A 122,028-nucleotide genomic window follows, 5' to 3' on the forward strand; every position below is an offset into this window, starting at 1 on the left:
CGTATCTTTATTGCCATCTACTTCCAGGGGCTTATCATCCCACCTATCAAATGTGCAGTCATCTCGTACCGAAGTAAAGAAATTACAGCAGCAATATCTCTCTGAGTACCTTACAAGAAAAATGACAATTTGCCAACAAAAGAATTTAGACAAGCTCCTCCTTAATCTAATCATAAAAGATTTCCAGCAATTCTCCATGGTTGAAGATCTAGGCTTTAAAGAGTTTATTTCTGCTCTAAGCCCGAAATATAGGTTGCCTTCAAGAAAAACTTTGAGTAATGTTCTTCTTCCCGCGGTATTTGAGGAAGTGAATCTTAAAGTTGCAGATGTTCTAAATGAAGTATCATCAATTACTATTACCACTGACTGCTGGACATCTCGAAACACAGATAGTGTTATGGCAGTAACGGGACACTTTATTGATGAAAACTATACTGCAAAATCTGTCCTTTTGGAGTGCTTCAAATATGGGGGAGGTCACAGTAGCCGAAACTTAGCAGAACATCTTTTATCTGTACTTAATAAGTGGAACATCCCTGCAAAAAAAATTTTACTTGCCATTTCTGATAATGCTGCAAATATTAAAAAAGCACTTACAGATTTGTAATGGAAGTAGTTTGGTTACTTTGCACATACCATCAATCTTATAGTTACCGATGCCCTCAAACTAATCCAAGAAAGGACATTAAACAAAGTTAGTAAAATAGTTACACATTTTAAACAAAGTGCTAAGGCAAAAAACCAATTCGATACCGTCCAGAAGCAACAGGGCATCAATGAGCCGAAAAAACTGAAAAAAGATGTGCCTACTAGGTCGAACTCCTCATATTTGATATTGGAAAGATTTGTAGAATTGGAAGAAGCCATAAAAACAACGCTGGCTTTATTAGATTTGGTTTCTCTACCAGTAATCCCAGCGGAAGAGTGGTCATTTATAAAAGAGTTAATTATAATCCTAAAACCATTTTATGATGTAACTAATTTAATGTCAGCAGAAAAAAATGTGACATTATCATTAATATGCATAATCTCAAATGGGTTACAAAATGTGTGCAAGGAGATGTTAAGTACTCAATTATTCACTACAGAAATTAGCATCCAAGTAATACAAAAACTACTCGAAAGCATACAATTACGAATTGGAGGGGTAGAATCCAGTCAGACACTAATCGTATCTACATTTTTGGACCCCCGATTCAAAAATATATGTTTTAGTAGACCGGCAGTGTCCGACAAGGCCAAGGAGCTTTTGGTTAATTTAGTGGCTCATAAGATAAGGGACAAATCCACCTCAACCACCGAAGAACCCAGAGTAGAAGAAGAAACTGCTGCCTCCACAGAAAAACCAGTCTTTGATTTATGGAAACAAGTGAAACAATCCATTTCATCTCAGCCTAGGCTTTATCAAAATCCACATGCACGTGCTTTAGTGGAAGTAAATCGATATCTGGAGGAGGAAATTCTACCAAGGAACGAGAATCCCTTAAAATGGTGGGCTAACAATGCATCACTTTTTCCAAACTTGAGCCAGGTTGTTCGAAACAAGTTTGGGATAGTTTCGACGTCAGTTCCCTGTGAACGCGTTTTTTCCAAAACAGGAATTATACTTTCCGAAAGAAGAAATCGCATTAGCTTGGATAAAGTTAAAAAAATTATGTTTTTAAATGCGAACCAACAATTAATTTAGTTTTTTTAATTTGATTTTTTTTTATATTCTTTAATTTGTTGTGAATTTTTGTGATCATTATCTAGTTTCTATTTTTTTATTTAACGGTACAAAAGTTACTATAATGATACTCACATTATACTATTATACAAAAATAATGTTTGTTAGTTTTTAATTTTGTATTAGTAGGTATATGTAGGTATAATATATTAACAATTATTTGTTTTGTAAATTATGTATCTATGTCTGTAACAATAAAATATTTGGATTTATTTATTATTCACCCAATCTCTGTGTCTATTATAATACGTTTCAATTCAAACCACACTCCACGCGTCACAACGGCTAACAAGAAGCTCAGGAGCCACAATGCACTTTTGCTCTTTTGCTTGCGCATACGTAGTACCTACACGAACCTAACCTCAGTTTGTCTTTTGTGTATTGCGGTTGTTTAATGTTAATTGTTTACGTTTCGTTTATGTATATTAATTATTCGTTTTTGCAAGTGATGTAAAAAGTATTAGTTTTTAGACTTTTAGATTTTGAGCTACAGGGTGGTAAAGTTTTAACAAAAAAATGATTTTTTTTCGATAACTTAAATACCCCTGTAGATATTTGTCCAAATATTGGTATGCAGGGTCTGTGTATCCAGAGCCATTTACCAACATACTTTTAACATTTTTATGTTCTCCAGTGGCGTGTGTGCGGGTTTTTTGTTGAATACTTTCATAAAGAAAAATAGTACGCCACTGGTTTTTCTTGTATTAAAAAATATTTTTAAATTCCCCGTTTTATTTGCAACATTTTTGATTCCTTGGACTTTGTCCGTTAGATACACGGTTTTCGCACAAAAAATTAAAAAACATTTTTCTACTTTGACTGGTCGCTATAATTTAATGTAAATTTATTTATTTTTTTGTTTGCTTAGGACCTATGTTTATAGGAACTTTTTTCTTATTTTTGTCCAAAGAACACGTTCCTGAATTTTGTCGCAATATCTAAAAAACACCCTGTATACCAGACTAGTGATCTAAATAATCAAATAACTACAAAGTAATCATTGCTAGTGAAGAATTTAAAAAATGAGTCCCGATTTATGAAATGTAATGTTAATTTGTGTTACTTCTTTACAACAGTAATAACTCAGAATGTATAGGTAAAAATAAAATAAACTTTAGTAAATTTGAACGATGAACCGCCTCGCCTGAAACTGACTTCCAAGTAACATTAAATAGAAATAAAATTAACGAAACATTTCTACTTACCAGGATGAATTTTTTTTACATGAGCTCGCAAATTAGAACTTTTGGAATAATGTTTATTGCAAACATTGCAAAATGTTTCAGTCTCCATTCTAAACACGTTATTCGACTTTAAAACTTTAATTTTTGTATCACTTGCAAAAACGAATAATTAATATACATAAACGAAACGTAAACAATTAACATTAAACAACCGCAATACACAAAAGACAAACTGAGGTTAGGTTCGTGTACGTACTACGTATGCGCAAGCAAAAGAGCAAAAGTGCATTGTGGCTCCTGAGCTTCTTGTGTGACACTGGTTTCGTGGCGTCAAAATTGAAGCCGAGATTTAGTGGCGCACGCCGTACAGTGGAACGACTAAGTGGAGATACCGCGGGACCTAATATTTTACATTTTACAAGATCATATACTTTTTTTATTATTACGTATTTTTAGGTATATGATAAATGTTTTAAATATTTTTTATTATTTATTTTATTGGAAAAATATACATAAACGGTGTTTCAAATTCGTCTACCCTCAAAATACGAAAATTGATAATTTACCCCAAAGTGCACATTATTTACTTGTAAAAGAATATGCCATATGAAAAAATATATATATTATATTTTATGTGGTTTTGAAGATTATCGAAAAAAAAAACAAATTTTCAAAAACTTATTCTTGACACTTTTGTGGGTTATCTTGGTTGCTATGGGAAAGTTTTTGCATTGCTGTATTACTTTTTCGTAAAAATGTTAATGCCGAAAACAAAATTAGGTAGGTACCTATGCCAAATTTTTGTTGCTTATTTAAAAAATCGAAAATTTGAATGATTCCGAAGATAATCAAAAAAAAACAAAAAAAAAAATTTAAATCCATTTTAATTTTTTCTGAGCTTAAACAGGAATGCAGCAAGAGGTAGACATTATTCTAAATAAAATTAAGATTGTAAAATGTAAGTTAAAAATTAAATTGTTAATTTACCCACCTAATTTAAATACCGAATTTTTATTCTTTTTAAAACTCAAAGCGAGTATCAAAATAGTTTTGTAGTTTAAAATTTTAAATGCGGAATCTTACTATAAACTACAATAATAACTGCAGTAAAATATTATTTCGAATCAACGCAAAATATGTGCCCCAGCGCGGAATTTTTGCCATCGCGATGCGGTCGTCGCCTCGCATGATTTCGGCTTCTGTTGTGAGGTATCGATGGAAGCGGGGATAAGTGTTCAGGCTAGAACCGTTGATTGAATATTTGGGTATTCAATCTCTATATTTGGTTATATCAATATTTAGGTATTCAAATCAATTCTCAAATATCCAATGAACGCTAGAACTATCGATCGGCTACGTATCAATGCATCGCATTATATAGAGCACAGATATGCGCGGTACTTAGCAAACGCGGTAACAGTAGTGGTGGTACGGACATGAACGGTACTGAGGTATTAACGCGGTGATAAATTAATAATTAACGCGGTCACGCGTTTATTAACAAAATAGAAACTTTCCTAACTTTACTGGGCAAATCTTAGTTGTCAATATGAATCTTGAAAATTATTAATTGAAGTTAGAAAAAGAACCGAGTAATTCTATAGATAAATAAGAGAATTACAGAAAATTTAGTAACTTCGTTACAATGCGACAATAAATACGACATAGGCGCACGGACTACTTAGTGCGGCATCTGCGACACATTAAAGATTCTAATAGATCTCTGAACTGGACTTTATCATTATATTTTCTTGCATTGGTCCCTTATTAAAAAAATAAAACACAGCAAACATTTATTTAAAAAATATAATTATATATTAAATAAACCTTAACTCAAAAAAAAAAATTTTACAATAAATAAACTAAATAATAAAAACATTTAAACTAAAAAATAAATATTATATAACACTCATACCCAGTAATTTATTTAAATGTTTATATCTTAAATTTAACATACCTAATTAAAATGCTACACACGTACATACATACCTACTCACATACAGCTTACATTCTCCAAACACGTACATACGTTTAAATTAACAATATATATATTATCTAAAAAGAAAACAGTAAGTTAAGAACCTAAAACCTAACAATTCTAAAACCAAAAATTTAACATGCACGTTTTTTAAATTATTGCACTTTTGTTAAGTCTTAATTAGAATCTTTATAAAAGATGTGTAGACGTTTTTTCATTATTTTTATCTACTTATAGTAATATTATTTTAAGATACCATTAAGGACATTCATTAAATAAATATGTTATTATAACACTATTTAATTCAAACTTATGATATGTCATAGTACCGGGTCAGCGAACTTAGGACTCGAAAATCAATGTATTAAGGTGCAATAATAAGTCACACGTTAGAAATAGAACGATAGTGCTCATTTCTGCTGCTGCCCCTTTACTATCTATAATCTACTGTTTGAAACTGCAAGTGGAGAGTGCGGAAATTAATGAACTATTGCTTTTCTCTCTTAAATTTAATGTTATGAATTTCTGTCGCCATTTAATATATGGATATTTTATCACCCAAGACGTATAAAGGGTCATGATTTCTGTTTGTGAGCATTATGTAGGGTAAGGTAAGGTATGTTGGTGGTATAGGTAAATTGGTGATAGTTTTCTAACAATTGTTCATTAACTTACCTATTCACGGGGAGGTCTCGAATCGTGTCGAATAGCTGTGTGAAACATCCCCTTCATACCGCACGGTCTGTACCGCGCTTCGTTTCATTTGTTTACGTCTAGCAAAACTTTCCGTTCTTGCCGGTAAATAAACTCGTTAAATTTGATAATTTTTGTAATATAAATTGATTTTTTTTGCGTTAGCTGTAATTTTAAAGAGTAAGTGTTAATTTAAGTATTATCCTATACTCTTTAATGTAGTGTAATCATATTGACTTAAAATATCATTTGCTCCTGTTACGGCTTAAGTAAGTTAGCCATTTTCTTAGACATTTTGCATGCAAAACTGTGAGGTTGCAATAGAGACGTTTAAATAAAATTATTTTTCGACTTCTTAGCGGACTTTTAAAGGATTTTAGGGTTTTATACGTTAGTAAATTTAGTGCATTTTTGCGAAATGTAATTAGTTGTTTGTTTCAGGGTATCACAAACATACCTACCTATCTATCATGATACGTATATCGTGATATCTATCACGATAAAATGCCCAAAGGAAAGTATAGAAATGATGAGAAGCAAGATATGTTTCGAGCAGCACAAATGGTCCGTGAAGAAGGTGTGTCCATATACAAAGCATCGAAAGACATGAAGATTGCTTGGACATATTTAACGAAAACTGAAAATGCAGAAGGTCAAAGTTGGGAAGGCCCTTTGCTCTACCGGCAGACTTAGAAGTCCGAATATTTAATTATATTATCGCCATGCAAGAGTTAGGATTTGGTCTGACTGTCCACAATATTAAAAAACTAGCGTTTTCAATTGCAAAATCGGTTGGTCGTGAAAATGTTTTAAATGCGGATAATGAATTAGCTAGCAAGTGGTGGTGGACAAACTTAAAAAAAAGATATGGGCTAACATTACGTGTGCCAGAAAACTTAGCTGCATATCGAGCTTCCATGGCAAATCCCACTATGCTTGCTGATTTCTATACAAAATTAGAAACTCTTATTACAAAATTGGACATTAAAAATACGCCAGGGAGAATTTGGAATTGTGACGAAACGGGGTTGTCGTTTGTAGTAAAACCCAACAAAGTTGTGACGGCTCTAGGCAAGCGTTATGTTTACAAAAGGAGTTACGCAGACAGGGGAGAAACAACTACAGTTCTCGGCTGCATTTGTGACAATGGCACCTTTATAATACCACCCCTAGTAATTTTCAAAGGTGTGTATTGGAACCCTGATTTAGCCCGTGGAGCCATACCTAACTTATTATTAAAACTGTGACCGAAAGGCTGGAGAAACTCTGATGTTTTTTTGGAATGGTTCCAGTTTTTTTTATTAATTCCATACCAAAAGAAAGAACTAATTTTTTTGATGGACTCTCATGCTTCACATTTGTCATTGGCTGTTTTAGAATTAGCAAAGCAAAATAATATTCAGCTCTTCACCTTTCCAACACACACAAGCCATCTGCTCCAGCCACTTGATGTGGGCGTTTATCATCCCTCAAAATCCGCTTGGACTAACTGCTTAAACGATTACACAAAAAAAAGAAAACGGTGAAAACCTTAGCCATTATAACTTCAACGAAATATTTTCTGTAGCAATGATTAAAAGTTTTACCCCCACTAATATTGAACACGCCTTTTGAAAAAGTGGAATTTGTCCTTTGAATAAAGATGCTATCTCTAGCCCCATCAAAACTAACTGAGACTCTTCGAGAAAATCAATCAGTCGCTAGACTTAATGATATACTTCCTTCTGATCCTCCTTTGGAAAAATCCAGCACTGACAATTTATTTTTACTACCTTCTGCAAGTGCAGCGAGCAAAGTAAAATCTGTTAACTGATCCGCACATACCAAAACAGCCACAATCAGGACCTTCAGGAGTACTAAGCTCCAGAGGTTCTAACACGAAAAAGCGTGCATCAAATGAAAACTCCAAACCAAAAAGCAAGAAAAAAGACGATGATGATGACTGGTATTGTGGTGTCTGTGGAATTAGCTATCGAGAGGATGAGAAAGCCAACAATGGTGCGTTATGGGTACAGTGTTCTTTTTGCTGCGTTCCATATCACACAAACTGTCAATCGAGATCTGACGATGAAGACATCTTTATGTGCGACGGTTGTGATGAGCATCGTTCAACTGACTCAGAATAATGTTTGTTATATATACTAATAACTCAATGTTTTCTTATGAATTATACTTACAAGATTTCAATAATTTTATTTTTTACTGGTCCTAATCCTATATCACCAAAATACCTCTCCACTATCACCAAATAAACTATGTTTTTCTGTCAAAATTGACATTATTTTAGCATTTTTTGTAAATGAACAATTGTGTAAAACATTGAACTTTTGGATAGAAAGGTCAAGCAAATTATATTATTTTTAGAAATACATATTGCTCACGTTTAAATAAAAATATCACCGACTTACCTTACCTTACCCTACTAAGACTGCTAAGGATTTGGATGTTCTCTTTTACAATAAACTGACTTTTGTCTGAAGGCAATGAGAATGAAACTGAATTTCTTTAATAAATACAGGCGTCTCTAAGGTGTTTTATTCGTCCATGGCTAGAATGATTTTTGCTTATGCATCAGTCATCTGGTAACTCTACCATTAGGTTTATAAAAAATATAAAGTTTAGGATATATTTTTGAGATTTGCTGTATTCCAACATTGCAACAATTAAGCCATATACTGAGTCTCAACACTTGAGAGCAACGAAGAGTAATGTCAGATCTATAATTTGTATTTGACGCAGTTAATATAATGCAATTGCCCTGACAACTTAAAGAAAATTCAAGTTGAATATTCCTACGAGGCGGTTAAGACATATAATACTTTTTTGTCCAGTTTCACCCAACTAATTATGGCTTGCACTTTCCCATTAACAGAACTTTGTGGGTTTGCACGATATTTTTGGATATAATTTGTATGACTTCAATTTTGATACTTTAAACACTAAAAATCAATCAATAAAATATTTTGATGTGTAATATTTAAGTTGCAGGTATCTTTTTATGAAATACTGACTTACTCTGAGTAAAGCGATGGAAAGGCTTGATTTTCATTTCTTGATCGAGTTCGTTGAAAATAAACTTTATTCTAAACAGTTTGGACTTGTAAAGAAAAGAAGTGCAAATAATATGATTTTCGAATTATAATTTTCACTTTATAATAGAATAGAAAACATCGATATCTCTGTAGTTATTTTTTGCGACTTCACTATAGCCTCTGATTGGGTAATTGTTAAACATTAACGCCCTTTAGCTTGTCTCTTGATAAATATATTTTTCAAGGCAGTCTTTCGAGTGGTTTGCTTCTTACTTCTCTAATCTTTAACCAAGGGTGTCTGTAGAACATAAACGTTCTAACAAATTTTGTGAGTTGTTAATGATGTAATTCTTTTACATATCTCTGGATTCTTTTAATTAATGTTTGTTTTTTGATGATTATTCCATTGGAGTCTCTACACTTTGAAATATAATACTGTTTGCAGATTTTACTGACTATTAGACTTCACTAACTGGTATCAAAGAATTTTAATGCCTATGATTTATCTAGCCACTTCTCGCGACCCTCAATGAATTGTTTTATTAGGAAATTAGCTGGTTATTTTAAACATAACTTGCAGACAATAAGTGGAAATAGCACAAAAATAGGCTTCCATGTAAAACAACTAAAAATGTTCTTTACAGTTAACAAGTGAAAACCTCGGCATAAGTGTAGATTTTTAGATAGTAAGCAGTAACAGACAATTAATGACCCTTCATATTTTAATCGCACCAACATTTTTAAAATATACTTAAAAAAAAACTATTTACACAAGCCTATAAACTGTAATCATCACATTATATCCGCACTTCCAGTTCATGGATACAAATTCTGCAACACGTCCCCGTAGAGCGAATTATACGAATCTCTTAAAATGAAAATGTCCTCAGGTCTGCCATTGAAATTAAATGTACCTGGCAACCTGTGAATGGTCGAATCGGGTTTCATTGGTTTCTTCACAGGTTTCGGTTTTGGTTTGGGCGTGGTTGGTGCTGGTGTAGGTGCCGCGGTGGGTATTTCGATGCCTCCTGACCATTGGTAGATGCCGTTTGGTTTGCCATTGGAGACGAAGTTTACAGGAACGTTCAGGAATTGAGACATCGGATTTGGTGGGGGTTGAGACATGTAGCCTAGACCTGAAAAAGAGGTTTCTATTGAGTAATTTAAAAGAATTTGTAGCGTTTTATTTTTTTAGACTAGTTTTTCTAAATTTACTTTCACTTTTAAATCCTTTACGGCCGTACTATTATGTCAATATGGAAACTCTCTAGCCTAACCCGTACTAGTAACGCAGTTTTGCGATTGTTCCGCTTGATGAAAATCGATACAAAGGTTCGACGTCATTTCAAGTTTTAGCGTTGTGATATACTTGTTACTGATTGTCGTCACGATCACTGACTGTAGCCACTATCCCTCATAGGCACAGATTGGCACGTCACAGTTGACAACATGTCTTGTCATTTGTCATTCGATTTAATGAAAGGCACACACGAACTTAATAGGTTTGTTCTAGCGTATATTTTTGGATGGTTTAACACCAGTTTATTGTACAGCTTTAGTGCACATGTTCAATCCGCAAACGATTTTTTGCTAGAACGCTTTTTCGTCGGGAAAATCAACGGCAAATTTCATGTTAATTATCAAATAAACTTTTCTGCCTTGTTTATTTTTATAATTTTGAGGTTAAAAAAATACTCTGTTAAAATGATTGAGCAATAACATGACTTTATTCTCGAGTAAGTCTAAAATACTTATTAAATTCTGTATGATTTTAAAGGGGGACATATATTTTGACACATCAACATAACCTTAATTTTTGGACCGCTTTGCATAATGGAAAAAACTCATAATCATCATCTACCAAGTCGGAATCAAAAAGAATGTTGTTCGTATCCGAATCAGAACTTGATGAGTTTCATATCATAGATTAGATATTAGATAACTAAAAAAACAGAAATTTGATTTTAAATTAAAGATTACTCTAATAATCATTAATGATAAAAACTTCTCTATTCAACCTTTTATTAACTGCATTTGAACGAACATAACGTACCTATATTATATATTTACTGATTTTCTAGCCTTTTTTAAGCTTTTTCCTTTTATAGTAAACTCACAGCCCAAATTTATATAACCTCAAACAAGAAAAAAAACATAAACAAATCTACTGCACAAGTCACAAACTGAAAATTCTAGCAAAATCCGCAAACTCTTTTGACAATTTCCAGCCAGTTTCCAAATCAAAATTTACATTCGATAGAACGCCCGACTAGTAGTTTCAAACGAGCGATTTATGTGCTTAAACGCCATCAGCAAAATGCGCATGCTTCTGATAGTTTCCAACCGTTTGAAATTGATACTAGAACAAACCTAATAAATATACCTGGACTGCTAATGCATATGACCACGATACCCAAAAATGACCACTGCCTGGTGGCCGCCATTTTTATAGTGGTTGTGTCCTTTTGATGTTGGTCACTTTGAAAATTTTTAGTGTTCGTTTTATCTACGTACGTGATCGGTACGGACTACAGACGGATGTGTATGAGTTGTTACCACTGAGCCGCACGGATAGCACTTATGCTGAACTGATACGGAACTGATGTATGTAAATAGTCCTAAATTGTTAAAAATTTTGTTACACCTTCAAACTTGGTGTATTAGTAAAAGATAATAAAATACACCATATATCTCAGAGACACACGTTTAAAATACCTTTTTTTACGGGATAAAGGGGTGTAAGCCACCCCCAAATAACTTAAAACCTTACACCCCTTCATCCCCTGAATATATGGTGTATTTTATTATAATTCATTTATATTCCAAGTTTGAAGGTGTAACAAAATTTTTAACAATTACTGTGATTTTTTTAAAGTTATTTATTATTCTATAAACATTTATCTTTTATGCCAAAAAATAATCAAATCTACACCCTTTTTGTCTATATGTAATTATAGTTTTTCTCTTAACTTTATTTTAGATGTTTAAAATCAGATTTAGTCCTTAAATATGCAAAAAAATAGATTGCGTGCAGAACTTATCTGGGCGACTGTAAAAATTTGATTTTCGTTTCTGATACTGTTGCTAACTTCCATGATGTTTCAAGTGTCAGTCAACTTGTTATTATTATTATTATTATTACTATTATAGATTTCATGCCAAACCGCAAGTGCACTCCTTTTTGAGAAAGGGAGGATCATTCACTTATCCCAGATATCAGAAGGATGAAGCTTTAAGTCCCTTCCATGTTATTATTATTATTATTAATTTTATTATTATATATTACCTGGTACAAACATATAAGGCTGTGGCGGCAGTCTGATGTAATAAATGGGCGAATTAGCAAACTGAGGCCTCAACCTTTTTCTGCCTGGTAAAGTCCTACTTAAGTCGTTCTCCTCTATCCCCAAAGAATCGTAATCATCATTGGCAGGTCCGAACTGATCGAAATCTAGTTCCGGCTGCAGATAGTCGAAGAAGCCTAAGTCCTTTTCTTGTCTGGAGGTGATCTTAGACGATAAGCCAGACGAATGAAATACGGGAGCGCAAAGCGTAGATGTGATGAATAGCATTGACGCGAAAAATCTTGAAGTTGATTGCATCTATAGAAAAAATAAAACTATATGTAATTATTGCTAATAAAGTTACATTAAAATTAAAACTAAATCATAATAAGGCAAGGCAGTACTACTTTTAATTCCATTTTTCATTTTCAAAGCATATTGTTTTATAATAACAATAATTTTCACAGAAATACCAACGGATTCATTGTTGTATAAATGGAAATATCTAATAACAAACAGTTGCACTTAAAATATTGTTTGTGTCTGCAACTGTTTTATGGGAATTTACTTCATTATTATTGTTTAATGGAATACGGAAACCGCTTCTGTATTTAATGAGGGAGACCATTTTTATTAAATGTCATATGTTTCAATAAAGTAAAATGTGAACTTTTATATAAGCGGTCTTGACTGAAGATGCAATAATCAAAAGCAAAGCACTCAAAAATTGTAGAGTGATTTCTTTTTCTCATTGCATATTGTCCTTCTTCATACTATACAACAATCATGTGTAGGTGTTAGCTTAAGTTTACGGTGGTGGAAGATTGATTACAGGACTTTGATTACAGGATTAATTATAGCAATGTTCATTAAAGTAAACTTCATTTTGCGAACTCTGTACCCTCAGTACAGAGTTCGCAAAATAAACTTATGAAAACCCTTTCACAGGGCTAGGAGCATATTCTGATTCACTATAGTGCTGCTTCTATTTCAGTCAAAACATAAGTGAAGTTGATATAACATGCAAAACAGTTGCACAGAATGTGCTATCCATGTTCTCCTTTCTGTGATGCTAAGCTCGACATAATAAGTTGCCGTTAAATTTTAATATAAATTAATTTATATGTTTAACTGATCTTTCTGATCAGTAATATTTCATCGCTTACTGTCATTTTTCCAGGAATCTTATGAACACCTTGAACTACAACCACTGATGTTTCCTCTCTTTTGTATTACAAATAGCATTTAAATAAGATAATACTCGTAACACCTTTTAGTGCCAAATAAATTAGAGTTAGGACTCTAACTTGGACTCTACTTGGAAATTGATTAATAAGAGATTTGCATTGAACCATTTCTTTGAAGTCCTCTTGATAGGGTTATGGAGAGAGCCTGATTGTCTAGAAAATATCGAAGAATCATCGAATTTCCTGCAAATCTCAAAATAACTAAGCAAAGTCATTAACACTTTAGAAATTAATTGAGGGGTAACGTAACCCCATGAAACTATTTCGTACTTAAAACAGGTAGATCCAGCACAATTCGCAAGCGTCTTTCCAGATCAGCGAAAAACTCAGCACAAGGATAAACTCACTTTGTATATGATCGAACATGAATACAAAAAATGGAGTAGTTAAATGACTGCGTTATAAGATATAAAGGTAAGCACTAGTGTTCATTCTTCTCCAAACCATAATACCTGCTATAACTAAAGCATGTACGTATCTGAATGTAATGATGTTCTCTGAATTTGTTTGTAATCTGTATTTACTAACTACTCTCGAAGTTGAAAACATTCAATTAATAACAGAATTTTGTTGGCTAACGATTTGTGCTATCCACGTCTCAACATATTGAAACATCCTTTTGGCCCTGATGGTATCCCATCTGTTTTTCTTAAAAGCTGTGTGTGTGCGCACTCTGAGTAAGGCTCTGCATCTTTCTAACACCAATTCATAAAAATGGCGATAGAACTGATATTTGTAACTATAAAGGTGTATATATTCAGTCTGTAGTTCCTAAGCTGTTTGACAGGTTGTTTTCTGTGTGATTTTCATGGCACTGTAGGCGATTGCTTACTGATCATCAGCATGGTCTTTCTCAGGGTACGAGGTCTGGCTATTAAATAACGAGACTGGTTACGAAAAAAGGGTTTTATTATAAAAATTATTATACATTCGAATGCTCCCCTTCAATATACTCCCCTCCCCTCGCCACAAATCTTTCCATACGTTTTTTCCATTGATCGAAGCAGTGCTGGAGGTCTTCTTTGGTGAGGGCCTTTGGGAGCTTTGCCGTTTTTTGCTTTACCGCTTCCATCGACTCAAATCGGGTCCCTTTCAAAGCAGATTTTATCTTCGGAAACAAAAAATAGTCGCACGGGGCCAATAAAATCCACGAGTTGTTTTTCCACAACTCGGGCCGTTTCTTACGAACTCGTTCTCACAGTGTTGCTACAACTGACAAATAGTAAGTCTGGTTGACAGTCTGACCCTCTGGAACCCATTCAGTCATCACGACACTGTTAATGTAAAAAAAAACAATCAACATTGCCTTAAATTTTGATTTGGACATCATTGCTTTTTTTATTCTGGGCGATTCAGGCGTCTTCCAATGCATCGATTGCCGCTTGGTTTTAACATCGTATTGAAAAATCCACGTTTCGCCGCAAGTAATAATGTTTTTCATCTGTCCGGGATCTTTTTCTAAGCTTTCAAGGAAATCTGAAGCAGACCTGTTGACGCAAGAGCTTTTGGTCAGGAGTCAGGTTTTTTGGCACCAACTTCGCACAGACTTTTGTCATGTGTACTTGCCCGTGTAAAATTTTTCTAACCGTTTCTTTATCGGCGTTTACAGCCTCGGCAATCATCCGGGTGCTCACTCAACGATTTGCACGCACAATTTGGTTGATTTTGGTCACTGTTTCCGGAGTTAAAACAGTGACAGGGCGACTTGAGCGCTGGTCATCTTCAGTGCTCTCTCGGCCTTCACTAAAGCGCTTACACCACTCAAAAACACGCGCACGAGAGAGAGAATTTTCCCCATAGGCCTCTTGCAACAATTTATAGCACTCAGTCGGAGTTTTTTTCAATTTAAATTTAAGATTGATGCGTTGCTCTTGTTTTTCGTCACACATGGTTTTCGGCACGAGAAAAAACACGTTCGTTTCAAACCGCTACTGCACGAATACTATAATAGTGACAAAAACGTCTTTTGGTATGTGCATAGACAAGATATCTAGATACTCAACGCACTACTCGTTTTTTTTCCCAACCAGTCTAGGGCGCCCTCTCGGCACGCAGTCTCGTTATTTAATAGTTAGATCTACGGTGACTAACCTATTGACTTACTAATATGATTTCATTGATGCTTTTGAGAGGTCTGTACAGGTAGATAGTGTGTATAGACTTCTCGAAGGCCTTTGATAGGGTCGATAGGGTCGTTCGTAGACTTTGGTCGAATTTTGTCAGTTTTTTGACTGGTTGCACACAGTTGGTCAGGATAAATAATTATATTTCTAATGGCATTGAAGTATCTTCAGGCGTGCCTCAAGGTTCGCATATTGGACCGTTTTTTTTTAACTTGTTTATAAATATTATTTGAGTGATGTAATTGTTCATTCAAAGAATGTTGTTTTTACCAATGAACTGTATAAAGCCATTCAGTCATATCTTGATGGATGGATTATAGAACTCTTTAAAAAACCCTTACATTTGAGATGCTTTATTTATAATGAGGTATAAATGTTACAAGTTTTTAATCAAAGAAAACTCCTCCTAAAAGTCAGTAACCTCATATCCAAATTCATATCTTAGTTTATCTAATATTATTCCAGAAGACACTCCTTTTCAAAGTCGGTGTATATAAAATCTATTTTTTGTCGAAGATTCAAAGCCTCAGAGATCACTTGAGTAGCATTCGTTAAATTAGTTAAAGTGGATTTAGATTTCAGAAAGCCATGCTGCAAAAAGGAAATGCTTATTTTCACTTAATATATTATATTTGATAAAATTAGCTGAAACACTTCAATTGGATTTAAATAGTGTTGCTGAGTGATGTAATAGCAATAGTAATAATTTATTATTAGTATTTATTTTTAGTATATATTTCGTTTTGTCGTTCTTTTTAACACCTGTCAAAGAAGGATCAACTCTCGTATGTATCGTTTATCCTTTCATTCGGCTAACTATGGGTTTTTTTCTCCACTGACTAGGACTTTGCTTATTTTTGATGAAAATAGTTTGGATCCATTTTCCAGCGGCTTACGGCCATTCAAATAAAAAATAAATAATCTTAGACTTTAACCTACGTTCCTTTGATAGTGTTAAGTTTTTAGTGTTGTTGATGATTGTTTTTTCAGAGGTTTTATCTTGGTATATTTTTTTTTGTAATCCTTTATATTTATATTTGTATTGCTATATTATCTAGTATTTTGTATTTTCTATTATTGTGTTTGTAAACTGGCTCTGACGTATATTGAAATAAAATAAATAAATAAATAAATAAAAAATGTTCACCGATTCGTTAATTTATTTACACACACTACTGAACACGATTACTTACTACTACTCGAAATATTTAATTTTTACTGTATTTATTTACCACTGTTTATGTCTGATTTAAGTCTTGCGTCAATATTGCGAAATTTACTGCACTAAATTAAAATCAAACTCCTAGTGGCGACGCAGCTCCTTATATACTTAGCTGACCATTCCATAAGATTCGCTGACCTTCAAGAGGTCGTGCGTTATGCCCTTTATGTCATTCCGGAATGACAGAGAATCAGCTGATTTTTCGGTGTTTAAGTAAAGATTAGTATTAGACCAGAATTCCCGGGTATTTTGATACAATGCTGACTGAGTGTCTCTAATATAGTCCTCATAAAAAATCCTAGTTGAAGTTTCACTATATGTGTGTAAATGGAAAAAAATGTGGTACTCATAGGGTAGTCTAATTTTTTTATATTTATTGTAAGTGGCCTTTTTATAAATAATTTGTGATTTATGATCCCCATCTGGGGAACTTCCTCCTAGCAATCTTTTTAAATGGTACAAACATATCCAAAATATTATAGAGAACGCCATACAAAAGATTTAACATTTCCTCAATGGTTTTGTTGGGTAAAAGGTTGTACCATAGTACAGATCCAAGACATTTATTTATGATGATGAATTCTGCTGCTTTAAAATCATAATAGTAGCCAGTTCTTTGTGGAATATTGTTGTTGCGCAATGAAATTTCAGAAGGTAGTACAGGATAGTTATTATCTATGGGAACCACGTACTCGTCTACATCTGGTTTAAAGGCATGACTTTTCGATTGATGAAGGACAAGGTCAATGATAATATTATTTATATTTGGAATAATATTGAGCTGAAACCAGTTGTACAACGAACAAATTTCAGACATGGGCATGATCTTATTAATTTCAGCAAGTGGTACATAGTTGTTGACTGTTTTATAAGTAGTAAGCCAAAGATCATCAATGGTCCATGTGCGTTTAGATGGGTAAGCACTAGTATTCATTCTTTCCCAAATCATAATACCTGCTATAACAAAAGCATGTAACTGACTAATGTTTGCATAGTTGATAATTTTTTCTAGGGTTCTGCTCTTTTTGATCTTAAATGATGTTCTTTGATTTTATTTCTGATCTGATAACTACTCTCAAGGTTAAAAAAATTAAACCAGTGATAGAATTGTGTTGCTTAACGATCTGTGCTATCTAGGTCTCAATATATTGAAGCGTTTTTTACCCGTTCGTTAGACGTGAATTAAATCAATCGAAAATAGTCAACTGACTTACTTACACACAGTTACTACTACTCAAAAATTAAATATTACTACTCGTAGTATTGAATTTTCACCGTATTTATTTAGAACTATTTATGTCTGATTTAAATCTTGCGCCAATATTTGGAACTTTACTGTACTGAATTGACAACGGACTCCCAGCGGCGACGCAGCTCCTTATATATTCGGCTGACCATTCCGGAAGATTCGCTGACCTTCAAGACGTCGTGCGCTGTGCCCTTTGTGTCATTCCGGAATGACGGAGAATCAGCTGATTTCTCGGTGTTTACAACATTGTCTCTCTAGTGACTCAATCAATATATTACCTCTTTAGATCGTATACTTTGAGTAAGCCATCACACTTTAAAAATTTGTTTGACATGAGGCAAACTTTTTCATTGACGAAAACAAAGAAAAATACAAAGTCACGGTCTCACAACATGTAATAAACGGGTTACATGTGTTTCGCTCTAGTTAGAGCATCATCAGGCCTAAAATAAAAATATGACTTAAACAAAACTAAAAACTTACATAAAACAATAAAAAACCTTTAGAAGCCGTCCACACACTTCACAGTACATAAATAAACAATAATTTAAGGGTTATAATTGTAAAAAGCAAAAAATAAAAAATAAAAAAGTGGAACGCAATCGAACCCGGTACCACAAGGTTAGAAGTATAAGTGTAAAACCTATCGGCTATACGGACCTAATGCTAAAACAACTTAACACGTTAGCCAATGTAAAATAAAGAAAGTGACTACAAGGAAAATGTTAAACGATACTTAGCTAAATTAAATTGTTAAAAATTAAATTAGGTTCAAAAGTAAACACGTCATTCATACACACGAGAACGGGACTCTTTTTAGCTTTTGTAATTTCCATTTGAGGCCAGAGTTGAGGCCAGCAAATGGTTAGCAAACGCTGATTTAGTATCACTGACATTGGTATTTTTTAATTTTTCAAAAAGCGCTACTTGTTCTTTAATGCGTGTAGAGATTTTCCTTCCAGATTGGCCAATATATACCGCGTTGCAATCGTCACATTTTAAAGAGTAAACTCCCGATTTAGAAAGGATGTCCACTGTACTGACCAATTGGTTCTTTAAATTATTGACTGTTTCAAACGCGATTTTTACATTTAGAGATTTAAAGAATCTTGCTAAATTTACGGAGATTGAACCAAAAAAAGACAAGGATCTAAAAGAACTTTTTGAGTCGTTGGATTGAAAATGGATAGAACTGATATGTGTAACTCAATATAATCAAGGTGCGTGTATTCAGTCTATAATTTCTAAGTTGTTTGACAGGTTGTTGTCTGTACAAATTTCACTAGAAGCGATTGTTTAGTGACCATCATGGTTTTTCTCAGGGCAGATCTACGGTTACTAACTTGTTGACTTACCAATATGATTTGATCGATGCTTTTTAGAGGTCTGTACAGATTGATGGTGTGTATACAGACTTCTCAAAGTCCTTTGATAGTGTTAGTTATCATCATCTGATTATGAAGTTTGGGGCTATGGACCTTGATGAGTCTGGTTGCACACAGTTAGTTAGCATAAATAATTATCTTTTTAATGGTATTAAAGTGTCTTTAGGTGTGCCTCAGGGTTAGCATAATGGCCCTGTCTTTTTTAACTTGTTCATAAGAGATTTGAGTGCTGTAGTTGTTCATTTAAAGCATCTTGCTTTTGCTGATGATTTCAAATTGTATAATATAAACCCATTGAGTCATAACTTGATGCTGAGCTACTTGCAATTGAAGTAAATATAAAAAAATGTGTACATATTTGGTTTCGTTATAGTAATAAGATTATTAATGCACAATCAAACAATGAAGGATTTAATTAATTTTTAAGCACATTTTTTATATTATTATGAAAAGGAGTATGCGTAGTGTTGGATTATCAGTAGTAATAATAATGGTGTAGATCTTCACCTTACTGTTTCAAATTATTGTATTTCTCTCTCTTTCTCTTTGGTTCGTTCCTACTTGAGTGTCTCTAATTTGGTTCACTTATTATGATTGTCATACTGGATGCATTGAGGTTGTACAGCGAAAATTCTTAAGAGCCCTTACTTATAGAGCTTAAGGTAATATACTTCGTAATTATTACACCGTCTATAAAGCTATCTAAGAAGCAAAGTAAGCAACTACATTTGAATAGATTTAAGCAAGTAACGAAAAACCTGATTTTGGAGATCTGTCGATACTCATTGGACGAATTCCACAATAGTCTTTAACCTAGTCTATCAAAATTTATCGAATATTATACTTTCATACCTTTATAACAAATGTTTCATATATACTTAGTGAGCATTTCTGATGCGAACCAAAATTGTATTTTGTTTTATGTTTTTTTTTTCTCTTTCTGTCTAAAATTTTAGATGCCTTTTGACTGTGAACAAAATGTAAGTTTTTCGTTTGCTATGTTATCTGATATATTAATGTCTCCCTTTATGCACTGTATTATTGGCGTTTGACAGTTACTTTTTGACGATGCTATGCTGTTGGATGTATATAAGCAAATAAAGAAGTATTATTATCAGAATCTTGAAATCATGATCAATTATGAATGGTTTATATCATGTCCTACTATCTTGGAAGCAATTCCTTTAACAACTGTCAAAAAAGAGTTAGCTCTCCTATGTTTGATTTACCTTTAAATTCAACCAACTATGGTTTTTTTTCCCACTCACTAGGGCTTTCCGTTTCTTTATCGGTCAATCTTAGACTTTAACCTACGTTCCTTGTGTAGTGTTATTTTTATGTGAAGTTTAAAGCTTTGTTAATGATTATCTGTTCTGATTAAGGCTTCTCAGGTTTTATCTTAATATTTTTTTTTCGTAATTTTAGCAATATTTTTTATGAATTGGCTCTGCCGTACATTGAAATAAGACAAAAATAAATAGATCAGATTAAAATTATCTCTTAGTCCAATGAATTTAACAACAAGGGTTTACTTCGAGTACCATTTATTCAAAACCTAAAAAAAAAGAAATGAAAATCATTATTTAATCATGAAACTATTAAGCCCTAATAACATTTTAATGTTGCAAATATAATTAAAAGTGAAAACAATGTAGTTGTTATTTTCGCCAAAAAAACACAAGCATATGTAATACCTGGTATCCGGTAATTGGTAATTTGAACCAAACCTCATATACATAAAGTCGCACTAAATGTCACGTTATTAAATTAAATTAGCTGTAACCAGAATATGGTTGATATCATAACATAAGTCGTTATAGCTTTTAACAGTAAAAAAAGACCGTTTTAGACATTTATACATGAGTAGTTGGGATAATTTGTATTTAATGGTAACACGCGGCTTATGAATCTTATTAATTTTCTAGCGGAACCGCATCACCGCTCGCTTTTTTCTAACTCAATAATAATTGTATATAATGAGGCAACTGTGGGAGAAAGATCTGCAAATACATTTTGTATTATGAAATCTTTTAACACTTACTGTTTTTTTGTTTAATATGAAACGGTATTGACCATCATCTAAATTAATCATTACATTATCTTTGCTTGGGTGGCTTAGTATTATCCAAAGTAGTCATCCATTTTTTCTTAAAGAGACTTACATATTACATGAAGATTAGGATTAAGAGCACAAATTATAATGTTTTTGAACAATTGAATTTCATTCGAGAAATAAAAAGTCTAATTACAATCCAATCGATCTAAAATATTTATTTATTACTAAAATAAGCTCAAGTAATAAAAGTAAAAATTAAACAATAAAAAAAGGATACAAAGATTCATTGACAATCAACTTAGTTTATAAATGAAGGTTAAAAAACTCAAGCCTATGTAGCTCATTGCTTAGTTTTAATGTTCGAGGTATGAATTAATTTTTGGCATAGTTTCTCCTGTGAAAACGTACATGGAAAATTTGAATGGAACGTGTATTGTCAAATGATACATGTAAAGTGATTTGTGAAGTGACATATGTACAATCTATGGTTGAATGGACTAGCCTATAGAAAATTTTTAGGTCTTTCTGCTTTCGTCTAGCTGATAAGTCTTCAAGATCAAGTATTGGACAGAAAGTCTTGTAATGAAATTCCTGATCATTGTAAAACTTGTAGTGAATTTAGTTGCTAAATTTACGCTGGACTTTTTCCACTTTTTGCTTCAGAGAGAGGAGACAGACTCTCAGTGCGTTCTGACAAAGTCAAAGCACGGTGTATTAGAGGTACTCTGATCAAAATGTCTGGTACTACCTACGTTTAATATTTCATGAAATATAATATACGTTACATAATATATCATCAGCTTTCTGATGTTTTTCACGAGGCTTCTTGGTGTAATTCCTTGTGTTGAAACGATTATAGAGTCTTGACGCTTCTCAATCTCCACTGCCTCTTAATTTTCACTTCAAGGTCTCTACTTGATGATTTTCTTTTGGTATTTTGCTTGGATGTTATTGTTGTGACATCAATCAATATGGTTTTGAATCTACTTTGGTCTACAACGATGACATTTGGTCTATAAATTAATACCAAGTCAGGAACCCATGGAAGACGATTTTGATAGGAGAACGGATTTTTGTGAAGAAATGATGGCAAAGTTAGATAATAATGAGATGCAATCAAAGCATGTCTTGTTTTCTGATGAGTGCACTTTTACACTTTTCGCTATTGGTCTACCAAAACATGTTACCTGATTAATTAAAAAGATATTTTGAGACTGAGACTTAGAGTTTTCATTTTTTCTCTAGTTACGTAGGTCTCTTTAAGATAATGGACGAGTTCTTTCAATTTGAAAATGCTAGTCAAGCCAAACTTGTCCGACTGTACAGATCCCACCTAATTGCAAGAAAGAACCTTTTACTGAAAATTTGGTTCCTACAAAGTTGCCTAAAATCAGGTTTAACGCCGAAGTTCGTTAACATCAGATGCAGCTCACACACTCCATCTTCACAGAGAGCTTTAAACATGGGAAGACGGATATGGATTAAGGAGGAAATAAAACAACATTACAAAACACTTAACAGAGTCAACTCTAAACTCAAGTACTTATATTTTACATTAACGTTAACGTTGTCCTTTGCGGAGTTTCTATCCTTGGATTCTAAATTGAGAGAAGATGTAGAAGATTTTGGTACCAATACATACCGTAGGCTTAGTAAGAAATTGTACAACTTAAGAATTTCACAAAGACCAAAGAGTCCTGACCATATAGAGCAGAAGCGGGAGCTGGGTAAGAGCAATAGTAACTTGTTTCATAAACGTTTTCTTAATTTATCTAAGGTTTCTTTTACCCCCGAGGAGGAAAATATCTTAAATTTAAATTTAAAATTTAATTTTTCGCAACAAATAAATCGAAACACTGGAGAGGTCCTGGCAGTGGAGGCTGAGAACATCATTCAGTCTGTTAATATTCCTAACAAAAACATTTTACGATCGAAAATAATTAATTTTCTTAACTCTGAGAGACATAACTCTGTTCCTAATAATTACAACAAACAACACCTTAATTCTGTTAAAAACAAAATTGAAACGCATGATCTTCTAATTTCCAGAGCAGACAAAGGCTCTTGTTTGGTAGTGATGAATAGACTCGACTATGTGGCTAAAGTGACGAAATTTCTATCGACTGACGACTTCGTGGCTATTACTAGGGATCCAACGATTAGTTTTTTCTCAAAACTTAAGAATTCTCTAGGTCGATGTCTTATAACTCTGGAATACTTTAACACCACTAAATCTAACCTATACCCTATGAACCCACGTACTCCTGTGGTCTATGGCTTACCTAAGATTCATAAGGAGGGAAACCCGATAAGACCAGTAGTTTCCTTCGTAAACTCTCCTTGCTACAAATTATCCTCTTGGCTTAACAATACTTTAAGAGAAGTAACTGGTTTTCGGAACGAATTCTCCATTAAAAACTCAATTTAATTTGCCAATTATCTAAAGCAAATAGATGTTCCAAACAATGCCATTTTGCTTTCCTTAGATGTAAAGAACTTGTTCCCTAGCATACCCTCGTCAGATTGTTTAACATTGGTTGAGATCCTGCTAAACAATAATAGCTTTGCCAAAACTGGTGGTAGATAATCTTATCCACCTTTTATCAGTAGTTTTGGAACAGAATTTCTTCAAATTTAATGATCAATTCTTTAGGCAAAAATCTGGTCTTGCCGGTCTTCATGAGTCACTTGAAGGAGAAAATCATAAAAAGTCGTTTTGCGGGCTTTTTGAGAGCTTATAAAAGGTGCGTGGACGATGTGTGCACGTTGTGGGTTGGTAACGAGAATGATTTATTGGATTTCTTGTCATTCATTAACTCCCTTCATAATCAGATCTCTTTTACGCTGGAAAGAGAGACAAACGGAAAATTACCCTTTTTAGATATTCTTTTATACCGAAATAATAACAGTATTTGTTTTGAAGTATATCGCAAATCTTCTGCAACAGATAATATAATCAATTTAACTCCAATTCCTCTTATCAACACAAATATGCAGCCTTTAATTCAATGTTCTACCGTTTATTTAAATTACCTCTGTTCAAAGACGCTTTTCATAAAGAACATAATATTATAAAAATAATTGCTGTAAACAATAATTTCTCACTTACAGCTTGAACAAATTATATTACAAATTTTATAATAAATATAAACTGTCCTATCACATCGTCCGCCCACCGAACAACATCACCAACAATAATAATTTTAGATGCCTTAGTTATTTCGGCGGCATTTCTCAACAACTTGCAAAATTTTTTAAGCCTTTCAGCCTTTCCATAGCTTTCAAAACGACTAACTCGCTAAGAAAGAACCTAGTAAAGACGTTGGATAAAAGTGATCCTCTATCTAAATCGGGTGTATATTGTCTTAATTGTAAGGATTGCTCTGCTGTTTAAGTGGGACAATTAGGAAGGAGAGTATCCACAAGGGTACAGGAACACCTAAGCCTCGTTAATAAGTTTAGGGACACCAACACCACAGAAACTAAGTCAGCATTTGCTAACCATTTATTATCAACGGGTCATAGTTTTTCCGCACACAAAAAAATCTGTCGTTTTGTCAAAGACTTGTGCTTTGATTGAATGACTTCTTACATTCAGTATTCCTCAATTACAGTAGAGTTTTATCCAACTACAAGTCTAAATTTGGTAACTAATTATATCATATCTGGGATTCAATAACAAGATGTTATCGGATTTTAATGAAAGATTTAATTACAAGGTTTTGTTGAATTAAACGGAGACTTTATTATTGATTTGAAAATACTTTTTTTTGCCTTAACTTTATGGTTCTTTTGTTAGGATCGCATGTTGAATTGTTTTGATGCCTCATGTTGTTTCATAGACTACCAGTGTAGTGCATTATAAAATAATGAATATTAGTATGTATTTGAATTTTGTCAGATTCGTAATTGCCCCAATCTTAACTACAATTGGAAGAATTTAATACATTAATTGTCAGAATAATTAGTAATTTTGCAAAAATTGCTCATTAAAATTGAGGATATTAAAACTTATAATTGACATTATAGGTATCTGGATTCAAATCAATTACAATTGAGTTTTTATCCGAAATATTTTATTAATTGGTGTGATCCTATACTAAATACAGGGTGATTTTTAATTTATACGCATAAACTTGGGAAATTATTGCTGATGACAAATAACTAAAAATTAAAAAATATGTTAGTTAAATATTTTTAGATTTTGAAATAATTTGTTTTTTGTTCACAAAAAATTATCAACTTTATCAGGTGGAATTTTGTTTATAAAGGGCGATTTTTTATTCAGTGATGGATTTATCGATGGAAACCGTTAACATTTAAACCAATTTGATTATGTCAAAGTTGTAATCAATTGATTCCATCGCTGAAAAAAAAATATCCTTTATAAATAAAATTCCGCCTCATAAAGTTCATACAAATTTTCGTAAAAACACAAATTATTTTAGAATCTAAAAATATTTTACCGTCATTTTTTCTTCATTATTAGTCATTATTTTTGTTATCAGCAATAACTTTTCAAGTTTATACATATAGGTCTAATAATCACTCTGTAGGTATTTGAGTTAGTAAGAAAGAAATAAGTTCCAGAAAGTTTCCGCGTCCCTGAAAATGTTTCCATTGTTCACGAGTGCCCTAAGAGTAGAAAGTTGGATCTGCTGGAGAAAATGGAAATCACCAAAGCCAAAAAGAGTCCAATTTTGACATGCGTTAATGATGTTTTCACCTTTGAGCCAGGACTTATCTTTAATAATCTTATCTAACCTCTTGTTTCTGCTTACGATACGCATATATGCCTTTGACTCTAATATTCATAAGCAGGGCTGGCCGAGTGGTTAACCGTCTAGTGTTTCATCGAGATGCTTATAGCGTGGTTCAAATACTACACCTGTCACGTTTTTTTCCCTTTTTATATTTTTTGTTGAATTTTTGTGCTGTGTTATTGTTTTTATTACAAAATATTTGGGTATTTTCAGATTTAAATTTTACTTGTCAGTACTTAGCACTAATTTTTAATATTTGATTTTGTTTTAGTGTAAGGTTTTATTGTAGTTACGTGTGTTTTTCTGTTTATTGTAGGTCTGATGATGCTTTATTAGCGAAATATGTTACCTGATTAATTAAAAAGATATTTTCAGACTGAGACTTAGAGTTTTCATTTTTTTCTCTACCAAATACATGCCAAACATCCTAAAAAAGTCAATGTTTGGGCAGGAATTATTGAAGATCATAGGTCTCTTGTTTATCGATGGCAATTTGAATGGTGATAAGTATTTAACACTGTTCCAGCTAATGTCAGATGATTTCAGCAAGATGGGGACCACCTCATTGCCAAATCAATGTTCGGCAGTACGGCAACAAAATATTTCCAAAATGGTGGATAGACAGAAGAGGACCGATGAAATGGCCAGCACGGTCCCTTGATCTGACATCACTAGATTTTTTTTATGGGAATACGTCAAAAATATTTTCTACAAAACTAAACGTTTGTGGATCTCCTACATTGACATGAATATTTTTTTGTTGTTTAATTAATTAAAAGATAAACAGTAATACTTATTAGTTTTTGAGTGTGTTGCAACAAATGTATGTAACCCAATAATAATAATTTTCTTTGTTTTTAATATTAATTTTTACAGTAAATCAGAAAACACTTAATATTTCCGAAACAGTTGAAAATTGTTATAGCATGAAATATGTCGAAAATAATCTGAATATTCCAAAAATCGAGTAATATACGGGGTGTGATATTTAAAATAAGAAAGTTGATATTGAACATTGTTACATAATATATTTATTAAAAAAAAAAGAAGTAAAAACACCAAATGACGTGCCTGAGCATTTTATGAAAATGTCCCTATGTATTTATTATGGAATTTATCCCATTTGGATGATGCACACTCACATTATTTAAATAATATGAAATAAATTAAAATACAAAATGTTACAGTTGCAGGGAGAAGCTTAAATGAGTCAGTTTAGTATACAGGGTGGTCCAGTTTAAACGTTATTAATTTTAATAGGTGATAGAGAATTTAAAAAGAAATAGACTTTCATTGTAAAATTTGTCTTAAAGTAAAAAAAATGTTTAATAACAAAGATACAGAGTGTTAAAGTTAAGAATAATTATTTATTTATTTATCATAACTTTTAAACTACCAGCTCAATTTTAATTAAATTTCGTATGCAGGTTATTGTAGTAAATTGTCAACTACTGATGAAGCCAATTTTTAAAAAAATTGCCAGTGGCGTAACATACGGAGGGACTGAATCCTTTTTTGCCTCAAACAGGTTTAATTTAAGATTCAAGACTAATTTTCTTTTTTTTTTTCAAAGTTTATGCAGCATTTTAACTGGCGTTTCTGAACAATTAAATTAAGATATTTTAAAAACAGTGCCTTAAATCATAGGTAACGGATTTGAGGTAACAAAGCACGAAGTCCCTCCGTATGTTACGCAACTAGCAATTTTTTAAAAATTCATCAGTAATTGACAATTTATAACAACCTGAATGCGAAATTTAATTAAAATTGAGCTAGAAGTTTAAAAATTATGATAAATAAAAAATAATTATTCTTAATTTTAACACCCTGTATTTTTGTTATTAAACATTTCTGAGAAAAATTTTACAATGAAAATCTATTTCTTTTTAACTTCTCTATCACGTATTAAAATTAATGACGGTTAAACTGGACCACCCTATATATGATTAAAAATCTTCTATGCGCCTTGGCATTAATTTACTACAACGTGGTAAAAAATCTAAAAAATTTTACCATATTATTATGTGTTATAATTTCTTCAAAGCAACAAATTATCTGGCTGTACATAAAACAATATAAGGTGAAGCTTAAGTAAAAGGCCCAATAAAAAATATATAAAATGATTAGTACGAATATCACAATTACAAGAAAAACCTTTCTAACCAAAAACTCTTTCCTTTTCTGTATTTTTGTAGTATCCGCACTAATCCTTTTGTCGGAGTGAACCGCAAAATTAAAGCAGAAAATTATTTTGCCCAATCAATTTTCCTCGTCTTCCTGATGTAAAAAAAATGCGCCGCATGGGTTCTTAAAAGATGATACAACTGATGCACTATAAAACAATTTAGTACTTTAGATTAAAACGAAGAGAACTGTATAAATTAAGTATTTTAAAATTTTTGTAATGAATAATTAATTTTGCTAATGTAATTTCAAAAAAAAGGATTTGTGAAGTAATGAGAGTTTGGTAATCGGCCTTGAATTGTAATTGGAAATAAATTAGGAGGTTAATTTGACGAATGAATAAATAATGACCGATTAATGTATTGTGCAAATAGTCATGTTCCTGTTTATAAGGTTATCTTTAAAACAAACATACCATCTATTGATCTTGCACTGCCAATAGAAATAAGTAGTGCAATACTAAACTATTATCTGGCTTTAAATTCATCATATCTTCTTTAATTGTCTCTAGATTTATTGTTTTCTGTAAAGCTGCTCATCTTTTATCCTCTCCCGGTTCTTCTAGTTTTCAGTCTCGTTCTTTTGTTCCCTAAATTTTTTAATTGTTTATAGAAATTATCCTGAAAGGACTTATTCGCAATACTTCACAAGGTCTTTACAAATCTAGAAAACTCACCAACGATATCATCAGAGATAAGACCCCAGTCAGCTGTTTGGCATAGATTCTTGAACTTTTTTACCAAAAATACGACCTAATTTACGAAAATTATTTTTGCTTAAAATGTCAATAGTAAATCTGGCCAATACAGCTTCATGGTCAGAAAAACCTGAATTGAGAACAGTACAATCAACGAAGTTCAGAGTAAAAGTTGACACGATATAGTCAATGGTGCTGGAACTATTTTTTAGTTATTCTGGTTATTAAATCACTTAATAAATAACTTAAGGCACTTCCTGTTATCTTGATGTCTTAAGAAACCAAATTAAACAAAGAGCAATAACTCCATTTAATTACTATATTTTGTGCAACTGTATTTACATTTTTAACTACAATAATTTTTCTAAAAACAAACAGTAACTCCGTTTAACGCTACGATAGTAATACACACCTCCGTGCAAACTTAAAGCAATAAATGTGCGAGTTAAAAGACATAAAACAAACATAATCTGCCGACTAATAATGGGAATTCCCAGGCTAGAGTCCGATACTAATTAATACCGAAGTTTGCCAAATACGGTACTACGGTATTGTAAATAATAATCAACTTGTTCTTAGTAGTGAGTATACTACAAATAATGTTGGAGCCATCACTGAACGGTTTTGAATAATACGGTACATTATGCTAAAGGTTCTTATTACGTAACATAAGAAAAAAAAAGTTTAAAGAGTAAACATATCAAATTTCAGGAATAGGAGCGCGTAGAACATTAAGGTAAATTTAGATTTTAATGAGATGATTACCATAAACGGTATTATTTGACCGAAAGAGTAACATTAAATATCTGTTTAATGTCATAATCATTGGTGTTGAAGCAGAAAGGTTATCCAAAGAAGCTCAGCTAGACTACCGTTCAAAGGGCTAAGCTTAGAAGAAATGAAAACCGCCTAGGTATTTCAGACAACTCTGTAGCATTTGCCCTGCAACCTGCAACGAAGATCAGGAGTAGTGCAGGAAAATCACACCTCAAAACTGCCTTCAAATGAAGAAACACAGTCAGAAGGATAGAAGATATCGAAGACCAAACCTAACAAACAGCAAAGACTGCATCCAGCAAATCCCCTATAAGCGTGGAGAGTCCTATACAGGAAAAAATAAAGTTAGGACGAATGAGCATCAGAAATTAACTAGAATGGGAGAAGTCTCTAAATCAGGAATAGCAGTCCAAGGATTTAGAGGTCCCAAGGCTACTATATCCATCAGACTGAACCGAAATCTTAGGTACAAAGGAGCAACAATAGAGAAAGAGCAATTATTTAACCTAGTCATAACCGTACTAGCTGTACTCATAACCTAGAAGTCTGGAAACCTTCAAAACTCAATCTATTTAGAACCGTGCCAAGTATATATTTAGTAAAATAAGAAAATACTTAAAATGTTAATAATACTAAAGCTAAAGATAATTTATACGAACTTTTTTATGTTAAGGACTATCACTATTAAATTATTTATAGATTTATTATATCCGTGACATCTGAAGGCGTTTCACAAAGTTTCTCCTTTTATCACTATTCTTTGTATGTCTGTGCCATCCTTCCTAAATAGCGAACACAACTCATTTATCCTTATGTTAGTTTAGCTTGCTGATCAATGTTCTGACCACCTCATTTGTTTCTCTGACTGCACAATTTGAGTTGTATATCGAAGGTCTTTAAAAACTTCGATTTGTAATTTTTTGTCTGTCAATCTAAGATTTCGTTGAACAGAAGAACTTTAAGCATTCCTGACCAAAGAAATATAAAATTTATTTGCTTCAATTTGCTTTCAAATGAGATATGTTATTTATAAATAGCAAAAATAGAATTGGTCTTAGAACATTCCCTTGATCGATTCCCATGTGTCAACCTAATTTATCACTCTAACCACTTCTGAATGCAAAAAATATCTCATTTATCAGCATTATGACCTCATATTAGGCAACTTATATGTTAGCAAAAGAGAGAAGAAGATACCTGCCCTAAAGTGGAAAAAGGGATGCAGTAAGAAAGTTTCTTTATGAGAAATATAACAAATTCAAACATGACCAAACAGAAATTTCGATCTGAATGTTCCAAAGAAGTCCAGGATCTAGATCCTAGGTACAGTCTCAAGTCAATCATATTTAAGCCTTTAACCATTTCCCTCTTGATATCCCAGGCGGGCAGGTGCAGTGGTAAAATCAATAAGTGTATGGATAAAAATAATATAGAACATAAGATAAGGAGAGTCACTTAGCAATTAATAGTAGATCATTGAGTTACTCCAACTTTTACTACTTTTTCAGCAGAAGTCTTTTCAATACTTTATTAAGAGCAAATTGTAAGCACAATTAATTGTAAACACCTTGCTTGGGTCACAGAGATTGATGTTTAACGTGCAATAGACGTACTTTGTTATCTGTTTACTACATCGGATGCACGCTTCATTTCCATAATATTCAAAACGTTAATAATCCGAAACGTATATAATACTTTCTTAAGAAATAATCTAATATGTTAAGTTTGATTAATCTGTAGTGTAAAAAACCTGTTATATGCATATTGAGCACTTGTTAACAAACCTTTGATGCGGCTAATAACATTACGCAATGATTAATTGCTTTTTTGTATGCCCGACATGCTTCTTTGCTTTTTAGCACCCAAACGTGTAATTTTCTAATCAATCATATCAGAGGAGCTTATATTACGAACGTCATTTATTCTTCATTTTGACGATGATCTCGTTTTTATGGGATTATAGTTATTATGAAGAACAGTTTTTGTTCTTGGTTTTTTTGAAAAAGGAAGCAACACATTCTTTATGTGAAAATATTTTTGGATCTCTATTGCACAATTAAGAAGAAAATCTATCTTAGCGGTATCTTAATAAGGCTAATAATGAAACTAAAACTGAACATATGTTTACATATTATATAGAATCAGGGTGTTTCATAATTAGTGGGACAAACTAGGAGAGGTTGTATGGCCCCAAAACAAGTAAGTTTGCGCAATAAACCTCCATCCGAAAATCTTAGATTTCGAGATATAGGGTGCTATTATTTTAAGAAAAAATCTTATTTTTCATTCTTCTTTATTTCTAAGCTTTCGAAAAAATTAATATTTTTATTTTTAGAATTTAATATTTATAACATCAAAGAATTTTATTGTAATTTTTTTCTAATAATGATTACCTAGCGTAAATATTATCAAATGGATGAAACTAAAAATTTGAGCAAGAAATAAATTTCGAACAATGGTTTTTATTATTTTATGGAAAAACGGTACGTCGGAGAAAAAAACTTTTTTTAAGAGTTATGGGCACTAGAAAAATAAAAAATTAAATTGTATATTAGAAAAAAGTACTAGATGCGTAGAAACTACGTACTAATTTTCAGAAAAATAACTACAGGAATGTCAAATTTATCCTGAAAAATGAGATTTTTTCTTAACATTTTATCACCCTTTATTTCAAAATCTAATAATTTTCAAATAGAGGTTTATGGCACAAATTTATTTTGGGGCCCTCTTCAACCCCTCCAAATTTGTCCCACTAATTATGAAACATCCCATTAGCATTGTCATTTGCGCGTTTTTTGCAATAAAAATTTTCTATACAGGGTACCTCAAGAAGAAAGCCGTGAACATAATTTTTTTTAAATGGAACACACTGTATGTCATGATATTTTACAATTCTACGATATATTCTATATGTTTACTTTTTGTATAGCATACCATATTTAAAATAATCATTCATTAGCATACCATATACCTAAAAATTGTCAAACTTAACGTAATAGACTAATAAAACATACATCATTAAAAAAATAAAAATTAATGTTGTTCATTTATTTCAATGCATTTTTGATGACGGAAATATTAATAAATTTCTTTTAAAATCATTAACATTATTTGGTCTATTCGCATAAACTTTGGACTCCAAATAGCCACATAAGAAAAAATCTAATGGGGTTATATCTGGTGACGTTGGTGGCCACTCCATCAGTCCTCTACGTCCATTTCCTCTGTTAGGAAAAGTTGCATCAAGAAATTGTCGAACGGCAATGGCAAAACCATATCTCGTTACTCGGTATGTCAGTATCAGGGAATAAAACAACTAAAGCAGGGATAAGTTTAAACTGTAGAAAAACCAAGTAGCGCTCTTGTTGTGTACGCATTGTGCTTTTGGAGACCGGAAGCATCAAGAATATTTCAATTCATTCTTGCTCAGATAAATGCATTTTATGAAAAAATAATGCATGAAATGATAATTAATATGATAAATATACTGTCATAACAAGTCAAATAGGTTTTGGAACTGGAAACTGTTAAAAAATTAATATCGCCATCATAGTTTCTACTTGAGACATCCTGTAACTAAAATTTTTATTGCAAAAGACGCATTGGATAAAGTAGACAATAAATTAAACATTAGTTGCAATAAATTTTGACTAAATTTTTATGTTTTAATTTCATATGTTTCGTTAGTCCGTTACGTCATATTTGTTAAACCATTGACTTTAGACATGTGGTTTGCTATAAGGAAAGTATTCAGAATATATCATAAAATTATAAAACGTTATAATAAACTGAATGTTGACGGCATAGTTTGTACTTGAGGCACCCTGTAAAAAAGCTTTTTATTTCAAAAAACGGGCGTGAGAATATTAATCGATGTGTCCAAAAAAATAAAAGAAGAAAAAATATTTTAATTTTAAATGAAATCGTTCTTTTCATCATGACTGCACTGTACAAGGCTTACATCACACAGTTAATAACTTTCTTAAAAAAAAAAAAAAGTTTGGTACCCAACAGCAATAAGGATGTAAAAAGATGTGTTTAAAATAAACAGTTAATTTATTAAGTTCAAAAAATGTATGTTGTTCAAGAACGTACTGGTAAGTGTTCACTGAGTCATAGTCTTGAACTGCCAAAGCATAATGCAGGAGAGCTCCATGTGCCTACTCGGAAGATGTGTATCATAACACAATTTTCATCTACTTAATTTGCTAAAGATTCGACAATGGAAAAGTATATGGTTTTCTTTGAAAAGCTTAAATAAATTTGCCTTGTTAAATTATCTTCAAAAAAAGTCGTCCCGATTATTTCATTACCAGGAATTACTGCCCACGCGTTAATTTTTTCGAGATAATGAGTACGTCCTTCTCAAAAAAGCTGCTGTTATGTCAGTGTACCTGGATATGGCATGCTTCACCTACAACCTTTATCGCAGTACATTTTTATTACAAAGAGATCCGGTTTCTCCAAACCTCTGTATCAATCTATCTTTATATATTTATAGCCCACGTTTTTGTCTTTACGTTTTTCTTAAATAACATTACGGAGTGGATAGAGAAGAAGAATTTTTAAATTGGCGCCGCACAAAACCGAGGCAGTGCTTTTTGTTGCAGGTAGAAAAACCAAGACCATTTCTGTGATTGTAAATAATACAATCAGTGAAAGTCAGGTATCTAGATATCCATCTAGATAGGAGACTCACTTTTGCAGGCCATATCAAAAATGTTGCTAAAAAAGCTAACAAAGCCTTAAACGACCTATTTACCGCCTATTGCCAAAAACGTACGGACTACGCGAAGGATGCAGTGCAAAGTACTGGAGAGACCCACAGAAAAGCCCATTTAGTGTGCAAAGAAGAACTGTATTTCGAATAATTTGCGTGAGACATCCTCAAACCACAACTAATGGTTTATATTATATTATAAAATGCTTAGCTTAGGACTATTTTTATATTTAAGAAATCGCTTATAATATATCGTTAACATTAATATTGTGTAAAAGCCTCGGCTAATTCCGTTGCTCTTCATATTTTTGTTCACCTAGTTTTAAGGGCCTTTTGTATCAATATATGTTTTTTAAAAGACCGTTCGTCGATATCTGAATTTAACTGGCGTTGCGAACAGGATAGTGCAATTTTACCCTTTATCGGTGTACCGTTGTGTAAAAGTAATTGTCAAATCTTAGTGCACTATCCATCAAGTATCTGAAGACATCGATCAACCCCAAGTACCGCAACCCTTGGTACTGCGACCCTTTTGGAGAAGACCAAGCCGAGAAGCTGCTAAGCCGCCTACCGTGTTGTCAGGGACCTAGCTGATCCAAGTGATGCCTTCCCAAACATCTCATCTGGACCAGAACGATTCAAGCCACGCCTTTATAGGGACTCCTTTGGTTGTCAACCTCTACGGTGCAAGCTCTATGGGTCATCCCTTGATTGTACTCCACCTGATCCCGACCCTGATCCTGGCCCTACTCATTCAAACGAGCCCTTGCCAAGCACTTCAGGCGCACAAACTCCACAATAATGGATATTATATAGAAGAAGTTGCTCCCTCTTTAGTAATAAGTCAATATCATACTATTTATATACTCTTTAATATAAGTAGCCTTAAGTATTCGTTATCCTAATTATTTACCAATTTATTAATTATGCAATCCCCTGTAAATAATCAAAATAGTATTTTAATTAAATCACAATTTTATTTGACTTCTAAAGCATTAAATGATACATATGACACTTTTGCAAAGTTAAAATGTATTTGACGAAAATAACTTAAATATTATGCAAAATCGAAAAAAACGAGGTTTAATAAACTACCTAGGAAGTGGTATCAAGTTCATTACAGGAAACTTAGATAACGACCTAGAGGTTATTACCCAGAATTTGCAAATATTGAAATTTAATCAGATTGAGTCTATGCAAAAAATCAACGACCTTAATTCAGTCGCAGGAAATATAATGCAAGAGTTTAAAAATAATATTCACACGATTAACGAGAACTCGAAAAACATACGTAATGAAATTTCTAAATCAAATACCCAGTCTAATTTAATGTTCAATCTGCAAAGTCAATATATTCAGATTACCAACTTAAATCAATTTTTAGAAAAAATATTACGTATTTTATCTTTTGGACACCTAGAAACTTTAGATCTCGAAATTTTAACATTAAAACAAATCAATGAAATATGGCAATACTTAAAAGTTCACTATCCTAAAAATGCACTATGGCCAATCAAGCATTTATCGGAATTAACCTTAATCTGTAAAACCGGCCTTTTAATTTTAAATGAAATGGCAATTCTAGCAATTAAGATACCCATATTTGAACAAAATGTATGTAATTTAGAATTAGTTTATCCTGTGCCAAATAATGAATCAAAATTAATTATAAGTCCTAGTAAAACTATTGCAACGAACTATTGTATAGCCAATGCGAAGAAGTCAACTCACAATAGATCTGCTCTGGACCAATTACCAATGGATGTATTTTACCCAAAAATTGTCAGTATGCCACTGTTATGGTATGTACCTTAACTTATAGGAATGCACTCCTATTTTATACAAAAAGCCCTGAAACAATTTATATGAAGCTTGCTTCCAGTTTCAGAAGATTATACTCCAAGACTGCAACCTTATTCAAAGTCAATGTGACGTAATAATTAATCAACACAAATACCCATTAGCCATTAACAATATTTCAGTCATAATTCCAAAAATTATAAAAGTCACAAACATCAATATTTCAATTAATCTAGAAATTAGACATCTTCAAGATCCTAAGAAAATCCCAGAAGATATCATCAAACCGATACATTTCCATGACCTAGCACAAGGACAATATCAATCATCCTTTTATGCTGCTTAGCATTGATCATCTACCATTGGCAAAAACAAGGAAGAAAGAAGGCCATCCCTTTGAGAATCCTGCAGAGACTTGTCAACGAGGACGTTGACAGAACTGAGGGTGGAGAAGACATATCTTCAAACCACAATTAATTGTTTATATTACATTATAAAATGCTTAGCTTAGGACTATTTTTATATTTAAGAAATCGCTTAATATTAATATTGTGTAAAAGCCTCGGCTAATACCGTTGTTGTTCATACTTTTGTTCACCTAGTTTTAAGGTCCTTTTGTATCAATAAATGTTTTTAAAAAACCGTTCGTCGATTTCTGAATTTAACTCGCGTACAGGACAACATTAACGAAGGTAGTAGCAAGAACTTCTCTAATACACTTGCTAGCAAGACAGGGAGCTCGAATAGAGACAGAAGGAAAAAAGGTCAAAAACGTAACCAATGAAGAACCATTGTCCCAGTGACAATAAAAGTACAATCACGACGCTGAGAATGGCACAGCAGGTTGGATGAGAAAGCTAATACCCAATATAATACCTTGGATAGAAAAAAAACACGGTGAAATTCTGTTGACTGTTTTGCATTTAGTTGTTGGTTGTTTTTTTTGCGTTGTGTGTTGTGCTGTGTCAGCTGATGTCTATACTCTAAAAATGAATGTGGTGTATAATTTGATTAATATAAAACAATTCTCTCAATTTACGTACGAAGAAAAAATAAAACTAAAAGAGGAAAAGCGGCCGTTGCCCGATATTTTAATAGAAAAGTGTGGTTCATGCCGTGGAAAATCATATAAAAGAATTTTTACTCCAGATATTTATGCTAGAAATAACTGGATATGCGGATAATAAAAAAATGCTCTTTTTTTTCCGTGACTTTTATTTGGTGGGGACAAATCTTGGACTGTAGTTGGTGTAGCTGACCTGGTGCATCTAAGTGAAAAAATTAAACGCCACGAAACATCTAGACATCACTTAAACAATGTAATTAATCTGGGTTTGATGGGTAGTGTTAATATTCGTGAAAAGTTGGACAGTGCCTATTGGACAAATATTCGATTATATAACGAGAACGTAACAAAAAACAGGTATGTGTTATCTAAAATTATTGACTGCATAAAATTTTGTGGATTATTTGAGCTTGCGCTTAGGGGCCACGATGAAACTTTGATATAGGAAAACCCAGGTATTTTTCGTGATCTGATAAATTTTACAGCTGAACTTGATAAAACAGTGGCGGAACATTTAAAAGACTTGAGTGTATTTAAAGGTATATCAAAAGATATTCAAAATGACATTTTGGATTGTTTATTGGAAGTTTGCCACGAAAAAATTTTAGACGAGTTTCGCACAGCTCCATATATTTCCGTTATAGCAGATGAAACAACGGATTTGTCAGCCAAATCTCAAATGGTTGTACATAAAATTTAAATGCAGAAAGTTTGACTGTTGATATTCGCAGTGTCTTAGACCCGATTTTAGAAAATTCTAAGGATAAGTTGATAGCTCAAAGCTACGATGGAGCAGCAGTAATAAGTGGCAGAAATACTGGTGTTCAGGCGCGAATTAAAGATCAGTACAAATTTGCTCATTTTGTACACTGCTATGCGCACCAGTTGAATTTAATAATGTCTAAGGCAGCATCTGAGAGCTCCCAAGTTTGAGTTTTTTTTGGCAATCTTCAGGAAATTCCTTTATTTTTAAAAAATTCTCCGCAGCGCGTAGCTGTGCTTAATAGAATTGTTGGAAAAAGAATTCCCCACGGAGCACCAACACGTTGGAATTTTAATATTAGAACAGTTAACATCGTGTTTGAACATCGGGAATCTATGCTTGAATGCATAGAAGAAATAGAAAATTCATGTATTAACTCAATGGCTTGTACCGCAGCTTCCTCAATAAGAGGAATGTTACAAGATTCAAAGTTTATTTTCTGGCTAACATTTTTTCACCGTATTATGCCACACACCGATATCTTGTACAACGAATTACAAAAACGAAAAATTGATCCTGTAGAAATCAACCACAAAATACAAGTTTTTGAGCAGAGCATTACGACAGTAAGAAATTCAGTTGACGAAATTATTAATGAAGCCAAAAAGATATTGCATCCTTGCTTGAATGTGAAGCAGGACCTCCTAAAAGAAAAAGAAAATATGACAGTCAATTCGATCACCGTATTGTTGCGTTAGAAGTTTGTAACATAATTATTAATTGCGCTAAGGATAGATTTCATTTTAAAAATCATTTATTAGCTGCTTCATTGCTATATTCTGACCAGTTCGCTAACTATTTTAATTATTTTCCTGATGAAAAATTGAAAGTAACTTGCGATTCATACCCCAATTTTGATAAGGAGCGTTTAAAAACAGAGCTTTCAGTAATTTACTCCAGACCAGACTGCAGGGAGATACCAGGAGTAATACCTTTTTTAAAATTACTCATAGAAAATAATTTGACAGGTTCATTTCCAGAAACTAAAAAGCTCTTGGAAATACTCATAACTATTCCGATGTCGACAGCTGAAGCCGAACGTTCTTTCTCCACTTTAAAGCGCATCAACATTTTTACGTAATTTTATGGTGGAAGAACGTCTGGTAGCACTATCGATGCTTTCAATGGAAAAGCAAATCGTCACGCAAACCGTAAACTTCAACGAGATGGTTATAGGTAAATTTGCAGCCAAAAAAAAATCGATCAAAAAATAATTATTATTTGTTACAATGTAATTAAGTGTTACAATTGTTACAATGTAATTTTTATAATGTATAAGTTTAAAATACTATACTTGTATGCAGTTTATTTCACATTTAGGTACCGAAATCTAGGTGAACAAGAGAGTACGCTCCAGTTTTGTTTGAATTCTAAACAGTCGGGAAAATACAAGGCAAAATTTTGGTAAGTTCGCAAGTTGCATGTTCTTTTTATGTTTATTTGATATATTTTTAGAAGATAAAATGTCAAAAAGGGGCTGTTTTCAAACACATATCTGGACTTAATACTAGTTTTTTTTTTAAATAAGAATACCTATATAAACACTATTTAATGAAAGCTATAAGAAAAAGTTTAATTTTGTCTAGTTTAAAAAAACATCTTTGATTTCTCCGCGTTTCTCCCCTTTTTTGCAATCTTTTATATTTTATCGATGAATGTGCAGAACGCATCTCTCACATAACCACGAGCCGCCACTGCCTGGTACACTAGACCTTGACATCATAGTGGCAAAAATGTTCACTTTTCCGCCGACCTGGAAGGAATATTTATAAGAGATGTGTTCTATATTTCACTAGCAGTAAGCCTATAAGTAAAATAAAAGTTATTTATTATCATTATTATTGCCACATGTCATTAATTATTAAAGACAGTTTATGACTAATTAAATCGATCAAATTTTATGCGCCAATATGCACACATTCGTTCAGGTTTATTTAAAACCGGAATTAGGCAAACTTATGCCAACAAGAGTGACCACTAACCTAATCGGCAACGGCCACTCGCTTATTATAAATAATATAAAATATCGTAGCGTGTCGTGCTCTCCGCCTTTTCCAAGTTAACTTTAAAACGATGTTTCCATTTTATTTTATTTTGATGGTTCCGTTATCAACTAGGGCAGAACGCAATAGTATAGAGAAAACATGTAAAAATGTCTTTTAATGCCACTGCAATTGGTTTGGGTTCGTTCGCAACCGATAACTTATGAAATTCTCATGCTAATTTTCACGTTATTGATAAATGTTATAGATCAGTTTTAGAATATGTATAAGATTAATTTTATTAGAGAACAGGTTGACATCGATGGTTATTTATTTGTTTTATGCATCACCAGTATGCCATGCTAATTATAGATACATCAATAAAAGTTTATTTATATACGAGGATTGTTATTTATAATGCAAGGATAATAATAGCTCCATGACGATCAATACATCTTTGGGTACATCGAAAATGTGTGCATCAATGTCTTCTCTTTTTGTCTTTATAAGTGGGAATATAAAAAAAGTATTTGGTGTTAAATCAGGGCTGCAAGGATTATGATCCATCAATTCAACGTTTTGGCCAGTCAAAGTCAGTTGTTACAAATGATGAATGAAAATGATTTCAATAAACTATAGCGTTTACACTTTTGTGGGTTATTTATTAAAATAATAAGTGATTGTTTCTAATATTTTGCCACCATAGATTGTCCGGATTCTTTAACGTCTTGTCAAACCAAGATGACTGTTGATATATTTCAGTTTAGCTTAGCTTTGAACAATGAAGTGGTAGAACGTCGAGTTAAACCTCCAGGGATGCTGTGGGCGTTGTTTTTGTAGCCAGATATTTGTACTTTATCTAGCTTGTATTTTGTTGTAATTTGCAGTGTCTTTGGCCACCACTTCAGAGCTACATATATATAATGATTGGTAGCATTACTTTTAGTGATGCGAAGAGTCCAGATTAATCGTCCGTTCAATCCAAATATCAAATTCCGTAAAAACGAAATGTTTAATGAGTTGCACAATGCATACCTTATATTCGAAAAACAGCTATAAAAAACGTTTATCGGACGGTCGAGCATCGAGCCCATAGGCCGAAACATGGCATAATTTGCCGAACGGGCGAGACATCGGGCGGATGAATTAATCTGAATAAAAAAACTGAATTTTCAATTTATTCGAATCAATACTGTCCGGATATTGAATTAATCCGGATTTTTACAACACTAATTACTTTGATCTATATTCAGTGTATCATCTTGAATTGTAAGCCCCCTATTTGCCCAGGCATTCGTCTACCTATCATTGGTAGAATAGTTCTGAATATGAATAGTTCTATAGTCTCTGAATGTTTAATTGTTTCATTCAACCTTCGTTAAAAGTCCAAAATAACCCCTAATTACTTAATTATCTTACAAATATGTCGAAAGGCTGCCAGCATCTCTTGCCTCAAGCATGTACTGTTTCTGTTCGTTTTCTTGTAGTATAAGTACATTATTCTTGAAGATGATCAATTAACGCCACATTCTGCCTGATCCTAATTCTACATCTTATTGATCTTCTAAATTATAAAATCCTTATATAGTTTCTCAAGAATGTCCACACAAATTCATAAGCGGACTCTTTTATATCTTCACTTTTCCTGTGTTGTAGATTATATGTACGATTATTAAAATTAGAACCTTGAGGATAAGTACTTCGAATCTTTTGCTACAGTTATTAAGGCATTTACTGAGCCGATCATAAACGATTTAGCCGTAGGCCCGGCCCATAATCGCGTGGCGACAGCACTAATCGCAAGTCAGTAATAACTATTCAGGGTTCATCAGGAACTTAACACAACTATTATATTCCTTGCCTTAAGGAACAATAAACCAAGTGAGTGACTGACATTCCGTTATCGTAAGCCAACCGTAAATCAAAGTAAAAGGGCTAATAAAAGTTTAATTGATTTATTTATGTGACCACAAATAACGTACATTCTTGTCGCCATTATTTAATTAAATAATTTAAATATAATTCTTAAATGGTACTGTTTTTCAAGAAGGTATAGTAGTCAGAAATTCCCGCCAAAACATTGACATATTAATATGAATGAAGATAAAATTAAACTAGTCCTTTTTCATACCAGTTTAAAATAAAACGACAAGTTATTAGCATATAACTATAGGCCAGTAAGTAATCCATTGTGTGCGAAAAGTGTTCTTTAGTCAAAAAGTCTCTTTACTGACAACAATATAACACCAAATGTTACGGATTTCTTACTTCTACAATGGTCTGAAGCTGCCAAAAGTTAGTACATTTTCCTTAAAGATTCCTTATGTGGATACTTTTGAGAAATATACAGGGTGTTCAGTTAAAGGTATATACTATCTATATCTCAAGAACCCTTGACTCAGCCAAATAGGAGAAAAATTCATAACAAAAATGGCAACAAGGAATTATCCAAACATAATAAATAACTTCTAACTTTAAGTGTCAAAATAAAATAAAAATTAAATATTTGACCAAAATTACTAAATTAAAATATAAGTTTGATAAAGCCATTGAAAAGCTAAGTAAATTTTCTATTAATTCGGTTTAAGCGAAATTTTCATTGGCTGAATAATAAGGGTGGGACAAACAAATAAATGTTGTCATATTTAAATCTCTATATCTTGTACACTTCTTAACCAACTTTAATAAACAAGCTGTCATATGAAACTTAAATTACAACAGGTAACAAGTAACAAAAACAAGAACAAAATTCCCAGAAAAATTAGGCATTTATTTGATGTGTTCGAAATGTTTTTCCATCATTCTGAATACAGCGGTCTAGCCTTCATTATGTTGATGAGACAGCAGTTTTATTAGATAGACTTATGACGAGTAGATTTGTCCCTCTTTAAAAATTCTAAGAACTCGTCACTTTCTATGTAAATATTTGATAAACAGTCTATCATATCGTCCAAAAATGGCATAAAGTTTGGCGCTCGTTCTCCATTCTACTCAAGACGTGATTTACTTATTTAAAATGACTTCTTCCAAATAAAAATTAAAAAAAAAAGGTTCTATCCACCCAGACACACTGCCTATAATCCATGTATAATATATGAGTTTAAGCAGACACTGTAGTACTAGAAAACTAATAACTAGTAATTTACTAATAACCATAGATTCATAATTGAATACATTAGAGCAGATCCCACAACCAAGAAAAACATGCTGATGGAGGATTGTTGCCGCTGTAACGCTTGATTACTTGCGATAATTAGTTAATGAAGCTTGTCGAAAGTTGCCGTACATAAAATTAGTTGGGCGTATAACGATGAACGATGGTTTCGTAAAACATGCATTGGGTATTAATAGAATTCTAGGGACATAAAAAATCGAGTAAATTTTCAAATTCGAGGGTGACCATTGAATCTTTTTTTTACGTTTTTTTCTAGCGTGATTTTAAACCGTAGAAGAAGATAAATGACACTTTCATGGTCACTTTTTTGCTCAGCAAGCGTTTTTATGAAAAAAATGGGCAACCAAAAATATTAATCGACGTGTGCGAACGTTTCTTGGAACACGCCCTCATTTATTTTTGATTGAATTTTTCAAGATTATAAAAGAATAAATTGATGCGAAAAAGATCTTTATCGCCTTATATAAAAAAAATAAATCAATAACAGGAAGTCAAAGAACAAAATACACGTTAAAACTAATAAATTACGACATAAATTGTGATAATTATTATCGCATCTAACGTTTGAGCCTTATTCGGCCTGCTTCCCGTCGGCTGATTCGGAAAATAATAGCAATTAATTTCTGTTATATTAATATTGTTGACTGATTATGGGCATTATTAGGATCGCGATAAAATCAGAACCGGTATGTTGTGTTATTTTAACATGCAATATTTATTCACTTAATTCGTGATAATTTTAATATTAATATGCTACATTTAGAAAATTTTACTTAGGAAATATTCAAAAAAATTCCAGCTGAACAATAATTGACTTGATTGACTGAATGTGTAGTAATTTATAGGATGGTGGAGTCGAGGACATAAACGTTTTAAATCATATATTAATTTATGGAAATTACGATTTTAAGCAAAACATCACTAATCAAAATATTTTTAAATATCGCTCAATAAATCGAAATTCATTTGCAAAGAGAATAATCAATAAGATCTTAAAAGGAAAAACAGGGATTTAATTTAACAGCCGACAAAATTCACTCTCAGAACATTTCTTCTGGATATTCTGAATATTTTTGATATCCATGCACTCTTAAAGATAAAAATAACAAATCAAAAATATTATCCTTGGTTAATTAAAAATGTCAGGTTGGATATTAGTTTTTGTAATTAATGACCTTAACATAACCTTGGTGTCCCTCTATGATCCTTTTATAGCAGCAGTACATATCCTAGCATCTGCTGCAACTATCGCACTGAGTATCACAAGAAAATTGTTACATGTGCATGATACAATAATACATTTATAAATGAAGCTGGTAATCCGTCTACAGCTACGTGAAAAGTCATTAAAGCTTTGAATCATAATGTGGAAAAGTGGTGTTTAAGTTAAATAAATGCTTGTCATTTTAATGATTCAACCTTAAAACGAATGTTTTCTTCGCCTGTTTCACCTTATTTGACTGGTAATTGTCGTTCTGGCTTTGCTTCTTTTGTGGATAATCTTAGGAACAAGAGTAAACTGCTTAAGATCACTAGCAAAGATAATCAATCTCGTATCATCAACAAACAAGAGCAGATCTACAAATGGAGAAGAAGATGGTCTTGATGTAATTTATATACAATAGGAACAAGATCGAACCCAGGACGGATCCTTGTGGTATAAATAATGGACGCTTTATTGAAGTAGTTTTTAAAAGTTTTTTCTTGAATGGCATGTACTGTTCTCTGGCAGTGCTAATACTTACACTGCTGTCAGAAAAGCCATCTGACATCAGCTTTCGAACTAGTGTTGATGTAGTGACAGTCGAATGCCTGTGTAAATATATAATCATTAATTGCAGTTGAGGTTCTATATTTCTTTAGCTATATCAAAAAATTAATTAAATTATTCGGCATCAGTAATATTAGCTATAGCAGTTAAAGTTGTGGAATCGGATTGGTTGCTGACATCACTTAATATAAATCTAGATATAGATGCACGAGAAGAAACCAGATATTAAAACAACAATTATTGAATGATTTGATGACATTAAAACACAAGACAATTCAAACCAACTAATTTGTTTGCGCTCAATTTATTACATAAATCAATGACATCACCTTGATTCTAGGTCATCTTTCAGATTTCGCATTCGGATAACGTAGTCTAGACACTAAGTACGATTCGAAAAAAAAATTCCCATGCATGTCAAATAGCCATAAAGTCGACGCCATACGGTATAAACAGACCAGAATAATGCTGGACATCTACTTGTAAATGACCGACAATGTACTATTTTAACGGTGCTCACTCGCGAAATGTGTTAAGTTAGGGTCACTGTTCTTCATACCTAATTCTGACAGTTAACGGAATTTTTTTCGGCCAAATAAAGTTAATTTAATAAAATATGTTTTTTTTATGATTATTTGATGAAGATACATAATTCCTGGACGAATAAGGTATAATCAAGAAACATCACTATTAACCACATGCATTATGTAGGATGCCTGCATATTCGGATCTTGACTTAGCGTTTGTTAGGCTTAAACAACTTTAAAATAATTTAGTTTTTGATACAAGTGGTTTGTCCAACATTTTTCTGAATTAAACACTTGGCATATAATAGAAAAAACGTCACAAGGCTGTTATGGAATAGGAGAAAGATATAAAGGAGGAAACCTACTGCTCCAGTTTTTCTCCATCACTAAATAGCGGCTATGAATACTTTTTTCAAAAAGGCAGAATCATTAAAACATCAATAGTGGACATGGATCAGTCCTAATAGCAGAACAAAAAATAAAATATACTAAATTATCATAGACAAAAAACAAATAGTTACGAATGTAACCGTACTCAATAAACTATCAATGGGGAGTAATCATGTATGAATCAGTAATGGTGAAAATAAAAATATTACTATATCTGAAGACGCAATGAAATAAGCTTTTAAATAGTAACAACAGTAAGGAGTGGTCAAATGTAGACAATGTTAAAAAATACCAAAAAACGTTTTACGAAATATCGAGGATTTAAATGAAAACATTGTGGAGTCAATTCTCCTTAAAGGCTTAAAACAACCAGGGAACTTAGACACTTGAATAAAGATATAACAAAAGCCGTAAGGATTGACATCAGAAACTACAACAATACATGGATGGCTAGAATTATCGAAGAGAATAAAAGCATGAGGGTACTACACAATAAACTAAGTAAGGGAAAAGCTGAAATAAATAAACTGAAAAGTGAAAGAGGACTAATAGCAAGCAAAAGAGAAGAAATATTACAGATTGGAAGAAACGTTTACACCAAACTATATAGAAACCAGAGTCAAGCCGAAGCATTATAAAATATACTCCATATATTATGTTTCGGGCCTGTTTATAATATATATTTAATTACTTAAATCAAGGTTATTTCGACCTTAATTATTTATCAAGTTATCAAGGCCAGACTGTAAAGAAATACGGAAGCTGCTCCAGTCACACTGAAATAAGGTGATCCCTCTGTTTTCGACGCACACCCTTAGTGACTATGTAATGAGCGAAATAAAATAGAAACAAAATAAGAAGAGACATAATTTAACGTAAAAGAAAAAAAGGACTCGACTTACCCAAGTAATAAATGAAGTAAAGAATGTTGATATAAGGAACACCCCCAATCAGCTTTCATTAAATCGACAAAGACGTGATGCACTTCGGTATTATCTCGCATGAGATTTAGGTACCGATTCAATAATTGCCGTAGTACTACTGCTTTCCGGTATCGCACACCTGTTCCGTATTTTAAGTTTTTGGCGTATGACATCGGTCAAATAGCTTACTCCTCTCGCCCCGAGGGGTCCATAAGGTAAAGTAGGATAAAAGAGCAAGGCTTTATGGAAGGAACATTGGAGTAAGAGAGTAAGGAAATGTAAGATAGGTCGAGTTTAAATATTAACAATTTACCAAGAAACGCGTGTATTATACCAGGTGAACTTTTATAAGCAAAATCAATGTAAATAAACTAAAATAAACAAAGTATTACCGAACTAATTATTAAATATCTTAAACTTTAAAGAAAACTTATGTTAACTAAAAATAAGTAAAATTAGCAAAAAGTAACAAAAGGAGAAAGAACGAAACATATTATTAAACCAAGAATCGGAAGAGATGCCAACGATAACTGAAGAAGAGGTCTTAAAATCGTTGTCATAAATGAAGAAAAACAAAGCTCCTGGTCAAGACGATGTTATTGTAAAAGCCATTTAACTAAGAGGAAATGATTTGCTCTAACTAATTAACCAAACTCTTCAATAATTGCCTGGATGAACCACCCGACAAATACTACTAATGCTAAACATGCAGGTTTACGACCCGGATATGAAACGAATTACCCTCTTCAGATGATAAAATCGCTAATAAAAAAAGGTTGTTCTTTTGCGAACTATCTGCCTGCTGATATTTGTGACACCTTCATGACACATATATTAGCAAGAAACAGATCGGTTTAAGATCAAAATATCATCCGGCAAGGTGACACAATTTTCCCTAAACTTTTCACAAAATAAAACTTTTTTTGATTAAATCTATGTTTAAAAATATTGAATTAGACAATAATGGCATAAAGGTGAATGGAGAAAAGCTGAACCATCCACTTTTGCCAACGATATCGTGCTGATTTCAGACCAACTTGAGGAGGAAAATTAAATTGTCTCGACACTATTTGCTGCTTTCTAACTTATGACAAACTTAATTCCCAGCTGTAACTTTATGGTAAAAAGAAAAGAGAAATTCACGTAACTGCTTACAAATATCTGGGACACGAGATCCGAATGGAAAGGAACTAACTAAAAAGATAAGACTGACTTGGGCTGCCTTTGGCAGGCTGAGACATGTATTCAGATCATAAATGTCTCTTAAACAATCAATGATACACATATGATAGTGTCTTAAACAAAAGGTGTTTGATTAGTCCTCCTGATATTGACATATGGCTCAGAAATACTTACATTAACACAAAAGTTATTTGCAATTTGGAAGTGTATTTTTTAGGCAGATTTATGGATTGGGACTGGCTAATTGTATGTTCCCTGTATGTTCAGATAAACGAGGGTGGTCCGATAAGTACATACTTAGCCTAGAAAAGAAAAACGAAAATTTAGAGAGAAGAGAAAATTTATTTCTTTACATAGTCTCTCCTTTTAACTCAATACGCTTCATTCAGCGATGCTCTAACTGTTTTAACCCGTCTAAAAAGTACGTTTTCTGGAAGTCTGCAAAAAAGGCCTGCGTAACGACGATAAGCTTCTGGCCGGCGAGTAGTTTTTTCAAATTTGGAAACAAGAAAAAGTTGCACAGGGCAAAATCTGGCGAATACGGTGGATGCAGCAGAAGCTCCTAGCCCAATTCAACCAATGCAGCCAGTTTAGCCGTGGCGATGACGAAGGTGTGAACTAGCATTTTGTCATAGTGAAAAAGTATTTTTGTTCTTCGGCGTCGAATTGGCCCAATAATTCGGTATAGTAGAGCCCTGTGATTGTTTTGCCCTTTTCCAGGTAGTCGATGTAGATCACACGTTGTGAATCCCAGAGCATGTTTGCCGGGTGAAGTCCACTGTTTAAACGGTTCCTTGGTCTCTGGTATCTACCAGTGATCCATGTTTCGTCGACTGTCGTGAAACGGCGCAGAAACTCCTTCGAATGGCGCTCATACATCGTTAAACATTGCTCTGAAGTGGTCGAGCGATGCGACCACGTTAAAACTCGTTAAACCACTTTTTAATGATTGCTATCGAAGGAGAAGAGTCACCATACACAGCATCCAGGCGATCTTTGATTTCGCTGTGTGATTTCCCTTTCAAAAACAAGAATTGGATCACCGACCGATAGTGCTCTTATTTTATTTTTCTAAAATCTGCGGACACCACCGTTTTCACACGCGAACAAATCTACAAATCTCATTTGGCTGAATTTTTGACAGTAGCCGTCTATAAAAATGTACTACACAATAGTACATTTCTCTTACGATAGTGACGCCAATAGGCGGTGAGGCTAGATGTTTATTGAACCGCTCTCGTAGTAATGTCACAAATAAATGGACAAATAATGGTTTTTAAATTCAGCAGTCGATCCATCTTAAAAAAAATGCCATTTCCGTTTCTAAATTATTTGCTTTCCACCACATTGCGAATTGACGAAACAGTGGGCTGCCAAGGCAGTTGTGCATATAGGTCTCCTGAGGGACCCGTCATGCCCCACCGGGGGTTACCAGAGCCCAACGGCCTTAGAGAAACCGATAAGGCTCTCTGGTCTGAAGGACTTAAAGTCGCTCGGTACACTGAAAGTGTTATCCAAGTATTCGCAGTAGACACTCCCCGACTACATGGTCAACGGTTTCATCCTCCTCACAGCACCATCGGCATTCCGGGTTGTCCGCAATACCGATAGTATGGAGATGGCTTCTTAAGTGCCAGTGACCGGTTAAAAGACCTGTCACTAGCCGAATTTCGCGTCTTTTTAGGCGTAGTAGATATTTGGTGAGACAGGCAGAGGGCCCACCTATGTGCGCTTTGACCTGTCTCATACCAGGGGACTCAGTTTATCTTTGGTGGGTCCACTTGTTCAGCAGACCCTTCATTGACCCGACCGCAACGCATGGGTTCCGGCCCCATCGGCACATTCGCGGATCCCAGTCTGGCAAGAGAGTTCGCTTCCTCATTACCTGCATGGCCTCCATCACATCGCGTTTTTTTATTATATGATAAAGTCCATTTATGATTGGCAATGGCTGATGGCAATCTGGTGTGTGGAAACCCTGGTGTGATGAAAATGTTAACGTTGACATTTGATTTTTTTTTAATACTTTTTGATTTGACCAAAACAAACAAAATAATTTACTTTTAATTGCATTCATTCAATTTAAGATTTTTTTACAAAGTGCAAGATGCAAGGGCATAGGGGTTATATTTTTTCGCACCCTGGCACGTTACGTGAAATCCTATTAAAACATAACAACAAAAAGGAAATCTAAGGAGGAAAAATAAATTTGGAAATGAACTAAAAAGTCAAATCAAAACAGTAAAACAAAACACACAACAATACAAAAAAGCGTTTGTTTTTCATCGGTTGATGTTCCATCACAAATCAGCTGTTTTACGTCATCAGTCAAGCAGCTGTCAATCTGTCAACCATTTGATGGAATCCATCAAAAAATCCTGCTGAATTTAAAAACGCGCCCAATGAATTGATGAGTTGACATTTGACAGGCCTTTTTTCCGCAGGTACGTCGATGACATAATTACAGCTATTCCAGAGTCCTAATCTGACGAAATATTATTAATTAATTATTTAGGTTATATTATTGTAAATCCCTGAATTTTTAATTTTCTAGAATTTGTATACTTGCTTGCTTTGACTGTCGGTATTCTCCTAAAATTATTGGTCTCTTTCAGCAAAAACAATGAAGAGAATTCTAAATATTTTGAAATTATTCTATCGGGCTTTAAGAAGGTCGCGCTTCGTGACATTTCTTTCAGTTTTAATTGTTTAGTCAGTTTTTACCTTGGAAACAATTAAACGACAGTCAAGGCGAGTTAGGTTAGGGTTTTGACGTTGCCAATAAAAGTGTGTTCCTTAATTTCGTTACAATATTATTAGCAATCTACAAGACAGATATACAGGGTGTTTCAGAACTATGGGATCGAACTTCTAGGGGTTGTTCAGTGCAACAGTAGAATCCATTTGAGCATAGGAACCCATGTCCGGAAATGTGTCACTACGCCACTACGGCCCTAAGACGCGTTTAAATTTAGAAAAAATATTAATTACCTAAAATGGATCTGATGCATTTATTTTTAACTTTTGTATATGATACCATAACAACAATTGTTCAAAATGTCTTCTTTCAACTTCAATACACCGATTTAAACGCCGCACATGATTTCGGCGGACTACACTAAAAATTTGATCCTTGTTTTGAATGATTTCAAATGCTGCTGTTATTATATATATATTATAAGACTTTAGATGTCCCCACAAGAAAAAATCGAGCGACGTTAAATCGGGTGACCTAGGAGGCCAAAAAACTGCTCCACCTCTGGCAATCCAACGGTGCCCAAACCGCTGAGCCAAATACTCGCGTGCTTGTACGGCAAAGTGAGCCGGCGCTCTATCATGCTGAAACTACATTTGCTGTTTAACGTTTAGTGGAACATTTTTAAGGAATTCTGGAAAAACTTCCTCTAAGAAACGCAGATAAATAGGTCCTGTTAACCAATTCGGTAGAAGGTATGGCCCAATTAAATAATCATCAACAATGCCTGCCCATACGTTGACAGACCAACGATTCTGATATTTTCGTCCCAAACATGGCTATTCCTACTTTAAAAAATACCGTCTCTTGTGAAAGAGGCTTCATCGGTCCACAAAACATATCGTAAAAAATTTGGTTGTGCAATGATGTGATCCAGTAGCCATCGACAAAATTGAACTCTAGGATGATAATCGGCTGCAGTCATACCTTGAACTTTCTGGAAGTGGTAAGGATGGTGTTGTTGCTCGTGTAATACCCGCCAGACAAAAGCGTTACTCGTATTCATATTCTTAGCGACGTCACGTGTGCTATTTGATGGTTCATCGGCAACTCGCTGAAGCAACTCTTCTTCAAATTCGACCGTTCTTACGGTTCGAGCAACACCAGTATCATGCATCTTGGTCTTAAACATGCCTGTCTCAGCGAGCCGCCGATGAACCGCAATAAACTTTTTGTATCCAGGATGCTGTCGTTCGGGATAACGTTCATGATACAACAGATCCAGCAGCAGATCCTATTTAGGTAATTAATGTTTTTTATAAATTTTAACGCGTCTTAGGGCCGTAGTGGCTTAGTGACGCATTTCCGAACATGGGTTCCTATACTCAAATAGATTCTTCTGCGTTGCACTGAACTACCCCCAGAAGTTTGATCCCATAGTTCTGAAACACCCCTGTACAGATTGGCGAATGGATCACCACAAATATGTATATCTTTAACTGGATCCAAGATGCCCAAGATTGAGCAAAATAATTTAGGTTAAGAGAGGCTTATGTTCAGCAGTGGAATAGATAATCTGCTATTATGATGATGATATTATTTTGATAAAATTTAAACTCAGAAGCATATACAGATATATTTTCTGTATTTAAGAATCAATTTATTAGCCTTACTAGTATCACTAGTATGGTGTTATGCTATTGTTGTATTTGATATGCATGGGAATTTTTTTGTAATCGTATATATTATTTAGTCGACATCATCTGAATGCGAAATTTATAAAATGGCCCAGATTCAAGGTGATGTCATTGATTTACGTAATAAATTGGGTACGCGAGGCATAATAATTAAATGTCTGACTAACAGGAGTTTAATTAAATGTGAAATAACCACTTAATAATAATAAGTATTAGGATGTTAATTTTATTAGCTGGGGCTGTATCTAAGTATGTATGTAACGGAATTTTTGAACTTAATTTTCACTGGTTTCTAAAAGTCTGATCAACTTAAAACTTTGCACACATCAAGGACCGATGACAATGCAATATTTTAAGAACAGTTTCCCATTTTATTTTTCAGTTAACATTATTGTTATCAATTTTAATAGTAAGAGTATGAAAAATTTGAACATGCCGCGGCCTCTGAAAGTATCCAGCTAAGCTTTTTACTTTGATTTCAATTATTTTGTTAATAAATTAAATTTTATTACGATTTTTATTTAAGGTAATTAATTATAATTGATTCTTCGATCATCGATTCTACTACTATAATAAAAGCTCTTTGTAATTAAAATTATTTTTTACTTAGTTCGATTAGCAATAAAAGCGTGTTCTTTTAGTTTTTTTAAACTAATATTTATTTTTAAGCAATAAACTTAAAAAATTATAAAACTAAACGTCCTTAAATGAATTTACGCCTACAAATTCTATTTCAAGACACTTGGTAGACCTGGAATCATAAACATGTTTTTTATAAAAGCTGCATCCTTCAAGAGAGATACTCCTAACCCATAGTTTTATCATCTACAAAATGTAAAGGAGAAAAACTTTAAATTTCAGTTCGCAACATCAGAAGAAAGCCGTTAGTCAAGGATTTGCTAAGTCGGCCTTTCCACCCCTAACAGCAGATGGTGGTTCTATCGTGGTAACAGCAAGGGAAAAAGCCAACTTACTGGGTAAACTCTTCGCGTCCAATTCTACTCTGCACTCGCAAGGCAAAACACCACCATATTTGCCATGGGTGAATTCATCGATGGGAGAAATTTCGTTTCCCCAACGAATTATAAATAAAATTCTTAAAAGCGTAGACACCAACAAAGCTTCTGGACCCGATGGAATTCCAGCCCTAATACTAAAACGTTGTGCAGACGAATTGACTCCTTCCTTATGTAGACTGTTCACGGCATCGTATAAGCAAGGCTCATTTCCAACAAGCTGGAAAACTGGTCGAGTGCAAGCTGTACCCAAAAAGGGTAAGAAGACGATGCCCTCCAATTACCGCCCGATTGCACTAGTTCCAGTAATATCGAAAATTATGGAGAAAGCAGTCAACCAACAACTGTTAAGATATCTGGAATCATCTGGACTAATCAGCGATCATCAATACGGCTTCTAAAAGCTTAGATCCACCGACGATCTTCTGGCTTACGTTACACACTTGTGGACGGAGGCCATGGAGAAGCACGGCGAGTCCCGCTCAGTCGCTCTTGACATTTCCAAGGCATTTGATAGAGTGTGGCATGAGAGACTACTAACCAAGCTCTCCTCAATCGGCATACAAAACTCATTATTGAATTGGATCAAAAGTTTTCTTGAACAACGAACAATCCAACTAGCCGTCGATGGACACCTCTCCGACAAATTTAACATTAACGCTGGAGTCCCTCAAGGATGCATTCTATCCCCCACCCTTTTCTTGATATATATCAACGATTTGCTAGGAACCACTGTCAATCCAATCTACAGCTTTGCGGACGATAGCACACTTATTTCCACATTAAGGTCCGCCAAACCAACGACAGCCGCAAGTTCTCAGAATCTTAGGTAGCAACAAGTAGCTTCAACCAACAACGATATTAGAGCAATCTTGGAGTAGGGCGGTAACAATCTGGTCAATTTTAACGCTAAAAAAATGCAGGCTGCGGTATTTACGATGAAGACTAACCTTGGTGGCCCGGAGCTGGTTATGGCAGGGAAAACATTGCTAATGAAATCATCTTTACTTCTTCTAGGAGTCGAAGTCACCAACAGTGTGTTCTGGCATGACCACGTTGCCGAGATCGCCAGGGCAGCTTCCAAAAAACTCGGAGTGCTTTTCAAAACGAAATCACCAGAACAGCTGCTGACTCTTTATAAGGCTCAAATTTGCTCGCATGTCTAAAGCTCTGCACCCAAGCATAGTTTAAAGCTGCTAGATTCTTTACAGAAGAGAGCTATTCGTCTTATCGACAAACCAGAACTGACAAAGAGTCTGGATAATCTGGAGCACAGGAGAAAGGTGGCTGATCTCTGTTTATTCTACCTTTATTATCACGGTAAGTGCTCCTCTGAGCTGGCAGGCCTGATTCCACCCAGGGCTGTTCCGGCAAGAAGGATGCGTCTAGCAATTGCGGCTCATCAACATCGAGTCCACCTGCCTACCCCAAGGACATCGCTGTATCGGGACTCATTCATCTGGAGAACATCTTCTTTGTGGAACGAGCTTCTACCTCACATATTTCCCGACGCATACAACCTGCAGCGATTCAAGATAAATGCCCACAAATATCTTCGCGCAAGCACTACTCCAAGAGTGACATAGGACTTTCCTCTTGTGCTTGTGTTTACCATAAAAAAAAAGTGAAATCATCTTTCTTTCTGATCAAATCAGAAGTTATTGGTATGGATGGTATTGGAGTGTTCATGCTGCTTACCTACTCTCGCCCTTTTTTCGCGCATCTCATTAACTGTTGTAATGAAGCATCAACTTTTTTAAATTCATAGTAGTCTTCATACATTATTTCAATTTCTAAAATAATTGTTTCCTCGAATGAACTGTCTGAACTTCTGAGGCCAATCAGCAATTTGTCCGCTATTTCAAAGGTATTAGAGGCAGTTTTGGACAGTCATATCAGGACATAGGTTTGCTATTTTGCCTGTCGTTCAATCTGACTGTGACAGATAACTTACAGGATCGTAACTAGTTGACATTCTTGGCCCTCTTGGATTATTCCAAGACTTTCGATAAATTAAGTCACCGTCTATTACTGGCAATAATTACATTTCTATATTTTAAAGAGAGCGCTTGGCCTCTAATTAAAGTATACTTGACAGGTCGCACTCAGTTGTTGAAGCTTAATGGGATGGAATCCTGTGCCTTAAATCTCTTTTGCGATGTGCCACAAGGATCTATTCTTGGTCTACTTTTCTTTACCCTGTTTACGTCTGAGTTATGTAAAAGTCTTAAAGACTCATCCGTATAACTACAGGGTGGTCCGGTTTCGATGGCGGAAAATTAAATGGCCGACGGAGAACGAAAAAATAATAAGTTTGCTATTATAAATAATATTCGAAAAATGATTCGTTAAAAAATTACAGGGTGTCAAAATTCTAATTAAAAAAATTAATTTTCTTTATTTTTTTAATCCACTGTAGATATTTTAATGAAATTTGGCATCTTTAGACAGTTAATAAAGACGCATCTTTTTGTGCAAAAATTATTAATTTTATTTACCAGTGGCGTATGTGTGGGCCGATCTTCATACAATTTTAATAAATTTTAATTAAAACAATGATGCGCCACTGTTTTTTTTAATTTCTTTTTTTATGAAATCCTTGTTTAATGAAAAATAAAAAATATCTATTTACTTTTTGTCGTACGACACACCGTTTGCGAGTAAAAATGCTGATTTATAAAAACACATAAGATAACACATTTAATTCGTTTAAAAACAATAACAAAATAAAAACAATTAATAATTAAAGAAGTTGTTCAAAATGCAGCCCACCGACCTCAATACATTTTCTACACCGAGTTATTAAGGAGTTTATTGCAGTCAGTACCACAAAATTTTGATTTTGCATGTCATTACATGCTTCCTGAATTCTTAAGTTTAATTCCTCTCTGTTAAATACGGGATTAGCGTAAACTTTATCCTTAATGTTTCCCCAAACGTAAAAATCTAGTGGATTAAGATCCGATGACCTGGGTGGCTATAGTATTGGTCTAATACCATTTTGATCATTAATATCATTCCTCCCTAGCCGGCCAATCCACCTTTGAGGGTAATTATTATTAAGCCAGTTTCTTACACCTATTCCAAAATGTGGGAGGGTTCCATTCAGTTGTATCCAACTTTCATGTCTCAAATTAATGGGTAAATCCTTAATATAGTCCGGCAGACTATTATTTAAAAACTCTAGAAATAGTTGTGAGCTTAGCCTTGGAGGTAGGAAATGCGGCCCACAAACATTATCACGAATAACGCCCAACCAAACATTAACTGAAAATTCATTTTCAAGAAAAGCCATTGACAAAATCTTACTCTCTTTTCAGCATCACCAGGGTGTAAACACCCTCAACGGGCTGTAGGTGATATGCATACCTGTGGTCAGCGTGTAAGGTTCGCAATATTTGAGATTTAGGAATTTGTAGTTGTTGAGCTGCCTTGCGAGAGCTCAGCCTTGGATTATTATCAAAAGTGCGCAGTACACGATTTTCATTATTATTTCTCTGGTTTCGGTATTGCTCATTATTACTACGTAGACCAAAGTTCCTAAAATTTTGATGTATTCTAATGAACACGCGAGTATCTGGAATCTTCTATTTAGATACCGTCTTCGATATTCACGAACTGCCGCTTCCACATTTCCATCACAAAATCCATAACAAAAATGAATATCAGCGTATTCATTACTTGAAAAACGCATTTTCCACAATACTTTTAACAACACTGTTAACAATAGCAAAATTAATAAGTTAACCAATGCAATAATTTGACTTACTTAAATAATTAACTGTCATAATAAAATACAAACAAACCGTCTTTTGTTTTATGCATGCATTGCCTTCTTGCCGGCATTATTATATTCATTATTTATTTGAATTTCGGAATCCAAATACTTGTGTCTTTTTTAGAACCCAACAGAATAATTTAGTCTTTAATTAAATTTAGTATTTTCATATTTTTTGTTTAATAAAAAAAAATCAGCATTTATAAAAATTTATTTTTTTACTCGTAAACAGTGTGTCGTACGACAAAAAGTAAAAAGATGTTTTTTATTTTAAATTAAACAAGGATTTCATAAAAAAAAAGAAATTAAAAAAAAAACAGTGGCGCATCATTTTTTTAATTAAAATTGTATGAAGATCGGCCCGCACACACGCCACTGGTGAATGAAATTAATAATTTTTGCACAAAAAGATGCGTCTTGATTAACTGTCTAAACGTGTCAAATTTCATTAAAATATCTAAAGTGGTTTACGAAAAATAAAAAAAAACTATTTTTTTAATTAGAATTTTGACACCCTGTAATTTTTTAACGAATCATTTTTCGAATATTATTTATAATAGTAAACTTATTATTTTTTCGTTCTCCGTCGGCCATTTAATTTTCCGCCATCGAAACCGGACCACCCTGTATATGCCGATGATTACACAAATTTCAGTTTAGATATTTTAAAACCTTAAATCAGTCGCAAAGGCTTTAAGTGCCTCCTAAGTTTGAATCCAAGTAAATCTAGGGACACTTTCGAAAAATGTATTCAGATTAGTGTGTATGGTCAACTGATTAAATGTAGTAATGGGGCTAAAAATCTTGGAATACTTTTAGATGTTAAATTAAGGTTTAATGAGCATTTTAATCAATGTGTAAGGGATTTTATCAACTTGAAGCTACAGTCAAAAGCAGATCCTTATTATATATTTTTTGTCATTCCTAAACTTGACAAAGTAGTTTACGATAAACTCACTTGGCCAAACCAAACATCTTAAAATTCCGGAACAGCATAGCTTTACCCAGATACAAATCTCATGGTTTATGAAGATTTTCTTTTGAGCATCTTGGACAGGTCGATAGTAACTACATTGATTTCTCCAAGGCGTTCGACAAGGTTTATCATTGGCTCAAGTTAGCAGCAATGGATTTTGGCAGTATTGTAACTTTATCGGCTCAGAGTTTTCTTAGTAATCGACACCAAATAGTTAGAATTAATAATATTTTATCAAATTTAATAAGAATCATCTCAGGAATCCCATGGATTGTCCTTTTTTTTGGATTGTTTACCAATGACTTGGCAAAATTTATTATTCATGACCATGTCTTTCCTGTTGGTATTATCGTATAATTAAAAGTTTAAAAGATCGTGAACTAATCTTGAGTGATCTTGATAGGTTGACTTATTGTTGTCTCTAATGATTTAATGCTAAACGTTAGTTAAGCCTGACATGTTTTTCACATCATACTACACTTCTAGAATTTTTATAACTTTCATCGAGATAAATTAAATTTTCGAATTTTTTGTACTAAATTGTTAATTTGACATACCGAATTCGCCTAAACACCACATTTGACTGGCAATACAAATCGTGAGAGAAAAAAACAGTTCTTGCGTTGGCGGTATTTTGCTGGTGATTAAATTTTATATCACGACTCGGGTTTTTACGGCGTAGAATTGGTCGATTTTAATTTTTTTTTATCGCGAACTGTATTTTATCGTTTTAGTAGGTTACTACTAATCGCGTTAATTTAATTATTTGAGAGAGATGGCCTATATATTACAAACTTCTGTGGTTAACAATTTTCTCGGTGGATTTATTTGAGAATATTTGTAACTCGTCACTTTTTTTATAATAAAAACTAAGTCACAATTAGGTTTCACTTAAATTCAAGTGAATTAGATCACTAATTAGTCACGAAAGAGTAAACATGAAAAATTTAAGATTAAATATTTATTCGATTTATAAATTTCTATACTTCATAACGAATTTTGATATTCCTGGAAGGCCACAAAACTGGGCTGGGATTCTAAAATTTCGATTCGACACGATTACTCGATATGGCTGATTCTAAATAAAATTTTCAATCGTTTTTCAAGTGTCTTGCGGATTTCCTAGTTTTTAACGATTTGTCGGCGACACGCTTGGGTATATATCGTATGTACCAGACGATATAGCTTCTTCCTTATTTAATACGTGCATAATGTGTCAGCATCCTTTTTTAAACGTATTTGTTTCATTAATTGTTTACCATAATATACATGATCATACCAAGCTTTCATTAGTATATCAAGAAGCTTACTTAAACACAACTAATAGATCTAATTCGACGCTATTTCCCACAACCTTCTGTTAATAATAGAGGCAGAGGAAGTAGAGATATAATTGAATTGGCAGTTTTAGTATGTTTTTTTTTACAAATTTCTTTATTTTCAAACATATTACAATCATATCTTTACAAAACCAAAATCCTTAAAGCAGTGCCAATGCACTGGTACCAAGGATATGTAACGTTCAGAGTGTACAAGAACCTTAAACATATATACAGATATATTAAATATACTATAAACCTTTCAAAAAAAAAAGAAAACGAAACAAATCAAAATCCCTGACGATGTCAATTACATCACTACCCTTATAAATCCAATTAAATCCAATTAAATACCTCCAATAAGTGTAATTTTAGATATTTTTCTTTAAGTATATTTATAGCAACCAAGCAAAACGAAAAAAAAAAAGAAAAACTATTCTAATATATGACGTAAAAGTTTCGCTGTGAATTTTTCAACCGAGTCCATGTTCTTAGTGACTACTGGAAGACTATTATACACTATTATAGCCTGATAAACTGGATTACGTAAACCTACATTAGTCCTGATATTATTGTCCCAATAGATGTCACGTTGAGCCCTGGTATAATGATCGTGAATATTTTCAGTAGAGACCATTCTCACATTAGTCTTTTGGATGTTATTAGTTACTTTAAACATATATTTGCCCTGTTCAAATATAAGTAACTCTCTCAGCATTAAGACACCCAACCCTCTATGTAGGTCCACAGTGCTTGTACGCCAATCAATTTTAAATAATCCCTTTAATATTTTATTTTGCAATACCTGCATTTTATTAAAATCCACCTGACCACAAGAGCCCCACAAAGGGATAAGGTATCTGAAATGCGACAAGAAAAAGGAATTGTAAATATACATCTTGCTTTTAAACGTTAAATAGTCTCTAACCCTGTATATAGCTCCTAGCATTGGTATAATTTTATTAGTTACATGCATTAAGTGCTCTTTCCAGTTCAAGTTATCATCTATGATTAGCCCTAAATATTTAATGTGTGACACTTTTTCAATTAAAATATTGTTTATTTTTACTACCGGATTTCTAGAAACTTTGTTTTTTTGTTTAAAAAATAGATAATTAGTTTTAAGAATATTAATTTTTAATTTATTGCACAGTAACCATTTGGAATATTTTTCATGATCTGTGTTAACAACACGCTCCAGGCTCTCAAGATCACTATCAGTGTACAACATAGCTGTGTCATCCGCAAACGTAAAATGTCGACCAGTCAAGCCAGCACTCCTAAGACTGAGCACGTAAAGAGCGTAGAGTAGTGGCCCAAGAACAGAGCCCTGTGGAACCCCACACTCACTTAGTTCAATTTCGCTAACTATTTGATTAATATTCACAGCTTGTTGTCGATTATATAGATAGGATTTTAAAATGTTATAAACGGGCCCTCTAAATCCCATATAATAATAATATCACTTTTATTAATCACCAGAAAAATAAAAATTACAATTCTGTTATAAACCAAATGCATATCACATATTGAATAGTTCGTTCTTTACAAAGAGCACATTTAATGTGTATTGAAACAATTAAAAAATATCTATAGAACTTAAATTTTATACAAATACAAATAAAATTCCAGAAGGTGACTAATAGGCCATGTTTTCAGACTTCCAGGGAACAACCCCTGCGAGATTCCCTGAATTCTATTGAGGCCTTATATATATTTAATAATTATAAATTATAAATGACACTTATAAATAATAAACAAAAGCATTTTCCCAGTTAAAGAAAAAGAGAAGAAAGTTAATACAACACGAATAAAAAGCATACTGATGGGATAAGGAGAGAATAGGAAAAGGAACTGGAATTGGACAAGGAAAAGGTTGACACATATAAATAATTCGATTTTATAATTTAAAAATAAAAATAAAAAACAAAAATTTTTTATTATAAATACTTAAGTGAGTTATTTGTTATTGATTTATTAGAATTAGTTTAGTTTTCATTTTAAAAGTTTTTTCTGACATGGTAAAATCATTTATACAATATTTGTTAGTATAGTGTGCTATTAAGTAAGAAAACGATCTCTTAAAAAATTCTTTATTGTGTGAAGGAATAGTTAATAATTGTTTTCTTCTAATATTCAAGTTGTGCACGTCAGTCCGATATCTAACTTTTCGATGTAAATATGAAGGAATCCTTGCCTTAAGAATTTTGAAAAAGAAGCAAATAAGATGCAACACTCTACGATTGTACATATTTAACCACCCCGCAACCTTTAGCTTATGTGAAATATGTTCTCTCCTTCTTATGCCATATACAAAACTAAGACAGGAATTCTGAAGTTTTTGTATTCTATATGAGTCAGAAGAATCAAGGCAAGGGCCATAGATGGTGTCACAAAAATTTAATTGGGATAGTACCAATGTTTCACAAAGCATTTTTCTTATAGGCAAATTTAGGTAATCCCTTTGCGAAAAAATCATTTTTAGCGCGGAGTACCCACTTTTCATTTTAAGAGTAACATGATCCTCAAATCTTAGTTTGTAATCCATTAAAAGTCCAAGATTCTTAGCAGAATTTTTAAAAGTTATGTTGTCATTATTAATGTAAAGTTGCAAGTTATTTAAAATATTTGTTCGTTTATTATCACTACAAAAAAGTATGGCTGTGGACTTAGTGGGATTAACTTTTAGAAGTAACTTTTGCGTTTCTATAAATAAATTGTTAAGGTCTTCATTAATTTTTATATTAGCCTGCCAAACATCAGTATCTTTAAAAGAGAAATAGATCTGGGTGTCGTCCGCGTAGTTATGATGTTTACAATATGTTATCTTCTTTGTTATCTGAGATGTGTAAAGTGTGTAGAGTAATGGTCCCAAAATGCTACCCTGCGGAACACCGCTGACTACGTCTAGAAACCCCGATTCATTATCATTCAAAATCACCCGCTGTTTACGATCTGACAAAAAAGAAGATATTAAAGTTACAGCCGACTCACAAAATCCCACATAATGCAAAATTGATAAAAGTATCTGATGATTAACCATATCGAAAGCTTTAGTAAAATCTAGTAAAATTAATACGGTTGCTTGACTATTATCAAGGGCTCTAAATATATCATCAGACACTTGAGCCAACGCGGTGGCACAGCTATACCCTTTACGGAAGCCAGATTGATACTCAGGAATCAAATTATTATTCTTTAAATAGTCCAATATCTGTTGCTCCATAATTTTCTCAATTACTTTAGAAAAAACAGAAAGAACGGAGACTGATCGAAGATTGCCAAATTCAGTTGGATTTTTTATTTTTGGTATAGGAATAATATTGGCTTGCTTCCATTTTTTTGGAAAGTAGTTTTCCTCTAAACAAATATTTATTAAATGACATAATAGATTAATAATAGCAGGGCGACAAAGTAAGACAAGAGTTATGTTTAAGTTATCGACCCCAAATGCTTTGCTTTTTATAGTTTTTAAAATGTTTACGATTAAGTCTTGAGTTATTAGGTTAAACTTAAATTCATTTGCGACAACTCTATGTTCTTTAAAATATTTAACATAATTAGCATCAACAATATTGTTATTATTATTGCCATTCGTAAAAAAAGTATTAAGTTCTTCAACATTCTGTAGAAAAATTGGAAGTTGTTTTTTATTTTTCTGTGAAACACCAATTTTTTTCAATTCTTGCCAAACTTCTTTATTTTTACAAGTACTAAACTTATATTCAAAGTAAGCTTTTCTCTCTGCTCTTATTGCGCTTGTTGTGATATTTCTATACTGCTTATAGATGTTCCAGTCCTCTCGCTCTTTAGTGATTCTAAATTTATTTAATGCCCTATTGCGAAGTCTTTGCATTAATCTAATATTAGCCGTAATCCATGGACTGTAAGGTTTATTTTTATTTTTAACTTTAATTAAGGGAGCATGCATATCCATAATATTATGTAATGACTCCGTGAAAAAGTCAACTTTGGAGTCTATATCTTTCATATCATACATAGTATGCCAGGGAATCAATTCGACTAAATCGGCCTGTATTATGTAATTTAGCTAAAAGCACATCCCAGCTAACGACGTCAAAAGCCTTTTTCAGGTCGTTAAAGACAGCCACTACCATTTTTTTACTTTCTAGTTGAGTAATTATTTCATTTAAGAAATCCATCGTAGCACTTAGCGTGTTAGAATTTTTTAAAAAGCCATACTGAAACTTGTCCATGTGCAAATATTTATTTATAAAGTCCAACATTCGGCCTTTTAAAACCCGTTCTATTATTTTCGAAAAAGTACTTATTAAACTAATTGGTCTGTAATTACCCATAGAATTTTGAGATTCCGACTTAAAGATCGGTGTAATTTTAGCGAATTTAAGTTCGTCAGGAAAAAGACCAGAAGCAAAAATATCGTTAACCAGTTTTGTAAGAATTTTGATTAGACTGGGACCCAATACGCAAAGATTATTAACTGTAACTTGATCATCTCCAGGAGCAGAGTTACGTTTCAAACTATTAACTGTGTCTAATATTTCTTTATCAGTGACTTCTTCTAAATAAAAACTATTTGCATAAATGATTTCATTGAAACCAAAGGTGTCACGAATATTAAAGGGAATGCCTAGTATTTCAGTTTGAACCTCTTCAGTAATTTGTTTACCTATTCTAGCAAAGTGGCGATTCAAGCAGTTTGCAATTTCGTAAGTGTCCGAGACTATACTATTATTTACATTTATCTCCTTAATTTTATTTAAATTAAGGTTTTTTCTGCTTAATAAATTATTTATCACTGACCACTGTTTTTTGGTATCGGAACCTGCTTCTGCCCATTTTTTTCTAAAATGAGTATTTTTAAGTGTTTTAATTTTATTAGTAATTTTATTTTTTATGTTACGAAATTGGTTTTTTATTTCTCTGTTATTATCGTTATTACGCATGTCTTCAAATAGTCGATCTCGCTCTCTTATTAAGTTTACAAGCTCCTCTGTTATCCAGATATTATTATTTTTCGCTCGTATTCAGCTGCGGCCTTGCTAGATTGTATTATATTAATAAGATACTGGAATGAAGTAATTTCTGTCTCTTTTATTTGTTGTTCAAATAATTTTTTAAACTAGTCAGATTTTTTGTCACAGGTTGTTACCAAAGAAGCATCAGACAAGATTTTCATTTTGGAATTAGCGAAACTGGAAGTCGTTGGATCCGTAAAATTACTGAAACTATTGACAATCACCTTGATTCACTCATTTTGCAGATACAGAGTTTTTATTAATAGAAAAGACAATTGACGTTTCCATCTGTCAAATATTAGAGAAAATAGGAAATATATACCAACAAACCTAAATCAAATCGAATAAAACGAGTTTAGCCGACGATTGAAATTTAGACTCACCCTTCTCGTCACGACTGAGTCGCGATCGAATTCGAAGTCGTGATCGTATCGAGATCGAGTCGTGATTTTAGAATCCCAGTGCTGGTTTCGCAGTAATTAAAATTGATAAGTCAATCACTTTGTTTTAAGGCGATTTCCCAAAAACATGTATTTCTGAAATGTGACTTGTGCTGCAGTAAAATACTTGAAATTGTTGGGATTATTGAATACAGTCTGATTATTTGTAAGGATTACTTAGAGCACCTAACAGCCTACAAAGATTAACTTGCGTACTAACTACGATTGCTGTTGTGGTACTAATTCAACATAAATAGCCTGTCCAAGCGAGGGGTGGTTAAGACCAAAAGTAAATACCGCTTTATACAAGCGATATTTGGTATTTACCGACGGCATCGGTTTAACCGCCAGTAACCCTGCTTAGAAGGAAAGTTATATACGAAAACGGATTGTATAAACAAAAAAAAAACTATTATAATATAATATAAATTTCTCAAAATATACTTAAAACTTAATTAAATATATGAATTTTTTAAGAACTGTAAAACCACAAGTGGGTTTTGTTCAAACTCCATCCAAAAGAATAATAAAGTTTTAAGAACAACGTCCATGTGCACAATACAGCGTCACAGAAATATACAGGGTGACCCAATAAGACTGTTCCTCGGCCATATCTCGGGAACTGTTCGTAAAAAAAATTAAAAAAAAAAAAAATTATTAGGTAAATCGGTCATGAAAAATCGTTGGAAAATATTTTCAATTTCAAAAATTTACCACCAGAGGGCGTAATTGCCATCTTAAATTTTAAAATTGCATTTTTCTTTAAATTTCGCATAACAACCAAATTTTTTTTTTTACATTTTTTAAGAGAACATACATTTTTTAAGAGCCTATTTTTAATCATGGCAGGTTTATGGATGCTACCTGTTGTTAACAGGCGCTGGGCCAAACGCACAAACACGCGGCGATGGTATCGTGGTCGATTCGGATAGCGCAAATAGAAGGCGCGGGCAGCGATGGTCGCATTTTGCAAACACTCAAAATATATCGCCAGCATATTAAATGCTTCTTGGTTAGAAATCGGCATTGCAGAAAAGATTCAAAATTCAAATAACTACACTTTCTGAATGTAACACAGCAGAATAATGATAATAACAATGACAACAACACAGCAAATGACAGCTGTTATTATTTCATAATGCATCATGTTTCATTTGTTTCATTTTCCAAGGCCTACCTATAATATTAAAGTGACTTATTACGTTCGGGATGCGTTTTTTTTCCTTATTTTCCCAATATTTGCGGTTAGGAAAGACATTTTGACAAACGGTTTTCACTGGCCTCTTTGGATGTTATTTGGCTACTTTTTCATAAAGAAAAAGTCATATCATTCCATTTGATTTTTTTGATTTTTTTAGGATTTTGGGTGATGGTGTCAAAGCTAGCCCCCAGGCGGAAAAGGATTCAACTAAATCAACTATATTTTGGTTGATTCTTATTGCCCAAGGAATGCTCTTTTCAACGATACCAAATTTGTTAAAATCGGTCAAACCGTTAAGAAGTTAAAGCAAGTTATTGCAAAAACAACTGAACGCGCTCTACCATCTTTGTTTTTGAAATGGCTGATTTTCTTATTTTACGAAAATCATAGATAACCTGGTTCTCTTTAAAAATATAAAAAAAAAAATTGGTTGTTATGCGAAATTTAAAGAAAAATGCAATTTTAAAATTTAAGATGGCAATTACGCCCTCTGGTGGTAATTTTTAGAACTTGAAAATATTTTCCAACGATTTTTCATGACCGATTTACCTAATAATTTTTTTTTTTTTAATTTTTTTTACGAACAGTTCCCGAGATATGGCCGAGGAACAGTCTTATTGGGTCACCCTGTACATGTAAAAACCGAACGACCGAAATATTAAAACATCCCATCTAAGCGATAGCCTTAACCGAGACGTCATTTGACAGTAACCGTTGGTTCTCACCAGACTAATGCTTGGACAGGCTAAAAATAAATTTAACCTAAGCTAAGCGTAAACCCGAGCGCACACCTGTGAACGCCTTTACTTCCACCTAGTCAGCTGACCCTATCAAGTCAGCAGCGCAACGAAAGGACCTCAATAATCCACCAATCAAGTTTCATCTTCCTCCTTCCGTCAATTTAAAATTAATTTGTATGGGGGAGTAGCACGCAGTTGACCTAATCAGCTCAAAGGGTGTACATATGTACTGCGATAGAACGTTTTCTTATTGTAACGGTCAAAATGTTGACATTCCAGTAATTATGAATATATATGAAAGTAGTCAAATCAAGAACAACCAAGGCAAGATTGTCTAGACTTACTAATTCGCAAGTTGAAATCTCCTAAAATGAACGTGTTGAAACCATAGTTGGTTCGGTGGATCATAAGTGGAACGTAAAAAATGTTTGTCTTGTACTTCGAGATGGTGCATCAATATTAATCCTTCCCATCAACTCAGGTTTAAAACTTAATGAGTGCAATACATTATTTAAGACATGTCTAGACCCCGATGTGTATGACCGATCTGAAGAGGTGTTAACTAATAAGGGATTCCTCCATCTGATGATAATTAACATAATCTACCGCCAAATGTTCTCTCTACTTGTGATAGTGAGGTACGTATGACAACTGAGCATAAAGAATAACTCCAAAGTCTCTAATATGGGACACACTAATCAAAGGATACTCATTTATGTTGTAGACGTTCAATAGAATGTCTACTATTACTAAAAACCATCAAATGACATTTCTTGATGTTTAGTTCCATAACATTTTGATTACCGATTGAACCAAGCGATGCAAATCCGACTGTAACTTAACTCAATCATCCATTCGGTAAACTTTCAAATACAACATCAGATTAACTATATACATAGGAAAATTTGTATGAAGAAAACAAGATGAGATATCACAATTAAGTTGATAAGTGTTCAAGAGTAATGGGCCACAATGTGGTACTCCAGAAGGTTTCTTAATATAATTAAAGTACGAATTTCGGTTGAACTAACACCGGAACATCCTTTATCCAGCATCTTCTGTCAGAAGTCACAAGGATAAGCATAAACTTCCCCAGCATTCTTAGCTTGCTCCTTAAAGACACACTTTAGACTACATATTTTCAGGTTAGAATTTTATTTTAGACAAATATTTCGTAAACACCAAAAGAGGGCTAATAAACTAATGTTATCGAGCTATGTACCTCCCAAGGTTTAAAATTGCTAGTGGTCAATATACATTGAAAACAACGAAAAATTAACAGAAAAAAATTTAAACAAACTAGCTAATTAGTTAGGTTTTGAATAAGTACCAGAAATTAAATTATTTACATTGATGCCTCAGGCATAGGTGCTGAATTTAAAGGTAGAGCTAAGAATCCGTCTAATGTCTCTAGACTCTAATACATACAGGGTGTTTCAGAAGGAATGGTGGATATTTTGGTATATCTTAGTATCCATGATTCTGAATAAAAAAGTTCATATAAATATGAATCATAATCTCAATAGTTACTGAGATACAGCCACATAGGAATTTAATGCTAGTGTTAGAGCATAATAACTTTCAATACAAATAAATGAACATTCGCTATTAATAGCTCAGCGGGATGGTTCGAAACTCCCACCGCCAACTTCAATACACTTCTCAGCTTTAGGAATAACTTCGAGTGTAGTTCTTTAGAGAGCATCATGAGATTCTAAATGCGGGCAGCACAATGCATAATCTTAGGATAATCTCATCTCGCGTATTTACTTTTTCTTGATAAACTTCATTTTTCAGCTATTGTGACAATCCAAGATCTAGAGGAGTAAGATCAGGCGATCTTGGTGGCCAATTAATGGAACCACCAAGGCCGATCCAACGTCCTGGGAAAGTTTAATTCAAATATTGTGTCAGTTAGCGACTGTAATGTACGGGAACTCCTTCGTGCGAAAAAATTATATTCTTTCTTGAATTCAAAGAAATATCCTCTATTGCCATATTGTATTGTAAAAAATTGAAATACTCGACTTCTGTAAAACGCTGTTGTAATAGAACGGGTCCAAGCAACGTTCTGGCAATAATTCCGAACCACACATTTACGGATAATCTATTTATTTATTTATTTATTCAACGGTATCACCCCTACTTTTTACAAAAGGTATTAACAAAATATATAAAAAGGCAGATACTATGTAATTATATTACATTTCGAAAATAACATTCTATGGAATCATGATCATTAATTTTAAATGATATTAACAAAAATTTTCAAAAACGTTCACAGTTGATCATGAGAACTGAACTTAACCTAAATTAAACTAATCTATGACACTGAGACTTGAATTGAGAGAGAGGAATGCCAGTGAAGTCACAATGAACACCATTTGCCAATCTAAAAAAATGGCTCAAAGAACTATTATACATATAGTTTGTTTGATGCTAAGGGATATGGAAAAGAACATTAATTCTAGTGGTTTGGGTTGGAATTCTTGATGCTGCTCAAATGATCAGGACAGTGTAAGTCATCTGAAATCAGTTTAAATAATGTGCAAAAAATCACAAAACTTTCGATCACCTTCCAAACTCCTTACATTCCTGGTTGTCCTCATATCCCTAAAGAAAATATAAAGAATTCGTACCAAAATCACCCCTAGGTCGGCAATATTATTAACTCTGTTCAGGTCTGTAGAATCTATATAATAATTAGATATTATTGGCTACTTCTTTCGTGAAATTGTTATGAAATGGCATTTCTCAGTGTTTAGAAACATTCAATTTTAAACAGACCATGTAACCAAAGTATTAATGTCGGCCTGAAGACAGTCCTCGATACGCTCAATTTTCAAATAAATTTTCAAGTCATCGGCAAAAAAATAGTGCTTTACTAAATGTTTAGAATAAATATAATTTCTTATTTTGTGTTATAAGCAAATGGACCTATTTTATATAACCGGCAACATTGATAATTTTAGGTTTGCAACTGTCACGTCGCGTCCCCTCTCTCATCCATTCGACATGGCGAACGATACGTTTTGGTTTTCTTCGTTTTATTTGATTGTAAATGTATTACGGTAAAATAAAGATTTAAAAAAAGGAATATGGTCAATCGTCAATGATTAGCCCGAGGTTTACACATTAACTAAATAAGTACCCAGCCACTTGACGAGCCAGCAACGAAGCCCCAAGGCTTTAAGTTTTGACCGTAACATAGAATGGTTAACTCAATCAAAAGCCTTGGAGTAGTCTGTATAAATTGGGTCAATTTGAGAATGTTCCACAAATGTTTGAAAGTTGTCTTGTTGATATAAAAGTAGATTGCTAACTATTGATTTTTAATGAACAAATCCATGCTGTCTACTATCAAAAAGTTTAGGAATTGATGATAAAACACTTCTTGGTTGATATTTTCCAATATTATTTCGATTCCCACTCTTAAATATAAGGACTATGTAGTTGGAAAGCCACATTTCGGAGAACTTTTCCATGATGGACTTGTTAAACAGTATATGAAGAGGATTACATAGTACACACAGCATTTAAAAAACAAAGGACTGACATTATCTGGACCAGAACTAAGTTTGTTTGGAAGAGACAAGATGCCCTCAAGCACTTCAGCAAGGCTAAATATAACTGGATTAAATGTAGATATCTTAGGCATTAAGGGATCTGTTGCTATAGCAAGTAGAGAAGTGTCTAGTAAAGAGATTTGAAAAATAATTACCCTCTGAGGCAGTAGAGATGCCCAGATGGATGGTATTTGGCAAGTTGTTATTGGATCTAGATCAATTACCAAATTTCCAAAACTGAGCAGGATCAGAGTTTAATCGATTCTCCAAACCAATAATATAGTTTCGACGACACTCACTGGCCAGCTCTTTACATCTTGAACGAAAATTACAATATAGCAAATATAGGACTGTTTTGCCTTGATAAGTTGTTTTAGATCTTTTGAGAACCAAGAGGGTTAAATTGGGATGGTTCTATACTTTTAAATGCACATAGACAACACATGCTTGTTCAATTACTTGATAAAAAGTTTCAGTTGTACCATCAGTATTGTCATTTAAAAGTTCATCCCATGCAACAGAAGAAGAAAAAACATGCAATGTTGGCATGCAACAAGTCCTTAAAGTAATCCTGAAATTATAAGTATGAATGATGGAAATTTTGAATCGATCGATGATGGAAATTCGATTTAACAGCGGCATGCGAATTTTCATCAGACCACCGGTACCAGTTATAGGTGTTTTTTAATACAGTCCCAAGTGAAGGTTGATTTTTCAGTAAATAGTATTGATAATATTAATTTACGGTGAGCATTTACTCTATGACAAAATTTTAGTCTACTAGCGAGATCATTGGGTTTCCGGTGTGTGTACCCGTTTTACACAAAACGGATATAAACCTTACTCATGTAATGTCCCCCATATCTTTAAGTGAGAAACACCGATGCGTACAGCAATTGACAGCAAAAGACACGAATAAATACTCTTGGATTCGGTAATCGTGTATTCGGAAATCGTCGACTATATTGGCACTTCCGTTACAGGCACCATAAACGAACATATCGGCATATTCTGCGTGCGTAAAGACCTGCGGCCTTCGTTACATTTTGAAAATTTGCGATGACAATACTGTAAATTAATTATTGCAATCAAGCAACAACTGTCACCCATGACGACATTCACCGCCTACCTAATCATGTATAATTAATTTCTTTCCCAAATCAGACGGCCGCCGAGAAGGCGGTGTTGCCATTATTTTAGACAATGCGTAATTTTCAATTCCCCAACCCGTATACTGATGTATTGTAATGTCTGCGCATATTACGACTTATATGACAATCAACTAAACTTCTTAAGAGTACGGACTTTACGAAGAAGATTTAAATAGGTGTAAGCGACAATAGGCTAGCGAGTCGTAAGTGCCCACTTAAATTAAACTAACCTAAGGCTAACTTTAATTAGAGATTCTACAACTTTAGGTTGCTATTGGTGACGTCAAATTACTGCTTGAATGCTAAAAACCACTTGCTAGAATAAACAGAATTAAATATAAAATAAATTAATGGCAATGCACCGGAACTTCCAAATTTTATTTTTCTTGTACCATTTAATTTAAATTGCTATATATTCTATATATCATTTATACACAGAACATATTAAAATGTTCCAAGCTTCTGACTAATTGTTTAAATCCGTATTTTTTTTGCAAGCTATTTATCAAATTGGCAGCCACCAAAAAGATTAATAGCAACTTTTGCGTTGCTAATTAAAAAGTGGTTTATAATTTAAATAAAACCCGAGGCGACAACCACTTAACACCTTTACTAATCAGAAAATGATTTATACGAGATTAACTTAATTTTTAATTGGATTGTATTCGTATGTGTACGAATGAAACGCCACATCGGTAAATATTATAATGTGCTGTCTTGTATTTTTATTTATAGATCGGTAGTTTTTTTTATTATACGGTAGAATAAACATAATTTAAATGTTCTTATGTGCGTGTGTAATTTGATTTAAATAATTTTGTTTATTTACATGCATAATTTAAATGGATAGTAGGTATATTTACTTAATATTTGCGTTTTTAATAAATATGTTTGCTTTATCATTAATATTTATTTTTAGGTATTATTAGAAAAATCAGGAAATTACAATATTAACCTTCTATTTAAATTTTATACTACAAAAATAACTATTATGGTGTCATACTCCTTCCTTGTATTTGTGTTGCTTTAGAGAGTGACTTTTTTTACTTATTTAAAGTGAAGAGTACAAGCGTTCTTTCAACCCCTATTCAGACCAAATCTTAAGTCCTGGAAAGTGATGCTGGTGGAGTATAATTAAATGGTATTCTATAGAACAATTTATGCACGCGATACCGAACTTCTCATCGAAAACATACAAAACATAATAGCATCATTTTTAGCACTTGTTGAAGATTTTGTCTCAAACATCAAATAATGAGAAGACCAAATTCATAGTTGTCAAAGCTAAAGTACCCAATGAATTGTAAATAGAAGGCGAAAGACTGAAAAGAGTTGGGAGGAATGGAATTACTTGGACAAATAAGCTACTAGATATTTATTTACTAGTCCGGATTTAAACTTGGACTTAAGAATTTGGATACTAAAATGTATTCCTAGTCACTCAATGTACATTATTAGCGAAAACCAGAAGTATTTGAGATTTGGACTCACCATAAAATATTCCGAACCTGGAGATTCTAAGAAGAATGGAGAAGAATCTATATGGAAAGAATAATCCTCAATCAGTCAATTGCATCATAAAAGGTCCAAAGTATGAAGTTTTACCAAGATATGATAAACTATTAATAAATAGATAAAAAAAGAAGCAAACAAGATTATCTAAACTAAGCGAATTCTTTAAGTTTTGGCTAGGCTACAGTTAAATATATCGCATTGATTCTGTATAGAGTTGTATGTTTTGCAAGCTCTACTTATAGGCGAAAATTTTGTAATATTGATTCGAGCTATTGAAAGGTAAAAAGTTTGAGAACTGCCAGCTGACAGCCGAGGAGTGTGTAAATTTAGAAGTTGCAAGATCTCTTGCGAGTCAATTACGCCATTAATTATTTTATGTAAGAACTATAAATCTGCCGAATCTCTTATTTCCTGTAAGGTTTTTACCTGAAATCTTTCAAGCAAAACTGTGAGAAGGCGATTTCCGGGTACACTTTTTCGCATTTAAACCAAAGGAAATTAAGAAATTTTCGCTGTATATTTTCAAGCTCTTGAACATGGTTCTGATTGCATGGCGACCAGACTTGGGAAGAATATTCCAAAATTGAATGAACATAGGTAAAGTACAGGAGTTTAATGCTAGAGATATTCTACGGAGAGTTCCTGACAAGAAAACTTTGCATTTTATAACTTTTTTTTATGATATCTTCGATATGAAAACTAAAAAGAAGTGAGTCTAAATTGACCCTAACTATCAAAATTGACCTGACCCTGAGAATTCTAATAAAAAAACAAACATAAATATGGATTTTTCTGATTTTTAAAGCTAAAATTTATTAAAGATTAGGTTGTGATATTCGTAAAACAAATGCAAAAATTTGACGTTAAAATATACAGACTGTTTATTTGACATTTAATTTATAGTTTGTCAACAAATGTTTTGACGTTTTTTTACCGTAAAGTTGTTTTGGCCTGGTTGCACAAGCAGTGGTTCAACTAAGTTCTACTGAACTGCAGTTCTTCGTTAAACGTAGTTTAGAGGTTCGTGTGTTGTTCCAGTAGAAGTTTAGTTAAACTAGGTTCTATTTAAAGTCTGCAATGGCCACATAAAAATTAAGTTATTTACTTATTTGTTTTTTGTCTGTGGCCGATTATAAGTATTTTTTGAACACAAAAAATACCGTAAATTCCGAAGTGTTGTTTGTTTAAAAGTGTTTTGTACCACCTTGCTGCTTGCCAAACCGTTTGAGTCTGCTTATCTGACATGGAGAAAAATTAGGGCAAGCAATTTCTCTGTGAGAGAAGAAAATGTTCTTATTAATTTAGTAAAAAAATACAAGGAAAGTATAGAATCTAAGAAAACGGATAAACGGATCTGCTTTAATTTCACAACATAAATGAAATTAAAGCAGAGGCCTTGAAGAAAATTTGTCAGTGAAATTTAATTAGGAATTTAACAGTGTTCTCGGAGAGCCCCTTAGAACTGTTACATTTCTAAAAAATAAGTATGAGAATATAAAAAAAGGGCCAAGCAAAAATTTATAATAATAACTGCAAGCGAGAGTGATATCCATGAAATATTGACATTGATGCTACTGTAGGTTTTTTTAACTTCTTTTAAATCATTTTCAATCTTAAATATTGTAAAATTTTTAGAATCAATTGTTATTCAGATTGAAAGCAAAAATGCTGATGATATTCTATCTAAAACTATTTTTAAAATCTATAAATAGTGTAATTGAACTAATACAAATCATCATACTTGTCCGTAACAGATGAAATTTGTTCAGAAATTCTATCTACTATGAATCTTACAGCTTGCTTTTCCAACCTAAATCTAGCCTTAAATTCTTTATCATCCCAAATGTTCAAATGATCCAGTCTATCCCTGTACACCCCCTGTGATGATCTAGGGTGTACAATTTTATTTACTAATTCCAGAAAATTTGCATCCATCCGTAATATCTTTCCAAATAGGATCTATTTTTATATTTAGGGTTTGTAAACGAAACCTAGGGTACCTAGTAACTAATAAATTAGGACCTCACCAAACATAATAATTATTGAAAGGCGACTGTATTTACATGAATATAAAATATCAAAATGATATATTAAATATTAACTTAATCTCAAAAATCTGCTTAAATTCCCTTTGAACGTTCCAAATTGAACAGTCAAGATGAACTGCAAGTTATCGTTTGAACCAACATTGTACAACGGATTAATTCCGCTGAACCGGAGATCTTTATGAACTGTTGTTGAAGGCCCATTGTACAACCGTGCCTAAGTGCATAAGGTAATTTGATATTTTTGACTTTTTTGATGTTTTCTTCGGTAGTAGAAAAAATTTCATATGTGTGTAAAATCCCCTTTTTCATTCATAAGAAGTTTCCCATTCCTCAAAAAAGAACCATTTTACACACTTGTTACATAAATAACTATTATAAGCAATTTTAATTTTTTTTTATCTTATACAGAGTCTTAGTACAGAGTCAAGTTTTACAAAAAAGTGATACAGAGTCGGAAAAACCTTAAAACTATATCTTAAAAAATGACAAAGATACCCTGCAATCTTATCCAAAATGGGACACAGTGTAATTTAATAATATAATATGATCTTATTTTAATATATCAAAAGCAAGTTAAAAACAAAATAATAACTTACCTTTAAAACTGATTTAAAAAGAAGATACTGGTACAAATGTTCAGCTCTTTCTAACGCACACGTTGAGTGCAAAATTAATTCATAAAAACCGAGTTAATATATTCTATTCTACTCAAAAACAAAAAATTAGCCGAAATGTAAATTTTATATTAACAATTAATGAAAAAACGTACGATAGATAATTGAATGAAAGCACCCACTAAAACGACCGGCGATCGAAGATTAACCCGTTACCAGCTGGTAAAGAATAATTATTATTATTGAAGAACGAACGATGAAGAGCAGCGAACGTCCTTGCGCGGCCTTGCGACTGTTTTAACGCCACCTACGGTAGCCGCAATGTTCTCTTCGCTTCTTCCGTTTGCCCCGTTTGTTTCGTTCGGATTGGCACTGCGATCTGAAGAAGCAGGAGCCGCCGTTGGATCTTCTTCCGTGAAATGCACGTTTTCTTTTCGACGGTCTGTCGATGATGGGGAGGAAGAAAGCACGAGAGTGGGTGGTGAATGAATTATTTATGTAATTTGGCATTTGTGAATCTCTGCAGTAGTATCCAAAAAATTTTTCGGATCAGTTCCGAACTGATCCAGTCCAAGCAAATACCTGTTCCACGGATCAGTTTCAAGTTCGAGTCCGAACTCCAAACGGAATCCAAGTACATTGCGGCCTATGGAACTAAAATGACGCCGATTAATGTTTATAAAAAAAAGCCAAAACTTAAAAACGAATCGAAAATCGAAAAAAAAACGTATTAAGACAAATGAATTAACTCTTTGCGATATTATTTAAATAAAAAAAGCATAATAACCAAATAACTAACTGTTAACAAAAATAATATACAAAGATGTACCATGTTCTGTTAGAATTATGCCATTCGTTTAAATAATGCCATTCGTTTAAAATATCTGAATTGTTTTTAAAACATCGATTATTTGTCGGTATTGACATTATATTACCTTACTATTCTTGGAAGCACAGCAACTTGTCCTCCGTCCGTCCGTCGGTCAAAATTATAGAAAATTAGTTTTGTTTTGTACTTTTTGCAGTTCCTAAAATGTACTTTTTGTTTCCTATGTAGGTATTATATTTTTTATAAGAACGTTTTATTTTTGTTTGCATTTTTTCGCAGTTTACTACTAGATTATGTTTTTTGTTATATTTGTTTGGTAAAAGAATTAAATATCATTTTTGTTTTGTATTTTTCTGCTGTTTACTACTAGAGTATGTTTTTTGTTATATTTTTTTGGTATAAGAAATAAAGTACCATTTTTGTTTTATGTTTTTTTATTACAAGGAATACATTTTATTTTTAAAAGTCTTATCTGTGTTTAATACTTAAAAATAAATACTAAGTACCTACCGTGGTTATTATAACATAGAGTAAATCCCCATCAGTTGTAATTTAAAACCCAAACTACAATAATAATAATAATAAGGTAAGAGTATTTCGACTATTTCGGAATATCAACAAAACAGTGCCAGTCCGTCCGCATCACACCAAACAAAATTAGTTCAGACTCGAACCATCAATACGACATAAACAAACACCGATCCGAGGGCGGTGGCGCTTTGCGCTACCAAAGTTTACTGAATAAAATACTATTTTATTTAATTTAATAGTATTTTATTCAGTAAACTTTGGCGCTACTTGTACTTGGCATTATCGTTTAAACGTAAACCAGTCCGGACTCGAACTTGGACTCGTAAAATTTCTAGTGGATCAGTTAGTCCACTGTTCCAACTGTAAGGATTAGTTCCGCGGGATCAGTTCCAGTATTAGGCAGCCATCCCTACTCTGCAGCACTTCACAATATCTATCGCATTAAGGGTCGGATTTATAAATATTTTTCAAAAGTTAACTTTACCTTTGTAAGACCCTGTTTATTTCCTAAAGAATTGAAATATTTTTCTTAGTCATTAAGATGAAATTTATCGGTCTGACCGAAAAGAGGTCCAGGATATTTACAAAACTAAAGCTAGCTCAGCGGTACCGTAAGTAACCAAATACGGTTTACACTTAGCGTTTCCCCTCGGGAATTATTTTTATGGGTATCGATAAAAGAGTGAGATAAATAATTGGTTTATAAAATTCATTTGAATTTTGGTCACTAAAGAATGAAGTTATTTAATAAAAACAATAAAGGGTGTTGCGACGTGAAATAAACTGTGTTGGTTTGGTGTAGTGTTTTACTACAAGAAAGGGGTGAGTGTTATCACAGAGTATGCTTATTTCTATCTTATTGATTACACCGATATTTTACCTTTTTAATTAAAAATGTGAATAATGAAATATTTTAATGACCGATTGTTGTTTGTCTTGCTTGTGTTGTTGTGACGATTGTTTATTGTTTCTTGTTAAGATACTGAGCTGGTCTGGGACCATTGCACTGCTCGTTGTATTTAACAAGGCTTTGTATTTGGAGAGGACCCTCGCGTTTTGGTGTCCATTGTACCCCTCAGTACAAAGTGTGTTATCGTCAAGTGGTCTAGATCGGAGATTGCTGTCTCAATCTCATGTTTTATGATAATGTTTTTGGTAGCATTTTGGCTACGGTTTGTGAGTAATGTAGTGCTCACGTTTTGGCATATTGAACGATTGTATATCATTCAATATCAGTACGTTGTCGTTACTGGGACATTTAACAATCGGATAAAAATAATAAGTTGGTGAATAATGAATTTTGGGATATTTAAGTTAAGTGGTTAAATGTTGGTGAACATGAATTAAATGGTTATCTTAAAAGTAAAATCACTGAGCAAGTTTAAAACATATTAATTCATATTATTCATATTAATGAGAATTAATTTTACGGGAATAAGTGTGCTCAGGTTACTTTTATTATTTCAGGTCTACACGTCACCATCTCTACTTTGGAGTCGCCCAAGCGCCCAGTTGTTTTACAAGGTGTTTATTCTATTTTTATGATTTATTTTGATTATTTTGGACTATTTTGAATTCATTTAACGTATTAAAAATTACAAAATTATTTAAATGATGCTCACAGGTTTTAATTATTATACCTTTAACCATCAAGTTACCCTTAGCAATAAAATGTCATATTCAAAAAAGTAGTCCATTTTTCTCAAAGAGACCTCTTGATAATAAAAATTTAGAGAATAGAGGGACACAAAGTCAATGGTCTCAAAAGATGTTTATTTTAAAAAATGATTACACGTGTTTCGCCCTAAGGCATCGTCAGATCTAAAAGAAAACTTTGAAAGATTTGACTGACCGGTAAAGCTAAAAATATATAAATACATACAAAATAAAAATAATGTTGACGTTCACATTAATTTCGGTGTCAAAACTAATTAAATAAAAGTAAACAAAACAAACAGAGTGAGGTTAAGTTGAACAGGAGAACGGAAAAAAAGCAAAAAATAAAATAAAAAGTGAAATATGACTTGGTCGAGAAATGAACCAGACTTGATTGTCACGAAGGCAGATAAAGGTAATTGCTTGGTACTCATGAAGCGATGTCATTATATCGAAAAAGTTCTGCATTTTTTGAATTCAAATGAGTTTGTGCTTATTCCTAGAGACCCAACAAACTCATTTTTTAATAAACTCAAAAATACTTTAGATAACACCGCACTCACTCTCGACTTCTTCCACACTAATAAGTATAAGTTATACCCCATGAACCCGAAAACACCTTTACTTTACGGTTTACCCAAGGTCCATAAGACTGGCTATCCCATTCATCCTGTAGTTTGTTTTTTAGATTCACCTTGCTATTTACTATCCTCGTGGCTTAATAAAGTCTTAAGAGATATTACAGCATTTAATAACATTTACTCCACCAAAAATTCTATAGATTTTGCTCACCAATATCTGAAAAAACGATATTAATATCTTTAGATGTTAAAAACCTCTTTCCAAGTATACCTCCCAAGGATTGCGTTGTTCTTGTCTTGAATTTGTTAAATAAAACCTTCTTACCTAAACTAATTATAGACAACTTAATCACTTTGTTATCGATTGTTCTCGACCAAAACTTTTTAAAATTTAACAATTGTTTCTTCACAGATTTTTACAGATTTCTAAACAGACCAATGGGTTGGCGATGGGCTCTTGTCTGTCCCCGTTTTTAAGTGAGATTTTTATGCATAACTTGGAGAGTAGGATAATGTGCAGTACCTTTGCCAAGGACATTGTTTTTTACAAACGGTATGTGGATGATGTCTGTTTGGCCTGGAGTGGGGATGAACTCGGACTGGATAATTTTTTGTAAAGAAAAAGAGGGTAAGCTTCCTTTTTTAGACCTTTTGCTGACTAGAGATAACAACAAAATCACCTTTGATATTTATAGAAAACCTTTCTCGACGGACAACATTATCCAATTTGATTCTAATTCCCCGTATTCTCATAAATTTGCTGCATTCAACTCCTTTTTCTACCGGTTATTCAAAATACCATTATCAGCAAGCGCCTTTCAAAAAGAGTTAGCTACAATTAAACAGATTGCAGTAAATAATGGGTTTCCATTAAGTATAATTAATAGAATCTATTTCAAATTTTATAATAAATACAAGCTCTCCTATAATTTAATCCATAACACCAGCATTAAAAATTCTAGATTTCATTGCCTCACTTACTTTGGTAGTATCTCCTCCCGATTTGCTAAATTTTTTAAAAACTATAATTTACAGATATCATTCAAAACTTCCAACACATTATTTAAAAAGCTCGTAAACATTAAAGATAAAAGAGAACCCTTAACCCAATCGGGAGTTTATTCACTTAACTGCGGGGAATATAATGCCGTTTACATTGGTCAGCCTGGAAGGAAAATAAAAACGAGAGTGCAGGAACACTTAAGAGAATATAATAAACACAAAGATACCGAAATCACCGAGACTAAATCAGCTTTTGCAAGTCATTTATTGTCCTCAAAACACTTTCCTTCCATCCCGGAAAATGTAAAAATCCTTCATGAGTGCCCCAAGGGAAAGAAGCTTGACCTATTAGAGAAGATGGAAATCACAAGGGCAAAAAGGAGTCCTGTACTGTCTTGTGTGAATGATGTTTTTACCTTCGAACCGCATTTAATTTTCAGCAATATTTATCACGACCTGGATAGCACGTAAGTTAAGCGCTTGCCTACGAACCCGATGGTCGCTGGTTCATTTCTCGACCAAGTCATATTTCACTTTTTATTTTTTATTTTATTTTTTGCTTTTTTTCCGTTCTCCCGTTCAACTTAACCTCACTCTGCTTGTTTTGTTTACTTTTATTTAATTAGTTTTGACACCGAAATTAATGTGAACGTCAACATTATTTTTATTTTGTATGTATTTATTTTTGTTTTAACTTGAATGTTTGTGGTGTTAATCCTATAGCTTTACCGGTAAGTCAAATCTTTATATTGTAATTTGTGTCTATGCATTGTTGTTTTTGTACTAGGGTTGCTTTCTGTTTTCTTTTAGATCTGACGATGCCTTAGGGCGAAACACGTGTAATCATTTTTTAAAATAAACATCTTTTGAGACCATTGACTTTGTGTCCCTCTATTCTCTGAATTTTTAATAAAATGTCAGTTTTATAAACGTCCCATTTCTTATTCTTCGTCTTTGAGACATTATTAGAGCCATGTACTACTGTCTGAAAAGATTTTTCGTGTTTTTGTTTTGGCTTGGCTTGGCCGTAGATATAGCGGGTTATCCAATTCGAGGTTGGCTAAGAAAGAAACGTCATGTGAAGCGTTTTTTTTTAGTTGAAGGTTTACCATTTCTAAATATAGTTTAACAGTCGAACAACGTACTAAAATTATTAAATTGTTCTATAAAAATGGTGATTCTCCTGTGCCAACGTTTAGAGCTTTACGAGTTGATTACGGTCGACAATAATCGTCCTACAGAGCAAACAATTTCGAACACAGTAAGAAAATTTGAAGAGACTGGATCGGTTACTGATATTGTAAGGTGCATCACCGTAACGTTCGTTCAGCTGAAAATATCGCTGCTGTGGCTCAAAGTGTGGAGGAAGACCCAAATTTGTCAATTCCTCGGCGTGCTCAAAATTTGGGTTTGTCTTACGGCTCACTGTGGCGAGTTTTGCATTTGGATTTACAGCTCCATCCGTACAAAGTCCAACTCACTCAATGACTTAAGCCTACAGACCATCGACAACGCAGAACATTTGCAAATTGGGTGCTTGAACAACAAGCTGCTGATGCTCATTTTTCGAGCAGAATTTTCTTCACTGATGAGGCTTATTTTACGCTGTGTGGCTACGTAAATAAACAGAATTGCCGCATATGGGGTTCTGAAAATCCTCAGGTGATCGTAGAAAGGCCTTTGCATCCCGAAAAAGTGACTGTATGGTGTGCATTATGGTCTGGTGGTGTCATTGGTACGTATCTTTTTGAAAACAATCGTGGGAGAGCCTTAACAGTAAACTCTGAGCGGTATGGAAGCATGTTGACCAATTATTTTTGGAGAGAAATCGAAGAAGAAGATCTGGAAGACATGTGGTTCCAACAGGACGGGGCCACAAGTCACACAACACAGGCCAACCGAGCTCTTTTGCAAGAGAAGTTTCCAGGATGTTTAAGTGATATCTATTGGCCCCCAAGATCCTGTGATCTCACACCTTTGGATTTTTTTTTGTGGGGCTATGCAAAAGATCGTGTCTACGCCAATAACCCTCAAACTCTTCAACAACTTAAAGCCAACATTCGTGAAGTTCTAGCCGAGATATCACCTGAAATTTGCCGAAGTGATTGAAAATTTAAATTTAAAGGTTAACTTAAAAGGATTGAAGTTTGTCAGAGGTCTTGCGGTGGATATTTAAATGATATTGTGTTTCACATAATTATAATGGAATGATTCAATCTTTAAAACAAAATAAAAATTTCGTCTCCATCTGAATATCTTGTGTGTTTTATTTAACTTTACTTTCCCAAGCATAAAATGGATAACCCTATAATTCTTGAAAGAAAGCCTCTACAAGCTTAACTTTCAGTTATCTGTTAAAATACCTAATCGTGGTTAATTGGCACAAGAAAATCGACCAATAAAGCACCTAACTCATCAAAAAACTATGACCACACTATCGTATCGTGAACATCGGCAGATCATTGGCCCGTATGAATAAAAAAAAGTAAATGGTCATGAGTATGAGCAAGTGCTCAAAGCAAGAGCTTAGAGTACCAGGTCGGAGTTTAAGCATTTACTCGAGTTGATATGAATAATGATTTGCTTATACTTAAGAATATTTGCTTCAATAAAATGAGCATTTATTATCTTTGATCTACCGCTTTTTTGATGATAAATCTACTGCTTGCGGTGATTTTAACCTGGCAACACTGAGCACTCGTAAACATTTCCATTGAGTTACATGTTGCCTGCACATTTACCAGTCGGCAATCCTTTTCTGTTGATGTATTTATTACCGTGTTGAATCGAATTCAAAATCTGAACGTGCGTGCTTGCTGAACGTGAAGCTGCGTTCAATCACTGAAATCACTCTAATAGCACTTGGAAAGTGAAATTTTTTTGCCAAGCTTACTGTGCTTCGTTTATTTTGGAATGAGTTGACGGAAATTGGATCCATAAATGGAACTGTTCAGCTATTTTGTTTATTATAAAATTGTTTTTGAAACAGTCGACTGAGTGATTTTCAATTCTTCTGCTACACCCATCTGAAAATGATTTTAAAAGGATCGCTGAGGAATTTTGGAATAGATGGAACATTCCAAATTGTGTAGGCGCGATTGATGGCAAGCACGTTCGTGTTAAAGCCCCCAAGAACAGTGGCTCCCTATATTTCAATTATAAAGAATATTTCTCGATAGTCTTCTTAGCAACTGTAGATGCAAATTGCAAATTTATTGCAGTAGATGTCGGCGCATATGGCAAAGAGGGAGACAGCAATATCTTTAAGAAATCTGCAATAGGAAGAAAAATAGCCACGAATAGTTATAATATTCCTAAAGAAAAATGTTTGCCCGGAAACTAATCTGGAAGTACCACATTTTTTAATCCGTGACGAAGAATTTGCAATCGATTCCTATATGATGAAGCTCTATTCTCGAAAAGTTGCAAAATCTGACAAGAAAAAAGAGATATTTAATTATCGTATTTGCCGTGCTCGCAGGGTTACAGAGAATGCATTTGGACTGTTATATGAAATTTTTAGAGTTTTTCACACTTCAATAGCCATACTACCCGAAACATGCGATGTTCTGATAATGGCTGCTTGCTGCTTACACAATCTTTTGCGAGATGGATACTTAGAAACCCAACAATCTGCTTTACTTCAATGTAATAATAATAACGATAATCAAGAAACCCCCACATTGAATATGGTACCTTTAGCCCATGGTGGTGGATTTGCTAACAGTGGCGGTTTAAGAATCAGGGAGATACTGAAAGAGTATTTTTCAAGTGAAGAAGTTCCTTGGCAAGAGCGTATTATAGATCGACGATGCTAATAAAACAATATATTTTGTGTCAGAAAAGAAATTGAAAATTATTTCATGACTTAGTTTCTATAGTTTAATTGTATGTGCAGGGTGTGCCCCAGGGTTTTTATAAAAGGTAAGTGATTACTCGATATCACGCCTAATATGAATTTTGACATACACAATAATCAAAACAGACATTTTCGATATATCCTGATATCGCCAACGTCAAATTTAATTGCCCTGAAAGAAGTTATTTAAATAGACGAAGTCAATTTATCATTATCGTTTTTGGTTCCCCCGTAAACACCCCGAGTTTGGGACACCCTGCACATTCCATTTCACAGAACACTATGTACTACATGATACCTACCGCTTTTATTTAAGGCCTTTCCATATATTTTCGCGTAGCACACCGTCTTTGTAACTTTCTAATGCAGAATCATAAATTGGTGGGTTCTCATGAACTAATTCTATCAATTTTTCGTCGTTTTCTACAGAGAAATTGGAGGAAGACACCATTTTTTACTAAAATTGCTGGTACTTCACTCGCGAGACACTGCGACACTACTGCTCCAAAGGAGGTAATGTCTCTAGTCGCACGCAACAATGAGCAAACACCGATATGCCGCGCGACGCTGTCGCTTCTTCCCTTGAACTGAGTCCTATTCAGTTCTATTGATTTGGTGTCTTGAAAAGTTGTCTCGGTCGCTTATCGCTGTCTCTTGTCGCGGTCGCAAACATTGAACGTCTACCTTAATGGTGAGACATAATGACTTAACACGAATCAAAGTTTTGCGAAGAGATGGTCAGGTCCGACTGGACCCTCTGGCTGTCTCATCCGACAATTACTGCATCTAAAAAGTTGCGAAATCCGGCTATACTAAATTTCACATAGACAAAACTTGGTTATTTATAATTGGCTGCTTTTTTAAGCAGTTCCTTGCAGTCAGCCTATTCATATGAAAGAGCCACATTTACTGAACAGAAACCAAATTGTCAAAAATATAAATTGAAAGGCACCTAACATTTATCAATATTAAAATAAAATACTGTCACTCTAATCAATACAAGTACTGAAAAGTACTAGCGAAATACCGAACGAAATCAGATCGATGATGAGGATCTACATAAAACGCATTAAAAGCTAAAAAAAATTATTTCAAAGTGCCTGTTTATTTTGCACCGCATCTTGATTTAATAGCAATAATAAAACCTAAGTAGGTATAACTACTTACAGTCTAAAAACAATTTTCTTTTAGTAGATCTTTACAGCAATAATAGAGGTACCTAATGTTTATTGCAAAATTGTATTAAAGTTGGTGCCTTAGGTCACTATTTTATGTTGCTCGTAGCGTGGTTAATTTAACATTACATCGCTGATTACACATGAAGCTAATAGTGGCCTTTATTATTCGTTTTTTTGCAATTTATATACTAAGGTATTTTTTAGGCGAATATAAAATATGTTAATAAAGTTGTACAAGGTGTCCAGAAGAAAAGGTAATTTTTGATAAAAAAGTTCATATATCATAAGAGTTTTTGGCGTTTTCTAAGAAAAAAAATTAATTAGAAAGATGATTTTAAGCAAAGTATACTTCCCGGCCAAAGTTAGATAGAATTTAAAAAATATATATTTTTTTAATAATTTAGTTTTTGTTCTAATTTTTCTTGTTGCCTGCAATTTTTTTTTGTCTGTTGTATCTAAATTCTAAATGAGTTATTTATTTTATTGGGTATTACGTCACTTATAGCAAAAATCAATTCAGAAATTTTTATCAAAACTTACATATCGCTCATTCGAAAGAATAACGACTCAAGTCAAAATAACAAATTATTCAGGAGAGGCATTTAAAAAAATGTTATACAATTTTTTAATATTTTAACTAAATAAATTGTATTCTATAAGTAAACATTTATAAAAATTATACATTTAGCAACTTTCCAAAACATTATACAAAAGAGTGTTTTTTTTACTTTGTTTCGACTTATGACAGTGTTTCTTATAAACACGTATCCCTTTTTTAAAATAAAATGTATGAAAAACATTAAAATAAAAGACGATTTCGTTCCTAAAATTTTAATTTTTTATCTTAAAAGAACTGCTGTATTGCACGAAACATAAACACAAAACACAAGTACCTACATAATAAAAATAAACACATAAAAGTTTATAAACTTAAGATTAATTACAAAAAACATGAAACTTAAAATTAATAAAGATAAAAAAAACCACTCAAGATTATAACAGCAGGATATTAATAAGTGGTTTACCTAAAGGTTATTATAGCAACTTTTATAAATTTTAGGAATAGCAGAACCTTTATTGGTGTTTTCATCAAATAATGAAAGTAGGCTTTTCTTTTTATTATCGCTTATTCCAATTTTATTTTGATAAGCTAATAATAATCCATTGATTAGCCCTGTTATTCTTCCTCTTATGGTCCTAGGCTTTTCTATATCTACGTCATCAAAGTTTTCTTGTTCAAAACACATTTTGTAGAAAGTCTTATCTGGATTATTCTTTTGCACTTTTAAAACTTGTAAATCGGAAATTTTAAATGGTAAGTTAGTTCCTATGCCTACAGAGTTAGCCAAAGCTTTACAGTCATAGAAATCTAAATACATTTTAGTAAAATTAGTAAAATTATAATAAAATTATATATTAAAATTATATAGTATAGTAAAATTCAATACATTTAACTTGGACACGTAATAGGAAGAGGATGCAATACCTTTCGGGCAAGGTAATACTACCTGGAGATCATAGGCAGCTACAAAAGCTAATGACTCTCTGTCAGCCTCTTTTTCGATCCGCGAAGGTTCTTTTTGATTTAAATGTTCTTCATATTTGTCCTTTAGTCTTTCTTTATCGCTATCACATCCATTTTCAAAAGCGACGCATAACTGGCATTGGTCCTTTTTAGGTATAGAAAAGGAAATGTTGTATTCTTCACTAAATATTTTGTAATACATAACATAATTTGATGCTGTTTTTCCCACTTCCTCGCGTTTTTTTTTTTAATAATCATGATGTAAATTAGTGACTGTTAAGCCACCCTCGATAAATTCTTTATTAGTATTGGATCGGCAATAATGGCTAGGTATTCTAGGAACTGATTTAATATGTTGATGTATGCTCTGCTTTATTTCCTCATCTAATTTAATGTGGTTGGCATGTTTTCCGCGTAAGTCACTTTTAATAAATTGTGGATGCTCGGGATCCCTTTTACTGATAACAGTTCTGATTGGACGATCATTGATTGATAAAGTGTTCTTAACAAATATTTTGCAAACTCGAATTCTTTTATCCTCGACCTCAAAGTGAAAAGCGTTATTTGGTTTACGATTACTACCTTCTCTAACGTATCTGTATCGGGGAAGAATAACTGTCATACTTGCGCTATGAGAAAATCACGCTGTCTTTGAAGACTATTTAATTTCCAAAAATATTTAGACACTGCTTCTCAGTAAATTTAGTAAAACACTTAAGTTTGCACTTTTCATCACATGGTAGTTGTATATGCCTTTTTAAAAAGATCTTTTTTGTCTTGGCATTTCTATACTCTTTACCTGTATTTCTAAGACGCTTAGCTGCATTTTTTAGCCACTTTTCTGGACCAATCTTTCTTTTCTTGCTAATATCATCTGGTTTCACATTTTCCTCTTCAGAGGAAGAGTCAGAAACTGAGGATGCGCTGCAAGTACTACAACTAGAAGATGATGAAGATGACTGGTTAACATAATCTGTATCTTTAATTGAGTCGTCAGAATCTTCAATATTTTCAAGTAACTCTTGTTGTCGACTTGTACCTTCATACTGGCTTGCATTTTTGCAGTCATTTATATTGTCCCGGTTTGAAATTTGTTGAGAATGGTTCAGTTCCTGTTGGTTTTCCTGGATATCTAAAAACAAATTTGTTTGTAGCATTACGTTAAAATAACATGGAATCTTTAGCTTTATTAATGATGTTACTTGTTACTTACCATTCTCGTTCGTCTTCCATTCTAAAATGTCAGTACCTGGCGTATTAGTAACATCTTTTAATGCAGGATCAATAGCAGGGGTATTAACAGAAGTAGGAACATCGGTACTGCACTCGCCTGTAATTTTAAATGTGTTTAGAAAAGCGCCAATTTAGTTTTTAATAAATTTAAATACATTTTTTGGATGTGTTATTGGTTTGTAAGTAATTTTTCAGAAGTCGAATTTAAATTACTATTTTATTTAATATAATAAAAGTAATATAAATTTTTTTAAATTATTACCTCGGAGATTATTAACTTAATCCCGGACCAATGGTAACTCTCCGTAACCAAAGTTTACTGAATAAAATACATATTTTATTCAGTAAACTTTGCCGTAACGGAGAAGACATACTCCGTGAGTAATCATGCTCACTATCCGTAATGTCCGATTGGAGAACATGTTTTATTTTTGCACAGCCAATCACAGCCGAAAAATCTAAATAAGAAAAGCAACATTAAAATTTTTAACGTGGTGTAAAATGGGTACAAAAAAATAATAATAAAATCAGTAAAAGTAAAAATAAGTCGCATTTAAATATCAACTCTGAATTCAGTTTAAAGAAACAGTGTCACATCACTAAATATGACGGTTAATACTAATTACTACATGCAGACTTTAAATAAGACAATGACCTAACATGAAATGTGACTCTTTTTATGAAAATTACAAAAAAAAATCTCCTGAAAATTAAAAGAAATAGCGACATAACTCTAAATGTGCCAATACTGTCCTAATTTCATAATAAATTTTAACTTACCGTTAAAGCACCTTTTGAAATATGACACTGTTACCGATAACTGGCGTGACCTCTTCACTCAAATGCCGTAATAATACTAAAAATCTAGTTGAGAGTGTTGAGACAGTGTCGTACAAACTGTGAAATGAATTGCGCGTGATTGAAATAGTGACACTAGTGCCATCTCGCGGTCATTTTTTAAATAGAAATGTGTCGTTATTCTACGTAAATATTTAGGACTTTTAGAGTTTTTTTCATAAATAATCTAAATTATAATAAATTTTGAGTTGTGTCACTATTCTTTCGAATGAGCGATATATACTTACGAGATATATACTTACTAAGATGAGTAGGTGGATTTTTCAAAAAACAATTTTTTTTTCGATTCAATTTTTGAGCTTATGAGATAAAAATTTCATAATTGATTTTTGCTATAAGTGACGTAATACCCAATAAAATAAATAACTCATTTAGAATTTGTCACAACAATACAGAATTTACGTAAATTTTAAACATATCTTCTATGTATATTTTTTGTTCTGTTGTTAATTTTACTTATCACTCATCTAAATGGTACTTGTGAGTTTACATTTACTCATACTTGTAACATACATATTTGTGGAACCTTGACTTAAATTTTTTATCTATTGAAACAACTATATTTTGAGAAAATTATAATCCAACAACAATAATAGTTCACTATACCCCAGAAGGTGAAAATAAGTCGAACCGACCCATTATAATAGTTTTATTCGAATTATTTCCTGTTACAAAAATTAGCAACGATGCAGAACAATATACATATGCTGTCTTCGACTTTATGAGGAATCACAATTTAGCTGGAGATGAAAATTCAACGTCGCCTTACATAAAAAAATCTAAATTGACGTTTTTTTTTTAAAAGGGGTTGGGGTTTAAATTGGTGGGTTTATTATAGTCTTCTTTGTCAGTAATTGTCAAGAATATAATTTAAAAAAATATGTAATTCAGACTTGGGGCACATTGCCCACACCCTGAAGAACTCTGTATAATAAATATTAAAAGAAGTTAAATAATTTTAAAGACTTTTACATTAATCCGTTATGTCAACAAGTATATTCATACGAATACAAATGAGTAATTAAAAAGGCTGACTTGGGTCTAAGCATATTATGTCATGTCCGTTTTTTTTCAAACGGTTCTTTTAAAGTACTAACAGGACCAACCATGTGGTCATGTATGTAATTACATCAGTCACATAAGCCAAAACTAAAAATCACACATTCATTTCAATGGTTTTAACAATGCGTAGTACCGAAGCATTTTGCTTAACAATGTAGAGGCTCTCCGCATTTTGATTTAACAGCAGCGGCGAGCTTTAACGGTAATTTTTTAAAAACAGTAAAAAAAATTAATTATTTTTTTCATTTATACTTATTACCCGGTAGTACTGCAGGCTTTTACGTTGGAAATAAGATTATAAATGATAGTGTTGTTCTAAACAATATAAATGGCTAATTATGTTCGGAAAAAGCATATAGAATGTTAGATGGGATGGTTAAATTGTTTGGATAAGTGTTAGTCGGAATTAATTGAACAATTTCACCTGAGAAATTATTTGAAAGGTATATATATATATATATATACAGGGAGGTCCGCTGATGATGTACTGAAAAGCATAAATGCTAGGAATCTTTTTTTCGAAAAAAATATATAGATATACGTCAAATTTATATGTTAGGAGTATAACTTTTGACCCAAAAATTATTCCCATCTTTATCCCATTAAACACTTATTGTCCTAATAACGTACGATATTGATCCCAAATGTCAGTTAAAAGTTAAAATGTCCTGCGTGGGATAGTCCAAATAAAAATACCGTAGGACATCTCGTGTACATCCTGGGTGGGATTGTCAGATTTAGAATATTCATAGAATGTCTCTGGGATATTTATATTTATATCCCTACATATTAAATATATATCATTATACCGGATGACACAGAAAAAAGGGAACACTTAATAACTTTTTTACTTTTCAAGATAGAATAGTCATAAGAGCATCTTTTACCATTTACTATTGTTTTCCACTACTTCCGGTTTAACAAGAAGTGACACTAACTTTCTTATTTTAAATGGGACACTTGGTATATTATTACGTATTTCGATAGAAAATAATATTCTACCGCAATTCATTTTTTTTACATTTTAAAATAGGGTGCCATGAATGCGTTGAAAATTTTAATTTTTAATCAATTCGTTACATTTTATGACTTAAATCTTTCACACGCCTATTTAAAATGTCTAAAGCATTAATTTTGGCATTTACATAATTTTTTTAAATAGCACATTATTGGGAACAACCACTTTTGAACCGCAGTTTTTTTCCCCATAATTTGATATGTTTATTTTTTAAATCGGTTGATAAATAAGCCCATAAGAAGAAAAAAACTAATTTACTAAAATGCACGAACAGGAAGCATTGTAATGACACGCCTACTTATTTTTTTCAACTGACATAACACATCATATTTTTTCAAACGTCATATTCCTATTTGAGAATAAAAGAACACATTCTTCAATGCAATATTTTTTCAGTATCTTAATACGATATATTTTATTTAACATTTACCTAACATAGCATAGGTACAAACAAACGGTAAGCAAACAGAAAAAATATGAGGTTTACAAATTATTTTAACATAACATGTACGAAACGACCACCTTCTTGTCTAATGAAAGTACGTAGGCCCGGAAATATAGCGTTCGGCATATCAACTTTTTCTTCATTGGTAAATATTTGAAATATTAGCAAATTTATTTAAATAATAAATAATAAGATGTCATGTATTATGTCAATTGAAAAATAATTAAAGAACACGTCAAAACGCAGCCTTTTCAAGTAAGCAAAGCTTTCCATCCTATTTTTATTGGTTAAATGCGTTTATTTATGTGACTTAAGCACACGCTACTATAAAATCAAATTCAAATTTGGCGCTTTATAAAGCTGTTTCCGTTCAGTTTTACTCCATGACAAGGAGAGGTCGCTGTTGTCGTCGATTCTCTCTGTTATTGCAATACACATTAAGAGATAAAGTATGGTCTATCTACTGCGTTGCGTCCCGTTTATATTTGCGCTTGCAGAATCCGCATATTATGGTGGTCTATTTAGAATACGTACTGCGCAATGCAATATAATTTTGTTTACATTTTTATTTATTAGTTTTTTTTGGACTTTGTTACGAGACGTGCTATGGACAAGAGAAAAAGAATATTATCTTTGCTGCTAGAAGAAGAGGAAGAGGATGATGATTTGTTACTGTTTTCAATATTAGATATAAGGCGTGAAGTTAGTAACTTATTTAAAAGGAGAAGAACTGAAGGAACTTTTAAAGTTCTAATTAAAAACTAGAAGAAAACGAACTAAAGTTTAAAGAATATTTTAGATTAAGTAAGTTATCAGTTATTAGTTATTTAGTTATAAGTTATTAGTTATTTGTTAGGATCCTATTTAGAAATTAAAGATAGGGGTGAAGTTATTCAGAAAATTTACGACAATTTAACATTACGCTGCAGGCTCTGTTCTCAACAAAATGGCTGCCATTTTGAGCACCTTTTAAATTAATTATTAATTATTATTATTTATTATTTAGTATTTTTTAACGTTATCCAAAAAAATATTTTTTCCTTAGTTTTTATTTAAGTTATTTATTTTTAAATTCTGATAAAATGGTGCCTTTTAGGAAAAAAATGCAGGATACCTTTTTTTCTGTTAAATAAACCAAGGATTCTTAAAATTTTTGATTATCAGTGGCGTACTATTTTTTTTTATAAAAAAATTACTCTAATGCCTATCTGATCTACGCCACTGCTTGAAACTAAAACATTTACTTTTTACATTTAAAGCATCTTTATTAGGTAGCTTTATTAAGAAAATTTGACACCGATATCTTCAGAACAGTCAAAAAACTAAAAATTAATTTCTTTATTTTTTTAAAAGCTTTAACCCCCTGTATTTTGCTTCTGATGCATTTCTCTGGGAACTCTGGGAACACCAAGGATGAAATGGAAAGATAATATTGCAGCGAACCTACAGAATCTAAATATCGAACGAGCAGAGGACCTAATGAAAGACCGTAAGAAGGAGGTAGATCGTACAATCGCCAATGACCCCGCTCGCTAGAGGGAGAGAGAGAGCAATAGTAAGTTGCTCTCTCTCTCTCTCTCTCCTGGTGGCTCCAATATTGATGATTACCTGTCAAAAGGTAAGCAACCACATTACTAGTTTTTCTTGACAAGTGCTTTTTGTTATGGAACATACTAGCATAAAAGGGCAAATCCTATGCGGAGTTTCGTTTTCGAGTACGAGCACTATCACTAAAGAAATTCAAGTAACATTCTAAGTACATCCGGAATAATGAAACGTACTTATTGAACAGTTGGTAAGACTTATGATCAGTATTGCATGTTTTACAAGTTGCTGAGGCTCAATATGAAGGTGGATGAAAATAGTAATGCTCTGTATTTTTGGAAAGAAAAGATAATAGAAAATATAGAATATCAATGAAATAAATAATTTTTTTTTTAGTGCTGATATGCTCTAACTTGAAAATAAGGTCGTTGCGGATTCATGAATATTTCAACTTCAAATGGACCAAGGTTTCGTAAATTCTTGCGTAATTGGCTTTAGGTGGAATGATAGGCCAAGTCGGAAGAGCATGTATACAATATTTGAACTATATTATAAAAATAATTAACCTTACAGAGGCTACCTATATATCAAGAGCAAAATGACAAAAAAATCCCTGTAACATTTATTTGGACATTTATACATTATTATGGATCTGTGCTTTTTAATAGACTTCCTGCTTCAATTAAGAACACTTTGCATGAAAGAAGAAAACTCAAAAATATTACAAAAGAATTTCGGTTAGAAAACCCTGAGTACTTTAGAGACTTGTTAAACTAAAATTTAAAGAAATAAAATCCCTTACATTTTTGTGTTATTTCAATCAGGGCCGTATCTAGGGGGGGGTTTTGGGGGTTCAAACCCCCCCCGAAAATCTTATAACGTAAAATAAAATTGAAAGGACTGGTAACTATAACCCTTTTTTTTAAATTTACTTTTTAAAGTTTTAAAGGTGTCCAGGCTATAATTAGAGAAAAATATCCAGCAGCAATATATGTGCATTGTAGTGCTCATTCTTTAAATTTAGCTCTTGCCCATTCCTGTAAGGTTCAGAGTATCAGAAATTATATTGGAACAATAAAATCTATTGCAAATTTTATAAAAATATCAGCTATGCGCACTGAGATTATTAATATTAAAAAATAAAATTAAAGAACATGTTCCAAATAGTAAATGGAGTAAGTTAACATCCATGTGTGAAACTCGGTGGGTGGAAAATCATGATGGACTAATTAGGTTTACTGAAATTTTTAAACCCATTATTGAAACATTAGAAGAACTAAAACAAGTAAGAGACATCGAAACTTCTTCAAAAGCTTTGCAGTTCCTTCGAGCTATTATGACCAGTGAGTTTATTATCAGTATGTTAACAGCGTCCACTTTATTTGCTTTTACTCTACCGTTATGCAGAATTCTCCAGACTGTGGATTTTGATCTATTTAGCGCTGTTGAGCATGTGAATACAGGTCAGGAATATGAGACTGAATATAGATCAAGAATTCAAAAATATTTGTAAAAAATCTGAAGCTATTATAAAGTCTATAGATGATGAAGAATGCATAAAAATACCTAGAATAGTTTCACGACAGCAGAATCGTTCTAATGCCATGGTAAATACTGCAGAGGAATATTTTCGAATCACAGTTGCAATTCCTTTTTTTGATCAATTTATAGAAGAACCGATGAAAATCTGCAAGATTTGCAAATCACGAAAAATCACTTTCATTGTTATATTGTCTAGTACCAAATATGTGCGAAGCACACATAGTAAAAATGGAAGACTTGTTACCATATGAGGAATTTTTGGACCTAGATACGTTATCTGCAGAACTACAGTTGTGGAAACAAAAATGGATTAAGCTGCCTCAAGCAGAAAGGCCAAAAAATGCTCTTGATGCATTATCAGCATGTAATCCATCTTTGTTTCCCAATATTCATACTCTGTTGCAAATTCTGGCTACGTTACCTGTATCTACAGCCTCATCAAAACGATCATTTTCATCGCTAAGGCGTTTAAAAGACTATTTGCGCAATTCAACTGGTCAGGAGCGGCTAACAGGACTTGCCCTTTTAAGCGTGCATAGAAATATTATAATTGATACCGCAGAGGTCTTAAATCGTTTTGCGAGGGAAAAGCAAAGAAATATTCAGTTGTTATTATAATTACTATTTTTAAAATTTTAACGTTGTTAAATGTGTTTTTTAGTTTAAACTGGTATCTTCTTTTAGTAAAACCTATTTATAAATTAAAGTTTTTTTTTATCCCTAATATCTCAAATGTCACTGGCCTAACCCCCCCCCCCCAAAATTTTGGTCCAGATACGGCCCTGATTTCAATTATTCTTTTGTTTCTCATAATTATGCAACGCTTCTCTCCTCGCCGCCTTTGTCTTTTCGTCGCCATCACCTCCTCACCTCCGTCATAACTTAACTATAAATATCGTAATATTAATAAGATACTTAATAATAAGATATATAATAAGTTATTTTAATGTTGTGTTAATAGTTAATTAGCTTAAAATTAAAAATATGCAAGCTGCAATTTTCAGGCAGATTTTAACTTAGCGGCCTAACCCTCCTAAATATTATTTATATATGTAAAAACTATTTTAAATAAAGTTTGATTTGTTTCGTTTTTGGAAAACAAGACCACTCTGTACATATAAAGTGGCGTTGTTTTGTAATTATGTAATTTAAACATTATATATGTCAAAATCAATTTTATCTACTCTGTGGGAACTATTTGAGATATGTTCCTACATTTCTTCATTCCCCGCTCTTCTGTTTTTTAAGTATCTAGATTAAGTTAGTTAGTCGATTTATGCGATTTGCCAAGCATCCCGACAGCAGAAAGCTAAATAAAAAGTCGACTTCACGCTGAAGAAAACTGGTTAAAAAGAGAAACGAATAAATGAATGTATTATTCAGCCCTAGCCAATTACTAACGGATATATAGTTAGTTTTATTTTTTATTTTATAGTAACTAAAAAAGACGGAAATGAAAAGTAATTTTCAGGTAAGGTAACATATCTTCAGTCTTTTTCTATGAAAAAGAAGTGAATCTCATATTTAATTTTTTTTCATTAAATCTCGCCGTTCATTACGCTCATTTATGTTGATAAATGATTAAAGTTAATTAAGTACCAGCAGGAAGTAAAACAAATATCACCTGACATACCGACAGAGTTTTTGTATTGTACATGTAGTACATTTAGTTTTTCTGTCCGTTTAAAATGGCGGCAAATCGCAACATTAGTAACGGAAATATGAAGATCAACTGTGGTGCTTTTTTGACCCTTCTTCAGTTCTTCTTTGAAATCAGATTAGTTTTGGCTTTTGGCGATCGAAGTAAGCGGAAAATCAAACCGAAGAATGCGTCGTTGTACCTATTCTGTGCTTTTTAGTCCCAATTAGGTACTCTTTTGTTTTTTCTTTGGAGATTGTTAGCAGAAATATGGTTTGATCTGTTTTTTTTTATTATTATTATGTATCCAATTGATAAAGTCTAACTAGAACTATCAATCATTTATTTAATATAATATTAAGTTGATGATCAGTTTCCTTTATGTTTAGGTCAGTGGGTCATATGAATATAATAAAATGTAGAAGATATTATTAATGTGTGTTCAGGTATATCGTTTTCCATCAATATAAATCTTTCATCCGGTCAACATGTATACAAATAGGAAAAGTTATATTAATTATATGTATATTTAAATATAACAAAAACAGACAAACCAAGCAAACCGTACTACATCATAAATTTTTTGCTGAAAACCTTGATTGATTGATAAATATGTTCTTGCAGGGCAAGGTTTTAATAAGTCCCTGACTGCAGTCGAATGCTTATTGTATCCCCGGTTACAGTTTTTCTAATTGAAAAGGTCACTTATCTTTGCTAGGCGTACATAGCCCCTTTATTAGTTTTCTCTGCCAGTTCCTCTTAAGGAAAGTTGTCCTCCAGTAGATTTATTTTACCCGCTACCATTTTTCCAATTGTGCTGAAATAAGAATTGAAAGCATCTGCAATATTATCATCTCTTTACAATTTTACTACAGCTTAATATTCTTTGACCACCTTCCAGGCCTGTTTCAGGGTATGTTTATTTTCCGCCAGTTATTTTTTTAATGTTAATTAATTATCACAATTATCACGATGGTCTGAAAGTTTTATTAGCTTGATTAGTCTTAGCACTTTTTTTTTAAATTTTTTTTCTTTCTAATAGATTTAATTATGCCAAGAGTAATCCAGGGTTTTAATTTACGATATTTACATTTGATATATGAGTTGCTGCTGGCGTTTTTGATTTAATTGATGTTACGAACTTAGTAGCACATCTATCAGACTCATTGGAATTTAATATTTGTTCCCATGTTTCATTTTCCAAAGCCCTTTCTACTTTGTCATAGTAGGTTTTTTCACAACTGTATTTTTGCGACGTATGTGAAACTGGTATCTTTATACTAAATAGAATTGGGTTATGATCGATGGGTTGGTTCCCCGATACTACTATCAGGTTACTACTATAAGTAATCCTTTCTTTCTTTCAAGTACTTTATTGTCGAAAATTTGGTACATGTACACGAATTTTATTGACAAAGCTTCAGAAAATAAATACATTCAAATCAGACTTTACAAAACAAATATAAAAAATTTATACAACATATAAAATGCCTAAAAAAAAAAGAAAAATGCAAGAGAAAAATGTTACAAACAAAATCCTTATAAAACAAAATATATGCATGTAGACAAAGGTAGCAGAGATAAAGGGACATATAAAGGTATGTTCAAAATTAAAATTAACAGATTAAAAGCTTAGCATCTACTACACAACATCCTCAGCCTTAAAAAAGTCTTCAATCGAATAAAAGGCTTTTAGAAGCAAATATGACTTCAGTTTACAACGAAACTGGCGCAAAGACTGAACACTTCTTAATTCCATGCTAATGTGATTATAAATCATTAAACCGCGATATATAAATGAATCTTTGATAGATGTAAAATGAGGAATAGGAAGGGGAATATTATTAATCTGTCTGGTAGGATAACTATGATGTCGGATTGGAAAACTGTTCTTATTTTTGAATATTAAACATGCAGTTTCCAAAATAAATAATGATGGTAGGGTCAAAATACGGCTCTCTTTGAAAAGATTACCACAATGCATTCTAGAATGGGCCTTAAATAAACTTCTGACAGCCCTCTTTTGCAGCACAAAAACAGACTGAAACAGATAACAAATTATCTGTTGCACCCCAAAATGGAAGAGCATACCTTAAATGCGACTCGAACAAAGCAAAGTACACATCACGAGCAACATCTCTCCCCAGTTCATGAACGGTTGCCCTAACAGAGAAGCAGCCAGAAGCAAGTTTTTTATTTAACTTTATTATATGGTCAGAAAACTTTAAATCTTTATCAATGACTAAACCAAGAAATGCAGAATTGTCTACCATGTCCAATGCGTTCTCACCAAAATCAAAACTCTCAGCTTGAAAATTGAAACCAATAATATGGGACTTTGACATATTTAAGCAAAGTTGATTGGAATCACACCATTGCTTTAATTTCAGGAGATCGGCTGCAACATCTCTGACAAGCTGTTTGGGATCTTTATTCGACCATAAAACCGTTGTGTCGTCAGCAAACAATGTAAAATGTCCACATATGCTAAGAGTAATAAGATCATTAATGTATACAAGAAATAGAAGGGGACCAAGAACTGACCCCTGTGGAACACCACAATCCACAGACTCCCTACCAGAAAAGTCACCATTAAGGTACACAGACTGCTTGCGACCAGACAAATAGCACTCAAACCACTTCAGTGCAACACCCCTAACTCCATAAGCAGAAAGCTTCTGAAGCAGTATCCTATGACTCACATAATCAAAAGCCTTGGACAAGTCACAGAACACCGCCGCAGTCGCCTCTCTTTCATTAACACCCTGGAGAAGTTTGGACAAGAAATCAAACATAGCGTCAGAGGTGCTTTTCCCTGATAGAAAACCAAATTGTTCATCTCGAAGAACCCCTTCCCCCAGAAGAAACCTTAAAAGACGATCCTTTATAAGTCTTTCAATCAACTTAGATAAAGTAGACAAAATTGAAATCGGCCTATAGTTGGATGGACTAGAACGATCACCACCCTTATAAAGAGGCAAAATTTTTGCTAATTTTAGGCAAAGAGGAAATGTGCCCGACTGAAATGAAATATTAATAGCATCAGAAAGAGCCTGAATAGCACTCAAAGGAAGTTTTTCCAATAAATTCACTGAAGTACCATCGTCACTAGATGCCCTTTTCTTTTTCATCGATCCTATAGTGCAAAAAATCTCCCTGGGAGTAGTGGGGCTGAGGTAAAATGAGTTTTCACTAGTGGTAGGTAAAATATTGAAAGGGTTATAAGTGGAAGAGAGACCCTTTGTGAGGATATCAGCAACCGAACAAAAGTACTTATTCAATATGTCAGAATCAATCTGCACTTCTTGAGAGCCATTACTTCTGGACACAACCTCATTAACAATTGACCACGCTTCGCGTTGCTCATTGGAGGAATATTTCAAACGTTTGGAGTAATAGAGTCTTTTCGCCTCACACACAACTTTCCGGTAAACTTTTCGATATCTCGAGAATAGCGACAATACAAAATTATTTACGGGTAGAACTTTTAAAATACCAAAAAATCTAAGATTACGACCGGAAATGCGAATACCAGGATTTAACCATCTTTTCCGGTCCCTAAATCGATTTTTAATGGGTGAACGGGAAAGTATCTATCAACTAACTTTGAAAGAGATGCGTGAAATGACGCAAGAGCATCCTGCTCACAAAATATTGAGTCCCAATTAAAAGACCGACATCCTGCATCAAAAGACCGGAAGTTCCTTGTGCTGTAAATTCTACCCAAACCTCTGGATTTGTATCTTTTTCTGAATGGCACCTGAGCCAGGATGGCATTATGATCAGACAAAGCTGGATCAAATACATTACAAATTACATTCTCCTGTATATTGGAGGCAACATAGTCAATGGTTGTTGATGTGGTAACTGTTACACGCGTAGGGCTGTTTACATGCATAGAAATATTAAAAGAGGAAAGCAAATTAATTAAATCCAATGTAGCCCTATTCTCCCCATCTTCAAAATCTATATTAAGATCGCCAGCAAGAATTATAGTATTTTTAGGAGAAAATTTTAAAAGGAATTGTTTAAGCCTATCTAAAAAAGTACTTATACTACTATTTGGGGAATGATACATACACACAATATAATAATTGGCTTTACCAGAATAAACAATTGAGAATTCAAACTCGACACTAAGATCATCAAAATCGCCAAAACCAACAAAGCCGTCGCAAAAACATTGATGCACAAGAGCCACAGTGCCACCATATCCAAGGCCAGCCCTACAGAATTTGGAAGCTACAGAGTAGCCAGGAAGGGAAATTGGTTCCTCATTTCTCAACCAGTGCTCAGTAAGTAAGACAATGTTTGGAAAATTTAAACTGTCTAAAAGTATATACAAATCATCAGATTTACCGCGCAGTGATTGAATATTCAAAAGCATAATAGAAATGCATGCGAAAGTTGCCTACCCTAAAAAAGAAGAATTAACCAAAGCATCAGCTGAAGTAGAGTTAAGAGTAAGAGGAGAACTATCAGAGTTAGAGCCACTGGAATGCTTATCAAAATTAACATTAGATAATGGAACGGGGGAGAGTACAAAATTTCTTTTTAACGCATAACTAACAGTAACAAACAAAACCAGACGAACACAAAGAGCACTCTTACTAATTCTAAATTTATTATTTTGAGAGTTATTGCTGAAAATTCTTACTGAAGCCCTTTGGGACTTAAGAAATCTCTTACAAATAGATACCACATGAAAATAATTAAACTTATTTGTATCATCGTAAGTTAAGCTCAAAGTTAAATTAGTGAATTTACCCAATGAAAGTAAACGATAAAAGGAGTGACAGTCAAAATAAGTTGATCCTAAATCTAAGCAAACAATAATATTATCCGTACTAACATAGTCAGTGGTTAATTCAAATATACGGTTTGCCATCTGGGATAAAGTATAGTTGGAGTGAACTTCACCGTGAATAGAATAGATCTTAGAGTCCAAAGAATGTGTCTTCCCAGAGGCTACACCTCTTGCAGTCTGGTCACCAAACACCAGGACCTGCTTTCTGCATACATTGACAGGATTACTTGTCACAAAAAACTCTTTAACATCAGGTACTGTTAAATTCTTGGTACTAGAAGGATTGTCAAGTTCTGTACTAAGTGTACAATGAGTGTCAGATTCGATATCCAAAGAATCCTGGATTCTTTGGATCCAGGATTATATACAAGGATATTAATTATATCCTTGTATATAATTAAAATTTCATCATGCGTCAAGTTGGAATACCAACCTCAAATAATAATAAATTAGTTATACTAGTACTTTTAATATGTTTATAAGATCTTGGGTTCGAGAAGAATAAACCTTTGGAAATAAGAATGTGTAAAACAAAACAAAGTTTGTTCAAAAATATTATAATTATTTTCAGAGGAATTTTAATGATATTAATAATCACGAAACTTCGCAAAAAATTAAATTGAAAATTATATTGAGGTGGAGCAGCAAAAATATGGATTTGCCAAATAAAAAAAAACAATTGTAAGACAAAGTTTTCGAAATATAGTCGACATGATGTTCTTATCTAACAGGACACGTGGTATACAGGGTGTGCCAACAAGGTGTACGGCTAAGATAGCGCCTTAACTATACGAGGTAGAGCAAAAAGTTCTACAGCAAAGTTGTAGGGTTGACAAAAACCTACGAACTAAAAATATTTTTATGTATACTGGGTGTGTCACAAAAAAGTTACTATAAAATATGATTTTTTTTTAAATGGTACGCCCTGTATATTATGGTACTAAAATGTGAGGCAAAAAGAGTACATTACTCTGGTATAACGTTTTTAAAATTTCCATGCAGCATTGCAACGTAATTAATTTTTTTATGTAATTTTTTGCCTTTTAGAGGGTTCGTTTAAAAAATCATAATTAACTTAAAATTTATTTTGCGCCTATGAAACTTGTACCACAGTTAGTCTAGGGTACCTCCTCTAAGCTGACTATGATAATTTGTAATTTTTTAATACAGGGTGTTTTTAAGGAACTTTCAAACTTGCTGAAATTAAATACACAATATCTCAAACTTTTCAAATGGAACACCCTGTATATTTTTATCCAATTAAGTTTGTCCCTCAAATACCTTTATTTTTTATTTAATATATCCTATAGCTAAACCCAGTACTTTTTGAGATTTATTAACTTTTCTGTAAAATACTATGCATAAAACGGGTATTCTTTAAGTTTTGATCAAGATTGCTTAAAAACATTGGTTTAAACGTCAAATGATAATTGTCAGATTATTAGTTTTATGACAGCAGTAGACAAGATCAATGTTTTTTCTTCGAAAACCATTTTAGAAATTATTATCAGTGAATTAGTTAATCCATTTTTAATTTTTATTGTTCATTTTGTAATCAATATGAATTTTCCTCGTGAGGAATTTGTTGATATGATATATGCCCTTGGAGCTGCTGAAAGAAATAGCCTTTTGGCATCTACAATTTATGCGCAACTTTATCCTGAAAGGACACATCTTGAATTTTCTTCAAGAAGATCTTATCCCTGCTTTGGCTAGCCTATACCCAGACGAACAAGACCCTGCTGTCCCGACAGATAATTTGTGTTTTCAGCAAGACGGCGCACCGCCACAAGAGGGCCAATAGAGTGGCCGGCCAGGTCACCAGACCCAAATCCCTGCGACTCTATTTTCTATAGGGGTACCTGAAAAGTTAAGTTTATATTGAGAAGCCAAACAACGTAGAAGATTTGAAAAATAGAATTAGCGATCAGTTTGAACACTTGATACATTAATAAGAGTTTTCACAATTTATAACATTTTATCCTCCATTTTATCTTAATTTGTAAATAGACGTACTTACTTGCTTTCTTGTTGGTTAAATGAAAATACTATCTGTAATCTGAAACAGTTGAGTTTTGAGATAAGGTGTGTTATACGAAACATGTTTGGAATTTCGCCTATATTTCATAAATGCAATAAAAAATATAGCATTCCATTTAAAAAAATTACCGATGACGTCATATCTTTTTTTTTGTTCCACCCTGTATACAAACATTTATGTGAAATAATGCGCAACTTAAAATAAAAATCGACGGGTCCGAGCGTTCGTTAGGCGTTCGTTCACTGATAACTTTGGAGCTCATGTTGGTCCACTCAATGTGCTTGATGAAGAAAAGCTCCAAGCATGTAGATATTTGTCCATTTCTCTTCCTCTTCGGTTTATCAATCATGGAGTTAAAACCATTCTAATGCATAACATTTAAATTCACCACATTTATACCATGCAAATTCAAAATATTAAAGTTTTCTGCAAAAAGTCACGTGTATTTGTTGAGGGTAGTCTGTAAAAGTCAGTTAAACCGAGCTATAGTCGTTTTAGATTTGCTAATTTAAGAGCTGTGAAGATCTGTCCAATCAATCAATCAATCAATGCTTTAATGTCAAGAAATTGTTACAATTTGTAGACAAAGCTGTAAAACAAAAAAGACACAAAAATGCAAACAAAACACAATTAAAAAAAAAGAAAAACAAAACAAAATTTAAAAAAAATATAAATAAATAAATAGAATAGATTATCTACAATATATACCGATTAATACAATTTAGAAATTGTAAGTAGTCAAAAATATTATTATAAAATATACAATTTAATGTATACAATGTCAAAAAAAAAGATCATTAAAAAATCTCTCTACGTTAAAAAAAAATGTAAAAAATGTTTAAAAAAGTAAAAAATTATAAAAAATCCTAAACTAGCTACAAAAAGCAGTATAGCTAAAGATGTACAGATAGTAAAAATACATAATCTGCTAGTGCGAAATTTCAAATCAATGATTACAAAAAAAATCGTTAACTGTGTAAAAAGCTCTCTCCAGTAAGAATGCTTTTAATGCTTTACGAAATGCAAAAAAAGGTGTGATGGATTTAATTTCCAATGGCAGATGATTGTGCATTTTTTTGCATTATATAATATGGAACTTTTGACCAACTCTGAATGTGGGGTAGGCAGGTATAGATCATGTTCCGTGTATCTAAGTAGATAACTATGGGAAGGCCTATCAGATGCTGAACCGTGTTTGCGTATTAGACAAAGGGACTCAAATATGAATAAAGATGGAAAAGTTAATGTTTGAAATTTTTTGAAGAAATGCTGGCAATGACTTCTGTATTTAAGTCTCAGTGTATAACGTAAAGCTCTCTTTTGTAGTCTAAGAATACGGTCAAATTGAGTTGCACTACATCTACCCCAGAATGGAAGGGCGTATCGAAGGTGCGATTCAAAAAGGGCAAAATAAACTGTTCTAGAAGTAGACAGGCTAAGCTCCTTAGAAGTTAATCTTAACGCAAAACAAGCGGAACTTAATTGTCTTGATAAAAAGTCAATATGTGTGTCCCATTTTAACGAGTTGTCAACAGTTAGCCCTAAAAACTTTACAGAATCAACTTCGTCAATTGTTGCATTACCAAGTACAAAAGATTGCAAGGTATTTTTATAGGACAACATTTTAGTTTTGGAAATGTTGAGACAAAGGAGATTAGAGTCGCACCATGATTTGATAGTAGTTAAGTCACTTGATACGGTTCTATGAAGTTTAGAAATATCCGGATCACTCCAGGTAAAACTAGTATCATCAGCAAATAGACAGACTTTACCGTTAATATTTAGATTAGCAATGTCATTGATGAAGATAAGAAACAAAATAGGGCCAAGTACGGAACCTTGAGGCACTCCACTTTGTATTGGCTTGCAAGAAGACATAGTCGAATCAATTCTCACAGCTTGACTTCTGTTACTGAGATACGACTTAAACCATTCAAAAGGCGCTCCTCTGAACCCGTAATATTGCAACTTTTTTAATAAGATGTCATGATTAACACAATCAAAGGCTTTAGAAAAATCACAGAAAATTGTTGCTGTAGGGTGTTGGTTGTTTAAGCTAGAGTATACATTATTAAAAAGAGAAAACATAGCATCATTTGTGCATTTGTTATTTAAAAATCCAAATTGATAGGAAGTAAGTATTTTATATTTTAGCAAAAATGATTGAAGTCTTTTTTTAACCAATCTTTCAATAATTTTTGAAAGTGTGGGAAGAAGAGCAATAGGGCGATAGTTGGAAGACTGATCTTTGTCTCCTTCTTTATGTAGTGGAATTATTATCGCCAACTTAAGGCAGTTAGGAAAAACACCTTTTTTGAAAAGACTGATTAATTAGAGTAATAAGATGACATAATGTACATTCGGGCAGATTTGAAAACATTTTGAGAGTAATTCCATCAATTCCAGAAGAGCCTTTGTTTTTGATTTCCCTAATTGAACTGCAAAGCTCTGGTAACACTACGGGCGTAAAGAAGAAGCTGTGGAAATTCTCATTTGCAATGGGAAGATATGAAAGTGGATCATGGGAAGGAGTTATGGTACTCATTAAATTATTTGCCACATTTACAAAATAATCATTAAGGTTTTCAGATGAAGTGGAGATAGTATTCGACAAAGAAGGCTTATTTCTCAAAGCATTAACAATCGACCATGTTTCTTTAGCCACATTTTTAGATTTAGCCAGTCTCCTATTATAGTAAATATCCTTGGCGGCTTTTAAAGTTCTCTGATAAATCTTTTTGTAAAGTCTTACGTACTCATGAAAAAAAGCGCTGCCTGAAAATTTCTTAAGATGAGATAATAAGCGCATGTTCTTAGCAGATGTACGCAAGCCTTGGGTAGACCAGGGGTTATGTTAAGAAGTCTCAAAGGAAAGGACTTGTGAGAAAGACTAGATAGCGTTTTTACAAATCTAGAGAATTCTGAATCAACGTCGTCAAAGAGAATATTCCAGTCAGTTGATTGACAAAGGTGCCTAAAATGTAAAAAATTTTTATCCGAGAAAATACGGCCTAATTTGCGTGGAACATTTTTACTTTTAGATTTAGTTATGGAAAACTTTGTTAACATTGCTTCATGGTCTGAGAAACCTGGGCTTAAGACAGTACAATCGACGAAAAGTTATTCTGGCAGGTGATTTAATGTGCATGATTAAGCCAAAAGAGTCGAAAATGGACTGGAGAGATTCTTGAGCAGCACACACACTGGAAAAATCAATGTTTAGGTCGCCACATAAAATGAGTTTGCTTTTTAATGGCAGAGACTCAAGCAAGCTTAGTAATTTTTGGAAAAAAACATTTACGTCAGCATCAGGTGTTCTGTAAATACAAACAACGTAAAGATCAAAATTATTATTGTAGACAATGGAAAACTCAAATATTTTTTCGGAAACTAAATTATCGAACTTGGTTACCAGTTACAGTCGTTTGGCTTTTTCAGCTTAGTTTTTAGCGTAGGAAGACCATTAACTTTGCTGTTAAAGATGGTACCAAGGTCTTTTACATAAATGGACCTGAAGAGAGATTTGAGCCTTTCCGTCTAAGATGAGTCGGAGTTTATTTTTGGAGATAAATACAATCTTAGTCTTTCATTGGTTGACTGACAACCAGCACTGGTTCATCCATTATTACAAATAAAAGAAGTTAGGACAAAGAACGTGAATCGATCCAGTTTTTCCTGTGGGCAGTGAATATGAGGGCGGTGTCACCAGCGTATTGAACGAGATTGAACAAGAATGAAGACAGTGAAGATCCTTATGGTACTCCTGCTCTAATCCTGGTAAAAGGTGAAGCCGTCGGTGAAGAAGCAGTTGGTTAAAAAAAATGGACACTAGCAGTGCCTGGTGACTTAGGAAACTAGGCACTGATCAGTTTGCACATCGTGTCAAATGCCTAGTTGATTTACAGAAATACTGATATGAAGCCCTTGTTAGCTTTTTGGAGTATGGTGAATGCATGTCGGGTAGTTAAATGATTGAGGCGGAACCCGAATTGCTCTTCATCAGAGCCTTTGATCTGTGATGAATATTATGTCAAGATTCAATAATCAAATTTATTAATTATCAATATCAGAAATGTGCAATGAAAAGAAAAAAGGGCTAAGGGATTCATATAAGGCAACTAATCTGTTATTTTAAGGTTTAACGAAATGCCATTATTAAAGTTAACGTTAACCTTAACATAAAGAAAATTTGTAGTAATGCAAAAATCCTATAAATCTCGAATAAGTCTTAAGAAACTGAATCGAAGTTACATTTGATATCATTAAATACGACTTTTCCTCTTTTTTCTTGGGATATTGACATTTTAGTTATTCAATGACTCATCATTCATACAAATACCAAACATATGCCATAATGACACACAATGAATATATTATAAACACTATAAACTAATAATATGATATCAAACTATGATTTTTTTTTGGTTGTTCAATACATTATCAATTTGATAGTATTTCTTATATATCAAATACTCAAATAAATAGGAACAAAGAACTCGGTCTTTAACTCCTTCAATTTTTAGGTGGCCACAAAAACCGGCCTTTATTTTATTTTAATAAAGTGTAAAATTGCCAATGAACCTTTTACCAATATTACTATCATTTTTTTGTCAGATCTGGTAGAAAGTGTAACAAATTGCCCTGATAGACATGAACTGAAAAATGGTATAAAAGTTCATTCTTCTTTAGAATTTATTGATTCTTAATTTGGTCGTAAAATATGTACTTTTACTAAGCTTAGCCTTCATTTTACTAGATACACATTCAGGTTCTTGGAATGAAAAAAAAATTATTTGGGTTTTTTTTGTAAATAAACTTGCAATCCAACTTTTAATCTGTTGGGCATAAAATAATTGTGTAGTAAGAATCTCGTAGAATTTTTACTTTTAAAGTAGATTGGTTACCTCTCTCCCACTTTTCTACGGGTCAGAATATATAGAAACAAATTACTATAAGCATGTGGTCGAATGATTGGGCATAAATTATTTGTTTGCGCAACAGAATCTTATGATCGACATAGTCAAAAGCCTTTGGTAAGTTACAAAAAACTGCTGCAATTCCATCATCATTTACGTATGAGAAGAAATTATACAGCACCATTTATAATGGTGCCCAAATCGACAATTGTAGAGGATACCATTACCATTACCACTGAATCAGGGATGCAGGTTGCACAGGACATTCCTGATTACGTAATTTTTTAGTTTTAGTAAAGGCAAATTAAACCACCATTAAATTATAACATATCCTTTACTACGTATAAACTTGAATAATTAATAAAAATGGACTGTATTTTACAATTGCATAAAACGCAGATCGGTCAACAAAAAACCAATACACCAGGGAAACACCGACAGTGATGACTGACCAACTTAACACCGCCGAGTGATTATTTCTTATATTCTTTTAAATGCTGTTATAGTAAAGTTAAATTCGATAGTCACGTGTAACGTGTTCTGAAAACTTTCTTTTGTGAAAAACCCTTATGGTTGAGGTAAGTTCTTTTATCTATTTCCGTTTAAAACCTCTTTTGTACACCTATAATACTAGTGATTATAAGAAGGCTTTTGTCCTTCCAGGGTTTTTTATTTCTGTTTATGCAAGAATTTTAAGACTGGAATGTTGACCTAACCTCAACTGATTTTTCCTCAACGTGTTGACTGGATATTGTCCTGATCATAATAACTATACCCTGGTTTAGCTCAAGTACCTGACTGAAACTCAGCTACACCTTTTGAAGTGACCACTTGGTTAATCACCTAGTTCCAGTCGGAGGATATTTAAGGCCAGTTATCATTTTCTTATAATATTAACATTCTGTTTAAAATCAATATTTACCCATTATTTATTTAAAACTTTTATTACTTTAATACATACTTTAGTACATTAAAATACAGTATCTATTTAATCTTTGACCAAAGACAATCGATATTATGCGGGATAAAAAATCATAAAAAGGGTTTCAATGCTTTTTTAATTTCTGAATCAGAAGAGTTATTTCATATATTTTGTGTACATATTTGATTGGGAATTTTTTATAATAAACCTGATTGAAACCTGATACAAAAGTGTTGTTCTATTCAAAAACATCTTTTCAGTATTTTAGAACAGTTAAAGAGTGAATTAATGTTTCTCAATTCAAGTGGCTCCAATTGTGTATAAATTGAATGGCGCCTAACTTATTTTTGATTTAAGGCAATATGGTAAGTATTTATCATCCTATGACCAAATGCCTATCAATATAGAGCTGCCGTTCGCTGTGTAGCAATATTTATTTACCTATAACATCTTTAAAAAAAACGCTACAATAGGTACGTCTAAAGCTTATATCTGCATCAGACACCCAGTGTTAATTGGGACAGAGTATGACAATTTTTAAACTAGATCTGAGGACGTTTACGTATCATTGACTAGTAGTACATTGTGTGCATATCTTGAATGATGCATGCCTAAATCCATTGACTGAAAATCAGCTACGAGGATATTACGATCCACTCGCCCAATTTCCAGTATAATTTTCCTGTCAGATATCTGCAGTTGCGATTCTTTTGAGTCCAAAAATTCCGCTTAGAGATACAGCCTACACATAATCTAAATTTTATTAAGGTTTTTTTCTTAGTTATTTTCCAACATGCCAAGCCAAGTAACCTTATTTGGCCATAAATCCGTTTGGCGTCTTAAGAAGAAAAAACTTAATTGTTGTTATTTTTACCTTAATTAGATTAAGTATGATAAAAAACAACTGAACAATACATTTTTTAACGTTTTATAAAGTATAGATAATTATATTTTCTTTTAAAAGCTTTTTATTTAATAATAGATCCTAAAATAAGTACAGTGTAAACAATAGTTTTAAACTACTATATGAAACTACCAATTTACTTGCTTTACGAAAGTGCGATAAGATCATTGAATGGAATAAGTCTCGCAGAAACAGCCATAAAAATGGTATATTATGTGACAGTATGTATGTAAGATCAAGTTTGCGATATAAATATAACCTTTTTTCCACGGTCTTATTTTTTTTTAGCGAAGCAACAGTATACCGTAGAAATTTTATTCTGTAAAAATGGTACATAATGAGAATTTGGAATTTCATGTATAACAATAGATTTAAACTTTGTACACTAATGATATTTTTTAGATCAAAATTAGCAGTTTCTTTGACGTAAACAATGCAGTAAAGTCATCAGAGTAACTATTCTTAGCTTCCTACAATGGCTTCATAACATGACAAATAATAGTTTCAACCTAGTAAACTTATTAAAGGATTGAAATGAAATTATATTGTCAAACAGTGGGGTGCCAGAGGCAGTTGTCATATAGGTCTCCTGATGGACCCGTCATGCCCCACCGGAGATGACCAGAGCCCAAGGGCCTTAAAAAAACCGATAAGGCTCTCTGGTCTGAAGGACTTAAACTCACTCGGTGTACTGAAGGTGCTTCCCAAGTATTTGAATCTGGTGTGAGTGAGTGCTGAGCACTTCCTAACCACGTGGTCAATGGTTTCATCCTCCTCCTAACACCACCGGCATTCCGGGTTATCCTTAATGCCGATGGTATGGAGATGGCTTAGTAAATGCCAGTGTCCAGTTAAAAGGCCTGTCACTAACCGAATTTCGCGTCTCTTCAGGCGTAGTCAATTTTTGTAGAGAAAAAATTTGTAGTCAAATTTTGGCAGAGGGCCCGTCTATGTGCGCTTTGGCCTGTCTTAGCAGTCTGGCAAGGGAGTCCGCTTCCTCGTTACCAGCATGGTCTACGTGACCAGGTACCCAAACGAGCTGAACCCTGCAACCAACCTGCACCAATTTCTCCAGAACTTTAATGCACTCTAGTACGAACTTGAAGCTTATCTTTACGGCCGTGGTAGCCTTAATGACAGCTCTGCTGTCCGAGCATATTGATACGACTATATTGGCGTGTCCGCATTTCAATACAGCGAATACTTCAGCCTGGAAGATAGTGGCGTGCTCCCCCAGCGAATATGCCCTACTGGTATGTGGGATTCCACCGCAAAGCCTTGATCCAGTTCTGTTTTTCATTCTGGAGCCATCTGTGTACCAGATGGTCCCTTTGTTTTGCAATGGAGGCCTATTGGAATACTTCCACTCCTCTCTGCCTGCAATGTGCGTCACAAATCCCTTGCAATCCACTGTCACTGGAGCCATGTAATCACTATCGATCAAAAAAAGAAGGCATTCATGTACGGCCCGTGACCAAATGTTTGCATGACCGGTCTCGCCAGCACGTAGTTCGCCATGGACGTATAGCCTGTGCGCAGTCCTCATTGCCTCGAATTGCACAACGAGGTCCAGAGGCGTAAGGATCAGCAGAGTCTCATGCGCTCTAGTTGGCGCCGTTCACATGGAACCCATTATGCTGAGGCATGAAAGACGTCTAGTTGAGCACAAATTTTCGCTCTCTCCGTACATGGCCACCGAACATTAGCCCCGTATGTAAAAAGGGATCTCACAATGCGCTAGTAGATGCGTAGAATGCGCTAAAGCCAGCGTTTTGACAACTCTCTGTTAAGCTGGGCAGATACATGACGTTTCGAGACCAAGACCTCTATCCAACTCACCAAGCAGGATTCAGAGCCGCGGCTCTCGAGTACTTGGCAGCTTACTTGGCGAAAGGGGTGTTGTCAAACGCCCCTTTAAAATCTAGAAACGCACCCAGGCAGGCCTTGCCACTACCCAGAGCACTTTCCACCTTTTTCACAAGGTGATATAAGGCCAGCTCCGTGGATTTGCCCGCCTGGTAGGCGTATTGGTGCACATGAAGTGCTTTTATGACCAGGATGCTTTCCTTAAGGTACCGGTAAATCAGTCTCTTCATCGGCTTCAGCATAAAGCTGATAATTCTGATAGGTCGGTAAGATTTGTGATCTGTAAAATCCCTTTTCCCGGGCTTCGGAATAAAGACGACTTTCACTTCACACTTTGGAACGTAGCCCTGCGCAAGAGAGGTCCTGAATAGTCTGACGATGCGTGGGATTAGTACTTCTAACCCTTTTTGCAAAAGGCATCGATATAATCCTTTGATTCCTGGAGATTTGACTGGGGGGATGACTTGATAGCCCAGTTCACCCTCTCGTAGGTAATTATTTTTTTAGCAGTCTCGTACTCTAAACGAATCGGAGCCCGAGAGCAGCTAGGAGGATCGCGAGATGAGTTGGAGTCTGGGAAGTGAGTGCGCAGCATGACCTCCAGGGACTCCCGCTCATTGATAATAAAGCCGCCATCTATGAGTGACAGCGACCACAATTTAGTTCCAGGGTCCTTGGACAGTACCTAGCACAGGCGTGCCGCGGAGGATGTGTTTTCAACGTCACCGCAGAACCGCCTCCAGCACTGTCTTTTGGAGTCCCTGAGTGTCTTTTTGTATTGCCTTTTAGCTGTGTGGAACGGATTCCAGTCCCAAGCTTGCCACTGGCTTGGTGCGCTCAGCCCAGCGAAGACGCCGGCGCGTAAAGTTACGGTGCTTTCCCGTGCTACTGTTCCGCCAGGCATTCTTGGCATTGGCGGGTCTCCGTCTGGGGGGACAGCTGCTCTCGAAGGCCGCGACTATCGCCCAAGTCAGTTCCGATCTTTGTGTTGGTTGCAAGTGTGTACCTTGCCAGCATGTCCGCAAGGCCACCGACAAGTTCCTCTCGAAAGTCGTCGCAGTCAGTACATCTCGGATTTCTGTAGGCTGGGATATCGCGCCGAGCTTGTTCCTTTAATTCAAAAAAAATGTGCCTATGGTCCGACATTGTGACCTCAAGGGACACCCTCCATGAGATGAAAAGGTTCACAGTATTAGGTGAACAGATCGAAAAGTCAATTAATCATTGGATTGACCCCCTATTGCAGTAGAAAGTTGGGATACTGCTCCGGTTGAGTAGTTCTAGGCCATTTGAGCACAGGAAGTCAACCAAGGTGTGGTCCCTTGGGTTCTCATTTCCGCATCCCCAAAGGCCGTGATGCGAGTTAGAATCGCAGCCCATGAGAAGCGGGAGACCCAAGTTTTCACAGTATTTGACCACCGCAGTGACGGCCGAGGGAGGTGACTTAATTTCGATGGGAAAGTAGGCAGAGCAGACTATTAGATCTTTTCTCGTGGCCATTGACAGTTTGACGACTACACTAGGTCCCTTGTACAGAGACCTGAGAGGAGAAGGCTCCGCACATTCCTAGACTTTACTAGGAATGTGCGGAGGCAGCCGCGCATGCATAAAGATGCCGCCATGCATAAAGATGCAGGCCCCGCGCATGCATCTTTATGCATGCACGGGGATTCTCACAGGGTACGTGTGTATATAGTGTGCTGCCAGTTAAACCCAGGCCTTGAACAGAGTTCTGCTAAGTTCAGGGCTTCTGTAATAAGGTGACGTCAATATGGAGCTCATTGAGTCTTTTGCACAAAACAGCGGTGGACGCTCTTCCATGCCGTAGATTTGTCTGCAGAAATGTTGAGGCATACTCTATGGTGTGGGGCTGACTGACTGCCAGCACGCTTTGTTCCTGGAACTGGAAGGGTCTTCGTCTACGGATAGCCCTGGCCCCTCGGAAGCTGCGGTGTCGGCATTGGTGGCCTCTTCTAAGTCGGCGGCTGAGGGTTGTCCCGTTCGGCACACTACCAGCTGCAGCTTGGCGCAGCCCACCGATCGCGCATAGCGCATGACCTGAGGACGGGACTCAGCAGTCCGCGGTCTTTTAGACCCGCCAGCGTGCTCGGTAGGCGTAGACCCAAATGTCCTGAGCCTTTTAGTGCCTGGTTCCTCCTTAGTGGAAGCTCTAGGCTTTTTAATCTCTGAGGGAGTAGGTGCCAAGCCCGTCGCAGAAACCAAGTCCAGGGAGCCCTTGGCTCCTTGCACAGCCCTAACCTTCCTTCTCCTTCTTTTCTCCGAACCATAAAGGTTCTTTCTTTTCAGCTGTGCCTTGTTGAGAGCTCCAGATAGATCGTCGATGTCGGAGGTTACCGGGTTTCCTGCTGAGGCAGAGCCCGCGGGGGTGGGGGACTGTGTGGGTCCATCAGAGGAAGGGCCTACTTTAGGTTGGCATTCAATCTTACATGCAGAATTGAATGCCGACATGACAACTAAGTTCGACTATTAATTTTTTATTTCCTATTAATAGAAAAAAATATAACACTTAAATTATGTTAATTCTGTGTAATATATAAGAAATGTAAATTTTCATGACATTAACTGTATTTTTTCTAATTAACTCTATAATTCTTTATAAAACAGTAATGAAAGTATAGATCGGATGAAAATTGTTCTTTGAATATCCGTTAAAGACATTAACATTCCTAACAAGACTGCAATTAGCAAAAGCTTAATTGCCAACTGGGTGAACACCAAACAAGGCGGATCATTTAATTAAGAAAAAGAAACCCGAAAAATATGAAAAAAATAAAAATTTAGGCGTAGAGAATCAAAAGTGCAAAACGCGGGTCACGCATTGCTGGATGCTGTGCCCTCTTTGCCTAATTGGTCGAATATGAAGAAAAAAAGTGTAAAATGCCTCCGCGGTAATTTAAGAGAAGAAAACGGTAGCCGGCCTCACGATCAACTTAAAATAATGGAAAGTCGGACAATTAGTTTTGTGGCAGTTATTAGAGATATTAGTTTTACTTGAAATATTTTTATGGCTTTTTTTTCGATTTCTTATGTTAATGGACAACAGTAGATATGGTTGAATTTTTTAAGTACTTCTGTTTCTCGGACTTACCATTCAGTTGCAGTAGACCGTAAATAAGATGGTTAAAGAGGAATTATTATAATTACATTGATCAAAGCAAGCAGCACTTATAAGAACATTCGCAGTTTTAATTTTTTATGTTCAATGTTTTTAATGTCATAAAAAATTAGCAAATAATTCCATAGCGGAAATACATTGCAAAAAACATTTATAAAATACATAGTACATATGTACAATGCCAATAATTTTACAACAATAAACACACGTTAACAACGTTGAACTTTATTACAAACAATAGATTAATTACCTAAAATTGTTCAGGTGCAGTCCGATTTAGCCAGGTAAAAAAGAAAGAATGGATCATTGAGGCCTTAATAAACTCTATGAAACGTAAGAGAAAAATCTCTGTACACAGATTTTAAAAGTAGACTGTGAAAATAAAAATAACGAATATAAAATGTTTAAAAATCAATTAGGTTAATTGAGAGAATAACGCATTACCTAAATTCTCACATAAGCAACCCAAAAAAATATGCCTACAATTAATGAGTATCTCAACATAGAATCTATGAAGTCAATATCTGGTATCCTATAAAGTTATAAATAAATTAGAAATTTCTGAAATGTTTAATGAACGGTATACTTAAATAAGCTCAAAGTTAGCTAATAAAATTAAAAATAATCAAAAAAAAGGTAAATATACCCAATAATAAAAATTATCTTAACAGATTTGCTTGTAGTATTGGCAGGGAAAAGAGAAGGGCTATGCAACAGAAACCGAAGGGTACTGTACGGTAAGTAAAAAAATAGTAATTATTTACTTACCGTAATTAAAATTTTTTATGGGTCGAATTCATTTTACTCACATTGGAGGCTTTAACTCCAATTTAAAGCCTCTAAAGGATTTTAAATTTTTAAGACATAATGAAGGCTTAAGAGCTGTATACTTTTTGAGCCAGATCGGTATACAGTATAAGTAATTATAAGCGAATAAAAGTGAGTAAAAGAAAATTCAAACTGCTTCAGAGGCTAGACTATAATTTAAATAAAAAAAAGTGCTTCGGCAAAAATTCTTAGTTTTATTTGTACTTAATAAACTGTAAAGTTTTATAACCAGAGCTGCCTCTTATAAAAACCCTCGTATACCAACACTTGTTGGTAATGTTTTTTCCATATCAAAGGTGAGTACTTCAAAGTGTTGGCCCTTTTTTCTGTCTGCTTTCATTGCATTTCTCGTCTCACTAGCTAAAGTCGAATGATTGACCATCTTGTACTTATTTTATTCTTCAAGATTTGCCGTATTTTTCAAAACTTCTAATTTGTTGCAGATATTACAGGTGTCTTTTTGTGATGTTTTCTTTTTAGATTAAAATTACTCACAAAAATGTCTTTATATTTTTTTAAAATGAGACTGGGCTCTCTGAGCTCTCCTTATACAGAAAAAATTTGCTAAGAAATTGTTCAATATGTTGGATAACTTCTTGAAATCTGCCTTTTGATACTTTGTTTTTACCGCCGCTAGTAATTTCTCTCATCTCATCTTTTACTCCCTCAACTCTTTTTTTAATTTTATACAAGTATTAACCTTTGAACTAGAAATTCTCAACGTTTGAAGGAAAAACATTTTGTCTTGTATACTGCCTTGAATAGTTTCTTTTATTTGAGTTTTTAACCCTTTTTTTTTTATTTATAGAAACCATTGCACAAATTACACTGGTATTCACAGTCCGTCTCCAGTTGCTCGCCAGAAGAAATTTTCAGAGATTTTGTCAAATTTGTTTCATTGTCGATCGCCCGCCGAATGTCGCATGCGTAATGTCAACTGAAAACAAGGAGATCTCTCGATTTGATAAAACTCGGGAGCAGTGTTTCACAGACAATCTCCCGCCGGGTTAATACTTTCGCAATTTGAATATTTCAGCGTGGCGATCGGATTTTGTAGATAGGTACTTCCGCGACGCGCCAAAAAGTAAAAACGTTGGTAAACGATAATAATGGAAGACGCCTACGATATTGTGAGATTAAATGCAGAAGAAGATGAAATCAATGTCATATATAATATATTACATGGGTCTGTACTTCGTCGAAGATATATAAGGGACCTTGAGATATAGACGGACAATCCACTTGATTTTTATAATGATGTGCAGTTTAGGAGGCGATATAGATTTAGTAAAAATGTAGTTCTTCATCATTTGACAGCGTTAATACAACCGCATTTGCAGAAAGTGAATATGCGTGGTTTACCGGTGCCTCCTCTAATTGCTTTATTATGTGCTTTAAGATTCTACGTAACAGGAAGTTTACAGGTATGTAATTCTACATTTTAAAATATCTCGTTATTTACTATTATTAACCTATACAATCTTCAAAAATTAACTGAAATAATTTTTACTTTTTAGTTAACTTGTGGTGATTTAAGAGGTTTGTCGCAGCCAACAGTGTCCAGAATAATAAAAAAAGTTTCCGTAGTTATAGCTCACCAAGCTCGAAATCAAATTAATATGCCTATCACACCTGCAGAGGAACAGCGAACTTATTAGACATTTTACCGAATCTCTCGCTTTCCTAAAGTTATTGGATACATTGATTGCACGCATATTCCTATAAAAAATCCCGGAGGACCATTTGCTGAAATATATCGGAACAGAAAACGTACATTCAGCATAAATGTACAAGCGGTTGCAGACCCAAATTTCAAAATTATGGACCTTGTGGCTAGATGGCCAGGTCGAGAACACGATAGTATGATTTTTAATAATAGTGTTTTAAAAGCCAGATTTGAAGCTGGTCAATTACATGGATATCTATTAGGTGATAGTGGATATCCCTGTTTACCTTATCTTATGACTCCATTATTACATCCACAAAATGATGCTGAAAACCGATATAACACCAGCCAAATAAGAACTAGGAATATAGTGGAACGACTATTTGGAGTCTGGAAAAGACGATTTCCTTGTTTGGCGAAAGGTCTAGGTAATAAATTGGAAACGGTTTTTACAATAATTGTAGCTTGTGCGGTGTTACATAATAAAGCCATTGACGTAAACGATAATCTCGACGACATATTCATTCAGGACAATGAGAATATACAGGAGGATATACCTGATGTAACGCCAGCCGGCGGTTCTTCAGCGTTCGATTATGAAATACACATTTCGGCGATTCGCCACCTATTCTCCCGCCGAAATATTTGCCGGCGAGAGATATCTCAGCGGCTCTCTCGGAGATGGACTATGAATACCAATGTTAGAGTCCGCTGTGCATCATGAGAGGTTACTGCATAAAACTTATCATATTCCTGTTTTGCTGCTTCCACCACTACTTTTGAAAGGCATTAGCATTTGCACAGAAATTGTCGAAACTCTTTTGTTCTTTTTAGTTTTCCCTTTTGAGTGAAATATGTTTTATTCTGGATATTTTTCATTTTTCGAATATTTCTTATTTTGTTCAGAAAACATTTTTTCCTGCCCGCCTTTGGCCCATCATTAATTTTATTTTCATTCTGTTTTTCTTCTAGGGATAGTTGTTCATCTTCATTTCGAATTTCATTTATTTCTTCGTTTATTAATAAAAGTTCTTCTTCTGCATTCACATTTTTTCACATCATCATTTCTAGCATTTTCTGAAAATTCTCACGTGAATTTCGGCGGTAGGAGTTCGGTAAAAATTTTTGCCGAATAAACACTCTGGAGTTCTTCGAAAATTAAAAATTGTACAGTAAAAAACATAATTAAAAAAAAGTAGCTTTTTAAAGGCTTTAAAATTAACCAAAATAAACTATAAACTTATTGAATCTTAAACCATGACGTCAATTTCCATTGCCATTTTCAAAAGAATTGTTCGAACCCATCGCGGATAACTGGAAACATTTTCTTGATCCGAGGCAAAGTAAAAACAAAGGTTTAAGGCCCTAGATAGTTTGGTATCTACTTACCTCTAAATTTATTTCACATGCGCGTTTTAGTATAATAGCAGTCGGGTTCAAATTTTTTTTAAAATTTGAATTGAATCAATATTAATGAATAATATTCATAAACATAACGTTTAGACCAATCACTCAAAAAACGTCAGTTCATATTTGCTAGCTAAGTTTGGTAAGGGCATCTGCGAGAAAAATGATCAAAATTTGACAGATATCACGTGATTTATTACCTATGTTTCAGTGCCAGATGCTACAGATAGTTGCTTTTTGCATAAAGTAGCTATTAGAATACAATGAGAAATAATATTACAGTTTGCTAGTGTTTTTGTTTTCTCTTTGGCGGTAGTTTACATGTACGGTTCGTTTTGGGGCGCTTTTTGGTATCTTTTCAAGTGCCACGAAATATTGCATAAGTCAATTAAACGCCATGATACTGGCGCTTGGTTTAGAAATGCAAATAGCAAGTTTGGTAAGGACATGTGCGAGCAAAATGACCAAAACTTGACAGATATCACGTGATCTGGCACTGAAACATAGGTAATAAATCACGTGATATCTGTCAAGTTTTGGTCATTTTGCTCGCACATGTCCTTACCAAACTTGCTATTTGCATTTCTAAACCAAGCGCCAGTATCATGGCGTTTAATTGACTTATGCAATATTTCGTGGCACTTGAAAAGATACCAAAAAGCGCCCCAAAACGAACCGTACATGTAAACTACCGCCAAAGAGAAAAAAACACTAGCAAACTGTAATATTATTTCTTATTGTATTCTAATAGCTACTTTATGCAAAAAGCAACTATAACTAAAGGGTGGTCCAACCAAAACGCACGATTTTAATTGTAAATAAAACAAAAAGTTTTCAGAGAATTATTTTAATATTTTTTTAATAATATTTATTCCAACAAGTAGAAACTCCATTATAAAAAGGACAGCGTTACTCCAATCTATTCATGTTCAAGGGAGTCATAAAATGCATGGTAATCGTGTGCCAAGGTACATTTTAGGATTTGAAGATTCTCAAATTTTTCTCGTTTTATTTTAAGTTTATTTTGGTATAGTCTTGGAATATTTTCTATTGATGTAAGAAATAAGTTTTGGTTTATTGTGACAGGTAACATTTGGAAGTTCTCAGAACGTCGCAGTTTAAATTCAATTGATCTTTCAGGTTTATTTTTTAGGGCTCTTATGGCCCGAACCTCGGAATCGCCGATTTTTTTATATCCAGGGAGGAGTTTATTAAAAAAAATGAAGTTTAGTAAAATCTTTAAAATAAATGTGATTTAAATATTGAACCTCATAGGGTTTTGGTATTTTTCTGGCAGTTTGTACGTAATATCGTAATTCTACGTAGAATCGGCTGGTCAATAAAGGAGCGCATAGAATCGTACTCTATTTGTGTATGGCCTTTTTCTAAGTATTTTTGAATAATGCAGATAGTATTTTGAAGTGCCAGGTTTCAAAGTGCATTAGCCAAAATGGAGTTGCGATTTTGTGCATCACGCCCGTCACTATAAAGAATCTTATTAGCTTTGTTACAGATAATCAAGAGTGGGCAAAATTTTTTTTGTGCTTAAAAAATGACAAATAATTGAAGCAAACCTTTGACTTAGGCAATATTTATAAACAATAAGTATAAACCTTGCGCATGTTTTATTTATGAGTATTGTGGCTATCTATGCACATAAGCTCAAATCATTGGAACCAAACTATATATATTCAAGGTTTCTAAGAAAAGTAGACTTGCGCAGTTTTCATATGACGGTGACGATATATGACAATTATGTGTGAAACAAAATATCGGCCAAGTGTTCACCACGGCTGCGGTGGCATACCTCTATCCGATGTTCAATGACTCTGAGACTGAATAATTGAGGTTTAATATCATTAATATGCCGAATAATCTCATCCTTTAGCTCTTGAATTGTTGTTGCTTATTGACGTACATTTTTTCTTTTAAATATCCCCAAAGAAAGAAGTCTATCGATGTTAAATCACATGATCGTGGCGGTCAATTTACATCGCCATGACGTGGGATAACACGGCCATTAGATTTCTCGAGCAAACAAGCCATTGTTTCGTTGGCTGTGTGGCAAGTGGCACCATCCTGTTGAAACCACATATCCTCCAGGTCCATATTCTCAATTTCTGGCCACAAGAAGTCCTTTATCATTTCGCGATAGCGAACACCATTCACGGTAACTACTGGCCGACCTCATTTTCGAAGAAGTACGACTCGATGACGCCGCCAGACACCAAACAGTCACTCTTTGTGGATGCATCGGTTTTTTCGACAATCACTCGTGGACGAATCCACTGAAGTAAAAGTGTGCCTCATCGCTAAAGATGATTTTCTTCGTAAAGTCGCTTTCATTCACTTCTGTCTGTTCAACCAACCATTCGGCGTATTGACGACGCTTGAAATGGTCAGTAGGCTTTCGCCCTTGACTCAATTGATTGAACCTTGTACGCGTGTAACTTCAAATTTTTATTCAAAATTCGCATTAATGATGTTTGTGAGATGTTCAATTGATGGGCACGATGATGAGTTGAGGTTTACAGCTCTTCTGCCACACTATCACGAACAACAGAAATGTTTTCCGCAGAACGAACTGGGCAAGCGTGCACAGGTGTTTTCACATTTTTTAAATTTCCGGTTTGCTGAAATTTGCGCACAATTCTCCCGATTGTGAACACATTTGGTCGACTATGCGGGCCAAAAAAATCACGAAGTGCTTATTAGCATTTTGATTTGATCGTCCATTTTCGTGAAAGACTTCAACAATCTTAATGTGCTGCTCAACTGTCTACCTCTCCATGGATGAATTTGTCAAACAGTAAAACAAAGAAATGTCAAATTAAATTGGGTAAAAAAAATGACTTTAAGGTGTGAGTCACAATTAACATGGAACATTTTGGAAATACATCAATAGGTTGCGTAGGTCTGATTTATACCTCAATAGCATGCATATGGAAGCCGCTAGTAATAGTCAGGATATTGTAAACTTATTTGCTAAGTACTTTGAAACTACATACAGGCAACTTGGCAGCTTCAGCAAAGCTCCTGACTATAAATTTGATTACAGTCTAGATTTAAATCACATCTCTTTTTCATTGTTGGACATATTTGATGAAATCTTACGCCTTCCTAACAAAAATTCTTTTGGCCCTGACGGTATCTCATCTGTTTTTCTTAAAAACTGTGTGTGCACTCTGAGTAGGCCTTTGCATCACCTTTTCAATCATTGCTTGACATCAGGCAAATTTCCTGATTATTGGAAGGTAAGCTTTTTAACACCATAATTCATAAAAATAGCAATAGAACTGATATTTGTAACTATAGAGGTGTGTATTCAGTCTGTAGTTCCTAAGCTGTTTGACAAGTTGTTTTCTGTGCGATTTTTA

At 33.6% G+C, this 122,028-nt stretch overlaps 1 protein-coding gene and 2 long non-coding RNA genes across 4 annotated transcripts; 1 reads left to right on the top strand and 2 right to left on the bottom strand.

Moving 5' to 3' along the window:
* Positions 1–4,702: 4,702 nt before the first annotated feature.
* Positions 4,703–77,174, bottom strand: LOC126735418 (uncharacterized). 2 transcript variants are annotated; one of them, XM_050439397.1, is made up of 4 exons: positions 76,995–77,174; positions 75,638–76,309; positions 11,900–12,215; positions 4,703–9,749 (listed from the first exon to the last, which is right to left on the bottom strand). In XM_050439397.1, exons 3-4 carry the CDS (start codon positions 12,213–12,215, stop codon positions 9,430–9,432), a joined length of 636 nt encoding a protein of 211 aa, XP_050295354.1. In that variant the 5' UTR covers positions 75,638–76,309; positions 76,995–77,174; the 3' UTR covers positions 4,703–9,429. The 2 variants fall into 2 exon arrangements, with proteins under 2 accessions (XP_050295354.1, XP_050295355.1); XM_050439398.1 differs by lacking the exons at positions 75,638–76,309; positions 76,995–77,174 and adding an exon at positions 20,818–20,955.
* A 3,259-nt stretch (positions 77,175–80,433) lies between these two features.
* On the top strand, positions 80,434–92,923 carry LOC126735420 (uncharacterized). The gene is made up of 3 exons (XR_007660396.1): positions 80,434–80,985; positions 92,009–92,236; positions 92,786–92,923. It is a non-coding gene; the product is annotated as an uncharacterized LOC126735420 (long non-coding RNA).
* On the bottom strand, positions 86,286–88,494 carry LOC126735419 (uncharacterized). The gene is made up of 3 exons (XR_007660395.1): positions 88,312–88,494; positions 88,030–88,146; positions 86,286–87,948 (listed from the first exon to the last, which is right to left on the bottom strand). It is a non-coding gene; the product is annotated as an uncharacterized LOC126735419 (long non-coding RNA).
* Positions 92,924–122,028: the final 29,105 nt, after the last annotated feature.

Source organism: Anthonomus grandis, chromosome 4, assembly GCF_022605725.1.
Source record: "Anthonomus grandis grandis chromosome 4, icAntGran1.3, whole genome shotgun sequence".
Taxonomy (NCBI): Eukaryota; Metazoa; Arthropoda; class Insecta; order Coleoptera; family Curculionidae; genus Anthonomus; species Anthonomus grandis.

Bases quoted from the DNA above. Each gene is read 5' to 3' on its own strand.
- LOC126735418 (XM_050439397.1), bottom strand. From the start codon at position 12,215: ATGCAATCAACTTCAAGATTTTTCGCGTCAATGCTATTCATCACATCT. The intron at 9,750-11,899 runs GTAATATATAAT...CCTCTTTTTCAG, and splicing joins GCCTTATATGTTTGTACCAG to GTCTAGGCTACATGTCTCAA.